A 144179-nucleotide genomic window follows, 5' to 3' on the forward strand; every position below is an offset into this window, starting at 1 on the left:
CTGCAGTCAGTGAGTATGGTTTCCATGCAACTTGTATAGCCTTTCCAGGCAAGCTCCTTTTAGTCTGGTGGCGCCCAGCCCAAGCTCTTTTCTGTTGACCCTATGTGCAATAATTATCCTTGAATTAAAGACCATTTATCCAGTTCCTCTTGAATAGTTTAATCATTAGGGGAATGAAAGAAATTTGGGGAAGCAAGAGTTATGGCCAATGTTCCAGCTAACAACCTGGTATGAAGTCTTCTCTTATTTTGCTCCTCTTTAAGGCAGACAAGGGGAAAGAGAAAACACTTTATTTGGTGCAGAAATGATGTCACTGCAGCATTCTTGCATGCCACATTGTTCCTGCTCTTATACCATAGCTAGGCAAACTGAGGCCCAGGGGCCGGATCCGGCCCAATCACCGTCTAAATCCAGCCCGCAGACAGTCCGGGAATCGGTGTGTTTTTACATGAGTAGAATGTGTCCTTTTAATTAAAATACATCTCTGGGTTATTTGTGGGGCATTCATTCATTTCCCCCCCTCCAAAATATAGTCCGGCCCTCTACAAGGGGGACAGTGGGCCGGCCCCCTGCTGAAAAAGTTTGCTGACCCCTGTCTTATCCTAACTCAGATCTGCTCATGCATCTAGCTCAGTATTGACTAGCAATGGCTTCCCAGGGTTTCCTACCTGACAATGCTGGGTATAGACTATGGCACCTTTTGCTGCAAGATGCAACCTCGTTTTTCCTGTGAGTTAAGGAATGCCCTACATACATCAACAAGATGTTGCACCATGATAAATGGTAAATGAATGGGGCAGAGACTGTGCCGGCACCTGGAGAACATGCACACTGGAGATCAGCAGAGTTTTGAACTGTGCTCAGCATGTAAAGGATGGGCAAATATCAGAAAACAGATTGGATATTCAGAAAAAACACAAATATATATTTAATAAATGCACACACACAAAATTACATGTTCAAAATGTTATCAATGATTTTTAGGGAAATCACTTACACCAAAGAGGCACATTTTATTTGCTTCATGTCACTGTTTTGTCTTCCTGAGAATGCATTTGCATTGTTTATTTTCAATCTCTGACAGAGTGTAACAGTTTCTCTTGGTTCTCTAAGCACTCTTTCAGTTTATCTTCCGTCAAAGTCAGGCGCTGCTCCAAGATTGAGACAGTCTGTTAGGAGAACAGGGCAACAAGTGCTTGTTATTGATCGTAATGTTTTATTTACAAAATAACTTCTCTTAATACACTAAAGAAACCAGAGAACAGCAAGATTTGATTCAGATATTCCACCATTTCAGTAGCTCACGGAAACTTTAAAAATACATGGGTTTTTTTGCCGTGCTAAACACATCATGGTCTCGGCATCAAAATAAAACCAACTATTGGAGAAGAACTCTAAAATCCTTTTTTTTCCCCTGGCAGAGCATCCCTGTATGTGCTATGTATTCAGTTGTATCAGACTAGAGTATTGATTCGGAGAATAAAGCCTCCAGCTTCTATAACTCTGGAAACTAAAGTGTTGAGAGTTCCCCTTTCAAAGCTGATACCCACAGGGCCACATGAGACGTTCTGCACACACGCCAGGGTTTTTCCAAATCTCTCCCTTCCCCCAAACAGGTGCAGCCCTGAACAGCTGCAGGTAAGGCATGTGATGTGGAGACTGCAGCTGGGGAAGAATGAGTGACACACCCCTCCGTACCCTTGGAAGCGCCTTCTCAGGGGGTCCTCAGGTCTTGGCACGTAAATATTGTGAGTTATGAAGGGACTTCAGCAAGGGCTTGGATGGACATCACAAATGTCTGAAATACTTTGTTGTATCAGAATCCAACTTTTCAGTGATATCTGCTTTCAAATATATTCTCCACTCTATTGTGGAACACATTAAATTGATAGGAATGGTGTTACTGAGAAGTGTTGAGCAAGTTTTTGTGGATCTGAACACACCATGTAAGACACGTTCTGTGTTTCTCGGGTACCAGTAGAAATTGGGTAATGCTCTGATAGACCTTAATTACATCGACAATAAAAAAAATGATTAAAGGATGTATTTTTTTTCTTTTTCTTGGTCATATTTTTTTTTCTTTTCACAAGTTTTACAAATTTACTTAAGTTTCCAAATATGTTTTTCTTAAAATTTTGACTTCTCACCCTTACCACAATGACGTATTTTATTCCTACGTTATACCTACTGCTTTATATAACATACTTTTATCTAATACAATTATCCTCTATCTATTTCACCCATTGTTGTTTTCATTCTGCAGCTGATATATTTTTTCTAGGAGCTCAAAGTACTTCACATATAAAGCAGTTTGTTTTAAATCAGTAGATCTATCTGCTAAGGCATTTGCTAATTGGGGTGGGGAGGAATTTGTTATCCGTTGGGCTGAGCAATTTTTTTTATTGTGGAAAACTTCTTTTTTGACACTATTTTAGCTCAGGTATGTTAATTATGGTGGCATATCCATCTGATAAAGAGTAGCAACTTTTATTAAATTTAAAGTGCTTCTACTTCCTTCAATATCTCAGAAAGACATATACTGGCATTGACATATGATATGCAATTTCTTTCGCTGACTAATCAAAAGTCCTACTTCACAAACATAATATTGGTAATTATTACAACTCTGTAGATAGTATTATTATGCATTTATGATCAACAAAGGGCTGAGGCAGAGACACCGAGTGTAGCCTGCCTCAGGTCAATGAACTTGTGAAGGAGTTACCATTTGTGTTGGCCCACCTGAGAAAGGTTTTGAATAGAAAGTTTCTGATGTCAATCTTTAAAATAGATAAATGTTGAATTGAGGGCCCAGAGGCATAAGGAGACAGGAAGAGTCCTGCTAGACCAAACGCAAGGCCCAGCTGGCCCCTGAAGTAGGAACAGGGCTATTTGTCGCTTCACAAGAAGCCTAGTGATTTATTATTTACTTGCAGGCAATCCAGTACATGCAATGGTGTTGGGGATTTACTCACAAGAGTAAGAACATCCAGCTGCTCCACAATGTGTTCCAAGGCATTAGTCAAAACTGGAGAAATGCCTACTGGCTCATCCATGGTGTGCGCAATGTATTTACTTCCGTCTTCCAAACTTGTCCTTGCTGCTCTTGGTGAGGATAAAACTGAATGCTGCTGCATGTCTTGGATGTTCATTCCATCTTGCTGCATGATCACTCTCTCTTGTTGCATGGAAGGTTGAGCTAAAGGCATACTTGGCTTTGTCTTCGATTAAAAGGAAAAGCAGACGGTGGTAAGCTTGAAAATATTCAGCATCCTCTTTTCCCTTTCGGGGAAAAACAGAGGAGGTTCCTCCTCAGCCTGCATCTTTTCTCTCTCACATTTCCCCAAAAGGACTTACCAGTTTTAATAACTCGCATTCATTTTTCTTTTATTCTCTGCTGTTCTGGAAGCTCCCAGAAGTATTTTACTTGTAGCCTTTCACTATCATGAAGTGGTTTGCAAAATAAATCTCCCTGGTGACTGCTAGCAGGAAGACTCACCATGAGACTGAACTAACACATAGTGATTAGAAGCCTGGTATTGCATGCCCTTGAGGGTTGGTTCCCAAGGCCGCAAAGCAAGTTCTTTATGAGTTGGAGGGGCCTACGAGGCAAGCCCAAGCTCTCAGGGCCACCTAAAGTAGCTCTTTAGATCTCAGCCACAGTTAGAAGTGTTACTGCACCGAAGCAGTTTTCAGCAGATTCCTGTCTTGAGTGTGGCAACATCTGAACCTGCCAAGTGGGCTGAGGTTATTACAGACTCCAATGCAAAATAAAATAAAATCAGGACTATTCTTAAACAAGGTTGTAGTGGTGGGGGGCAGAGGTATTCTGTACATATGTTGAAACACATATGGGAAATAAAAGGAACATAAAGTGAATTCTCCGTAGCTTAAATAATGAAAGCTAAAAAGATAGAGCCAAGTATTTAGCATCACAAAGCATCACAGAGAAATAAATTCTCTTCTCCACATTAAACCAAGGCTAAGTTCTTATTTGTTTTTCCCCCATAAAACTGATATACGGCTTGATCGTAGAAAAAACCTCACTACAGCAGTCCTGCACGAAGCTTGTTCTAGTCAGTGTCCCTCCCATTTGACAGATACAACAAGCAGGCCTAGTCAAAGAGACCAGGTGCTGCTCTCTCTGAATCTAGGCAAGAAGGAATTTATTCCATGCAGATCTGCCATATAGCTAATGACATCAAACACTGGTACAATTCAAAGGCAAAAGCACATCCTTAACAGAATCTATTTAACTCCAAAGTATATCAGTTGTAAGAATTTTGCCTGCAAATAAACTAAGTCATAGCGTTCTGGAGAAAGTTCATGCCATGTTATCCGACTCAAAAACCATCTGCATTTAATCTCTGGCCAGACATCACACACATAAAGCATATCTGACAGCTTCCTGTGGAATACCAGGAATGATCTCATGACAAACAAGGATTTGAAGATAGGCTTTCTAATGAATCATGACGTTGGTGAGGCATGTACTTTAAAAATAGGATGGCCAGCTCCCAGTTTGCCTTCTGATGTTGAACTTTTTTGTATTGCTCTGTTGAATGCAAGGTGAAAAACACACACTCTACCTCTTATTTAAGAACAGACTAGATATGTAATATGGGAGTTCATTAAGAACTAGATCTTCACAGTGATATATGCTTAAGGAGTAGCTATTATAGAAATAAATATCAGTATATCTGACTGCATTGTTTGGAAGGAAGCTTATGCATTTTCCTCGACAGCCTAATAGTTTATTAAATCACAAACCAGATGACGATAATTGAATTGAATTTTGTTCAAGCAAAATAAATACAAATAGCCAGTTTGTAATCATTTATTACTCCTACCATATTACTTCCTTTGTAGCCAATTGGTTCTAGTCCTTTGATATTACTTACTTTTTTCACACATTTGAAGTGTCAAAACCAACCATAGCTTTATTATAGTGCCATCTGAATTCGTGACACCTTACAAAGAATGAGAGAGCAGGTCTCTATCTTCAAGGCATATACAATCATACCTTGGTTTTCAAACAGCCTAGTTCTCAAACATTTTGGCTCCCGAACAATCAAAACTTGGAAATGAGTGTTCCGGTTTTTTAATGTTCTTTTGGAAGCCGAACGTCCGGCGAGGCATCCGCGGCTTCTGATTGGCTGCAGCAGCTTCCTGCAGCCATTCAGAAGCTGCGCTTTGGTTTTCAAATGTTTTGGAAGTCAAATAGAATTCTGGAACGGATTCCGTTTGACTTCCAAGGTATGACTGTGTGTGTGTATACACACACACACACCTTGAACCTATCAGGTAACACACACACCCCATGTGACTGTGGAAGAAAGCAATTACTATATACGTTTTATGTATTCCATCCCAGCAACCCTATCAAAACTACTGGAATCTGCAATGGCAGCAAGACTTGGTGGGCTGCAGCCTAAGCAGCTTAGGCTTTTAGCTGATGTCTGACATTTGTACAGTGTTACCCAGGGATGGGACACCTCAGTTTCTGAAGTAAAACACAGAGTTTTCAATTAAAGTTCATATTCCCTTGATTGATGCAGAGTTCAGAAAAGTGCCTGAATATACAGAATAATAAAATGTTAGTAACAATTTCAATTTATAAAAAAGAAGTGGTTAAGAACTATTCTCTTAAGGTTAGGTGTTTTACTATGTTCAATTTCTTGTTCAACAGACTGATCTGATCCTATGATTCAAGAAAAGGCCAAGCCTAAGGATCTTTCTACTAGCTTTACACTACAAAGATTGTTTGGCGCAGGACAACAGAGGACTCAAGAGTCCTCCTTGCACATCACAGCAGTTATACACAGGGAAGTTTGTATTGCTTTGGGGAAGGGGAGGAGAGAGAACATGACCAACTTTTAAAACGTGCACTGCTTTCTATTCACCTTCATAATCCACCGAAGCTCAAAGTCTGGCACAAATGTACCCTGGCTAATTCTATAAAACAGGGAATGGAGAAGTACTCAAGGAAAGCTTCCCAGGGAGACAGAAGTAGAAGTCGCCTCATATATTCTTGCAGCCTAAGCCCTAGGAATGAGCTGTAAATCTGTGGCAGAGCAGGGACCCCCCCCAAACCACAAGGGGCAAGACTAACAGGATTACCAGCTCCCTTAATGAACCCAACATTTTCACAGCTCACTTTGTTATTATTACTAATTTAGCATAAAGCTGGTCAAGCTTTTGGAGGGCACCAGGTCATTTCAGAACAAGAAAATAAAAATAAAACCTCATCAACTTGATTATATGATAACATATGCAAGGGAAATAAACTCAGCTCCCCAGTTGCTGCCTTTGCAGCTGTGGTTGGGGAAGCTGGTTTTATTTATTTATTTGCTGAGGTTGACAGCTGTGCTATATTTAGCACAACTACAATGGCATTAAATAGCAGCTGCTTTTCAGCCATGGTCGATCGGAACAGTAAGTGGGTCTATATGGTCTGTTTGACAGATCTGGGTTTGGGGTGCGAAATATGGAAAGCCCCATGAGTGTTGTGCTTCAGACTGCAAATGGTCTTAAAGGAAGCTTCCTGAATAGCTTGTAAATCAATGGTTCTCGCTTAGCATTTTTAACACAGGAAAAAAGATCTAGCCTATTACAGGTGTGCGCAAGGGCTGCAGATGCGCACAACAGGAAATGCCAATATTCACTACTTCTGTGAGCTTGATTAACCTGTCCCATCCTCTTCAGTGTCAAGCTATGCCCCAAATATGAGACATTGGAGAGAACAAAGCATCTTCTACCCCAGTGAAGAAATGTGCTCTATTAGAGCAACGTGTAGGTATTGGTTGCATATAATCACTTGCATAAAATTATACTTCTGTGTAGATATGAATGTTAAAACATTGAATTTTTATATTAAGTCAATATTTTCCATGACCTTTTCATATGCTAAATTTAATTTACATTTAATAATGCAAGCTGAATTTTCATCTATCAGCAAAACAGGTTGAGTTTAAAAAGAAAAAAGGGGGGGAAAGAGGGCACCACCAGAGACTAAAATCATCAGGCTCTGGGCTCCCAAAGGTGAGAAATTCCCTGACAGGAAGTCAACTCTAAATATAAATGCTTCAGGAAGGAGAGCATACAAGTGCCTTCATAAACTACAAAAATTCTTGTGAAGACCAGAGGCGCCAAAAATAACAATATGATCTCTACAGAGAGGGGTAAAGAAATGTCATAAAGGCTGGTTTTCAGTGTCCCTGCAAACAGCTGCTGCAGGAAGCTCTTAAAATGAGAAGGACAAATAACTCAAAACCGCTGAAACATTCCCACTATTTGCTATCAAAATAAAAATGAGCCAAGTTTTATTTGCAGCAAGTTTTTTCAGACCATAGTTAAGACCTTATAGTGAGGCCTTTTGGCAAAGGTGCAGAGCAACCTATCTCTTTCCTGGTGTGGAGTTCTAGCACCTTCTCCAAAAACAGTTTAACAAGCTCTACTCCTCCTTCCTGCCTTCCCTCTATCTTGTCTTTGATGCACAAGAGGACATGCCACATGAATACACCATCTTTGTCAACTGGATTTTCAGTCTGAAACCGTGCAGAGCTGATATATATGGAATCTACTCCAAGCTAAGCAGTTCACCAGCGCTGACTGAACATTTTCTTTCCTTACAAAAGTTGTGGTCCACTTGAAACACAGAGAATACTTAGGGAGCAATTTCACACTCTCTTAATAGTGAGCCATCTTGGTTGCAAGTCCTGAAAGACCTGCTCCCTCACCTGGCCTGGGAGGGCAGCACCTGGACTGACTCCAGCTACAAAAGCTGAGTGTTGGACCTTCTCTTGTTAGCATAATGATTCCATGATGGCCACATGCAAGCTTGTATTCAGAATGGCTTTGTTCACAAGGAATAATAAACTTTAAGCTTCTTCCTTCCCCCCCCCCGCTACCAGCAGTCTCGCCAGACTAATTTTCTGCACTCTGCTGCAATATATATATATACACACACACACACCAAAATCTAGCAGCAAGGAATGTTGAGTGTCATTTGGAAATTTTTAAAAAAGGTAAAGGTGGAGTGAAGAGTGTTAAATTGTTTGCTCAAGTTCGTAACAGTTCATAGAAAGGTAAAGTGGTACCTCGGGTTACCGGTAAGTACTTAATTCGTTCCAGAGGTCCGTTCTTAACCTGAAACTGTTCTTAACCTGAAGCAACACTTTAGCTAATGGGGCCTCCTGCTGCTGCCGCGCCGCCGGAGCACGATTTCTGTTCTTATCCTGAAGCAAAGTTCTTAACCTGAAGCACTATTTCTGGGTTAGCGGAGTCTGTAACCTGAAGCATATGTAACCCGAGGTACCACTGTACTCTGAACAGAACACTACCACTGTGGGGTGAAGAGATGATATGCTGTTATATTTTGTTGTAGGTTGAAATAATATTTGGCATAGATATTGATTTTTAATGGTCACACTGTTTTGCATCTAATCATCCTGCTAAACCTTGCAATAGCTCAGTAAGACTGGGAGCAACAATACTAACCTTATTGCAAATTGTGGGAGGGCAAGATGGAGATGGGCAAACAATAAGGCACAAGGAGAAGGAAAACTTTACAAAAACACTGTGACTCTGCGAAACACTACAAAACATTACCAAAACACTGCAACTCTATGATGGAAAGCACACATATTGTTGTCATGTGTGGGACTAAACTCAGGAGAAACAAGTTCTGCTAGTCTGAAGGACAAGGGACAGTGAAGAGCACCGACTATCTCGGTGCCTGAGATATCACAGGTGACGTTTTCTAGATTGTACAAGCTTTCTTTATGAAAAGCAATTTAAACATGTGTTTCTTTGAAGGCATAAATTTGCAAATAGCAGATAGCTCTTCAGAGGCCTGGGGAAGACAATAGTGTGTTGAGGAAATGAGCATCCACTACAGGGTCAGGTATGCATGGCATCTGGAGAGTGACAGCAAGGGAAAGGTCACCCTTCAGAATCTAAAAGCTTTGTTAGCTTCTGCTTTGATGTAGGTCTGTCAAACCCCTGGTGACTTTTGAGCCAGAGGCAAGATTTGAATCCAGCACCTCCAGATTCACAGGCTCAGCTTGGTTTCTTTCCTGCTACACCATAAAAGATTGCAGTTTGTCTGAACCAGTTTTCAATTGTAATTACGGCCCTACTCTAGAACCACTGAATTTCTATGCCTTAGCTTTATCGTGACCCAGAATCTTACCACTCTCTCCCACATCCCTCATAACACCACAGTGTGTGTGTGTGTGTGTGTGTGTGGAGGGGAACCCTCTTAGATTCCAAGAGCCTTTTGGCCTTCAAACAAGTGCATGTCTCTCATTTACCAAACTGCATGTCTTTCCTCAAGGCTGCATTCTTAACATAGGGACACAATCCAGCCAGAGAGTTTAAACTGCCATGCTGATTTCAATCGGTTGACTTCAGAGGAAAACGGGCATAGAATCGTTCTGTTAAAGTGCTCAGCTTTAGCTGGAACATGAACAAGGCGGGAATGCAACAGGTTTTTGCATCTTGTAGGCGTGGGCGTAGCCAGGATTTTTGTTTGGGGGGCAGGCCTTTTGTTGGGGGGAGCAGAACCTCAGTTTGCTATGTATTTTTATTGAATTATATTGATGGAGGAGGCAGCTGCCCCTCTCCCGCTCCCAGCTGCGCCCACGCTTGTAGGTCAAGACAACACACACATTCCTGTTTTGACTGTGCCCATTTTCAGGGGATGGGTGTTTTTGGTGGCATAATTTGCAACGACTGGGGGGGATGGACCTCCCACTCCCCATCATGTGTGTGACATTTATCCTTGGCTCAGCTATATCCTACTCATTTTTAAGTTATCTGAAGGCTGTGCACTCTCTATGCGGTGTGTAATGCACATATATCTAAGATTTCCAAAAGGAGAGCAGGCAGGCAGACATACACATGGTTATTCTGCAGTGGCATGGTCATTTCCCTTATCACCACCCATCTATCAACCACCACCCCATTATGTGTGGGTAGAGCCTAGGGCTTGCTGATCAGAAGGTTGGCGGTTCGAATCCCCACGACAGGGTGAGCTCCTGTTGCTCAGTCCCTGTTCCTGCCAACCTAGCAGTTCGAAATCACGTCAAAGTACAAGTAGATAAATAGGTACCGCTCTGGCGGGAAGGTAAACAGTGTTTCCATGCACTGCTCTGGTTTGCCAGAAGCGGCTTTGTCATGCTGGCCACATGACCAGGAAGCTGTCTGCAGACAAACACCAGCTCCCTCAGCCAGTAAAGCGAGATGAGCGCCGCAACCCCTGAGTCATCCACGACTGGACCTAATGGTCAGGGGTCCCTTTACCTTTACCTAGGTAGGGTACTGTACTATTGTTACTGAAGAGGAAAGCCTGGACTGTTGTGCAGAGGCTCATGCTTCAATTTCCCCAGAAAAATGGGCCTTACAAATATTCCTAACAGAGTTAACTATACAAATAGGGCAAGGGCAATGCTCCAGATTCAGATACAGCACTGCTTCTCTGTGACTTCCTTTCATTTCAATGGGGCACATCAAGATGACTGATGGAAGCCTTCTGTGTCCTGTTTCAACTATTTGTGCTATAGGCATTGAATGCTTAAAAAAGAAATCATTTACATTTAATGTTAAAAAGTAAAATTGTTTGTAAATGTTCCGTGATTCGCAACAATATTTTCCACTTTGGAAAGCAGGCACAATTTGCTACCTAACCATACTTGATGGAATCTGAACAAGCTCGGCCAAAGATATGTATGCCTACCACATTCAACGTTAAAGCAGGGCAGTTACAGATTTACAGAACTGCTGATTGCCAGCTTCATTAGCCGCTGGTTATGCTTATAGACTGGCAAAGGCATTGAGATCAGTAGTAAATCATCTTGTAGGTCAGCAGGAAGCTCATTATGGGCAGACAGTCCAAGTGACAGAAGCACTTTCTGAGAGTGCTAGAGTAGTAATTTCCTGTGTGAAAGGCCTGCCGCTGTTTCTGCATTCCTCAGGGTACAGCTCTCAGAGAATGTTGCTTTTCCACAGGAAGAGGAAGGAAGCAGTTGTTCGTGATGGCTGTGAGGAATTTTATATATGCCCCAGAATCAGCTGTGAGAATAATGGTCACAGCTTAGATTCCCAGAAAAATGGGGGAAATGAGAAGGTGTGAAGGAGAGAATTGGTGATGGAGGCAGGATGTCACAGTTCACAAGTAAAATACCCTATGAATGTACTATAGGAAAGCAATACAGAGTGAGCGTCTATGCCCAAATCCCACAGAGTCACTGAGGTGTTAATGCAGCAACAAAGGAATCCTCCTTTCACACAAAGCGCTTGGTAAAGACTATTAATGAACAACACAGTGGTGCACATTTTCACTTAATTTCAGAACACATATTCTAGATCTCTAGGATCTATTGGTTGCTATAACATATACTGAACTATTATTTGTCTTTTCAAAGTGACACCTTTGGTCAAGAAAATACTCCCTAGCTGCAGTATACAAAGGGGAGGTCTCACCCAGAAAAGTGGAGCAGATCTTTACAGTGGTACCTCGGGTTAAGAACCTAATTCGTTCCGGAGGTCCGTTCTTAACCTGAAACTGTTCTTAACCTCAGGTACCACTTTAGCTAATGGGGCCTCCTGCTACTGCTGCGCTGCCGCCACGTGATTTCTGTTCTCATCCTGAGGTAAACTTCTTAACCCGAGGTACTATTTCTGGGTTAGCGGAGTCTGTAACCTGAAGCGTCTGCAACCTGAAGCGTCTGTAACCTGAGGTACCACTGTACTTGTAGTTCATTGAGCCAGAGTAGCCACCAACAGCTCTTGCCCTGGCATCTTTGGCAACAGTCTCACAGGGCTGAATCAAAAACTCTAGCATGCAGCATATATTGGTGATGGTCTACAAAAAACACATAAGAAGAAATCTGAAAATAATACACCCAATGTTTGAAATATATAGTTGATGAGGCATGGACTTCGGAAGTCAAAGTATTTAGGAAGCAGCAACATCAAAACAGAAGGAGAGCCTTTGGACATAAGGTAATCTGTAGTGTTGGATACCCTTGTAATTTGGCTGTAATTAAATAAATAAGGCATGAGTACCAGATGCTGTGCAGGATTTGGAAGTCAACCCTATCCAAACATATGTACAGCTTTTTAATTGCTCTGGATTAAAAAAAAGTATTAGAATCAATGTTTGGATTATATTTTAGTTTGTAATTCATCCTTGGAAAACTTACCAGTAAAACAGAAGGTGAGGTAATATCTACGACAGGAGGGTCAAGTGTTTGCATATCTGTGACGTCGTAGCTGGGATCTATCTGTTGAAAATCAGAGTTGAAAATATTATGATTGTTTCAGCTACAGAAAATGGACACAGGATGAAACCCTCAAAGACCACATGTCAAGATAATATTCTCCTTGTCAAACTATTAAATGTGTATCAAAATCACAGAATTGCAGAGTTGGAAGGGACCCCCTTTAATGTAGGAATCTCAACTAGTAATCTCAGTTAGTAGCAGCCATTTACAAACAGCACAATCTTCTTCTGTATGGCTTGGTTTCTGCCAAGGTAACTGGATTTCTCCTCAAGGTGTTTTGAGCAATTACTAGTTATAAGCCACATTCTTACTTCTTTTAAAAACGGTAAGTAAAAAAATGTCTGTTGGAAGCCTTATCCACAAATGCAGAGTGCTAACAGCAGGACTCTCACCGTGACAAAGCATCCTAAAATCACACTAAAATATATCTGAGACAGTCAAGAACAGATCAGTCACAATCAATGACATGATGTTAAAATATCCCTCTGTCACATCAAAACCTTTAAAAAGCTTGCTAACATAAAATTTTAAACATCAACAATTATGTGCAGATGCACACCTCACTATCAGTGCAGCAATCGGCCTGGAAAGCCCCATTCAATCCTGACATTGTTTCAACTTCTTCCATGGATGGGACTTCAAGCAAGGCCTCACAAAGCCTAGAGGAATCTAGTGCAGTAGCTTCTGGATAACTGCCAAACAGGGTCCATGTGCTCCTGTCTCCATTTAACTTGTCAGGAGAGGGGCTAAGGCATTTGGTACCCACCAAAGCTTCCAAATGTTAGCAGCTTCTGGATCATAAAGCAATTTCAACTCTCTTTTCCAAGTCACCAGATTTAAAACAGTTTTACAAAACTGGTGTGTGCATGTGTCTGCAAAATAAAGCAGTGTTTCCCAACCTTTTTTGGGCAAAGGCACACTTGTTTGATGAAAAAAATCTCGAGGCACACCACCATTACAGTCCCGTGACGTCAGCGCGCAGCGTCGCGCCGGGAGGGACGCACGAAAGTGTAAGTTTCAATTTTTCCCCCTCCCCTCCTGTGTAAAGGGGAATGCACTCTGCTAAGTAAAGGCACTTGCCACAGCAGCGTCAACGTCACAGCACCCACCGGCACCCAAGAGAGAAGGGGTCTCAGCAGCCCTTTTGCCAGGAAGAGGAGCAAGAACGAGAGGAGGAGGAGGAAGAGGAAGAGAGTCCCCCCCCAAAAAAACATTCTCCTTTTGATCTTCCTTATTTGCAATTCCTCATTGCAAAACAGCGGTTGTTATACAGCTGATTTTTTTGTTATTACAGTCCCCACCCCCTCACCTAGAAAAACACCACCTGTCAATTTTTTTATTACTATTATTATTATTATTATTATTATTATTATTATTATTATTATTATTATTATTCCCCACCACTCTGGGAGGCTGAAGCCCTTTAAGGCTTCCTTCTGTCCACTCTCTGTGAATTACCTGCCCTGAGCGGGTTTCTGGGGGGGGCGCTGCTGCCGGTGTCCTCCCCGTCGAGTCTCGCCTTGCCCGGCGCGTGGCGGCCGCCCTTTCACACTCTGCCGGCTGCGCTGCCAAGCCCCGCGGCTCGGCCTGTCAGCGTTACCGGGCTCGGCGGGCGGTAATTCCCGAATAAAGCCAGCGGCGCTTGAAGAGCTGGCAAGCCCCCATTTGCATGTCTGTTTTCCGCAGCCCTTGGAGAGGATTAAGTTCCCTCCTTCCTGCCGGGGAACCTCCAAGCTTTGGGGGTGGGGGGGGAGGAGGCAGCAAAGCGAGGCAGGAAGGAGAGCGCGGCTTGGCTGGGTGAGCTTTGGCAGGGGCAGGGAATGAGAGCTGCGAGGCGGGCGCTGCGGACGGAAGCGCTGCCCGCCGAGCTCGCAGGCAGCCAGGCAGGCAGACGGCGAGAGCCCCGCGCTGGGCGGCCTCTCCTCGCCGCCTCTCGCCGCCCGACTCGCCCGCCTCCCTCCCACGGAGGTAGGCTGGTGTGCCGTGGGAGGGAGGCGGGCGAGTCGGGCGGCGAGCACACGCGGGGCGGTGAGCGAGCTCCCTCCCACATCCCATCGCCGCTCGCTTCGGCCGGCCTACTGGGCTGTCGCAGGCGGAAGGCCTGCGCATGTGCGAGGTTTTCGCGCCTTCCTCCAGTAGGCCGGCCGAAGCGAGCGGCGATGGGATGTGGGAGGGAGCTCGCTCGCCGCCCCGCATGTGCTCACCGCCGCCGCCCCGCCTCTCGCCGCCCGACTCGCCCGCCTCCCTCCCACGGAACACAAGGCACCGGTTGGGAAACACTGAAATAAAGGATGGCAGAAGGAAACTAAACAGTTTAGGAAACTGAGGCCCGGAGAACTTTTTATGGTAATCTCTTGCCTGTGGCTGTAAAAGTAATCCATATCCTGGTCCTTCATCACATATATTGCCCAGGTAAGATTGAAACTATGGGACACAGTGTGACATTTCCAGTATTTAAAAACATATTCATTCTGGGAAAAAAAAATATTTCATACTGGCTGTGCAAACTATTCTTAAATTTTAGTGCCATCTAGTGTCTGTTTGCCTTAGATGACAACTATTGATTTAATTTTTTTATGGAAAGCATATAGAGCAGGGGTCAGCAAACTTTTTCAGCGGGGGAGGGGTCCACTGTCCCTCAGACCTTGGGGGGGGCGGACTATTTTTTTTGGGGGGGGGAATGAACGAATTCCTATGCCCCACAAATAACCCAGAAATGTATTTTAAATCAAAGCACACATTCTACTCACGTAAAAACCAGGCAGGCCTCACAAATAACGCAGAGATGCATTTTAAATAAAAGGACACATTCTACTCATGTAAAAACACACTGGTTCCTGGACGGTTCGTGGGCCAGATTTAGAAGGTGGTTGGGCCGGATTTGGCCCCTGGGCCTTAGTTTGCCTACCCATGATATAGAGCTATCCTATACTGTACAGAATCTTGGATGATGATACAATGATAACATGACATGGCCTATCAGCATTATTCCTGGGCACCAAGAAGATGACTGAGAGTATTATAAACCATCTACAGTTGGTAAATATAGAATAGCCATATTAAAAGGTGTTATTTTTCATTAATGGAATACTTAATAAACCCAACAATTATGGTGACTGCCTTTCACTGTATCCCTTCTTTTTGCATGTCTGCATGTATTTCTGTCCTTCTCTGTCTATACCTGTGCACAAATATTTATTTAGTTGATAAAGATATGTACCAATCTATTTGACTTCTATTAAGTTAGCTTGGTCCCAGCTCCTGCCCACCTAGCAGTTTGAAAGCATGTCAAAGTGCAAGTAGATAAATAGGTACCACTCCGGCGGGAAGGTAAACAGCATTTCCATGCTCTGCTCTGGTTCGCCAGAAGCGGCTTAGTCATGCTGGCCACATGACCTGGAAAGACTGTGGACAAACGCCGGCTCCCTCGGCCTATAGTGTGAGATGAACGCTGCAACCCCATAGTCATCCACGACTGTACCTAACGGTGAGGGGTACCTTTACCTAAGTTAGCAAAAACGTATAAGACAAGTACAAATACCTGCTGGAAATGTAAAGAAAAAGAAGGAACCGTTTACCATATGTGGTGGTCATGTAAAGTAATAAAAGCATTCTGGGAAATGATATATAATGAAATGAAAAAATGTTTAAAATAACTTTTATTTTAAAAAACCAGAACCTTTTTTTATTAGGAATTATAGGTACTGACATCCCAAAGGACCAGAAAAGACTTGTATGTGACGACAGCTGTGCGGATGCTACTAACCCAGAGATGGAAAGAAGACAAAGTCCCGACCAAAGAGGAATGGCAAACTAAGCTGGTGGACTGCGCCAAAGTGGCAAAACCGACCAGAAAGCTCAGGAATCAAGAAGACAAAAACTTAAAAAAATAATGGGGGAAAATTGTAATATATCTAGGAGGCCACTGTAAGCAGATGAAAACATTAGCAGAATTTTAATAACACTTGTAATGTAACAATCACTATGGACAATATGGGCAGATACAAAACATGGATCACGAAATTATATGAAGTTGAAAATGTTGACACTAAGACCCAAGGAGGGAATGGGGGGGGGGGAGTCAGGAGATTCAGAGAAATCTCAAAATGTGGACATTCATTTGGTATTGTTATAACTTTCTTTTTGTAAAACCAAATAAAAATTATTTTCAAAAGGAAAAAACCAGACTTGAACTGATGTACATTTCTGCATTAAAGGGAGGGGTGAATATTGGGGTCTGTGCTGGGACTGATTCAATGATTACAGATCTGAGTTACTGAGTGAACACATTAATTCTTTACTGATTTGATAACAAGCTAGTTTTTGTTGGGCTTATTTAGGAACATGGGGAAATGGACCATATAAAACCTCAGGGTCTGTAGAAGAGCAAAAGAGTAGATTGAGAGGGAATGGAATGGAATAGCCTGGAAGTGAGACTGGTTGGCTGACATTCCAGGAAGCAATATTTTGCTGCAGGTCTCACTTGCAGGCAACTACTTGTTAACTTGTGAATAGTTAGATGTTAGAAGCCATAATGTTTACCTCAACAGATTGTGGTTTTGCATCATGGCGATGAGGTGATCGAGGGTAAATATCAAGAAGGTGAGGGGGTTCATCCCCATGTAATTTCCGCATGTGATTTTTAAGAACTTTCTTGTATTCAAACGCATCAAAGTTTGTTTTCCAGAACAACACCTGTAAAAAGTCATAAATAAAAATATTGACTGAGGTTTAACTCACACTTACTTTTTTGGTTTTGCGGTCCTTACATTTGGCACAAGGACACAGGAGAGACACTGCAAGCTACCGTATTTTTCGCCCTATAAGACGCACTTTTCCCCCTCCAAAAATGAAGGGGAAATGTGGGTGCGTCTTATGGGGCGAATGCAGGCTTTCGCTGAAGCCTGGAGAGCGAGGGGGGTCGGTACGCACAGACCCCTCTCGCTCTCCAGGCTTCAGGAAGCTATCCGCTAGCTGTGGGAGACCCAGCTCTCCCAGGGCTAGCGGAGAGCTTGCCTGCACCCAGAAGCTTGGGGCGCGCTGACCTCCGCACGCCCCAAGCTTCTGTATTAGCGCAGCGGTCCGCTAGCCCTGGGAGAGCTCCGCGGCTCTCCCAGGGCTAGCGGACTGCTTGCCGGCACCCAGAAGCTTGGGGCGCGCTGAGCTCAGCACGCCCCAACCTTCTGTATTAGCGCAGCGGTCCGCTAGCCCTGGGAGAGGCGCCCGGCTCTCCCACAGCTAGCGGAGACCTTGCCGGCACCCAGAAGCTTGGGGCGCACTGAGCTCAGCACGCCCCAAGCTTCTGTATTAGCGCAGCGGTCCGCTAGCCCTGGGAGAGCCGCGCGGCTCTCCCAGGGCTAGCGGACTGCTTGCCGACACCCAGAAGCTTGGGGCGCGCTGAGCTCCGCACACCCCAAGCTTCAGGATTAGCGCAGCTGTCCGCTAGCCCTGGGAGAGGCGCCCGGCTCTCCCACAGCTAGCGGAGACCTTGCCGGCACCCAGAAGCTTGGGTCGTGCTGAGCTCCGCACGCCCCAAGCTTCGGGATTAGCGGAGCGCACCTGGGGGAAAAATAAATTTTTCCCCTTTATTTCCCCCCCAAAAAAACTAGGTGCGTCTTATGGGCCGGTGCGTCTTATGGGGCGAAAAATACGGTACTTTGCCTCTCTTAGGCAGGGAGGCATCTCAAGGCAAGACCTCGCAGATGCGCAAACAAAGGGGCAGGGGCTCAAATTATAATAATGTCAGTAAGACTGTTAAGAAAGTATTAATAAAACACAGTAAACTCTTAATTGTTTAGAGCATCTAATAAAATTATGTTTTACGTTAAGAAATCAAAATATTTAACAAACCTGTGCATCCACACCACCAGAGACGAATGTTTCTCCACCTTTTGAAAAGGCTACAGAGAGAACAGGTCCCTAGTCAAAAAGAAGAAAAGAAGCCAGATTAAAAATAAAATTAAAAGACTTCATAGTGTTTATAATTTTAATATATTTTCCTCCTCCCCTCCATAATAATGCCTAGCCTTTTCTTGCCCATCACCTTTCCCATTCCTGTGTACTTGAAGGAGTGCCTCTGATCCCATCATTCAGCCCGGACACTGAGGTCTAGTGCTGAGGGCCTTCTGGCCTTCACAGTGAGAAGTGAAAGGACAGAGAACCAGAGGGCCTTCTAGGCAGTTGTGTCCACACTGTGGAACACCCTCCCATCAGATGTCAAAGAGATAAACAACTATATGATTTTTAGAAGACATCTGAAGGGAAGCTTTAAACGTTTGAGGTTGATGTCTCATTTCAACTTGACAACTCAAAGCAAAAAAAATTGAAATTTTTGATTAATATTGCCTGTGTCACAGGCAGAAATTTAAGCCCCTCTCCTTTTCTACAATGCAGTTTACATTGGGGCCATAACATTGTTAGCCATTCATTAGCATGGCCTTTTGCTCCCTTTGAAACAAAAATATAAAACACGTATGATGTTCATTACCCTATCCCCTGTGAAGTCCTACTGAGCTTCATTCTAGCTCTAGGCCTGTTTCAAAAGATATACAGAACTGAGCAAGACTGCATACAAATCAGAAGCTCAGATAAACACACTGATAACACCCAGCTTCACTTTTTCTATCCCTCCAACTCTGTTTAGGCTGTCTCAGGACTGTTTCAAGCTGAGCAGATACCAGTCCAAATTGTACGGTGGCTGCATCCCTGTGATAGTGGCTCATCTCTCAAGTCCTGTGTGAACTAATGCAGTCATGGCTGGCTGTGGCTGGTGTGACAGGGAGTCCAAAAAACATAGAGGGCACCAGGTTGGTGAAATCCAGGCCACTAAGTAGGATAGAAATTGAATAAATGATTAAGCCCAGTTCTGTTTCTCAGCGGAAGCGATGTGCCTGCAGAATCAGCAGCCTGCACCAGCACACTGCTCATTCACATTAAACCAAACTTTATCTTCCCTTTGGCTTCACTTGATGTGTGAACCAGGCCTCTGTAACTCAGTTCAGTTCTCTTAGCCTTAATTCAGTGTAGGAAATCAGTTTTATTGTAAATGTGAAGTAAAACAGCCAAAGATACACCTGTTAAACATTTTGTGTTTGCTAAGTTTGCTGAACAGTTGTATTCACAGCCCAGGCACATACATTGCCATACTTTTCACATTCCAGTAACTCTGTATTTCCATTCGAAACAATTATGTCTTGCAAGAAAGCAGCAATGTATGAGGTGGTCCTCAGAAGCCCAAACAAGCAAGAGGGTAGAAGAGAGAACATGCTACCTCATGCCCATGAAGCGTGTACAAAAGCCTTCCTCCTAAAAGATCCAAAATCTTAACAGTACTGTCGCTGGAAGCTGTGAGGAGATAGTTGCCAGAAGGATGGAATGACGTGCAGTTCACGCCGGATCTGTGAACTGATTTAAGTAAAAAAGAATTCAGATTTTGATGGCAAAGAAAGGAGCCAATATCTGCACTGGCTAACACCGCAATCCACAGCATGCTTACTGAGAATTGTTTTCAAAGGCACTTACTCCCAGATACATGTTCATAAGAGTGCAGCTGAAAACTGATTCATCAATATAAATGAAGTTCATTCTCTAATGAACAACACCTTTTGTTTTAATTCTGCAGTAATCATTAAAGTATTTTCTACCTATCCCTGCCTCTAACCTTCCTGATTCACTGCCACTCTATTATCCCTAAACCAGGCACGGCCAAACTTGGCCCTCCAGCTGTTTTGGGACTACAATTCCCATCATCCCTAACTAACAGGACCAGTGGTCAGGAATGATGGGAATTGTAGTCCCAAAACAGCTGGAGGGCCAAGTTTGGCCATGCCTGCCCTAAACTGTGCCTATAGTTCCCCCTCAGCTGCTTCTCCTTTGTGTTGCATTGTGGTTAGGACTGCTTCATTTTGTTGAGCAAAACCCAGCAACCCTGTGTTCTTCTGCAGAATTGCACACAAAGTTGTTAACAGATGCACTGAACGGTGCCGCTTAAGATGGAGGCATATGATCATCAACTTATGCCTCCTCTGCGAGAGGTCGGCAACACAAGAACAGGGCCTTTTCTACAGTGGCTCCCTTCTTGTGGAATGCTCTGGCTTGCGTGGCACCTTTGTAACATATATTTAGATATCAGGAAAAAGCATTCCTCTTCTCCTAGGCCCTTGGATACCTAAACATCCCATGGCCTTTTAAACTGTTTGTGTCATGGGGGGTGGGTATTGTTTTGTTTGTTACTATGTTTTGCATTTTTGTGTTTTTAAATTGCAAAGCTCCCTGTAATCCTTGGATGAAAGGCAGTAAGTAAGTAAGTAAGTAAGTAAGTAAGTAAATAAATAAATAAATATAATAGAGCTTTGTGACTCACAAATCCAAAATATTCAAGAGGTAGGCTGGGAACAGAAGGCACAGAGTTATCTGGTCCTTGGGCATGGCCTTCAAAGAAGATACTGCCTTGCTTGCTATACTCCAGGGCAGGGATAATCAATGTGGTGCTCACCTGATGCTATTGGACCACAAATCCCATCATTCATGTTCACAGGCTATACTGGCTAAGGCTGATGGGAATTGGAGTCTGTCAACAACTGGAGGGGAAAATGTTGCTTACTGTTTCAGGGTAAAAGTCCAGATCTTACAGCTGAATCCCTGAACCAGCTGTCTAGAAACGATTTTTAAGAAGGCTGGTTAAATGAATGATTTGGAAAACCACCCATTTTCAAGGGGTTTCAAAGCATGTGTAAGGGATCTGACATGGGTTTCAGAGAGAATGGCTGTACTTTCGGATTCTCCTGCCCTGGTTTTAACTGAAAGAGCCTGCAGACCAGAGGTGAGGAACTTTTTGGGTTCCATGGGAATTTTCCATATTAGATCTAGCCTTGTGGACCCACCGGTCAACCACCTGACATCCCAATGCCATCAGATGATTAGGACGTTTGAAGCTTTGAAGTTGAGACTTCAAAGCACCACACAGAGCTTGCAAAGAGACCTGCACAGTGCTTTAAAGTGCCTGAGGCTTCAGCTTTCTGCAAGCACTGGTTATGCAAAAGAGATCCAGACAGCTCCAGCTCTGCTACCCATCCAATGGTGGTGGAGCCGACATCAGCTGTGTGAGCCAATCCTATAGGCTTTGGCTCTGCTGCAGGTGGTACACAATGAAGTGCATCGTATAACATGAGTAAAGAAGAGCTTTTGGCTTCTGAAAGAAATGAATCTCCACACACTAACAGAGAATGTTTACTGGGTTAGGGATGGGTCTTTGGGTACAGAGAATCTGAACCCCTTCAACAACCAAATGCAAGAAAAGCAGAGCATAGAAACACAAGCTGATTTTATTTTTCTCTCCTAGCTCAAGCTCAAAGTATCTACTTTATTAGGGGATTGAAAAAGATACTGGGGATTTTTATCGACACTACTGTGCTGCCATCCTGTGGCTTAAAGTAGCAAGAACACTTCGTTCTTATTGAGGGAAAGCAGATGGATTCTTTTAAAGCTTTGATCAAGAGTCCCAGGGATCAGCAACCTTTTTCAGCAGGGGGCTGGTCCACTGTTCCTCAGACCTTGTGGGAGGCCGGATTATTATTTTTTTTTGGGGGGGGGGAATGAACAAATTACTATGCCCCAGAAATAACCCAGAGATGCATTTTAAATAAAAGCACACATTCTATTCATGTAAAAACACGCTGGTTCCCGGACCGTCTATGGGCCGGATTTAGAAGGCGATTGGGCCGCATCCTGCCCCCGGGCCTTAGTTTGCCTAACCATGATCAAGAATAAGGGCTCATCCAGACTTCTGCTTGTCCTGCCACTTTGACCTGGGAAACTCTGAACTTTAGCACAGAATTGGAGCAAACATAAATTGGGTTTTCTGCAAGCTGGTATTTGCTCTGATTTAGCGCAAAAGAGCAAGTTTTCTAGGGGGAAACAGTGGGACAAGCAGAAAACAACTGTGACCCATGCTTTCTAGGTGCAGTATTGAGGAAATGTGGTTGAGCCCTGAAGTTTCAGAAAGTACATGTTGGTCAAAAAGGAATGTTTCATTAAACAAACAGCAATATCCAGACTATTAAACTATAAGAAGAATATATAGCAACTGTAACTAATTTTACAAAGGCATGTTACTACTTGGCTACACGTTTTAATTTTTGTTTTTCTTGTTTACAATGCAGGACCGTATGAGAAAAAATGAGTGTATTTTTATATTTATATTTTGCCATTCCTCCAAGATGAGGGATCCACAAATTCACAAAACACATTGGGTAGCCCTCCCTGTTGTGGCATGTTTGGCAAGCTCCTGTCCTCTCCCTGAACTTCAATCTGGAGAGGAGAAGGAGAAGTTCTCCCTATGGTTGAACCGTGCATTGGAGGCACTCCAAGTTACAGCACAGTGTATCACAGACAAGTCCCCACCTTTCTCCTGCTCTTGGAGATAGGAAGGGTGTGTGGGATTGTTCCTGCATATGGACTGTGCTTCTCTAAAGCTCAGGGTAGCATCAGAGGGAGTTGGGGGAAGGGCATGGTTGTGTCTGCAAGTTTTTGCTAGCTACCAAGACCAGCCAAAAATCTGGGGACCACTGACACTAGAAGCATACAATGGGTTATCCTATAAAGAAAAATAGGGCTGAGAGGTTGCAGATTTTACATGGCCACAGAATGAGCTTAAGAAGTGAGCTGGGATATTAATTCCAGCCATTGTGGTCCTCTATGGTTTATCATTGCTATAGAGTTGCCATCTTTTCAGATTTACACACCCAATCCTTTGGGGATCGTCATTTACTATGGCCCTAAAGTGGAAATTGTGTCAGCATTTTGACCTTGCTAAATGTGAATTTACTAGCATGGTACATTGAGCAGTCTACAACTTGAACTAATATGTTTCTCAAGAAGATTTAGTGGGCAAGAAAAAGCCCATACTGATTCAAGGGCAGTGTTGACACCAAATAAAACCAAAGCAACAGCATAAATGGAACATAAGGGAACATACTTCTAAAATGGCTCATGCAATTTATATAATTACATGCTGCTATATTAGCCATATGCTTATCAAACAGTCCTCTTTTAAAATATTAGTTTTGCATTAATGTATACTTTCAGATGCTCAGAATACCATATTTAAATTCCTTCTGAAATATTTAGGCCAAGTCTGTAACATAGGCTTGCTTTATTATCCCCAAATAAAAGATAAGAGACAAAGGCTAAGCCAGTGAAGTTAGCAGCAGAGATATGATTGTAACTGGAAACTTTCTGGGACACAGCCAGCATTCTTAGTTACTAAGACCTTTACTAACTTTTAGAGAAATTACAAAAGGAAGAGGTTTAGTAACCTTTTACCTCGGTGCTGCTGCAATAATTTGTTTATTCGAATGTCCCAGATCTTTACTGCGTGATCGGAGCCTGCGCAAGCTATACACGTACCATCAGGACTGAAATCCACATAGTTGGCAAATCTATGAGGAAACATTAAAAATAACGATTTGTCATTTGTTACAAGAACAATGCCATCCACTTGGCTTACTTTATTGGCCCATGTTTTTTAATGAGTTTTCCATCACATCCTAAGGACTCAGAGACATGCTGTCTGCCCTCACTATAGGCCTGTGAGGTAGGCCACACTGAGATACGTTTATTTATTTCATAGTACTTATACAGTGGTACCTCGGGTTAAGAACTTAATTCGTTCTGGAGGTCTGTTCTTAACCTGAAACTGTTCTTAACCTGAAGCACCACTTTAGCTAATGGGGCCTCCCGCTGCCGCTGCACCGCCACTGTACGATTTCTGTTCTCATCCTGAAGCAAAGTTCTTAACCCGAGGTAATATTTCTGGGTTAGCGGAGTCTGTAACCTGAAGCGTATGTAACCCGAAGCGTGCATAACCCGAGGTACCACTATATTATGATTGTAAAAAAAAAAAAAAACCTCAAAGCAGTTTCCATAAAGAATAAAATGAAGTTGTTAGCAGAAGCTATCTTACTGAGCAGGATTTGAACCTAGATACTCCTTGCCAAGATACAATACTTTCTCTTGACAGCCATGCTGGGGTCACTTGCATGCCAGAAAGTCCCTCTTTTCACAGCAGTGATGGGTTGTTGCTTCCCTGACTTTCTGGCCTATTTAAACTCCTATCGCCTGCTTCCCAAACTCATGTCCCACTGAGTGAGCCCCTGGAGACTACTACTGTCAGTGTTCCTACCCCTTTCCCTTGGTTGCCTGGCCAAAGAGTCTGAATCTCAGATGCTACCCCGGGATGGCTGTGTGCACTCTCAGCTTGCCTCCTGTTCAGAGAGTAATGTCCTCTCCTTTCTTTCTTTGTGCACTAGGTTGCATGCATGTTTATTGACTCCCTCCGTCTATGAGTGTCACCAAGAGTTCCTGACTGGTGAGTGTCATGCTAAGCTAAGTAGACTCTGCATGCCTCTTTAAGAAATCCTACTGCTGCCGCAGAGATTTTCTTCTCCATCACAGAGGCACAAACACAGATTGCATTTACTGCACTTCACCTCCACCCACAAGGACAAGGCTAAAGTCTGTTTAGTCTTGCCCAATGGAAAACGGCCCTGATTCTAACCACTCCTTTCTGCCCACTTCTTAAGGTGCCCTGAATTTCACAAATATGTGAAACATACGTATCAGGGGTTCAGGAGCAGAGGCGAGGGCAAGGGAGGAAACAGAGAGCGAGGGGGAGGAGGCAGAAGAAAGGATGAGTGATGACGACGACCCGAGATCTCCGAGTCTTTCCAGTGAATCAGAAGATTCACAAAAAGGAGCACCAGTGGCCAGGGCAAGGGGGGAGACTAGGGGGACACCCCAGGAAGAAAGAGCCAGAGGGGACTCAGAGGGGAGCAGTTGGAGATCGGGACCAACGTCACCGCCAGAGAGTAGGAAAGAGGAAGAGCGCCAGGGAGCAAGCGCTGGCAGCTCGCAACAGGAGGGAGGGCACGAGTCAGGAGTGGCCACACCTTCATCGGGGAGCGAAATGACGGTTAGACGGAAAGTGGAAGGTTGGGCGCGCGCGCCAAGTTCAAATGCACAGGAAGGTGGCGCAGTAGGCAGCCCGGAAAGGGAGCCAGGTCCTAAAGCCCGGCGCAAGGAGACAGGAGAGTCAGGGGGGTCAGCGTCAGAAGAATCCCGGAAGGAAGAGACCCAGGGGGGCAGAGGGACCCAGAGGAGAACTGTCAGGCGGAAAAGGTGGAGCAGGGCTAGGATATTAAGTTGGTGCGCAAGGGGCGGAGACTCAGACGGAGCTTCGCCGATCTAAGCATAAGACGTAGGGTTGCACGCAGCAGCTCGAGAATGGAGACTGTAACTCAATAAAGACTTTTATTTAACGATCGCTGGCTAGCGTGATCCTCTGTGAGCTAGGATCCGGAAGTAACCCTGACAATACGCTTTTGATCCCTTGCCATCTTTCCAATGGCTGAGCTCCTCAAGCTGTCAATCATTTACCTCCCAAGTCCCACAACAAAAATAGAACAGTTTTGGTCATGTTTTTGCTTTCAGTGTCGGAAACCCAAGCGATCTCCACCATGTAAGAGAATTTAGCTTGTGCAGTTTATACTAGCTTAATGATACTTGGTGTTTCATTTTTGCCTGTACTCTGCTTATTTCTTTCCTAAGCTTTTTATTTTTAAAACAAACTCTAATTAGGAAAACTAGGGATTGGCTTACTACTTGGCATCATCCAAATTATTATGTGTTCCATATCTAAACAGCGTACCTTCCAGGAAAGAGTAGTAGTAAAGGAAGGTATCCAAACACAGCAGACTGGATTGTACTAGGTTTACGTTATCTGAGACCAAGGACTTTTCATTATAGCCCAAACATGGCTATAGAGCAGAATGGAAAACTAAAGCACACCAGAAGCACATCTAATACGTTACAGCACAGTAGATTACTCTGAAGAGCCTTAAAAGACAGTGACAAACATAGTTACAAACCCCCTTTGGGCCTTGTCTCTGAGTCTGGAAGATTGGTCATGGAGACAATGCAAATGGCGCTGCACCTCCAACACTTTGCTTTTCACAACAACTGAAGAGGCCTCTAGCAGATCTGCAAGTGTCACTACAACACTGCCACATTTCCTTTCATATATGAAGACTGCTTACCCTTCATGATCTATTATATCATCAACACAGGTTTTGTTTCTTAAATCCCAGATTTTAACAGTTTTATCATCGCTGCAAGAAACTATTAATCTTCCATCTGGTGAGTATCTAGAAAGGAAAGAAATATACCGCAGCTTTAAAAACGCCGACATCTAGCATCTAAATCAATTACCGCTTGCAAAGTTAGTGACCATTTTATCCTGAATTGAACAGACATGAGAAGCTGTTTTAAAAAGACCAAAAAAAAGTTACTGCTTTTCAAAAACCAAGAAGGCAAAGCATGCAAACACTCACTTGGCACAGCTCACCCAGTGTGTGTGCTGGAATAAGGTAAACAAAAGACGTTGGCTGTAAACACTCCAGACTTTTACAGACTTGTCGTTGGATGCAGTAGCTAGAAATTGACTGTCGTACGAGAAGTTCACGCTACGGACTGCTGATGTATGGCCTTTTAATGGTGTGGATTCACCGTGACTGTATATAAAATATGTTGCACGTGCATTAGTCCCACAACCACATAACAGATTAATCCAATTTCCCCGCCCCTCAACCCAAATCAAACCTAGTTTGTATCCTCAAAGAGACAGCTTCCCTTGGTTCTTTGTCCCAGCGTGAAACCCAAAACCTTTTGCGCAAAGTACAGAAGACGAGAGCAGAGCTGGGGGACTCAAGGGCCAAATTGAGTCCTCCAGAACTTTCTGTCTAGCCCTTGGGACTCTTAGGCTGCACCCAGTCCTTTGCCTGCCCTGCCCAACAGCCTCTTTTGCCTGGCTGGAATGTGTCTGCAAACTGTCATAATGCATTTGCTTGCCTCAATGGAGATGTGTGTGGGGTGGAATATAGAAGCCTCTGACTTGTACGTGGATAGAACACAGCCTATTGCAGAAAGGTAAGAATAACATCCATGGCTCCACCCATATTTGCCTCTGGTCCCACCCACCACTTGCATACAACCTCTAGAAGGTTTCCCTTGAAGGAATCCAAGTGGATAGCTCAGTTGGTTAGAGTGTGGTGCTGATAATGCCAAGGTAGCAGGTTCGATTCCTGTATGGGACACCTGCATATTCCTACATCGCAGGGTACCTCCCCAACTATGATTATATGAATCTGGCCTCTCTGAACTAGAGGAAGCAATACAATGCCTAAGCCCAACATCCCTTCAGAAACCAAAAACCCTGGAAATATTTAATTTTCAGTAATACTTACATACATGGAATCCATAGCCTGGCTGTCCTATCCTGAGAAGCAGATGCCAGCAAGTTTCCATCTGGTGAAAACTGTACACTGGTCACACCTTCCAAGTGACCCACAAATCGGAAGGCTTTGGTGTTGGGCTTCAAGTTCCATATCATAAGAAACCTATCCAAAGAAGAGGTAGCTGGCAAGAAATAATTATAAAGCTCCACACTTAGATATCAATTTTGTGTTCCAACATAAAGGTCTGTTACTTTTACTACCAATTTCATGAACTGATATAAAAATAAGATACAGAATCTAATGAAGTCCAATCATTCTAGTTTGAGATCTAGGACAATAATTCCAGAGAGAATTCAGCCTAATAACAAACCATGTTACCTATTTAGTGTTTGGATGAAGAATGAAAATGAGTAAGCAAATAGGGTTGTCACCACTTATTTGCATATTTTACAAAGACATTATTGTAAGGTGACCATTGTTAAATGCACTGTTAAATCCTCTTGTCATGGAGCTGTGATACCATAAGCTTATCCTTGGTTAGATCATCACCCAAAAGGCATCAAGAGGCCTGGGGCTGCGAAACAATCAGAAGTGTTGGGATCTTGCCTTAAGTTGCCAGAGAAGGTGGAGGGCTCAAAGCAAAACCAGTGCAACTGAAACAAAGCCTGCAATTCTGTGTGCATTTCCTTGAACTCAACTGAGCATATTGTTTCTCAGTAAACAGGGTGTGGTGCACATTGCAGAGCAGCAATCCTATGCATGCTTATTCCAATAAGTGATTCACCCTCAGATAAAATGTGCATGGCCTTACAGCCTTACAGTGCATTCTCAAGGTCACCCATAGTGCAATCCTAAAAACATCTACCAACAATAAGTCCTCCTGAGTTCAATGGGACTAACTCCCATAAGTGTGTACAGTATTACAGCCTTAAAAGACTAGTTACCCAACACTTGCACTACCCTCCCAAACTTGCAATCAAGGCAAATAAAAGTACCCCAATAAATGCAGAGGGAGGGCTCTCATTTTGATACCTGGTGTTTTCGTTGGGAAATATATATTTGCCGTTAATACAGTCCTTAACTCTGAAGTGTTGAAGACAAATCATTTGGGGCAGAATTCCAAGGCATTCAGCCTCATATTTACAACTGCCCAACAGGCAAATAACTTATGGAATATCCAAAAAACCACACAAATCATTTGTTCATTTATGCTTCAACAAGTAAGCTTACCAAGTGCTCTAGTAGTTGGATTGAAGGCAACACAGGTGACTGCATCTTTGTGGCCTTTAAAATGACGGATCAAAACCGGATCTTCCTAGAGGAGAAGAAACCTTCTGTGGTTTTCAAAGTTTACTTCAAGCAGTCACCTAATCTGATCATTGAATTGCTTCAATCAATCAATCAATCAATCAAATAGTACAATCAAGCTGTTAGTGCCACAAGAGTTAAAGACCTGGTTTGCACATAACACTTAGCAAAAATATGAAAGCTCCTGGAAATGAGATTGCAGCTGTTTTGTCCTCTTCCATGCCTGCTGCTGCAAGCTCAGCTGTGGTTTGGCTTAGTGCGTTGTCTAAACCCAGGGCTCATAGTTATAGCCAAGCCTTGTTGTATGGCTTCTCATTCTGCTATTTTTAAACAAGCCAGCTATAGAAACAGAACAATGATACCTTGTAACAATAAACTTAATACATGAAATAAATGTATTAACCTCTGTAGAAGCATGCTTTCTATTCTGTAAAAAAATCAATAAAGGTGTCTGTTCTATGAAGAAATAATTCACTGTCTCCCTTCTCTTACTCTCTAATTGTTCGGTCAAGTCATTTTTGAAGCTACAGTAAAGGTAAAGGTAAAGGTACCCCTGCCCGAACGGGCCAGTCTTGACAGACTCTGGGGTTTGTGCGCCCATCTCACATCTATTGGCCGGGGGCCAGCGCTGTCCGAAGACACTTCCGGGTCACGTGGCCAGCGTGACAACGCTGCTCTGGCGAGCCAGAGCCGCACACGGAACGCCGTTTACCTTCCCGCTGGTAAGCGGTACCTATTTATCTACTTGCCCCCGGGGGTGCTTTCGAACTGCTAGGTTGGCAGGCGCTGGGACCGAGCAGCGGGAGCGCACCCCGCCGCGGGGATTCGAACCGCCGACCTTTCGATCGGCAAGCCCTAGGCGCTGAGGCTTTAACCCACAGCGCCACCCGCGTCCCCTACAGTAGTGTGATGCTAATAGAACTATGCTAATAGAATGCTAATAGAATAGCTAATAGATGCTAATAGAAGCTACAGTAGTGTGATGCTAATAGAACTTTCTAAAGAGTAATGTTTGAATAAATATGTGTCGGACTACACTGTTAGGCACACACTATCAATGCACCTTTCCAGTCAGCAAGGTACAAGATTCTGCCCAGCAAGGCTTTCTGTACCTGTCCAGGTGGTCATGTGAAACAAGAACTGAGGTGTGCATGGGGTGTGTGGGATGGAAGAGCACAGTTCTGGGACTCCCCACCGCACTTCAAGCAACAGCAGTGACATAATATCACCGGCCCTCCTTCTCTGGCTAGTGAGTGAAAGGATAATGAATATTTCAAGTTAGCATAAGAGCATAATAGCCCTTCAGGATCAGGCCAGTGTCCCATCTAGACCAGCACCCTGTTTTCACAGTGACCAACCAAATGCCCACCAGGAAGCCTGCAAGCAGGTCCTGAGAGCAACAACACACTCCATTCCTGCGGTTTCCAGCAACTGGTTTTCAGAAGCATTATAGCCTTATCCTCCTTGAACTTGCCCAATCCTCTTTCAAAAGCCATCCCAGTTGGTGGGCCATCACCACTTTGTGTTCACTTCTTTAAGGGAAGCATGGAGGAAGCCAGTGGGCGAAAGAGGTGGGTGGGTGGGTGGGTGGGTAACAGCCATCCATCAAGGGCTAGGCGCTTCTTCCTTTTGGTGCAACTCCTACCCCAAGCTAGCAGCTGAAGCAGGCACCACTTCTTTCGCAAGGTCGCTAGCATTTATTTTCTTTTTCAATAGTTTTATCAAAGATTTTGTGTGTGTGTTACAAAATAATACAAATAGGTTGTTTGCATTTCTGATCAAAAGATGAACTTCTGCTGGCTGCAGATCTTTGTTTTTGTTTATATATGTGTGTGTGTGTGTGTGTGTGTGTATATATATATATATATAAATTTTTTATTAAATTTTCTGTTTTACAATTTAGAATACTCATTTAAACATCCTTAAAATATCAACGACTTCCCTTTCCACGGTTCATTTTACAAATCATAAATCCCTGCGCATTTTACATAAACTAAATCATTCAGTATTCCATTATTACATCCATCACAATTTATTTACACTGTTGAATTTATCTCAATGCTGTGTTTTCAATGGCTGAAGATCTTTGTATGTGTCTCCATGCTGCACCTCCTACAAGCCACGAAGGAAGCACAAAGGATTTCCCCTCCCAGCTCATCGCAGCCAGCAGCTCTGCTAACATCGCGGGGCGGGGATTGAACCCGGGGCTTCCCGTGAGCCCCCGCGCCTCGTTCACTACACCCGCCGACGGAACTCCCCGCGACAAGGGAAACAACGACGGGGAAGAGGACCCGCGCCCTGAATGGCCAGCGTCGCTGCCGGCTGCCCAGGGGACCCGCCCTAGACTCTCCTACCAGCGCCGCCGCCGCCATCGGCCTCCCGGGGCCTCCGCTCTCCCGGCCAACCACCTTCCGCGGCCCTGTCAAAATCCCCGCTCTCCAGACCATATCAGTCGAGTCCCGACCCAAGGCTGGCCCAGCCTCACCCGCGGAGATAGGCGGGCGCTCGAGGCGGGGAAGGGAGGAGGGAGAAGAAGAGCGAAGAAGCCGAGCTCGCCCATCCATGCCATCGGCGTTCGACGATCCCTTAAAGGGGCCGGCTTTCTCCGAGGAAGCGGAGGCGGTTGCCTAGTGACGGCGCGCGCGTCGCGGAGCTTTCGCAATTGGGGGGGGGGGGGAGAAGAACGCAAAGAGGAAAGGGCAAGGCAACGTCACCTAGAACTACGGAGTGAAGCGAAGAGTTGTAGGCCCCGACTAAAGGGGGTCTCTGGCGGGTGCGCTTCGGCCTGAGGAGCAGGTGAGAGTGACGTTAGATCAGTTAAGAAGTTCAGAAAAATCGTACTTCATGGATCTGGGAAGGGGGGCAACTTTTTCTCAGTTCCCTGCTGGGGAAATGCAGACGCACCTATGCATATATGTGCACATCCACATCTATGTCTACATGCAGAGGAAGCTGGAGAAGTTAAAAGGTATGGTATCACGGATGTGCAAGGCTTTCTTTTCTCTTTGCCTTAAGCATGCAAACAACGCCACCACAACGCACTTCTGATATGTGGGAAGAGCCTGGAATCTCTTGCATGCAAAGCGGTTGCTGTGCCATTGAGCTTAACAATGTGGCTGTCCAGTCTAGAATTATAAGGCAGAAATTCACCAGGACCAGTTTCCCCCCAGAAAAAGCACCAGCTCTTTAGTTCTTGGCGCAGAAGTTTGCAAACAGGGATTGGGGAGAGGGAGTGGCAATCCCACCCCCCACTGAAATTCTATGTCCATTATGTGTTAAATCGAATTAACATTTATATTCTCCATTTCCATGCTAAGCTGGGTAAAGTTCACCGCAAAATCGTTTTCTGAAAGAACAAGGGCTTTGACACTAAGAAAAAAAGTGATCGCAACAGCGGCTTGCTTTGGCCACCATGATGCACGCAGGGTTTAGATTAAGATTTGTTATTTCCAGCTCATTATATAAGTTTTTAAAACTTAAAACTGTAGTGTAGTTAGCCTACCCGAGTGTCTTGCCAGCTAGAAAGGCTGAATTGGTGTTCATCCTCAGAGACTCACTACACCAAGAACAGTAATACTAGGGGACCCAGAGGCAATCTGCTTGTGGGGCATGACAAAGAGCTCACTCACACCAATCCTATGAGGTGGGGCAAGCTGGGAGGCACTGCTTCTTATATTTAGTCCTTGATAGACTAAAAGGAAAGGTGGTGTAGAGATCCAGAGTTAGAGTAGTTATAATGATCTGAGCTATATACTGATCTGAGCTGATACTATCCCAAATCCCCGACTTGTTACAAGTAGCCAGAGCCCAATCTTCAATTCCCAGCATCTCTCCTTGAAAGTTTGGAGGGTGGGAAAGCAAATTTGTTGGGTAACATTAACATGAGCAGCTCCTGCAGCTGGGCAAAATATCAGAGTTCAAAATAGAAAGATCATGTTTATTTAAATCAGTAGAAGAAAAGGGAACAAGCTTTAAAAGAAAGCACATATAACTAAAGCAGTCCAAACTATTTACGAAAAATATATATTCATGCAACAGCAGCATAGGTTCATCCTACGCAAGTTAAGGCAGTCTTCGTCAACCTTTCGTTCAGTCCCCAGATTATGATGCAGCACAACTTCTTTTATCTCTGACCATTGGCTGGGAATGATGGGAGTTACAGCCCAGCAATATCTGGGGATCCAAGGTTAAAAAGGGGAGAGACAAAAAAACACTGGATCCTCACTCCTTTTATCACAGGAAATATCTGTGGCAGGATCGGACTGGTAGGGTCCAGGATCCTAGCAGCAGGTGGAACTAGAGCAAATGGCAGGCAGAGCCAACTAATTCTGGCTTTGTCCACATCTTCCTCCATGGTGAGTTTTACAGGGATTAAGGAGGAGGAAGTTGACAGCCAGGCATCCCACCTCCAGCTATTTGCAGGAAAGAAGACAGGCAGGTAGGGGGCTGGCTGAAGATATTTTGAAGGTGTGGCAGTACCGTATCTGCCCTTGTGGTCAGGGCAGAACCCCACTGGGTTCCATTGAAAGGCGTTATAATTTTTCTACAATTCCTGAAAATTCTCAGCTTGGTGTCCAACATCTTGTAGCAGCAAGTCATGTGAAACAGCTTGGACAAGTTCCACCACTCTGTCAGCTTACACAGAAGACTCCTGTACTCACTTCTTCCTTCTGCTGACAATCATCAGCATGGGATTTTGATGAGGTGACTCTGCTCCTTTAGGAACAGCACCGTTCAAAACTTGAGTCACCATCTCAGCAGGAAAACTTTCCTCCAGTGCTCAGATGTCATTTGACAACATTTGCCTTAAATGAATTCATCATGAAATTGTAAAGAATTGCACACTTCCACCTCTTTTCACACCACCAATTCTTTTGTACAGATTGTGGACAATTTCAGGGTGCCCATTCTGAATGGAGAATTGCCAGAAAGAAGTATGCTGCTTTCTGTACACACATGACTGCAATGGCAATGCATCTACAGCAAAATTTTGTTTCAAACGAACTTAACATTAGGAGATCAATGGCTATGCAACTGAAGTAAGAGGTCGTAATATAATGATTCTATCCCTCCCCCAAAAAACACCTGGGCACAAAGTAAAAAGAGTACCCATTTTACTGCAAGTTCCCTAAAGCATGCTGGGGGGAAAAACCCTACAAAATTTACACTGATTTAATCATCGTTATTAAATTTATTACCCACCCTTCACCAGCAGGTTCCATAGCAATGCATAGCTAGTCCCATTGACTATTCACTGTTTCATACATTGTTAACCTAAGATCATGAAACATCTGAGAACTGCTGCTGCTGCAGATATACCTGCCTGTACCAAGCTTGCCAGCAAACACTGCCCGCAGACCTCCTACATGTTAGGGAGATAGGCATCCTGTTTTCGCCACATGGTCTCCTTCCACCTCCACAAGGTAGGAAGTTCAGGCAGCACAGGTCTAGAAAGGTTTGTCCTAGACTGAAGCAAGAGACCACTCAGGCAGGCACCCTAAGGTGATCAGAGGGAAACAGTATATAACTGCATCATAAAATGACATAGCGCCTTTCACAGACTTTATAGTCAGGAAAGACAGCTTCAAATGATTCATTTCTGGCGTCACTCATTTGTTGCATGGAGCATTTGTAAGCCAAAGAAGAAGAAAAACAGCCTGTGTTCAAATATTATTATTTTATAGATCCCCACCATTCCTGACCAAGTACTGTGAATGAAAAACCAGTATGTATTCTTGTGTTGTGATAAGAGCTAGAAGTTTACATTCTGTAAATGTGCGGTTCATGTTATTAAAAAGTGCAATTAATATTTATCACATAGTTTCTTTTATTTGCCATACATGCAATAACTTCAAAAGGAAAAGAAGATCAGGGGGGGAAATGCAGCTCTTTCATGCCAAGATGCAAGAGGATTCCTTGTGAACAAAACTGTGTTCACCACTATGCATCAAATCAAATCAAAACTTTATTAGCAAAGCCAACAGGCCACAGCTGTACAAAAATTAAAAATGAGAATAGGGATAAAAGGAAGAAAAGAACAGACAAAAGGAGGTCCGTCGGGTGAACAGGTCTGTCACTCAGATGGTGGCCCTAAATTTCACAGCTCTCTCGATGTACCTCGCGACCTTCTCTGTTATCTGACTGTTCGTATCAGATAATAGAAAATGCAGTGTAATGTCTGTTGAACGGCCGGGGTTGGAGAGAATGAGTGGAGTAATAATCTCATTCCTTAGGTCTTTGTAAAGAGGGCAAGAAAAAAGGACGTGGGACACTGTTTCCGTGTTACCATCTCCACATGGGCAGAGTCGTTTTTCAAATGGGGTCTTTTGGTAACGACCTTCGAGTACAGCAGAGGGAAGAACATCCCATCTGGCCAATGTAAAGGCGCGTCTGTATTTTGGGATGGTTAGTTTAGACAAATATGAGGCTGGAGAGTCAAAATGAGAAGGGGGAAAGTAGGTATACCATGGGCACAGTTTCTTTAAGATAGTCAGGTTGTTTTGTCGTTCGATGTCTTTCAGGCGCTGGCCTATTAGACTCTTTGCTTTGATGAGGCCCATTGATAGTAGGGACTGTGAGTGCAGACCGCATGTAAGGAGTTTTTTATGCACAGTTTTAAACCACTTGCTTTCGTAAGGATCTTGCATTACTAACGGCAGTAGACCAGGAGGATTCAGATTAAGACGAAGCCAATAATTAAATGTTCTCTGCCAGGTCCGAGTTTCCACAGATGGAAGGCAGGCCTCGAGTCGCAATGCTGCGTTTGGAACACAGGGGGGGACACCGAGTATTTGCCTTAGAAATTTGGACTGGACAGTTTCAAGACTGGAGCAATGGGTCCCCGTCCAGATTTGCGCCCCGTACAATAACTGCGCCAGAGGTTTTGCTTGATAAACTTCAAGGGCTGCTGGGATGTATCTGCCCCCCTTCGTATAGAAGAAGCGGGACAGCATCTTGATGCTTTGAGCAGCTTTTTCTTTGGCACATTTTTGGTGGACATCCCAGGACCCGGTCGACTGGAAAACGATACCCAGATATTGCTCACCGTACCTGTAAAAAACTCACCGTACCTGTAAAAAATATTGGCAGAAGCTCTTTAACCTTCTTCCATCCCTTTCTACAAGTGGAAAAAACAAATCCAAGTCGAGTGCCATCAAAGAGACACGTAAAGTAGATACTCCCATAAAAGAATCTAAATCAAGTTCTGAAGAATCAACACCGAGCTGGGACAAAGGAACTGATCCATCTGCAGTCATATCGCCCCAGAGTCCTCTCATGGCCAGCACAGAATCAGTAGACAGAGGTGAGCAGGCGACCCAAACTATCGAGGGGAACCACTCCTCTCAAGTTCGACAGATGTTGTGTCCCAAAAGAGAATGGAGTTTAGTCCTAATCCCACAAAAGCTTGTCTTTGCTAATTACCCTAAACCGCCTAGATTTTACGCAGGGTTGGACCGTACAGACCACTTTTTGTCCATTATAAGTGGCATTTTACCGGGGGTAGTAAAAGCAACTGACATAGCCGCTATAGAGTATCTACATCAAGATGATTGCTCGGTACGAGCACTGATTACTTTTTTAGATCATAATCTGGCCAGTTTCATTTTTAGAGCTAAAAACCTATTCAAAAAAGAAAGAATAGTTCTGTTAAGAATATTTGAAAATAGAGCACCTGCAACCCCTCTGATAGGGCCCAAGAGCATAGGAGTGGAAGTTCACAAAAGGGAAAAAACCAACCACCAAAACCATCGAAATAGAAAGTATAAGTTCCAGCAGGATCATCCCCACCAAACAGCACCAAATGAAAAAAAGGAAGCCTCACACCCAACTGGCGTCGAGCCTCCCACGTGGGACAGTGAGGACTCCGTTTGGGAGGAAGAACTCTCGCTGATAAAGCGATTCTGGTCACTGCATTCTCCAGCTCAAACTGAGATCCTGAAAAGATTTGATTTACTTCGAAGCAGACTAGAAAAAAAGGATGATCAAGGTGAGACAATGAAGGACCCTTATGTGCAGCCTATATCTCCCAAATGTCTGGTGGATAAGAAGACAGTGGGAGGCACCTTTAAATGTGTGGACGTGGAATTACAATCAGAGCCCCCTGTGATGTACAATAAAGTAAGACCAAAGCAAGGTGTGAAACCTCAAAGCTCCTGGCACAGCTATCTTAAATTGTCTCCGAATGAATTAGCTTCCCCCCCAACTCCAAAACCTAGCCCCAAATCACCAAGAAAAGAGGATCACTACACTCTCTCCAAGCAGCCAGCCTCGAAAAGAACCAACGGGTGTGTTTTTTTAGACACCAAAGAATTGCTGGACATGGTGGTGACATAGATCCAGCCCCCCGAAGGGCCCGGGGCCTAAAAGTGCTGTCCTGGAATATCGCGGGCTGGCACGCCAAGAAAAATAATCAACAATTTTTGTGTTACCTTAAGCAATTTGACATCATCTTCCTTCAGGAGACATGGCAGAATGACCCTATATTTCTTAATGGGTATAACTGCCACTACCTGCCTGCCTCTCCATCTCAAAGGGGCGGCAGATCTAGTGGTGGCCTAGCTTGCTTCATTTCCACGGAGCTAGCGCACTCCCTAACAGCCCTACCCAGCTGCAACTCTTTAGCAACAGCCGCCCTACTTAGCTTCAAGAGAACTATTCTCTTGCTGGTCAATGTCTATATCCCCCCAGGCCAAAAAAAACCCGTTGTTAAGGCTACATGGGCTGAGCTAGAGGCGTTTTTAGAGCCACTCGAATCTATTTACCCGTCTGCCCTGACCATTGTGTGTGGAGATTTCAACGCTCGTATAGGGACAGATGACAACAGTCTACACACTCATTTCAACCAATTTTTGGACACTGAAGAACAGACGGATATTGGCGCGACACGTCTGTCCAAAGATAGTAGAAGTAATTTCCCAGGTCTCTGCTTAGTGCAGGCTGCTAGACGGAGGGAACTGCTGATATTAAACGGCAATATAGAGGGGGACCGCCCCGGGGAATATACCCATTTCTCCAAGGCTGGGGGAAGTGTTATAGACTATATCTTAATCTCAAGATTTGCTCACAGCTTTATAAGGAAGTTTCAAGTGGGCCATAATACTCTGAGTGATCACCTACCTCTAATTTTAGAGCTTGTAGGCGGGCCTTTTGACTATTCTATTGCCGAGCCACAATATATACCTTCTGTAAATTTGGATATACCAGCCCCCAAAAGACTCAAATGGTCCCCAATATTGAATGAAAACCTAACCCTCCTTCTTCAGTCAGTGGAGTTAAAGCTTATTCGCTCCGCTATTGTATCAGGAAATTCAGCAGCTGCGATTATGGAACGCTTTAAATTACTCTTGGAAAGATTGAAACCCCATTTAACAACAGTGATACATAGCTCCGCTACAAAGAGGGCAAAGGACGGAGCTAGCTGGTTTGACCTGGAGTGCAGGCAAACAAGGAGACAAATGAGAACAGCCTACCGGAGATACAGGAAATCAGGGACTGCTCTCCTACTCAACGCTTATATTTATCTGAGACGGTCGTATAAACAATTATTAAGGAGAAAGAAACTGGAAGCTGAAAGAGCCGCATGGCACAGGTTGGTTAAGGCATCGCACGAGAAAGATACTACTTGCTTTTGGCGAACCATATCTGGTCTACTGGACCAGGAGCGCACTAATTCCATCTGTACAGTGGAACCAATGGAGTGGTTGCGCCATTTTCAATCTTTGTTCTATGACCAGGAAGCCCAACATTACAAACTATGCATTCAACTGGAGGACCTACCTCATTGGCCAGCAGTAACTTCGAAGGAAGTTGAGAACTTAATTGTACAATTAAAGAACAACAAGGCCCCAGGGAATGATTACATCCCTGCCGAACTTCTGAAGTCCAACATTGGCTGGTGGGCCCCCCTGCTGGCGTCTTTATTTTCTTGGATCGACTCAACGGGTTTACTCCCAGATGGTTGGACTGAGGCAATAATTATCCCAATCTACAAAAAAGGTCCCATGACAGATCCGGCGAGTTATAGACCAATCAGCCTTCTGCCTATACTCAGCAAACTATATGCCAAACATCTTTATACCAAGCTAACTAGCTGGCTGGAAACTGAAGCTATTCTAGCGGAAGAGCAAGCGGGTTTCAGGCAAGGCAGATCCACCATAGACCATTGCTTCACCCTAGCCTATTTAATTGACAAATATGCCAAAAAATCCCGTGGGGTGTTATATGCAGCCTTTATTGATCTAAAGGCTGCTTTCGATTCAATTCCACGTGTAAGACTCTGGGATAAATTGAGCACCTCTAGCATAGACAAAAGACTATTATTTCTGATCAGCTGTTTATACAAAGACACCACTATGCATTATTTTTAACTTACCGGTATATGTAATGAAATGGGACAATAGCACCCTCTGTTTCAGTATTTCTAAATTATAATTTCTGAGAGATCCAACAGAATTTGAAAATGTACTGACAAAAGGAACAAAAGCAACAACTTCTAAGTAAAGATGTAAGATATGTATGAATATAGATACAAATTATGTGTATCAAAGTAACAGCAAAAATGAGACAAAATATTCTGAACGAATACGGCAACCAGTGCCACAGCAGACATTATGCACGTTTAAAAGAAAGTTTCCTTAAACTGTTATTTAAACACCTGCGTACTTTAGTCACACGATATAATTTTGCAGTTAATCTTTGTTACTACAACTTCTGTTACTACGTTTTTTTAGTTGTGTACCAAAATAGAGATATTTGGAAATTAAACTAAATTGGTAACAGGGTACAAATCTGCAAAATATCCCTTAATAAACATATTTGGATATGTCAAAGATATAGTAGGATTAGTGGATGCAGAGCAAGTCAATATACTTGCAATAAATATACATTTAATCATCTGTTACAATTAGAAGAAATAATTTATTCTCAAGGTGGGTAAGTAAGTAGATTATAAGAATTTGGAAACTGGTCCACAGGGTAAAGTTAACATTGGAAGGGTACTTGAAGGTAAACAGACTGCTTCATTTTTACTAGTGTAAATACTAATCAGATATTCATCCATACAGGCTATTGGAAACAAGTTAGTGATTTATAGAATAATTCGTTTGCTCAGCAGTTTTTATGGTTCCTTTTACGTTCCTTTTGTTGTTGTTGTAAAAACTAATTATGCATACTTGAAAACTTTTTTTATACTTGTATGTTATACCAATAAAAAACCCCACTAATTTGAATAAAGATGTAAGGTTTATGTTATTTAAAATCTAGGTTTAAAAATAAAGTTCTCCTGAATTAATATCCATGTTTTCCCCCTTCAACATGCTCCCACATTTCTGAGAGATGAAAATTTTCAAGGGTAATACTACAGTATTTTGTTTCCTTTGGATGAGAATGCGCTAGAGACTTGGGGCAATGTTATTGTTTGTTTTATTTACTAATCTACAGGACGAGCATATCAGAAACACACAACAAGTAGCTAATCTTCTAGCCCTACGAAAGGTTTTCAGAGCATGCCCTTGCATTCAAAATCGCTTCACTTTTAGCCAGTTTATAGCTCCTTTCTCCCCAAATGTAAAATTGCAGCAACTTGTTTCAAAGTTTTTTTCCTATCTCTTCTCCAACCAGGTTGGTGAGTATTTGCATTATGTCATTTGGGTTGTATTCATGGAACATCATTTGCCATCAGACAAAGGATAAGATCCCCATATCCATAATACAGCTATGTCCATATATGAAATACAGGACAAGGAAGAACTGCACTTAAACCAAATGATAAATGACCTGGGAAAGAAAATAAAGAGAATCTTTAACAAGAGGAAGAGTAGAATGTAAGCATAAAACTGCCAGTGTCTTCTCTAAAGTGTGCTGCAATAGAGAGAGCAGTTTCAAAATGCTTCAGAAAGTGATCAAGGGGGTTGAGCAACAGCCCCATGAGGAACGATTACAACATTTGGAAATTGCTCTCTAAAACTTAGTAGAAGTGCCAATTATCCAAATAAGTTGGATTGCGCCATATGAACGGGGCCACAATTGTTAGTATTGTTAATACCTGCCTTCTTCAAGATTCTTTCTCTTTCTCTCACATCGTGATTTCTGTTTCTGCGCCCTTCCCTTGCCACCCTCAATTCCAAGGCAAATATTCAACATTTCCCCATCCCCCCATCTTCAATAATCCCAAACACATGCACATAACAGAGTGCATCCTGTCCTGCTATATACACACATCCCAACAGATCCCAAACTTGTCAGAGAGTAGCTCCTAAGTACGTGCTACCGATTTGGTTCAGAGGAGATTAATAGTAGAAACCGCCAACATGGTGCCCCCTCCGGAAGTTGTGAGCTACACCACCAGTCACTCCCAAGCATTGGTCATGCAGGCCGGGACTGATGGGAATTGTAATTCACAACATCTGGAAGGCACCATGTTGGCCACCGTTTCTGTAGCACAAATGTAGGCAATGTCTAGGAAACCTAAGGCCAGGTGCCAATATTTCCCAGTGTCTAGGGACAGAGATGCACATCCATGAATTTGGCAGCTGGTGTTGACTGAACCTGACTTTGACAGGGCAAAAAACACTGAGGATGATTGCTTTTAAACTCATGGAAGTTAGGTTTAGTTAGTGCAGTGTAATGGTTAAGGTGTTGGACTATGACCCGGGAAACCAAGGTTTGAATCCCCACTGGGTGACCTTGGGCCAGTCACTGCCTACGCCAACAGGTGCAGGTAACTCACTGGAACTCGCTGATCCCCAATTATAATGGGGATTGCAATTGTTCCCCATGAACAAGGAATTCCCAGGAATTGTGGGTCATAAGCTCACATTAAGTCCCTGCCCTGCCAGGATTGAAATGGGGAGGTGGAGCATGTAACACCTTACACAGTTGGTGGTATGAACTACTCTTGGCCACTGATCAAAGAGGAGTAAATCACCCACACTCTCAGAATGTTTCCAGTTTTGCTTAAAATCTGTTACCTGTCTAGCCTACAAATGTTTAAAATTAGCTGACAAGTCCAAACATCGACCCTCCAGGTTCAAGCATCTGTAAAGTTACTAGATGTTGCTGGTGAGCAGCTACACCACCTAAGTGTATTGTGTCCAATTCATGGCTGTGCAAGACCAATTTATAGGTGACTATCATACACATAACCTGGAGCATCAAAGTAAACCACTGATGCTTTTTTTGTAATTAGCAGAACGATTCTGCAAAACAAGAATATGCCTAAGATGTGAAATTATTCTAAGAGCTGGAGAAGAATGGTTATTAGCAAAGCCATATAAAAATAAACATGGTTTTCACCTGAACAGAAATATGAACGCACCTGCCCACACTTAGCTGGAATCTTCTTATAAAGACAAGATTAATGATGGCCAAGTATGGTGGTTTGATGAAATATATGAAATTCCAAGGCAAATAATTAAGAGTTCTGGGTAACAAAAGTACACAAAACAGAAGTGGCATGTTTCAAGAGGGACTATTAAAGGGAAAGCATAATATCTTACTAAAAATAATAAATAAGGCAATGGCTATGCTAAGTGAAAATAACATTCATTGATCAAATTCATTTGGACCCTAAATTTAACACAAACAATTTTAACATAGGATTCACAGTAAATACAAGTGGGTCCAGCAAGGAAGTCTTCTAGTGTAGAATTTTACTTTTTAAAGGTTCCAACCACACAGGCCCCTTTCCAAGATACTCCATTCCACCACCACCCCTCCAATAGCCAGCATTCTGTGGCCACAGCATGCTCAGACCTCATTAGGGATGGACGAATCTGCCAATTTAGGTTTCTCTCAGTTTCTCATTTCCCCCCATCTCAGATTCAGTTCTCCACATTTCCACAGCCATTTCTGAATTTTCTTTTTTAAAAAAATCTTCACAAAAATTCAATAATTCAGAACACATTTCTGCAACAATTTCACCTTGTAAATGCTGTACGTTGCTTTCGCTAAAGTCTGCATGATACACACATTATTTGGCTGTAGAACTACATTGTAAAAATCAGAGAAATGCAAATTTCAAAGGACGGCTTCACAACCTAGTGCGGAAAGTACAAATTAGGTAGTTTCTCATTAAAATGCAAACAAAATTGAATTTCTAACCCTAACCCTCACTGCACTGTTTGGGTTTTGTTTTGCTTTTTTGGGGTCTCCTCGGGGTTTCTCAAGTATTTTGCTTCCCCCGCCACCTTGTTTATAGCCCCTCTTCCGCATGAATTATCTGCAAAAACGATTCACACTCTGAGAATGAGTTTGCTATTGGTAGATAAAATGGCTTACATTATAAAGTGTCCTACGCTTCCTGCAAGGATCACTTCTGCTAACGGACGAATATAAGATACAACCAATTTCCACCCAATCCTTCTCAGTGACAGCCCCCCTCAATGAACCATTACAAGAGGGTTTCCTGGTCCTTAGGAGAAGCAGTGTGAAAGCATGAGATGCCTCATGGGAAGGAAGCAGAAATGCCCCAGTGAATGAAATTCTTTGGAACCAAGGCAATAGTTACAAATTTATATACCATAAGTGGGGTCGACGCTTACTGCTGTTTTAGACATAGTTTAGGTGTCTAAAGTTCAATGGGCATGTCTAATGAGTTTATCTCATACTGATGTTAAGGGAACTAAATCTGAGAGATTTTAGAATATGATGCCACGGGAGACAAGGATCATTCCGTCAGCCGAGGCCTTAAAATCGTAGACTAACTGCAAACATTGATACAGTCAACGAATGTAAGATTACCTGCAAGACTGCCTGCCCCCATATACACCTGTAAGAAATTCTGTTTGGGGTGAACTATCGTATGACAATGACTCCAAAACAGGCATTTCCTTCTGTTGTTCCTGTACTAGGGATAGCTTCCCTCTGCCGTATGTGAAGCAACAACCAATATTGTGGGATATTGCCCACATGTGGCCCAGATATATAGGAAGAGGCACTAAGCCAAGGTTACAAGAGTTTAGAATCATATCCTCCAACATTGCAGAAGGTTGGACTAGATGACCCCACCAGGTCCTTTCAACTCTACTGTTCTGTGATTCTCCAATAGTTTTATTTCAAAGTGTGAGTAATTCACATGAACAGAATATGTCTGTAGCTGTGATGCTCTGCATTGTGGCCTGTAGTGTTTTATTTGCAAATTACTTAAGCTACTACAAAAAAGCAAGAATGTGGTTTCAGAGAAAATACACTGCTGATTTTGAGGCTGAATTTTTATTTTTAAAAATTCATGACAAATTAAGCAGCTTATGTGAGACTTTTACTGGATTAATGATACTTGGATAAATTCTATCTGTTATGATCCTAAATCAGACTTCCTCAACCTCAGCCCTTGATGTTTTTGGCCTACAACTCCCATGATCCCTAGCTAGCAGGACCAGTGGTCAGGGATGATGGGAACTGTAATTTCAAAACATCTGGAGGGCCAAGGTTGAGGAAGCCTGTCCTAAATCAAAGACTAGTTGTCTATGAAAAGTGCTAGAATTTCTAAACACTGCAAAAAAAGAACAAGAGGAAAAATGATCACCTTATGGAGAAAACACAAATGAGGTCAATGCAGAGACAACTGAGTGAAAGTTGTCATGAGTTTTACCCTTTTCTATTGGAACTACCTTATAGTCTTAAAGTACACAATTAGTTTTCCTCTTTATTCACAAAGAAAAGCAATTCAGCTGCAGAAAAGAATTCTGCTGAAAAACCAAGGGACAGTGATCTAAATTAGTCATTACTGGAGCCCACAGGTGTCATATCACTATAAGTTCATTTTGCATGACATATTTACAATAGTTAAACTACTCGGCTGGAGAAATCCAACTTCTTGTCTGCTGAGCAAATGGATATTGTAACCATATCCACGTAGCTCACCTGTGCTGGAGGAGTCTTCTAATTTCTATTCCAATTATGGTGCAGCAGAAGAATTCTTGTATGGGGACATACCTGGAAAAATGAGCTGCCTATGTTCTAAGTTCCTAGAATGTCAATTTGACCCTTTCAGCATGAGACATGTGCAACAACTTTCATCAAGTTCAATTAGTTCTGGTGCTAAACCTGAATCGGAGGCTTCACCAGATTTTCTGGGTCTAACATTATGTGGATTGAGTTCTCCAACCAACTCACAAAAGAATAAAATATTTACATAAAATTTGAATACGCTGTGCGTGAGATGCAAATTTGTGTCTTGTTTTGTGAGAGGAGTGGAGAGCCCAAACATAAATCTGTGGTAACTTCTGTGCTAAAATGTTTGACGGAATGTGAACAGGTGAAACTTTCCTCACAATTCTATTTCCATACTAGTAAATGCTTAACCTGTTGAATTATGGCCTGCCAAACAGCTGTTAAAAGCATAATAATTTACCTCTGATGCCAACCATAAACCAAAGCCTAGGCTGCAATCCTGTACCTGAAAATCCTTTACCTGAAAATAAGCCCATGAAACACAGAGACGTACTTATGTGAATATATGTGTACTGTACCATTGTACTGTAGGATCAACTATGCAGTGAATTCTGGGCTGCTTTGGGAGAAGTGTAATGAAATAAATGAGTGAGTGTGTGAGTGCCTGGTGGTTTAGCTAAGTAGGAGATAGGCCCAAGCAACTTTGCAAAGTTTTCACATTTTGCACTTTCCGTAGGGTGAGTAGAGATTATTTAACAGCCACAGTAGTATTTGCAGAAAATCGCTTATTTTGAGTACCTGATGTCTCACGAACTCACCCCAGCAAAACTGCATCCTGGTTGAAAGGGGGGGAAGGAATGGCTAACTACACAGATTCAGAGGACTATGAGTATGAGACAGAAGCAGGAAAAATGCAGTAAAGGAGAGGAAAAACAGCAGCTCTTTAGGACTCTAGGAATCCTCCTATTGCCTATCCAAACAACTCGCTTGTTAGTCATAGCTCTGTCTTCACTCATAAGCTAAAACACTGAAAGGCAGCAGCAGCCAGGCTGGTTCATCTCACAGAAATCACTAAGTACTTACTTACTTTGTAAACTTTCTTTGTAGAAGAGCTAGAGACTTGATAAAAAAGAAAGTTGTACACCAGTAACCTCTTTGCCTGTCTTGTGGTGGGCCTGAATGTGGCTCCATTATTTAGTCAGCATTCATAAGTCATTAAAAAACTTCTGCAAACAGAAATTCTGTACAAGTTTCCATATTATAAAAATAACACAGTACACATCACACACAACTCTTAAGAAATAGATGCAAAGCTGGTTGCTTATTTAGAATAAAGTTATATATTTCAAATAAAATAAATACTTTCAAAAATTTCAGTCCCCATCCAGAGACAGATAAACAGCACATTTATTTATTTAAGTTACATTGAGCAAGCTAAAAAAAGCCTTACAACCAGAGAAAGCAATGTGGGGCTCAGCAGTTGAAAAGCGGCAACGATAGTTTGATAACTAACATGTTATGGTATGTTGCTTTCACAGTAGTAACGTTATTGAACAAGTAGTCCCAATTTCAGATTACACTTACACTTGCTATAAGACTCAATGTACTGTTGGTCAACAGGATCAAAATGGTTAATTTGTACACAAAGTCTACATTTCCTCAAAAAAAGGTCTGAAATGTATAATTCACAGTAGATTTTTGGACAGTAGAGTGCAATCATGACTACCATTCAGACAGAAAAAACCCCAGGATTGTGTTCAAATAGCAAGATAAAAATGTAACAAGTACTATTACATTGAATCTCAACAGTTAAATTTCACCTATCTATATCTGTTGTAGGAACACTCTCCTCCTGGTTACAAGATTGTCCCCTTCCCAAACTGTATTTCCTCTCCACTTATAAGAAGGAACCTCTGGAATAGCTGTTACATAAAAGTACAAATGCAGTATGACTATATAGTGAATTTTCCAGAAGGGACTAGGAGAATCCATTCATGAAATTTGAATGAGTGGTTGACAGTGGGATACAATGTGCAAAACCTTAAGGATGGCTATATATGCCCACTGAAGAGAGTTGGTTTGATACCAAAATCCTAAATATTTTACTTGAACCTTTGTACATCATTTCATTGAAAAACTGAAACAATATGCATTTGATTCAGGCATTACCTCCCCAGTATGATGTCAACTCAAGCACTCTTAAGTGTAGCCATTTCATTCTCGAGTTGTTTAATTCTGCACACTACATATATGGTGCATTCTCTTCTCTTTACCTTGTTAGGTTAGCTTCCCCAGAACTACTCTCCTCCAACTAGGTCAAAGCACCACCTACCATCAGAGCTGATGCATGCCAGGTTCCCTTATGAGAAAGGCACAGCTCTTACAAAAGGATTTAAAAACAGATCGCTTTGAAGAGTGAAACCTGGGCGCCTTCAGCCATGACTCAGAACATACAAAGAGCTACTGTCAAGGGCCCTGTTTCACTTTCCCACTCAGCAGTACTTTCATCAAACTACTTATCTGAGTTATTTATTCTTCTCCTCTTTGTTTGGCTTCACTGGCAAAAGAAAAAAAAAAGGTATCCAAGACGTGCAGGAGGAGAAAATGCTTTAGATGCAGAAAAGAAATCCCAAAAGGAGGAGCAGATTGTTACAAAACATTGCTTTTAGAAAAATCCAGCTTTCAGAGGCTCAAGTGTATGTTTTCCAGCTTCTTGCTACCTGTACTATTTTTGGCCCCCCAAAAAACTGCTTTATAAGGATAGTCAATACTTGCCATCTGACTTTATTTCCAAGAATTCTGGTTTTCTTTTTTAAGTAGTCATGGGTAACCTTATAGGAGAACACATTTTGCTGCCAATATTTAGACCTTTAAGCCTTGAGAAGATATCCAGCCTGATTCACAAATCTCATTTGTTGCACCAATGAGAACAGTGAGTGATATTCAGCACTGCACCAGTGAACATGAGACAGGGCTTCCCCTTCCCTTGTAGCCACCTCCCATGCCCCCTCAAGCTGCTCCACTGGGACCCCTAATCCTATGGGGCAGATTCTGGGGGCATGCAGGGGGAGGAGAGAATGGTGAAGTTTCAAGTCCTATCGCACAAGCAAGACTCACTTGCAAAAGCGGACTGACACTGTTGGATATCACCCAGTGTATTTTTTTTGAAAAACTTTCATCAACTTCATTCTCAGCGAAGCCACCAAAATCTATTAAAAAAACAACAATTTGTAAAGATGCTGAATCCTGTAAAAAACATTGCCGCATATTTATTTTAACAAAAGGGCCGATTTATTTATTTTTTTACAAATGAATTTCAAAACAAAAAGAAAACATTTATGCTACCTACTCATGACTTTCCAAATGCCAGCAGCCCTCATGCTGTAAAGATACTAAAGATCAGAAAAAATAAACAGCTTCACTCACAGTTCACCAAGACAGCACTAAGCTACTGTGTTTAGACAAAAACAAAAAGGACTAAGGTTCTGATGTATTTTGATTTAATCCATTTTGCCTGAGATAACAAAAGTATTTCAAGCAACTTCCATCACATTGTCCTGCATTAAACAATCCTCTACTAAATTCTGAACAGAAGTTATTCAGTAAGTTTCTCAATTTTTAAATTTTTACAGTTGCTTCAAAACCGTTAAGTAGTAAATGTTTAAGAAACTAATTAGGACAGAGGCCATAACTTCATCAGAACACCACTGCTCATGGTTTTTTTCCTGTTTTTTGTTTTTACAAAGCATTAGTGTTACCTATTTGGCTATTAGTAGTAGCAATTTTATCTACAATATTTAACAAGGTAAGTTGCAGGCAAAAATTTAGTAGTTTCAATAGAAACACCCTTTCCTGAAAATACAGCAGTATTTGATGGACTAATATTTTCTGCATCATTTATAAGGAAGCTTCCCATCTATGAACAGGAACAAAAAAGTATCTACAAACCTTGTAAACAGATCTGTATCATTTATAAACATAAATAATCCAAATTATTAACAGCCAACAGCAGAAATGAAAAATCATCATCAATTCAGTGATCCAGAGCTCCCTTGCCCTTTCCTAGACCTCTCCTCAAAAAGGAACAAGAAACGAAAGCTCCGCTAAGACATTCTTAAGGGCCATTTTTAAGTACAGCTGATGATCCACAGGTCACTTAAACCAAGTTACTGTTTATCTGTCAGAGTTCATTATTACTCCCACCCCCAAAAAAGCACCCTCAAGTCTGGCAGAAAGCTTTTTTTAAAAAAATAAATCTACATTCGTACAAGTATATCTTCTTGTTGAAGTCCAAGACAAGAATACCATCTTGCCCATCTCAGTGAGTGAGAAGACCCAGTTTCAATTTGTTTCTTTACAATGCAGCTAATGTATTAACGTTCGGCTTACAATCAGAGTGATGTTTCCAAACTATGTAGTGGGCTCCCTGGGGATGAAGAGGTAGCAGACTTGTTCAAGTCTGTTGTAAGATGAATTCCACTGTCAACCGCATTGTTATTTTTGTTGGGAGAGGGTGGAAGAGGAGTGGAGTTTCGTTTCGTTGGAGCATCATCTTCAGCATCAGTATCATCAATAAGGGGAATATGAGTCTCAGAATCTTCTATGCTAAACTCCGGATGCGTCATAAAATTGTGGATCGAACTTCGTGTCTCAGGTTTTTCTAATCCTTCATATAAGGAACTACGAAATGCATTCACCACTCGGATCTGCAAGGATGAAAAACGTAAATGTCAGTATACAGCAGATTGTTCTAAAGGGAATACGGTTTTTATGGGTTTGAATCCACAGACAGCTAGACATGAGTGAACTGAATTTGTATGTAATGCAGTGGAACTTGCAATAGACTGTGAAAATAAAAATAAAAATGGAAGAGCATTTCAGGAGAGCACTGCCAGGCTTCAGTAGGAATAAAAATGTCAAGTGCCCTGTAAAAAATGCAAAACCCTACAAAGCTGAACTGGTGCTGCACTTATAAATTAAACATAGGCTAAGCGATAAATATATATATATATATTAAGCCAATCTGAAAAATCTACTCCAATTTAAATGAGTAAAACATTAGACTTCTGAAACCATAAATATGGCAGGAATTTTGGAAGTTACTTTTCAATCATGCTGGGAATTATGGTGTCTCCTGGATTTATGGAGTGTCCAAGTATGAATGTCAATAGTAAGCAGTGTCAAAATTGCTGACATTCTTTCTAATATCAAGAAAGGAAAAAAAACCTTTACAAATGTAAATATTTGAGTATATACCACACAGAACACTTGCATAGTCATTTGTATCACAGTTTGCAGAATCAAGAAGAAATACAAATATAAATACTATAAAATACTATCTGTAAGAGGCAGTTATTTGTTCCCCCACACATCATGTATTTCAACCATATTATATACACACAAGCATTACAGTCACATTCAAATGACACCAGAACATATGAAACAGCTGGTCCATGATTTATGAATACAGATTTTAACCTTCGTAAACTCTATAGTGTAATTGTCTTCCAAACAACTGAAAAGGGCAGTGATAAAAGACCTCCAATATTTTTTGGAGCTCATTTTGTTTTACAGTGAAAAGGCTACAGCGAAAAGAATTTGTACATCTCAGTTTGTCAACTGAAGTTTAATACTGTGAACAGCTATGAATGTAATGCTATCTTCTAAATCGTAATCCCATTATGACATTTCATATTATAACTTTTCTGCTATGAAAATAAACCATCTGATCCTATTCCAAATAGTACCTTTGCAAAACTGAGAATCTGTGTTATAAAATGACTGGTGTTTTCACTTGTACTGCACATAACTTTGACATTTATGAAAACATCCTCATTACAAATGGAATGCCAGAACACACATTCTTTAGTCAGAATACATATAGAACCAAGGGGCAAGATTCTATTTTAAACATAAGCAATTTTTAAAATCCATAACAACTTCTTTTTAGTAGGATTATAGATTTTTGAAGCATCACCTCCTTAGCTATAACCAAATGCTAGGTCAAAATGTGTCAGACAACTTATGCGAAAATAATGTTTACATGATCTATTCACATTATCAATTTGTTTCAGGGAAGGGACTTGTGCAAGTTTCCTCCTCAATGTTTATATTCTAATCTTGTGATATGCCTGTTCATAGAAGAATCTCATACCCCAGTCGGCCCACCCTCTATGTTGCACTAAAATTCTGCATTTCCAACACAACAAGGTTTCCTTTGCTATCAGAAGAAAAGTAAGTCCAAGGAAAAAAAATCTTGAGCTAATGCATCAAAACTACTAGGCAGAAGTCAACTGCAGACCATTTTAAAAGATCTATATTGGAAAGAGGTGTTACCTTTCAATACATGAACAGCAGCAAGCATGTTGTGTACATGTGAGTTTGCATGCATTTTTATTCCTGGACTTCTGTATCAGTATTCATATAGGGCTAAGCAGCATGTGGAGGCCAAAAGACTACCAAATTGATTTAGACTGGTCTACTGGGAAAGACAAGGCACCCCATTCACAGAAAGGACATCATCACCAAACTATCAATAGGAAGCAACAGAAATAATTGCTCACCCCTACACTTTCAGTATTATGGACACTATTGGAAATACCATTTGTACTTATTTTTTAAATATCTGATGTCAGTCAAATATTTCATGTACTTTCTATAAGTTTGACATTTGAAACATACTGAAATTCAAGCACATAAAACTCTTGGACCGGGATCCAAAAACATACAAATCTCACAACATCAAGACAATAGCTGCAGACAAAGAAAACTTCCTCTTACTACAAGAGTTTGCAAACAAGCCTGTGGGGCCTTTCCATTTCTATCGGTATCATCCCTCTTTCATGCCACTCAAATAGTTCATGAGAAGCAGTATTTCTAAGAAAGATTTCTCAGGTCACTGTCAACGTAATGAGGCACCTTTGTTATTTTGAAAACAAAAAACCCACCAGGCACTTTCATTATTTTTTTTTTTTTGGGGGGGAGAACACCCACTTTTCCATTTGCAAGTATTTTTCAAAGTTGGCTAGAGATTGTGCTTACACATGCTTGAGGTATTTTGACTCAAGTATTTAAAGTTCTAAGTTACGTCCTTTCCATCTTAAAGTATTACTAATTTTAGAGGGCAGTTAGCACATACAATGGCAATATTGTGGGTGAAAAAGGCACAAGAAGAAGAAAGCTGAGGAAGTAACCAAACTGAGGTTTACAAATAGTTGCCAAGATAACCTAGGGGGCAAAATGCATCAAATTACCTGATATAAGTAACAGACTTGAAACAACTAATTTGAATTAATGAAAATATTTAGTTTCAAGTCTCAGTAAGTAACTGAACTCCTACAACTTTGAAGGAAATCCCATGTAAAAGAAAGAATGCAGCAGCTAGACTGGTGGCTGAGAGCGGTGGCCGAGACCATATAACACCGGTCCTGAGAGACCGACATTGGCTCCCAGTGCATTTCCAAGCACAATTCAAAGTGTTAGTGTGGATCTTTAAAGCCCTAAACGGCCTCAGCCCAGTATACCTGAAGGAGCGTCTCCACCCCCATCGTTCAACCTGGACACTGAGGTCCAGCTCCGAGGGCTTTCTGGTGGTTCCCTCACTGAGAGAAGTAACGTTACAAGGAACCAGGCAGAGGGCCTTCTCGGTAGTGGCACCCGCCCTGTGGAACGCCCTCCCATCAGATGTCAAGGAAATAAAAAACTATCTGACTTTTAGAAGATATCTGAAGGCAGCCCTATATCAGGAAATTTTTCATGTCTAATGTTTTACCATTTTTTGTGTGCTGTAAGCCGCCCAGAGTGGCTGGGGAAACCTAGGCAGATGGGCGGTGTATAAATAATATTAATAATTATTATTAAATTACTTAATTTACTCTTACAAAATGATGAACCCTCAATATTTTATGCATGTTATGCCCAACATGGATTTTTAAAGTTGTATTTGCAAATCAAAGTTCTTACTTTCAATATAACTAAGCTAGCTATACTAAAGTTGTAATTGAAGTTTTGTACTTCCCTTTAGCAAGGATATGAAAGCCAGTTACTTACATTTGCCAGCTTTAAACATTTAAATGAACTGTATTGTATATCTTCCTGCAAACAGTCATTCTTGAAGGCATATACTCAAATATTTATAACAGTTTCCTGAATATTTTTTAAACTCCCCTCTGCAAGAATCAAGGCACAATATGTGCAGGCTCACAGCTTTCATTGTAAATCAATAGTTGCAACTGTTCCACCTGTGTTGTAGCCCTCTACGAAAAAAAAAAGGGTTTCGAGGACTCCATTTTGTGAGAAAAAGTATGAAAAGTCTTAACGATGAATTTAAGGACTGAAGAAGAGAATGAAACGTTAGGTGTGTGAATTAGGAAATGTTAATTTCATGCACTTAGGAACACGCACTCACACCCCACAGTAGTAGAAGCAGTAGTAGTAGTAGAAGAAGTAGTAGAGGAAAACACTACATGTGTAGGGGTAGAAATATTTGTTACATCATGATGCTGGCTGGCGATGGAAGGTTGCCGCCTTAGAGCCCCCTGAATAGAAGTTCCACTCTGGAAAGCATTCACTACATCCATCTGCAAGGAATCAGAGATTGTGACAGCTTGCTCAGCAAGAGAGAGAGAGAACAAGAGAAAGGAGCATCCCATCTATAAAACATATAAAAAAGTAAAGAAAAAAAAAGGCACTTTTATAGAGCAGGTAAAGAAGCAAGAGGCGCATTTAGAGATGAAGTAAAGAAGGAATTTGAGGGATTAAAGAGCCAACCATTTGACCACATAGCAAAGAGTTCAGTCACACCATTTATAGCTACCCCCCAACCAATGGCAAGAACAACGGGAAGATTTATAACCCCCTCATCCCTAACCATCTCCTACCTGTTCCAAGACCATACCTGAGTTTGTATCCTGTTTAGGCCCCTAAACCACAATATCTGACCACGCCGCAGTTCTCTTTCAGCATGATCAATCTCCTCTACATCTTCTGCCAACTCTTCTTCTGGAATCTCATCCTTCTGGGTTCCATGACCAGCTTCTTTAAGGAATTTCAAGTGGCTGGTTGGAATTGTTGATATCAACTACAATCATGAGAAAGAAGTTAACAGGCTTGTCAAAGCTAATTATAACACAAGCTGTGCTGAGGAATTCTGGGAATTCCAGATAAACAACTGAGATTTCCCACCCACCGACCACAACATTTACTTGAAACCTTCTTTTCTAACAAAGCAGAACAGACAGTGGCTAACTGGGGTGCAGGGAGATAAAGGAGGCTATGGCAAACAGTAGGTAGAAAGCACAGCAGCAATAGATGCAACCAAGGCTGCTTAGTAACTGACAACTCACAGTAGCAGGAAAAGAGATTGCTGGTTGCATTTAACTGTGCCACTCAGTTGACAACATGGCTTACATCAGGTGAATGGAGACAGAAGCAATTTTTAGTGATTTCCCCCACTTGCACCCCAGTGTGTCCTTCCTAAATATGCTCCAGAGGGTTACCCCAGCCCTTTGCAGCAGGTTTAGGGAGTCAGGGGGGCTGCAGGGAGGAAGACAGAATTGCCAAAAACTTGCTCCACGGAGAGAAGTCTTACCATCAGGTGAGTGACACTGCTAGCAAATTCTTCCTTTCCCTAAGTTCCCTACAAAACTTCAAAGTGGGAGTAATGGAGCAAGTTGCTTATAGGTGGGAAAACCACACTTGCTATAGGAGTATAGGATGTACACACACATATTTTTCCAAACAGAAGCACTGATAATTCCAGCAAGTGAACTGCACAAAAAGCTGTTGCTTCTTACCTGGCCCCAGAGAAGTGTGCCCATTCCTAGAAAAATTGACCAGAGCCATTGTTCTACTGTAAGCTCCGAACAACTGAAAGGTTTTCCTCCAAACTGCACAATGACGATCTGTTAAGAAAAATCACAAATATCACAATTTATTTTTAAAAGTCGGTGATGGCTATGCTGCACCAAATATTTGACCCGTCTATTCCGAAAATAAAACTCTGAGCTATTTTTCTTTTGGATTTTTAGAGCCCCCCAGAAGCTTGCTAGTGCCAATGCATCTGGCCTACTGTTTGTCGCCACCACTGGCATCTTTTGGTAGACAGCTAGGTCACGATTTGTGAAGCCCCTGGGAAACTGTGATGGGGTGATATTTTTATCTCTGCTTCCTGGAATATTATTGTTTAATTATAGTTTTATATTGGTACTTTAATATTTTATATTATTATGTTGGATTGTATGTACATTGCCCTAGGTTTCCTTTGGGAAGATGTGTGGAGGAAAAATGCAATGAAGTAAACAAAGAAATCAATAAAAACTATGCATGTGCATTGTTTGCATTTTAAGGGGCAGCTACCAGGGCAGTTCTGGGAGGAGTCATTCATTTTTTTGGAACCATACAAACATATTTAACACTCCAGTGCAGGTATCCAAAACACTAATTACTAATTCTGCCACATTCTTGCATGGATACACTTAGCTTTAGTTGACAGCAGACAGGATCAGAGTCAAAAGTTCAATCTTATCTAACAGGCAAATATAATGCCCAGTTAATTGTGAAATTAGAAGCTGGATTTAAGTCAGAACAATGGGCAGAGATAAGGACCTTAACTGTCACCTGTATTTTATCTCCAAATTTAAAGCATTTCTAAAGATGTCAGCCGAATTACATACTATATTAGACCTGCTAAGGATGCTGTATCCTAACATATACATATATATAGAGAGAGACAAAAGCTTTGGCAACAAAAAGTAAAAAATTGCTTATCAAGTAAGTTCAGTAACCAACCCACCTGTACAATAAATGTGCCCAGAACTATGGTACAGAATATAGCATTATTGAAAATTCCTTCAAATACATTCCTTTCACCGTGGATTTTTCGAGCATTTATTTCATTAAAAAGCTGCATCATAACAAATGTATTAAACACAATAGTATAGTGCTCTGAAGGAGGTGCGTGAAGAGGTGCATTCCGTCCACTATCAATGTCAAATATTTTTTCACCTGTGAAGGGGAGATTAACACTCTCAGTATCTCATGCTGATTCAGATTTTCATCTAAGGCATTACCATGTAAACATCAAATACTGAAGAGTTCATTTGAAAACTAAAATAGCTATTTGAGAAGCAGTCACAAAGCAAGCACTTAGCTTCTAAAAAGTTAAAGCTTAGGAATCTAGAATTCTTACCAGCAAACAGGAGTGTAAAGACAACCACAAGCTGATAGCAAGCATGGCCCAGAATATTCTTCATCATCGTTCGCGAGATGAGAGGTTTATTTCTACCGTAAGGCTTCCTCAGCAAGAGAGCTTCTGTGGGTGGTTCCGTTGCCAAGGCAAGCGAAGCCAGTGTGTCCATTATGAGATTTACCCATAACATCTGAACAGCTTTAAGTGGAGAATCCTACAAAAATGATACATTTCCTAATACATAAACACAAATATCCTAGAAACCAACAAGCCATGCAGCAGTTAAATATTTTCTCCATTGAGGTTTGGGACTGTGGTTTTAAAAATACATCTAGTAAATTCACTCTAAAAAAGCTAGTATCAATGCATAATACCTACTTGTGTAATACATGCTCCTGTGAAAGCAACAATTACTGCAACTACATTGACAGTAAGCTGGAACTGAAGGAATTTGGAGATACTGTCATACACATTTCGGCCCCACATAACTGCTTTAACAATGCTTGTGAAGTTGTCATCTGTGAGAATAATATCGGAAGCTTCTTTAGCTACATCAGTTCCAGCGATACCCTGAAAGAGAAATCCCCCAAAAGTCACAACATGATGAACAGCATTCCAGCTATACACATTGCAGTTAAAAAGTGCACACACAAGTCTTGAAAACACTGGTCCAAAAATTACCATCTTACAGTGGTCTCATCCTTTGCTTTTAACATATATTTCAGTACAAAAGCTATTATTATGATGCACTATCTTGATAGCAAGTTTAAGTAATATCAAATGGTAAGAAGAATAAACTATTCTGTCATATCCAATTGTTTAGGCTAGACACTGTCAGCATTTGTATATAAAAATCAATTGCAACAATTATTAGTTCGGGTTTCTATCTGGAGATAGAGAGTTGTTGGCACTAATATTAACTGACTTAATAAAACATGCAATCCAATCCTTTGCACATGTTGAAAAAAGTGTTGATTTCAATGAGTCTTAGTCTAACGTACTCACTACGTATTTGCAATGCATAGACTCTACAAATCTTGAAAGTGAATTTCATCTGCTCCCATTAGGGATGATTACTGATGAAGCATGGCACATAAGCTGGTTAAAGCTATTCCGGTACAATAAACACACAATGTACGTATCTGAAATGGCACATTTTGGCTTCATTTGCCCTTTATCAACATTTTGCACATTTTTTGCTTAGATGAAAATAGCCTGATGCTCTAAAGCCTCTTTTGTTAACCTCGAAAGCCACTAGGTGGCACAGTAGCACAGCTCCTGAATGTTCCATTCACATTAAGCAAATTCCACAAGTTCTAGCTGAGGAAAGCAATAGGTTTTGGAATCTAGGCATGGTCCCTTACGTATCATTCCAACAAGGAAAGTAGTCAGCTACTTGTGTCAAATGATTATGATCCACAAAATCTGAAAAGCTGCTAGTGTTAAAAACTGTTGGTAGTATAAAGCATGTTACATAACAGCAACATAGCTATCCCCCCCTTTTATTCAACTAAAAAAGGAAGTGTGACCTTAAAATGCTACTACATATGTGAGTGGTATGGAGGGAATCTAAAGCTTCACATCCCACAAGAGCAACAAGACCAATTCATTTCTACTTCCTGGAATGATCAATGAACCAGACTCAAAAGAAAAAAACCACACACATAGAAGCGTTCATGGTTCAGCGTCATGTAAGTGACACCAAATTCTAAAGAGATAAGCTAGTCTACACTCATCTTAGTTGCAGTGGCACAATTCCACTATGACAAGGAAAAGGAACAGAAGAAACCTGATCTCAGCAATAAATGCTCAAATGTAGTATCAGCTTAGCATGAACCACATTAACTTCTCATGACCCATGAGTTTCATACAATCTGACCTCAAGCAGCAACAGCAAAATTTCTCTCTGAGGTTTTCTTCACATTCCGTTTTCCACTTCTTTCCCCACTATCCGTTCAGAACAGCCCCCCCCCCGAATGCTCAATGATGGCTTTATATGCCTTTACACAAACTAAGAATCCCAGCTATTTTAGCTGTTATTATCAAAACATAGGTTTATTGTGCCATCTCCACATTAATACCTTCAGGTTCCTACTTTTGATTTTAGATTCAGAGACACAAGTTACTCCACATCCCATCCTTCACCAAGAAAGCTGCAACATAATATACTGAAAAATCAAGTTGTGCTTCTATCTCAATTGACAGAGTGAACAGATGGGAACCCAACTGCAGTCCTGTTTCACTTTCCATACATGTGTAATCCTGTATATGGACATTGTAAGTTTATGCAGTTTCCCTCTTCAAGGTTATTTCAGAATAGGGTTAACAGAAAGCCGAGGGAGCTGCAATCAGTTTTGGTCTTGCCACTGCTGAGTGTAAGTTAGATGCATTCAACCTTTGGTATAAATCCAAATGTTCGTCACAATGAAAACTGGCAGTACAGCTCAGCAAGGAGCACTTATCAAAATCAGTAAACAGCAGGTTAAACTTACCATGGCAAAGCCAACATCTGCTTTTTTCAATGCTGGACCATCGTTGGTACCATCACCAGTCACTGCTACAACTTGCCTCTGTTCTGAAACTGTGCTGTCTATTATACCTAAAATGGAAGTACAGATATATGAATTGCTATCAAAATACAAATCATGAGCTGATGTTTGGCCTTGACCTAATATTAACCGTATTAACAAGAGATATGGCCTCTTGATCCTAAAGACCTTTATCCAGTCAGTGAATAGATGTCCTTGAATAAATGGTTGGACAAGTCTTTTCTAAAATACTTTGGTTAACACCCAATCAGAAAGCAATCAGTTATAGTCAACCCTTCTATCTGAGAATGCTTATTTACCTTTTACCAGTGTGTGTTTGTCAGTGGGGGACGACCTTGCAAGCACACGAAGCTTGGGCCAAAGTTTGTCTATTCTCTCTTGTTCTATCTGCAAAGATAATTTAGATTAGCTTTATAACTAAGCAAACTTTCAAAAACCAAAATTCAAGGGAATAATATTAACCAAACTTACCTCTCCTTTTTCATTACGTATTCGTCGGTTGAATTCTTTGCCTTCTAGGCATAAGAAATCTTCACCAGGATGCAAAATGCCACATTTTAAAGCAATAGCACGAGCAGTGTTGATATTATCACCAGTAACCATCCGCACAGTTATACCAGCACGCTGGCATTTTTTTATTGCATCTGGTACCTAATTTTTATTTTGAATAAAGAATAGTTTATGAAGAAGCTTTGCTACATGGACATGCTTGAAACATTATTTATCCACAACTCCCTGCCCTCCAATCTCCTGCTTACTTAATCTCAAATTGTCCTTCAGTTGAAATAATATGGCTTAGCACAGTTCTATAGATAATTTTCTATCATCATGTTATTAGGCATATATTCCAAATCATGTATACAGTGGTGCCCTGCAAGACGAATGCCTCGCAAGACGAAAAACTCACTAGACGAAAGGGTTTTGCGGTTTTTGAGCTGCTTTGCAAGACAAATTTCCCTATGGGCTTGCTTCGCAAGACGAAAACGTCTTGCAAGTTTGTTTCCTTTTTCTTAACACCGTTAATACAGTTGTGACTTGACTTTGAGGAGCAACTCATAGAACGCGGTGTGGTAGCCTTTTTTGAGGTTTTTGGTGATTTTTGAAGCTTTTCCAAAACTTTTCCGACACCGTGCTTCGCAAGACGAAAAATTTGCTAGACGAAAAAACTTGCAGAACGAATTAATTTCGTCTTGCGAGGCACCACTGTATTTGGGTGTTAATGGCAACAAGTGGGCACCTGTAAAACTTAAGCTCCTATAGCTTACAATTAACTTATTAAATGCACTTACTACTAAAAACATTTGGGTGACCCATCTTTGAAAGGTTTTAGGGCTGAGAGAGAGACCGGGACTGAAGTCTCCTGTTTAACTAATGTATAAAATGTTTCTTACCATTTTGAGACAAAGCCTAATTCTCAGATATTTGACACAAGTTTTGTTATCAAACCCTGTAACACAGCAGACTACTTATGAGGGTTCACTTGCTATCTAAGAAAACTACAACTTAAGCTTGATCAGCAGGGCAGGAAAAAACATTCTGCAAATGTCTAGTAACTTTTAGATTAAATGCACATGCTGTTTATACTGAATATTTCTCTCATTTGGGGGTATTTAATTAGGTTTTTTTAAAAAAGTAGCTGATTTCCACCACCACCACCTATTGCATTGGAGCATGGATAAAGACATGTTCTTAAAGAGACAGAGGGATCTACCTCACCTCACACAAATTCAGGATGTGATATGTTTCCCTAAAAATGACACCGTCTGCAGCAGTTACTTTACACTCACAAAAGGGACTTGAAGACCGAACTCAAGCCAATCAAAATGAAGATGTGAATTTATCTTTATTTGGTTATGTTAAGTCTCGGGAATTATTTTAATGCCTTGACATGCTTACACCTGTTTTGAATTAAAGTACGGCATTGTTTCCAAACATTGGCAGAACATTAAGTTATTACTTTAGCAAATAATGTTCTAAAACACACTTTAATGAAGAGTTTCCGCCTACCTCTGGCCTCACAGGGTCTTCAATGCCTACAATAGCAATACATGTAAGCCCAGTGACAATGTCATTTTCATTGTCCCATTCTGGCTCAGGTTCTCCAGCTGGGAAGTCTCTGAATGCCAGACATATGGTTCTGAGTCCCTCTGAGGCCATAGGCTCAATCACAGTTTTTACAATATCATCACGGTCCCTTGGCCTGAACACTTTGGATTCACCATTCGCGCTCAGTATCTTGAAGCACCTGAAAACAAAACAGAAACGATTTTCAAGATTCAGAACACTCAATAAAAAAGGTCATCTGCATCGCAGGTACTTTCTGGGGCTAACATTAAATATTCCTAAATCTTGCAGCAGCTAGATACACATGCATCCCAGCACAGATTTCATGAAGAACTTGGTTGCCTTGTCATCCCACCTCCCAATATGAGAACATTTTTATGCCAATGCTTGGTGGTGGCGATAGGGAAGGTAAAGGCTAGCGAAGGCACAAAAGTGGGGGAGGGGGAGGGATTCACAGTACGGCATTCCTACCATGTTCTAGGAGTTTTTCCCAGGAGTTTATCCTGCTCCCCTTTGCCAGCATCTCACAGCCCAGCAGTAACAAAGGTAAGTCAAATGCACCCAAAATGGGAAAGGTTTTCACTCAGATGTTAAAAACATTAGGACAAGGCTCAGAAGAGTAGCAAGATCCGTTCCAGTAAGAGGTGCTGTAGTCCTGGCATTGTCATATTTTATATATAGGGTAAGTGCTTAGCAGATCATAAAATGCATATTCATATATTCACAAGAATGTCAAGGCTACAAGCCAACTCTGGCCTCTTCACAAAAGAGGGAACTGTTCAGGAGCTGAATTGTCATGTTTTCCTACAGACCCCCCCTTATCTTCCGCAATCAGTTCAGTGGACCTGTAAGATAAAGTACACAATAGCCTGAACTGCAAAAGCAAAATGACTGTTTCTAGCTCCCTTTTCACCCAGTCCATGTGAACAAGATTGCCCTCACTGACCACCAAACTTTGCAATTAAAAAGTAAGAAAAGAATACATTTCATTCAATAGGCAGATAATGAAAATTATCATCTTAAAGGGAAGACGAGCAGGAAATACTTCACTGTTTCTATGATTAATCGACAAGATTATATATCTAACCTCTACCAAAAAGTAGTCATTGCATCACATGACTAATGAAAGTAAAATGCAACTTTGTATTCACCAAAGATTTGGAAAGTAACTAGCTTAAGTTTGGGTCAATGAAGCATTCAGCTGTGTTGCAAGCCCTATAACAACATCTTATAGGAAAGGTTTCTAAATTAGCTAGTTCTAAGAACTCCTGACTTGGACAATGAAGAAATACAGTGCTTAAAAGCCAAGAAACAGAAGGTAGCATTTCAGGAATTTCATCACACCGTTACATGATAAGAGACCACAAAAAGTTAACTTGCTTTTTAAGTACTATCTCCGAGGCGCCCTTGCTGAATATCCGGAAACTACCATCAGAGTTCTTTAACACAGTACTCATGGACTTTCTAACAGAGTTGAAGGTGTAGACTTTGTAAAGTGCCTCTTCTGGTATTTCGTTTCTAACATCCTGGTAGTCTCGTTTCAAATCCAGAAGCAGTCCCAGCAAGGCACATTCAGTTTTATTACCAACATGACGGGGCAAGCCACCTTCCTTTTCAGGAGGCTGAAAGACAGAATAAACCCTTGAGAAGGAATTTGCTTCTGGTTCAAGGAAATAAGGAATAGGCAGCAACTTAGAATTCAACCTCTCAGAAATCATACACTGAAGGTTTGCAAGTTATATGCTGAAACTGGATGCAAATTTTAGCTTACACACATCTTTAAAGAATATGTCACTGCTTAGGGGGCAGTTTAATGTTCATAAAGTGCAACCAATAGAAAAAAATATATTACGAATTTGTCTTCTCAAGTCAGAGTACAAGCACTAAAAGTCAGAGACAATTTCAGGAGTCATATTAGTTCTTAGAAAGCTGTTAAATTAGACTCAATGAGTAACTGAGGGTCAGTTCTTACAGACTGGCAGGATAATGGTGCAATGAGAAAGGTCAGGTGCACATTTCAATACCAGGCAAGACACAGAGACACATTTGTAGTTTGGTGTTCAGCATGGAATGGCCCTTTTATCAAGGCCAAACAAAAATAAAGGATAGTGTCATTTGTAAACATGTCCTTAAATCAGTACAACTGCTAGTTTGCAGGTATGTGGGCCTGCATAATACAACACATAAAGCCAAACTCAATTCACTAACCATGCTCTGTAAGCAGCTCAATAAACTTGTTTTTGCTGCCTACCTGAGACTGCAAAAACAGGGGGTGTTGAGCACTGTCAGGCCACACAGAGAATGGTTGGTGTTTGGCTTGGTGAGTCTGCTAAGGCAATTCTTGCATATTTCACTGCTCTTCCCAATCAGAGCAACAGATAAAATACTGAAAGGACAAGAAAGCTAAAATGACAAGTGAAACTTTGTGACTCCAGAACAGTTTCAGTAGATCATATACATTAGTTCTTGAGAAATTTGAACTAATTAAGCCATGAATTAAGTAAGCCGAGGCATAAAATTATCAGTTTCAGAATTAATTGATGCTATTTTATCCAGAAAATAGACAAACTTTTAAATTATTACTATTTATTATACTCTTATTGTTGTTGCTGTATCCCAGGAAATACATGTCAACTCAAAATGCATTAGAGCTGAGAAGAGCAACGTAGAGCCATTTGGCATTTCAAAAACCAAATGTCAAAAAATTATATAGCCAAGGAAGCTCAAATATATTAACATTCATTTCAATTACCATATTTTTACGTGTATAGGACGCCCCCATGTATAAGACGTCTCCTATTTTTGGGGACTCCAAATTAAGAAAACACCCATCAGCACTACCCGTATATAAGACGAGCCCCAATTTTAAACCTAATTTTTTGGTAACAAAACCTAGTCTTATACACGAAAAAATACGGTATATTCTCAATAGTTATTTAGAAGGATCAAAGCTTTCCCATCAGCTTAGTAATCTTTCAGTAATGTACATATATGACTTTAGTAAACATGTTTATTATAGAACTCTGAAGAATTTAAATGAGAACAATCTTTCCAAAGTTATGAGACCTATTGTTTCAATGGGAGATGTTAAAACACATGCTTTAACTCTACCACTGAATCAATAGTTTCCAATACACACTTACCAAGATTTTGGAAGTATAAGCAGAGTTTACAGAGATTCCTGTTACAAGGTATGACAAGGTTTTCTCAGGAATAGCTTGTGCCTCAGGAATTTTTTTATAATGTTTTTCACTGATGTAAGCTTGGACTACCGTCATTCTGTTCATTGTCAATGTTCCTGTTTTATCCGAGCAAATGGCTGTTGCATTTCCCATTGTTTCACAAGCATCCAGATGTCTGACCAAGTTATTATCTTTCATCATTTTCTATAAAAAAGAGGTTAAGTCAGTCTAACAGCATTAAACACATTTTTAGAATTCACTTGTCATTGTGCATGCCGCGGTTGAGGTTCCTCAATAATAAATATAAATCAATGGATATCTCATATTTAAGCTTTATAATTAGTACCCAGAGGGTAAAGATAAATCAATTGACAGATGCATCGACTGTAAGGGTTATTTTAACAAGCATATTCCTTGTGTTTGGAAGAGTTACATTTAATGCTGAGTGATTACTTTATGACCACAGTGTTTGTAAAGATAGGTTGATGCAGAACAAACCAAGAGAACAAGCAGATAAACCATTCCAAAACATTTCATTGATCCAGTTTCTTAGGAAAAACATCTATGAATATATATCTATGCTATATAATGTACTACCATACAGAAGCATAGGTTTCTCACACATACCTTTACAGAGTAAGCCAGTGAGATAGTAACTGCAAGCGGAAGACCCTCTGGAACTGCCACAACCAGGACAGTAACACCAATGATAAAGAACTTTACAAAGTACTGAATATATATTGGTGTACATTCAGCAAGCCAAGGACGTTTCTGGACCCAGAAGGTATCAATTACAAAATATAATACAAGAATGATGACTGTGACTGCAGACATCAGCAATCCTTTTAGGAAGAGATGAGAACCAGTTAATCATTCATATTATTGACAAAACTCTAAAAATAGGTCTCAAAAACTCATTTCAAAATTTTAATACAAAGTTAAGTTTGAGAAAAGATCTACAGTTGAATGCTTGTTCATTAAGAATCTGGCATTAAGGATGAACGCTAAATAAGCCATACCTGCTTTGCCAATCTGAACTGCTAGCTTAGTGAGCTTTCCTTGAAGAACCGATTTTTCTTTCTTGGGCATATTGTTTCTTTTTTTGTCATCTCCATCACCACCATCTTCACTTTTTAGGGGCTGCATTTCCATCGCTGCACCATCCTGAGCTTTTGCTAAGTTTAAGGGGGGAAATAATAGATAAACCACCACTCCTAACACTATAGAGTAAACCTCAAATTAAAGATTTAGTCACTGACATTTATTCTATATCTAGAGCAGCATGTATTTAATATTCTGAAATTAAAGGGGTGAAGAATAGATAGCAAGACTGGCTTATGTGACCAAGCGACTCCCTACTCCATGTTTGCCTGTTTTGCATGCCTCCAACAAAAATCATATTACCCAAATTCTGCAAACTACAGAAAACTCTAGGAAAAGGAATGGTGTTTGCTTAGCTTTAGGCACATGTCAAATGCAGGGGGAAGGCATACATGCATCCTTTCCCCCAAGTTTTTCTCCAGTTCAGAGAACTCAAGGGGTGTTTAGTGGAGTTCTCTTTATTCCTGCTGAGACAAAGACAAACAGCATTCTGCACATGTCCAACACAATGACGAAGGGCACTACTCATTGCCCTTCTTACCTGAGTACTCCACAGGGTTAGAGTGCATGAGAGAGGGGTCCATGGCAAACAAAGATCTGTAGCCCCCTGGATACAGTTATTTGCATCTCATGCCACAGAGAATGAAAGAAATTGCTTTGAGAAATAGATTTATTACAGCACAATGCCTTGTGATATCAAACATGGGTCTGTTGCTGAAATGTTCACTGACTGGACATCACAAGCAGAGACAGGGAAAGTACACTAAGGGAAAGTGACAGTGGGCTGCCATTTTCAGACACAATCCTGCATTTTATAAGAACAGTACTATACCCTCACAGAACACGGCAATAGAATACTGACTTTTCAGACTATCAACTGGCTTGGACTTGCTATAAAACCATGGTCAGATTGAGAGGAGGCCTCAGAATTACATCCTTCACTCCGCCGCATCTGAGAGTGAGCCACTTGGAACCCCAGCTAGAACTCCGTATTAAGCAAAAATCCAGCTTAGCTTTAACTTTGGTGAATATTGGCACTGATCGAATTCTTAACTGCAGTTTAAGCTCTGTGTTGGGGAAAGGAGCACATGAGCCTGTGGTCCCTTTTCAATCTCTTAAACATATTTAAGAATATGGGAGGAATTCAATGTTGTGCTTTAACAAGCAGCTTGCCATAAGGAACAATTGTTCCTCCCTTCCCCTCACATGCTGTTCTAAGGGTTCTCCTGAGCCACACACCCCAGCCAATTTTTTTTGGGTACAGACAGCAGAAAGGGGAGAAGGTTCCATTGTGCAAGTGGAAGTCCTTACACAGCATTTCCACTGACAGGGTGCATTTGCTGAATCCCATCAGTTGCATATATCCTAGCATAAGATTGTGAGGACAAGTTACATATATTAGATGCAAGATTAAGCTATGTATAGTTTTAAAATGTGATGCACAAGTTTTGCCTAAAAGTTATGGTTAATCCGGCTTGCTCAAAAAAATCAAGTTAATGTTGTAAGTACTGTTAATTACCTTTGTTACGATTTTCAATAGCCCCATCTTGTTTTTTACCTGCCAATAAAAAAAATAGTTGTTTTTAGAAATCTAAGAATAAAGCACTTTTAGATTTGGATAATGAGATCTTCTGCTCAATTATCTAGTCTTAAAGGGCATTGCTGCACCAACAGCATGAAGAGGAGACTGTTTATAATTTCTCTTATAATTGCGAAGTCTGCTAAGTGTTTATTGCTGCACTGGACAAGGCTCTTTCACAGTAATTGTGTAGTTTTCTGGACTTCAGGGATGCATACCAATCTAAAACCATACTAAATGTATTATTAGCAACTAAATCAGGTAGGTTCTTTTAAATGACAGGGTTGGGAAAGGGGCTGATAGCCACCAGGATCACAGCATGCAGGGAACTGTGGCTTAACCCTTCCCTCCCCAGTCATTATATCAATAAAGATCCTTCCTCACACCCCATTCACCTTAGGAAAAAAAGCTCCCATTGACATTACTGGTGGCAGGGGCAATTTTCATTTCAACTGTGGCTGTGAAAGAAAGGGTTAAATCTCCTGCAATGTTCCCCATGAAGTTCAGCTCTCCCTGTGCCTAGTATTAAATATTAAAAACTTGATGTAATTGCTAATGACACATTTAGAATAATGTCTTGCTTGATACTAAGGTGCAGATCCCAATGTGTTTCAGAAGACAGTTGGAATGTTCAGGTTTAATTTCACTTAGAATAAGCCTGCAATTCTTTAAATGTAACAGTGTTCAACTGTTCAGAGGTACCATGCTTTGGGGGAACTTTATGCCTCTGAACATTGTGACAGGCGCTGAAAGGTGATTAGTTTCATATGTAAGCTTACAATACATATATACAGTGGTACCTCGGTTTTCGAACAGCTTAGTTCCCGAACAACTCAGAACCCGAACGCTACAAACCCAGAAGTAGGTGTTCTGGTTTTCAAACTTTGCCTCGGAAGCTGAACGTGCTGCTAAGCTTCCGTTCTCACTGTTGTGCAGCTCATTGGAGTCCCCCGCATAGTCATTAAGGATTTTTTCATCCTGTTTTACCCTTGCGGGGAAAATTTAAGTCCCCCCCCAATCGTAATAAAGGCAATTTTCATCCCATTTTACCCTTGTACAACAAATTTAAGGCCCCCCCATCATAATAATGGTTTTTTATCCCGTTTTACCCTTGTGCAACTAATTTAAGTCCTCCCCCTCATTGTAATTAAAGCCTTCCGTTTCTGATTGCAGTGTTCTGAGGTGATATTTGGTGCTTTTGTTTTTGCTATTTTTTGCGTTTTTGTTTGTGTGGCTTTTTCATTTTTGTGACTGTGGCTTGTTTTTCATTTTATGATTGATTGTGTGACTGCGGAAGTGTATAAAAGCCCCCCATCCAAACAATGATTATCATCAGTGCAGGTAAGAAAAAAAAATTTTAATTTTTATCATCTACAATACTGTCTTATTTATTTTATAGTACAGAACATTATTTTTGCTTTCATTTTATGGCTCAGTGGTCTTGTTAGATAGTCACATTCATGTTAAATTTCTGTTTTAGGGGTTGTTTTTAAAAGTCGGAACGGATTAATCCATTTTGCATTACTTTCTATGGGAAAGTGCACCTTGGTTTTGGAATGCTTTGGTTTTGGAACAGACTTCTAGAACCGATTAAGTCCGAGAACCAAGGTACCACTGTAGCTATAAGCTCAAAAGTTGAAATCTTCCTCTACCCCCAACCTCAAGGAGTTGTTATTCTATTCATGAGAAACAGGGGAAGTGGGGGATGATTATAACAAATGAGATTCTTTTATAGCTATAGTTCAAATGAAATTAGAAGAATGCTTCTGCTACTCCTTTTACTGGTTTACCCAGTACAAGCATGGAGTGCATACAGCCCTAAACCTCCTCGCATTATAGTATTGCTATTAATGCAAGTCCTGACATATCAAGATTAGTAAAGGTGAGTTTGACATTAATTCAAGCAAATGTGGAGAGATTTCTCAGTGTTGATTAGGTTCACACTAAAAAAAAATCTTTTTCTGAGCTAGAGCCAGGTCATCTATGAGGTGCAATACAAACCAAAGAGGTGAATATCAGTTTCCAGGTGAAGCAGTATAATTTTAAACAATATCTGAATACTGTCCTCCATGGCAGCTGTGGTATTATACCTATCTGTATAGGTATTGCAAAATAAAGAATAAAAAAATCTCAGGGGCTAGAGGAGAGGGTTAACTTCAAAAGGGACACAACAAATGATATGGCCTTTCTTCAAATATAAAAAAACAAAAAACACCATTCATATTTTTCCCATTAGTATAAAAGAGGGAACACTCTATAATCTATGGAGTTTACTAATATCAGACAGGCCTCACTTAACACATCCTATTTTTGTGATACTGTTAAGAGCACTTGAGTGATTGTATTAAGTGAGTAATGAAGTGTCAGCTGAAGCAAGTTGGGAATGTTAACTTGAAAGACTTCAGAGACAAAATTGACTATTTAATTTTCAAACTTACCCGCTTGGACAATGGAATAAGTGGAAGCAGGAGTTCTATGTAGTTATTTTGTACCTGACTACGTTGTCATTCTGCATGGTCAACACCACTTGCAAACATTCTTACAGAAGAGAAGGCAACTACAAAATGTATCTCTAAAGTCCGTCCAAAACTTCATGCTTACTTTTCTTGTCCTTTTTCTCTTTTTCTTTCTTTTCTTCTTCTTCATCACCTCCAGCACCAAGCAAGGTGAAGATAATTCCAGTTTGTGAGTTTACACCTACAGCAGTAACTACCATTCGTCCAGAACCTTCCATTACATGAGTACCTGAAATGTGAAAGCATTCATATTCTTGAAAAGTTCCAGACAGACTTCTGCTACAAGTTAGCGAGAAACTTATTACAATACTTCCATTAATTTCCTATAGCAGAAACACACCTTTGATCAATAAAGGATATTCAGAAAATATAAAGTAAAGGGTTTTATAATACCCAAGAAACGCTAAGCCAATAAAAACCATTAAGTAAGACTATAGCCATTAGAAAATTTTGTGCCTACCAACAGCCAGCTACTGGCTAGCCAATATACAGCTGATGTGCAAGATCACTGGTAAATGCCTAAAAACTGGTGCTATTGCAGTTATATCCCCCTTTCATAGCCACCTTTCAACTACATTCTCAGGGCAGCATACATAGGATTACTCCCATTTTAGCCTAACAATCTTTCGGGAATGGGTGTGTGTGCAATTTTAGGAGTAAAAGAGTGCACAAGTAAACCCAGAACAGTTACCCTTTACATTCTGAAAGCCCCCTGCAACTATTTCTCCCCCCGCCAAGCTCCTCCTATGCAAATCTAGCTGAAGGAAAGTCACATGGGGGCAGGCTGCAGAAAAATAAGCTGGCAGGTGAGCAGGATTTGTGCAATCCACATGTGGGCTACATTTGTGCTTATATAAGATGCATGCCTACCAAGTTAACATGCACACATACATGCACTGGGATGCATCCAATGTAACACTAAGTTAAAGTGAATTTAACTCCACTGGTGAAATGCTTTGCACCAACAGAATGCTGTTGCACAATCTACTGAACAACAAAGTTACAAACAATGTGATGTGCAACACTAAAACTCATGCATCTTTGGGACAGCTGAATATTCCTGCATCACAGGGGGTTGGACAAGATCATCCTCAAGATCCCTTCCAACTCTACAAATCTATGATGTTAGTTTCCTGTTAATTGTGTTGCTTATGTTTTATTCTAGATTGTTTTGTTTAATATGTTATTGTGCTGTAAATATCTTTAAGAGTTTTTTTCTTAAAACTATAAAGCGCTATAGAAATGAAATAATAATTATTATTATAGCTACATCTGGAGGGCCAAAGGTTCTCCACACTTAATGTAAAATATAGTGCTGTACTGTACTTTCTTCTTGCAGGAGAACCACTAAACACACATTTCGGAATGAAAGGTTAGTGTAGCCATTTCTGGTTTCTGACCACAATATTTTACGAATGTGGCCAAGAACCAAAGGCACATGCACTTGATCCTTCCTTGCCAGCATTATAGTGGGGCACCCTTAAGTAGCCCAAAACTTTGGATAAGGTGCAGGAAAAGATGAGAGCTGCCATTGCACCTGTCTACCAATTTCTCCTTTAACTACTTTCCCATTCTCTATGGGGTTTTTTTTGGAGGGGTGGGGGTATTAAATGTGAGATGGGGCAGCTGAAAGGAATGTTTGAGATTCTTGGAGATGTACCTTCTGAAAGGATCTCTCTCTCAAAATAAAATAAAATCCATTGTATAAACACCTTTCTCCACATTTGTAGAAATAGTCAAGGCCTATCTAAGCTGGAAGTAAGATGGGAGTAAATCTGACATATTAGGCCTGTATTATTCCTCCCTTCCTGGATTCAGAGTTTTGTTCTAGTGATCTAGCCAGCAAGCCAGGCTGCCTTGTCCACCTGTTCCAGATTTCCCAGCAATTCATATGCTGAGGGGAGTGAAAGTATTGTGCACTGTTGCACAATCACAAGAGATCAGACATAAGGGGTGAGATGAATCGGAAGACATGGAGCAAATGCTGAAAGAAAAGGAATGAACAGATGGGTTCTGAACTGCAGAGGTACAGAAAGAAGAAAAATGAGTTGGTAACATGTTATGCAGACACTTGCAAGTGGGGAAACAGATAGACTGCACACTTGTAGTGGTGAAGACACAGCATGTACTATGGGGCACACAGAGAAGGAGGGATGTTTAACAGAGGTCAGAAAAAGAAGAAACAGTACTATGGGAGCAAAGCCAAGAAGGGATTAGCAGAATGCACTGAACACAGTTACAACTGTAGCAAAAAATGCTTTTCAGTAGTTAATGCAGCTGCCATGCAGTCGTGCTCGGTTAATAAACGAAAGTGGCCCCTGGAGGAATTTGAGTTGGGCTCTCCAGTAAAGTCCTTTACACTAGAACTGCTTTTTATAAGACATTTTAATACAGTTATACAAAACTGCAGTGTAGCATTAGACAGAACATAACATTCTTACTATTAACACACTCATGTATTATAATAATGAGTTGCATGATATCAAGTTGATTAGGGAAGCAAGTTTCCAAAAGAAAAAAACACATTCCAAAGAAAAGACCACATTTCAGCATTCCCATAAGCTGCTAATATATCTAAATATTGCAATCAGTCCTTTATATCTGGAGCACATCTGAGTTTCTACTGGAATACTTTAAATCTTAGGCCATGATTTGACAAGCCCCATTAGGCTAGCTAAGGGTAGCATTCTAATAAAATCCATTATTTTTCAAATGATTTGTAAATATACTGTCTTGCAAAGATAATGCCTATCTACCTCAAGTGCACTGAACTGAGCAGCTGTAAGTATCACCAACAGCAAACTCAGGCACTGAGTGCTGACAGATATACAGCCAAACAGGGCCACTGAGAAATAGCAACATGCTCAGGAGACCGCTCAGTTTGTTATTGTTCATGGCTATACTATATAAGATAGTGAATCAGTTAATTCGAGACTGGCAATAAGGTTTAAATCTGCATAGTCTCTGGGGTATAGTGGAAAACAATAGCTGTATATTTGCACAACTGAATTCTGTCAACTGGAACACTCTGCAGTACTTCTGCAGTCTTAACCGTGTAACTCACTTCAGGCTTTGAATAATTTCATCTTTTATTTCATTGATGAGGAGCTAAATGAGGGCATGCTGACTTAATTCAGGGGGTCACCGCATCCATATTACTAGCGTCTAATAAAACTACCCTACAAACAGTGTTTAATAAATATGGAAAGTTGAGACATTTCAGCGATGCACACTAGCTTAAAGTAATCACATTAAAGGATGCTTGTATGTCTGAAATCCTACCTGTTGTTAAGACCCATCTTTCCGGCCCTGAGAAGGTTAAAAGCATGATACATAATACATAAGAGTACTAGATCTTAGCATGCTGTCACCTAGAAAGACAGTGTTTCACATAACCTAGTTCTTGAAGTAGGAAACTTTGTCCAGTTTCCAAAATACCTCATGCCCAGTTCTTCGCTATCATTTGATCACTCACCTGAGAGCAACATAGGATCTCGATCAGATGTTTTCTTAACATGATCAGATTCTCCAGTCAGTGAGCTTTCATCAATTTTGAGGTCATTTCCTTGTATAAGTACACCATCTGCTGGTAAAAGGTCACCTAAAAAAGAAAGAGCCCAAATGGTACTTTTAAAATACATTCAATAAGAAGTTACCAGAGATGACATCATAAATAATTATATTTACCATATTTTACTTGTGCAATATCACCAACAACTATGTCAGCTATAGGTATCTGGATGACTTGGCCACCCCTGATGACAGTAAACTTCTGCTCTTGTTCAATGCGGCTTTGCAATCCCCTAAATTGTTTCTCTTTACTCCAGTCATTGAAAGCTGTGACTAATACCACACAAACGACAGACAAGAGAATTGCAGCTCCTTCGATCCACCCTGTTTCACTTTCATCCTCGTCTTCACCAGCTGCTACTGTTCCACATACTGGAAAAAGTAAACAAATAATCAGCATCGCATACTCAAATTTTAATATTGTTCTGCATTAATCTGAAAACTGAAATTTATCATCCAAACTTTATTACACAAGAAACCCAATAATACTGACTTAGGCCCCATATCAAATGTACACTAGCTTTGACAGCTTTCCTAAGGTTACAACAAAGCTTGAGTTTTAAAAATATGGTTAATGTTCATATTACGTGGCTGCAATTAGGCTACCATGACAGTGGTATCCTACCACTATATTACAAGTGCTATAGGATTATTCAGATTAAATGTATCAGTCGACAAGGGTTTACACACAGCAGTTTAAAGTGCATTCAATGCATTCCACGTGAGGATACTTTTCATGTCATCCACATGATTCAGTCGCCATCCAAGTGGCAGTCCACATTCCCCCCCAATATAATTTGGTGTTTCCACTGTGGTGCAACAGACAATCTTTTCAACTCACAGCTTTGTTCAAGTTTAGTACATGGGAAAACTTGCATCTCAATTATAAAAATAAAATTACTCAGCGCACAGGTAAACAATTACCTGTGCACATACCCACAATGGACCTCAGTTTCTGGAACTCTGGGACAAGTAAGGAAGTACTTATTGAGGGGAGGGGACAACACCTCACAGTGAGAATACATCCTATCAAGACACCACACTAGTGCACACCCGTGGCTCCTAACTGGTGGTCTGTGGAGCCCAAGGGGTCCACAGAACCATTTACATAACAAAAACTACCATAACATTTTCAAAAGTAGGGTGTCCATGGCTTGGCTATTCAAAAACTGGGGGTCTGCAGAACATAGTTAATTGGGAACCACTGGCGTAGACAATAAAACACTTAAAAGAGTTCAAATGAATGTTCATGTGTAGATGAATGTGACCAAAAGCACACATGGAATAATCAGATCTGTGTGACACACATTAAGACTCTGGTATGTACACAGCCAAGGTATCTATGCCCATGCAGGGTGTGTGGGTATTTTTGGAGAAATATCCCTAAACCTCCCCCTTCTTCTCATGCTGGGCTTGGAGCAACAATTAAAGCAAAAGTGGCTTGGGAAAAACAGAGGGGTTTGCACATCGCATAGAGCTTCCCTGCCTTTCACCTTTGCCCACTACAGGTGAGTACACAGAGATTATTAATAACAGGCCAGATGTCTATGTGCTGCAAACAGACCCATGCAATCTCTGTTCTTCCTGTCTATACTAGAATTGCCATGATCTCGAAGTGGAACAAAGGACTGATGGGGTCCTTACTGCTCTTGTTTCAGAGAGGTAAGTAGAGGGCTTGTTGCAAAATTATTGGCAATTTTGGAAAGATATTCTTATGCTTGATCATTTTGTTGACATACAATGAATGTGGAAATCCCGAGGAACATGACTCCTTCCCACAGAAGATTATTTTTCTCCATTTCACAAGACTAAGATGCAACTGAACGCAGAAATATCAGCAACGGAAGCTGGTATTTAACTACATTAGGAAGAAGGCTTTAACGCAGAAGTAATTTAGATGTAAATCTTGATGTATTTTAATTAAGAACCAATCCTAGATAGTCAAGCCCAGGTATGGAAAACCTTTGGCACTCCGTATGTTTCTGAACTACAATTCCCATCTTCCTTGGTCATCCTTCCCTGATCATGCTTGCTGGGGTTGATGGGAGCTGTAGTTCAGCAGCATCTGGAGGGCCAAAGATTCCCCACACATAGTCTAGTCCATAACAAAAAGTTCTGGTAGCAGAGCTTACATCAATACTTAAATTTCTTTTCTTGTGATCATAGGATTTAAATTTCTACCTTTTCCGTTGCATGTAACAGATTCCCATATTCACTTTTTAGAAGCTATGGGCTTATAAAAAGGTAGCACGATGGGGACCAACTCTTGGCAGAGTACTACAAAAGTTATGGATAAATATGTAAGCAAATTTGATCAACCAAGAACATCGCTCCTGAATCTCTTCCATTTATTTCAAGATAAGTCTGATCCATTCTGTCCAATAATATATTCCAGGTTCTAACAGATTAAAGCCAAGGATAAAAAGAATGTCAGTATACAACAAATTAGAGAGGTGGTTAAGTTTTCATGTTTTGCAGCGCGCGCGCACACACACACACACACGTGGAGATCACGTAGGTATTACTCATTTTCGTGGATTAAGTCTATTTTGAAGTTTTGACAAAGGATAGTCCTATTCAGCCCAAAGAACTGACTCAACTGATGTCAAAGAAGAAAGAAATGAGAGTGAATGGGTATGTTTTTAAACTCTCCAACTATCTATTAAATGATTCATGCAGAACTCTAGATGTGACAAGAATGGCAATAGTTTGACATAAAAGGTACACTGATGGGCAGTACATTCATTATGTTATCTTTTTCCAGTGCATTTATATCTGGTTCAGAGTTTAAACACATCATCCAGGTCAGATTACTTTCTGCCCAAGAATAGGGTAATGATGGGAATGCCTGAACAAGAGAACTGCTAGTCATGTTTCAGTTCTAAAATTCAGTCTTGAGCCTGTTTGGAACTCTTTGGCTGAGGTTATTTGTAGGTGTGGCTTTGGATGTCTCCAATATACATATGACTTCTCGTTGTTTCTCTCCTTTCTATCAAAACTAGGTTAGGCCGTGGACATTACGAATCAGTGCTTGGGCATGGTAATGAACTGGGTAAGAGGCAATAAACTGAAACTCAATCTAGACAAGACAGACGTATTATTAGTGGGTGGTCTATCCAACAAGCTGAGTGGTGCACAATCTGTTCTGAAGGAGGTTGCACTCTCCCCAAAGGAACAGAAGCATAGTCTGGAGGGTGTTCCTGGATCCAGCACTGTCTCTTAATGCACATGCATCCTTGGTAGTTCAGAGAACCTTTTTATCAGCTCAAAATGATATACCAGTTATGATATTATCTGGACAAAGATAGTCTTGCTATAGTCATCCATGTTCTGATAACTTCCTGTGGGGTTTGCTCTTGTCTGCTTCTGAGCTCAATTCAAAGTGCTTGTATTAACTTTTAAAGTCCCAAGTGGCTTAGAGCCAAATTACTTGAAGGATCATTACCTGAAGGCCCACTTCTAAATGTCCCTGCCAAATCCGCTGAAGTGGAAGCCACAAGGGAAAGAGCATTTGCAGTAGTGGTGCCCATTATGGAAAACTTTCCACCCCCCAGGAGTTTACCTACATTGTGGTCTTTTTCAACACCTTGTAATGACCTTTCATTTTCCCAGGCTTTTGTTTGTTTGTTTTATTACTGAAATGTGTTGCACTATTTGTTTTCTGTTGCTGGTTTTATTATGTTGCTGTTTTGACTGTTTATTAGTTTAAAACCAACTTCATGGCTTTAACTTGTGTGAACTGCCTGAAGAATATTTTTATTTGGTAATACAGGAATGTTGCAAATAAATGAGTTTGGGGTTAACCTGAGAAGAAATTTTTACTTGATTATCCTGGATCTCACAGCTTTTGAAACCATTCAGCACAGTATACTTGTGGATCACCTGTTCAGGCTAGGACAGGTTTTGACAAATCCATTCACTAGGTTTAATTATGATGATAGCCTTCCCTGCTCTTGCAAATGAGGTGATGACACATTTCAGTTTTACTATTGTTTGTGATTATTTGCTGGGAATATCATCTGGCCCATTTCTTCCATGCCTATGCTTTTTCCTTGGTTTCCTTTTGGCAATGGCCTAAGTGAGGCTCACTTACACTATGGGATGGTAAAATAAAAGCAAAGGAAAGGGTAAAAATCCAGTTGCTACCCCACCCTGGCTTAGTAAAAAGACAGGGTGGGGAACAGATGTCCTGCAGTGCAGCTAAGCAGGAAGTGAACTGGGGAGAGGTCCTCTGGCCCAATCAGATGACTCCTGCTCATTTGCATCTTCTTGTCCAGTGGCGTGAGTGGGTGGAAATACCCCATCCAGATTTCACTCCCCTTTTGTTGATGGCATTCTTAAGTTTAAATTATAAAATTATTTGAAAGATTGTTCAAATTTCCAATTAAACCATAAAGGCTGCATTTCAGCTGTCTGAGAAGCCTTTTTAAAACTAAGGCTCATTGTGTTTTACAAGTTGAATTTTTCAAAAACAAGCAGCCTTAGAATCCAATTACGTAATTGGGAAAAGCTAGAAATTAGGTAGTGTTTTATCAATTAAATAAAACAGATTTCTCTCATCTCTTCCCCTTTAGAACACTGTTTCTGAGAGGCATTAAGAGCACAGTGATATGCTTGACATTGCATGATTTAGTCAGATCACTTGCCATAGTGGTTGGTGGAGGAAACAAATCACCATTCTAAGAACCTTAAATCAAAGACAACACACACCAAAATTTGTTTCATCATTAATTCCATTTAAAAGCAACAACCCCATTCAGTTGGGGGGGGGGGTGTGACTGCAGCTGATAAATACAATCTAGTTTATGGGGGAAAACTTTGGGGTAATATTCACTAAGTTTTACTCAGAATAAACCCATTTAAATTAACGAGCATGATTGTTAGGTCCATTAATTTCAATTTTTGTAATAAAAAGTTAGGTAGAAAATGAATAAACACGTTATTGGTCAAATTCCATACTTTCCCCCGTATTCTGCAGTATAGTAGAAAACAATGCAGGTATCCAATACTTGAACTATAATCGTGAGGGAGGGAGGAGAGAAACCATTTAAATCAACCTACATGAAGCCTGAGCTACTTAAATTTAAGACAACTTCTGCTTTGATAAATTTTTATGTTGTTGTTCTGTCTAAGTGTGACTTAGACAATCTGCGAAGTCATGGCTTAGAAGTTACACTTTATTGCAGTGACTTCAATACCTATCAGGCAGGAGTCAGCTGTGGAGCGAGGTATGCTGTATGATATTCTACAAAGTTCCATCTTCTGTCATACTTTTTAAAATTTACATGAAAGAGAGATACTGTAATATGAAAAAAGGGGGGTAATTACATCCTATTTCTCCTTTTTGGTAGATCCACTAGGTACTAAATTCTTTAAATGGTACCTATGGATAACAACTGAATGCATGATAAAAAGGAACTGAAAGAATAATAAATGATAAAGAAATCTAGGCTAGACTGATTTTATTGTTGTCGATAGCTCCTACAGATGTAGGAACCAGCCGTTCTGGAGAGGACTTAATTTCCTGAAGAGCTGGGCATGCAAGAGATGCTATTCCTAGAATCTCAGTTAGTCACCATAGCCAAGAATGCTTTATACCTTCTTAGGTTTGTAGGCCAACTACACCCACTCATAAAAGACAGTATTTGCTTCATCAAACATGCTTTGATAACCATCAGGGTAGACTCTGTTACCATGTTTAATCAAATCCTGGCTTAGAAAGTCAGGATATGCATGAACCTCGTATAGCCCATTCATGTGATCCAATCCTGGCTTCTTCAGAGGTCACTAACATCAGAATTCTTGGTTCACATATAATGGAAAGTCATGGTTAACTGCAGCTGCCTGGTTTGTTTTTCCACTTGATCAAAGAAAGAAGTGTAAGCAAAAGGGCTACATTTGAGTGCATGATGGTTGTGCACATCCAGATTTATTAATCAATGATCTGATTGTCTAAACTAGGCCATCATATGGGTGCATTCAGATAACATCCAGAAACTTCAGTTAGTTCCAAAAGCAGCAGTGCATTACATAGCCATTGGTAACACATTCACACCTATAATGGCACAACTGCAGTGACTTCAAACCTATTTCAGTTCACAATTTGAAGTGCTAGTTTGAACCTTTAAATCTGTAAATAGCCTTGGTCCAGATTACCCAAAGCAGCAGTAGAAAACTTGTAGCTCTCCATATGTTGTGGGACTATAACATCATCATCCCTAATCACTGGCCATGGTGGCTGGGGCACATGGGAGAAGGAGTCCAATGATATCTGGAGGGCTATGAGTTCTTCACAACTGACCTAAGGAAATGATTCTCCCCGCACCCAAAAATCGTCAGGAGCGACCCTATTCCAAACATATTCTGAGACCACATTAATGTATGAGCAGTAGTTTCTTTTCAACAGTATTACTGCACGCTGTCCCAGTGCCAAAGTCATAGTTTCTTCTTCTAGAAATAGGGTGAAATCCTTTCCCACTGCTACCCTTCAGATCTGTGGCAAAATAAGGCCTTTATTCAATGAGAAATAGGGTGAAAACCTTTCCCACTGCTACCCTTCAGATCTGTGGCAAAATAAGGCCTTTATTCAATGAGTAGGCTTTAAAGCAATACTGCCAGACACCCCCCCCCCCACAACACATTTTGCCTGCTGCTGCTGCTATGCAATATACAACGCAAGCATTTTAGGATGATTTCTGATCCTTGGGCATGGTTGTATCAAGTTAATTGGAGTGCTTATGTTTTATTGTAAATAGCTGTGAGGACTCTTTAGAGCTACATGGCTAGACACAACTTCCACTCCATCCCACCCCAGGAAAAAAGCAACCATATCTAACAATACACAAAATAAAGGTATGTACAGAAATGCAACATGCTTGAGACATGTAGGAAGCTAAGTTTAGAGCATCTTCTAAGCCATAATCTAAGGCAAAAGAGATTAAAGAGAAAAAAGTGTAGGCGCTGATTTTAAGAAGGGCAGCAGTTAATTTTTAAAAGGACAAGTGACAAGGTGACTTATCTGAACTACGAGCATGCCAGTTCAGTCATATTTAGCGCACCAGCCTTTGCCATGGTAGTCACCATGCAACTTCTGAAATCTGAATCTCTAAACAAAGTCCATGGTGCACATTCACTGCATGTTTGGAGACACTTATCCTGTCATCAAGATTTCATGTTGAAGTGTGGAAAACACTGAAAAATTTTTTATCAGCCTTGGTACAATTGTTAAACTGTTAAGACCCACAATTTAGCAGATTGGTTTTATGCCAACATTTGCTGTTTATTGGAAGAACAGGAAGTAGTGCTTATTTATATGCTGCTTCTGTGTCAAAAGCTCCTAAGCGGTTTACAACTAAAAAATCAATTATAAATTTTATACATAATTAAAATGCACAACACAACTTGAATGGAGCATGAAAAGATTCTTAAAGTATGCAGTCAAGCAATCCCATTAAAAAGTATTAACAACTGAACTCTGAACAATTTTAACTCTCACAGTTAAAATATAGCTAAAAGAATACAATCAGAAGTTCTTTTCAGGGGAATGTTTGCCTAAAGTGTTATGCCTTTAGGAACTGATGGAACACCAATACTGATGGGGCTTCTCTTATTTCAGCAGGGTGAGCATTCTACAACACTGGTGCCACAAGTAAAAAAGCCTCCCCTTTTCATTGGTAAGGAGTGAGCCTGCCCCCACTTCTTTTGCTCTGGTTCCTTTCTCAAGGGATAATTCAGTGTAAGAGCCAGAAGTTCCTGTATTCCAACGCTTCAATTTAACTACAGTGGTACCTTGGTTTACGAACTTAATCCATTCCGGAAGTCCGTTCTTAAACCAAAGTGCTCTTAAACCAAGGCGTGCTTTCCCATAGCAGCGGGGGACTCAATTTACAAATGGAACACACTCAACAGGAAGCGGAACATGTTCTGCTTCCAAGGCAAAGTTCACAAACCAAAACACCTACTTCCGGGTTTGCAGCGTTCTTAATCCACGTTGTTCATAAACTAGGCTGTTCTTAAACCAAGGTACCACTGTATTTACATTTCTCCTTCTTGATGAGAGCAAGAAGAGAGAGCATGAGCTTAGGTTCGCTCCAGGAAAGAAATCTGAGTACACCTCATATTTGGGGAAATTAAAGAGTATACCTCAAAATTACAATAATCTCTTAGCAAATACATTGTGACAGAACTTTAAATATTTGGTTCAAGTGCTGACTAGAAGTCATTCTACTCGGCACTTGAACCAGAATTTGCTTATCATACAATTGTACTATGAAGCAATTATAATAGGAAGCAATAAAACAACTTAATGGCTTCATGAGGACCAATTCTGCAATATGAAGATTACTGCAAACGAGACATGAAGGCTGGCAACATCAAGCCTGCCATGTGGGAATCTCTTGCAGACAACCGCAGCGCCTGGAGACAGACGGTCAGGTCATGTAACCACACCAGAGGAGGAATGACAGCTGGGAGGAGTGCAAAAAAGAAAAGAAAAGAAACGCCATGCTGCATCTGCAGCAGCACAACCAGACACCTTCATCTGCCCCAGCTGCAACCAAACATGTCTCCTCCATATCAGTCTCTACAGCCACAGCAGCTGCTGTAACTTTCCAATGTTTGACTTCACCCACAAAGGCACATGCCTCCATTGTCTCCCAAGACAGAAGGGTATAAACAACAACATAACCAATACATAAACTGGCAAACAATACCCAATCTCTGAAATACATTTTGAGGTACACAAGTATAAAGAAACAAACTCTTTACTTACATGCTTCATTCCCTCCTGGTGGTTGGTAAAAAGAAAGGCCCAATGATACTATGGCTGCAATTTCTAATATAATTAATGTAACATCCTGTAGTGCTTCCCATACTAACTGAAGAAATGTTTTTGGCTTTTTAGGAGGTATAAAGTTCTTTCCAAACACAGCTGCTCTCCTTTCTATATCTGCCGGGTTTCCACTTAAACCTAAATATTAAAAAGAAAAATACAATTTTAGAGCAATTTCATTATCTATACATCACTTAACAAATCCCTTTTTGCTATATAATTCTACAAACACCTTAAGTATATGCTGCACAGTTGCTCTTTTGGTATTTAGTGAATTTAACAGGACTCTTTATGTCCTATGCATTCTAGAAGTTACAATATCAATATCAAGTGGAACTCTACTGTAGACGTTTCTAACATGGGGGAAAGATAGCTGCAGATTTCTCCTACCCACAGTGTTACTTGACTAATAGTGGTTTTATTTGAGTTTTCCCCACAAATATATGTGCTGCAGACTCCAAGCAAAGCAATTCCCAAGAAAGTCAAGCATTTGTTTTGGAGCACATCATTCCAGTATATGCTGAAATTCCTAGTCATTTCAGAAACTTGAATTCAACAAACACGAGAGTTAAGCAGAAGTCTGTTTCTGTTTTCCCAATACAAAAGTAATTCTTTTTATAACCACAATGCACAACATGGCAACACCCATCTAGATGCTGAACATCAGGAGGAAGCAAAGCTACATCTCTAAGGGGTCTTTTCCTTATTACATATTACACAGAAGCCCATAGTGCAATAATAGGCAGGGCCAACACATAGGCTGCAAATACATTTTTATTTTAAGGATAGCGGAAATTGTATATCTGGCCTCAACAATTAGATCTACATGGTTCACCTTTGAACTAATCCTTCTCATGTAGGAAAGGATCACTCAGCAAGTCATTCGGTGAGCCAGATTCTGCATTTCTGCTAATTCATTAGTTCAGTACTAGCTGGAACAAGTCCAGGTTTCTCCCTTACACATCTTATCACTTCCCATCTGTGGTATTTCAGTACTATTCAACTGGACCTCATACTCATCCACATTTCAAGATGAGTGTAGTACATATAGAAGCAAGTTGCAGACTCACTGGTAACCTTCACCATGACTACTGAAAGCTTCTTGGGTGTTTAAATAGCTCTTCAGTTGAAAGCTTCAGTTGACAGCCCTCTCACAAGAATCATTTCTTATCCAACATGGATGATATTTTTAACACAATTCAGGCCAGACTATGTATCCCTACTGAAACGAGTTTACAAGTTCCATTCTATTATTTTCCAATGAATTATTAGAGACACACAAAAAAGATTCTCCCCATTTTTTAATGTAGAAATCCCTGCAAGCTGGGATATCCTGTCCTACTCTTTCATATAAAAACTTAATGGAGCAATATTTATTCATCACATTGTGTCTCAAAATTCTGCTCCAAGGATTAATGAGAAAAGGAAAAAAATACAAAAGCTGGAACAGCAACCACTACATTTTTTTCCTGCTACAGGAAGGAATTATTCAAGAAGTAATTATTAGTAGCAGGAAAAAGGAAACACTTCTCTTCCTTCAGGCTACTATACCATAAAAAGCAACGGTCCATTTGATAGAGATAAAAGGGTTTAGCAAAAGATACCTAAGCATTGCAGGATGCTAGAACCTGGAAATAGATACTACCTTACAGAGCTTGGTGCCTGTACATTTCAAGACAAAATTCTTTTCAACCAAACATTAGAGATATCTCATTGGAGGCACTCTGCTCCAAGAAAAACAACAAGCACACCTCATAGATATGTCTGCTCATTTTCATAATTCTGTGATTTACAAGGTATCTGTTTTAACACTTTTGCATTTGTCTTGTTTTTCTGGCTGAGTAAATAATACAGACTACTAGCCCCAAACAAAATTCATTTAGGGAGTTTCAGATTCCACAAATTTTGAGGGGAAACAAGGCAGTCTGTGAACAATGAGTTTAAGAAAGGTAAAATGTTATCCAGCATGGCACACAACTGATACTTAACACAACTGCAACTAGAAGTGTTTACAGAAAAACATTTGGATTGCTGGAAGTGCAATATTGCACACAAAAGGTTTCCTCCTTTTGTCTGGAAACTAGTGACTGGTGGAATTTCAAAAACAAGAACAGTGATCTTAACCTGATGGCATTGAGTGCCTTCACCCATTGAGAACTTGTTTAATGCCCAAACATAAATTGCCAATTATAATTATGGAAAGGCTGGGATAGGCACTGGACAAATTAATTGCTTTACTACATATTAAGAAGTTGTGTAGTTGTGAAACCCTTCCCACAGGCAAGAAAGGTTTAGCAGAAAAGCACCATCTCACTATCTTGAATTGTTTATTTAAATTTCTATCTTATCTTTTCCTCGAAAGAAAATGTTTAAAATAGTACATTTAAACACATACCACAAACTAAGGTTTCATTGCCTACACACACAAGTTCCCTAGGCTGAAAAAAATCAGCATTGTTTTCCTCAAATTCAGTGCATGTGCCTCTTGCTCCAAGGAAACCCCTTCCCCAAATCTGGTGCTCTCTGGATGTTTAAAGCTACAACTCTCATTGGTCCCAGTCAGCATAACTAATGTTAGTTTTAGTCCCAACCTGGCTGGGGAAGACTGCTTTAACAGCTCATTTTACTTTGTTACCTTTACCAATACGCAGCTCCTATCAACAACCCTAGGCGTCGTTCTAACAACCATCCCCTTAAATGTTGAAATACCATAAGATGTAACTTCTGGGTGGATTTTAAGTACAGCTGATTTAAGTTACAGCTGCAAGCTGCAAGGCATTTGTGCTAGGTTAACCTTAAATATTCAAGGAAGTTGTGATATATATTTCTACAAAGTTTTTATGTACAACACCTTAAGTTGTCTAACATTTGTAATTTCACAAACTTCTTGTAAACTAATGTGTAAGATAACAGCAGGCTTTAATCAACATCTTATTAAAAACCTGGTACAATCAAAAAAGACTAACCAAAAATAAAAATGTCAAATTTTACATCAAATGTATTATGTTCTTCTACCTCAATAACTATTGTCCCAAATTTTGTTACTATCTCTTAAGTGGTGTCCCATTGTATAAATGTACAGACAATTTTATATAGATATATATAATTTCAGTCACTGACCAGTAAAACATCTTAGGCAAACAATGAATACATCTATACAGACCTAAATATTTTTCAATATAAATTTCCCATATAAATGAACACACATTTTGTAACTTTTTGAATTGAGATTCTTACCTTCATTTGGAGAAGTTTTCAATCTTGTACAGATTCCATGTGCATCTCCATAGCAATCTTGTATTTTATGCAAAGCATCTGCAGCACGCAATTCCATAAGATCACGAAGCTCTTCAAGTGTAATGCCAAAGTCTCCATGATTGGAATCTTTTATAGTGTATTTTACACCACTGTATGCTACCGAGTTGTTAGCCATGTCTCCCATGATGTATATTGTTCAAGGAAGAAGTTATTTCCAAGGAGGAACAATTTTTTTTATTTGAAATATTTCCAAAAGGAAAATCCTTCAGATATGAAAACCATCAAAAGTGCAGATATAAACCACCAAAAAAGATGAGAGCCATTAGATACCCTTTCCAGGAGTGTTATCTTGAGTGCAATCCCATTGTTGGTTCCTTCATTCCAATCCAAATGAAAGGGGAATACAATCTGCAAAAGAAAGAAGATCATAGCAACAAGATTCAACATTGCTCACAGAAGCATCACAGCCTTTTATTGTCTGCTATGCATCTGGCTAAGCAGCACTATGACACCTCTGATACACAGTGCCTCTTCTCTACCTCTGATGTTCTGCCAAGGCCTACCCCATCATTTACCCATCCACTCCTTGTTCTCTTACCAAAACTTTGCCTCCTCGAGGCTTCAATACCAAACTAGCTTTCCAACCCACCTTCCTGCCCCCTACCAGTTGCCCATTTTCCTACACTTCCCTCTACCCTTTATTTTGACTACAGTCACCTAACTAATCCTCTGTCCTCCCATTTCCTGGTTGCTATCTCCCTTACCATTATCATTCCTCTTGTCCACATACGTTCTCCCTTATAAAAACACTCCTTAGTCCATCTTCCCTCTCCACATCACCCCAGTTCCCTTTTTCCTTTGCCTCCATAACTTCTAGAGTGTGCTTGCCTGTTTACTCTGAACTTTTTGACTTCCCTTCCAAGTCTACTCTTGACCCCCCCCCCCAAATCTGGTTTTCACTCTTTGCATGCCACTGAAACTGTTCTTTTGCTGTTTAAATCAAAATCTCCAGTCCTCATTTTTCTTTATCTCTCTTGCATTTGATCAGTTGGTCACACTCTCTCTCTTTATTTCTTTAAGCCATAAGTCTCTGCTATGTTGCCCTTGCTGGTTCTCCTCTTACATACAGTGGTGCCCCGCAAGACGAATGCCTCGCAAGACGGAAAACCCGCTAGACGAAAGGGTTTTCCGTTTTTGAGCTGCTTCGCAAGACGATTTTCCCTATGGGCTTGCTTTGCAAGATGAAAACGTCTTGCGAGTGTTCCGATTTTTCCCCACTCCCCCCCCTTTTCTAAGCCGCTAATAGTCTTTTAGCCGCTAAGCCTTTAATAGCCGCTAAACCGCTAATAGTGCTAATCCGCTAAGCCGCTAATAGGGTTGCTTCGCAAGACGAAAAAACCGCTAGACGGAACGGATTAATTTCATCTTGCGAGGCACCACTGTACTGCTTTATTGCTTGCCCTGCCTCTCTTCCTGTTTCCACTGTGCCAAAATTGTAAATTGTAAATGCCTCTCGATCTGTCCTCTCAATCATCAGAATGTACCAAGCATACCAATGGTGTTACTGTATATAAATAATAATTCAATGAGTTAACAAATGCAGCACTAAGGTGGTGAAATGAAATGCTCAAGTTTCTTAGTAGTAAGATAATTGAATAAAGGATGTTTTAAGACTCAAATTAATACACCCTTTAAAACTTTTAGTCTCACCATTCACCAACATGCAGTTTAATTTTCTTGGTATCAACTTGAATAACGTTACATTAAATTGAAAATATTAATTCAAGGTACTCAATGGGGACAACATGGAGATACTTTTACACTGATATTTTGCAGATCCAAAGCACACTCACTCAGCTGTACCCATATCCTGAGCTTCTGGCTATAAGCTATAAGTCAGGACTGAGCTTCCTTTATGACAGGGGTATGACGTAGTCCGCAGAGGTCGTTTGACCGGCCCACGAGCCACCCCAAATTGAGCTATCGGTGCAGAGTGGAGCAGGGACTCACTTCCGGGGTGCCGGAAATCGCGTCTGCGCAGACGCCGAAAATCACAGGGGTGCACGCTCATGCACACACACGATCCAACCCACGAAGGGATCTCCGCGGAACTGATCTGGCCCAGGCAAGATGAACCCTGCTGACCCACTGCTTTATGGACATGCTCTTTGTGAGCCGCTTTGAGACTCCATAGGGTAGTGATAAAGCGGGATATCAAATCAAACTCTTCTTCTTCTTCTTCTCTAGCTACCATAAGCCACCATGCTATGTAAATAACTAACTTACAGGCCACGTTAACCAAAGCAAGGCATTCTTCAAGCTATTTTACCTCTGAACAACATATCTGATATAATCAGTCTTAAAATTAACTCCAGAAACCTTCCTCCCAGCAGAAATGCAAAAGGATTCAAATGTTTTAACATTTTCAACTTGCCATATACTAAGAAGAGACACCACTCACAACATCAATCTCTCGCAGCAATCAACAGATACCATCTTATCAAGAGTTCCATTGTGCATGATGCTGGAATCAGGTCCTCAGAGTCGCAACATCGACTCTTTGTGACTCCTTCCAAATATAATTCATCCAAGTGTCATTTCTATTGTCTTTTCAGCACCTGCTGAAGACTTTCCTTTTTCAACAAACCTTCTAAGTGGAGATTGTAATACCAGCTGGTATCTCTATTGGATTTGAAATTGATTTTGTAAAAGTAAATGCTGCTGCTGTTGTTTTTAAGTTGATTTGTATGTGCTTAAAGGTAAAGGTAAAGGGACCTCTGACCATTAGGTCCAGTCGTGGCCGACTCTGGGGTTGCGGCGCTCATCTCACTTTATTGGCTGAGGGAGCCGGCGTACAGCTTCCAGGTCATGTGGCCAGCATTATTGGCCGAGGGAGGCAGAGTACAGCTTCCGGGTCATGTGGCCAGCATGACTAAGCCCCTTCTGGCAAACCAGAGCAGCGCACAGAAACACCGTTTACCTTCCCGCTAGAGCAGTACCTATTTATCTACTTGCACTTTGACATGCTTTCGAACTGCTAGGTTGGCAGGAGCAACGGGAGCTCACCCCATCGCGGGGATTCGAACCGCCGACCTTCCAATCGGCAGGTCCCAGGCTCTGTGGTTTAACCCACAGAGCCACCCGCGTCCCTTATAAGTGCTTAGCTGGTTTTATATATGCAATTGTGGACCAGGTGGTAAGACAGTAGCTACTTTTTTGAGCTTTGTAAGGATGCTGTATGGAACACTCATGTGGGCCCACTCACACATTGCAGTATTGCATGCAGTGAAACCTAAGTTCTTATCCAAAATATTGGGGACACCTAGATCTATTCTAAGGACCTAGACAATTCTAAGGAAATTGCCTGATTAAAGATGGCTTTCATTCAGTGGGAATGCTTACCCAGAAAGTGGCCATCACCTGTTGGCTTAAGACAGTCTTTTGGCTTCACTTTTGGTTTTATTGGTATCTGAGGATTTGAGGAGTGATTCCTGGGAAGCTATGATGTATGCACTTTTTACTATTTGGGCTTTTCATTAGCCCACTTGATTATGATGGGCTGCAACTGTGCTCAGTTCTCCAGATGACTTGACTGATGTCAATTTTCAGACCACTATGGAACTGACTGCTGGGTGCTGCTCCAATACAATATATAAAGATTTTGTCACTCTTCCTGGGAAAGTGCCCCCTTCCTCACATGAGCTAAGATGGCTCCTGATTAATCCTTACAGCTGATGATGGTGAAAGGAACTATGGGACTCAGTATGGCGAGGCTAGAAATTGCCCAGCTGGATGCCCCAAAGTAGAGGACTTGGCACACTTTTTAACAGAATGCCCTTTGTATTCAGATTTAACTATTTTGATATCTCAAGCCCTTAAATGTGGGGATGAATAACATTTCTCTCTAAGTATAACTCCATTCCTATTGGCCACTAGAGATCACAACAAGTCATACAAGGGCAGCCAAATGTGTCAGATTGGCTCATGAATACACTGAAAGCAACTTTGATCACCCAGCAATGGCTATCAAGTTATATAACCAGTCATCAATACTCCTTTATTGGCAGCGCTCACAAAATATTCTGGGGATCGAAAACAACATTGGGACAGCTTGATAGCATCGATATAACTGGAGGCATCTAACAATTTTTCAAGAAATTACAAAAATATGCAGAGTGTATGATCAAAAGGACAAAAGTATGCAAAACAATAAAAAATAGCTCTACATACGCATCAAGAAAGCTGATTTTTTTACTACCCAGGAAAAGATTTTGAAAGGTTCACTGAAAACATCAACTTAATGTGCTGCAGTGGAGAAAGAAGTAAATCCAGTTTGAGGAATGATTAGGAAAGCAATTAAAATGCCAGATAGTATCATAATGCCATTAGATGAGTGCTGTCCAGCCACATTAAGAATACTGTGTACAATTCTTGTTCTATGAACCATAAAAAGGAACATATAAAATTATCAATGAATTACAGTACCTTTACACTGAACAATGGTTGAAGAGGATGGTTTAGTTTGAAGAAGAGACACCTAAAAGGGGGGGGTACATGGAAAAGGCTTATAAAGTTACATAAGTAGTAGGGCCACTAAATGAAATTAACTGGCAGTAGGCTCAGGACAGGAAAACAATACTTGCAGAACTTACAGAGTTTAAACCACTATTGTTATTATTGTTATTTCAAAAATGGTAAGACGTATTCATGGAGGATTAGCAATGACCATTAGCTATGGTAGCTAAAAATACAGTCTCCATGTAATAAGGCAGCGTAAAAAGAGGTGTGAGCAACACAGCTATGAAAGATAGCTAGATCTCCTCCGCAGCACATTTAGGTATTATGCCCCATTGTCATCGACAAGGTATAAGGGGAGTTTACTACTCCTTTTAACAGGATTATGTTTTAAAGCAATGTATTACTGCATCTCATCTGGAAGGATTTGAGAGACAAAAGTGGTGGCACAGAGTTGGTAGTGCCCACACCATGTCACTTAAGCTGCCTTACATAGTTCCCAACTGAGAGTAATCCACCTCTTGGAAAGTACCCCAGACTACTTCACTCACAACAGTAATTTGTTTTCTTTTTGACACTGTAGCATAGCATAAGTCAAAGAAAAAAACAAAAAAGGTTTACTTTTTAGTCGGTTTGCTTAGTGATACACTAATGCAGAACAGGGAGATATTTGCATATGTGACAGGAATTTCTGCTCAAATATCACAGTGCTGGCCTTTACTGCACAGTTGGTAGTATGGAAGAAACACCAGGAGCAGCTGTGAAATTATTATTTTGGAGACAATTTACTTTAGCTGTGGAGCCAACAAATTATCTCTTGAAGTGTGTACACAATTCTGCTGATGGACTCTAAGGAATCCATGTTCAACCCAGGTGATTGTAATAAAGTATGAATGGGGGAAGATACAGGGTGTTCAAGGTTGACTTTGTAGCACATGTTTAGTGATGTAGCAGTTTGGAACCGCCAAAGGTGGGAGATGAAGTGTGCATCTGTGTGTGAGGAATGAGGACTTAGAATACTTAAGTTGCCTCTATGCCTTACTAGCTCATGCATTCTGCATGTTAACAATATTATATTTAAAGTTTAACACTACCCTTCTAAAATCATGTCTCTCTTCCCACATAGGGATAAAAGAGATCCCCTTAAAAGCAATGACTAATTTCATTTGTAGCTGTGTCATTTTAATCAAGATATATTTCATAGCTAACCAGAATCCAGACGCTATCCATAGACCCTGGGCTTCATATCTTGTCAATATCGGCAATTCTGATGACAACATGCTGCAAGCTTACATAAAGGTATCCAACTTTGTGTTCCCAAAATGAATTGTACCACTACAACATGCTATTTTGCTGACTTTAGAAGTAATGTGCCATCACAAGTAGGTGAAAAGTAAAAGCTTTTAACACCCACCACCACCGGTGTCTGAGCTGCAAAATATTTTTTGAAACATTCAGGAATTCAAATATTCTAATAGTTCATTTCATAACCCGCAGTTTAATCTTTGGAGAATACTATGTAGAAGGTTTGACCTTCAGCTACACATTATCAGCAGCCTGGCTCCAGAGAAGGCTCCCAAAGTGATTATCTTAGGAAAGCCTTTGCTTAAATCTAATTAGCTCAAAAGTCCTTACAAATCTGTGAAGCACCACATTGCAGCCGTCAGATAGTATCTTAGTTTTGCTTTCTTCTTAGTTTTCTAGCATTACTAAATACAACTGCTTACTCAACAAGTGTTTAAACAATGTTTTATTAACATTTAAGACGGCCACAGGGCAGTCTCAACACAATTAGTGTTTTCAGCCAACTTCAACAAAAAAGAAAAAGAAAAATGAGAGCCTATTCGTTACTTCCAAACATGAATCAATTTCTATTGATGATTCCACTAGTGAGCAGTATAGAAATTTAATAATAAATTTGGTAAACATTCGCCAATTTAATAGAATGAATTATATAACCTCTCCTTCGCTTGGTGCCACTTATATCATTCTTACTGAAGCATGGCAGTTTCATGGAACAAATCTATTTTGTGCAGACAGTAAGGTGACATGAGGTATGTGATATTATCAACACTACTAAAATTAATAAACTTGTGTACATCTTTCATTGTCCCGTAAGTATTTACAAAGGCAAAATAAACCTGAAGTGCTCGATAAAGAAATCATTATCCCACCAAGTAATATTTAGACTCCTATAGTACTTCGGAAGTTTTCAGATTGAAATCACCAGGAAGGTCCAAGTAACTTTTATTTTATTTTCTGGGTAAGGACAGTTACATTCTTGGTCCTTACTGAAAATTGCTGAATCCTAGCCTAAAGGTGAAGCCTAATTATGTGAAGGCAAAATTGAACTCCTAGACCCAAGCATTCAATCCCATGACTATCTCCCAAAGATGCTGGTACTCAGATCAAGGCTTCTGGAAAATCTAAGGAGGCGCAAGATGTTTGCCTGTAAGCAGTACTTTCTGTGACAGTACTCACCAATACGGTGCACCAGCACTTCAGGTTTTTTGCTGCCTTTTTAAGCACTACTTTTGGATACTGCTTTTGTCCCAATGGGCAATGCTTTAGAAGACTTAAGATTGTGATAAGCAAAAACAAAGAAGAAAAATGGTAGCATATAGTAATTCTGAAATCCATATTAGGCTACAAGAGTAGTTAGTTAGTTAGTTAGCTGGCTGCCTACATTCTGTATGTCTATAATGGTACACTATACTGCCATTCTTTTAACTGCAAATACTGAGCTTTAGTATTTTAACCATACTTGTTCCTAGCCCTAAAAATCACAGACTAGAGCTTCAAAAAGTATACTAAGCCTGAAGAATCCAAAATGAAGTATTTTTGTCACCCACAATCTTGTTCCCTTGTTCATCTGTACATCTGTTACTATATCTCTCTACCAAGAGCAATCATTCCAATCCAACTAAGTGAATTTTATTCTATATATGGTATATACCACTTCTATTACGGTGCTAAAACATTTCCCCACATTAGTCAGAATCAAGATTACCCTGGAGGAAGAATACCAGTGTAGCCTCTGCTCAAAGCAGCAAGGTTAATAAAACAGAAGTATTTGGAAAATGTGCAGTAATCTCCTCTCAACTAGTCACATTACTGAAAGCTAAACTTAGTGATAACACTGTTGTCAATACCGCCTGAAAAATACTCAACTGCTAGGTAAGCAAGCTACAAAAATATTTCCATTTCTGCATCTAAAAAGATGGAAATTTATAAATACTGACATATATAAGGGCCAAATAAGCCCTCTCATCCAGCACCAGTTTTGTCATTGCCTCTCAGAACCTCTGCAACTCCTTTGCCCATGAACAACCCAAAAATGTCCCTGTCCTGGAACAATATAACTGAACTACTAGATTTTAAAATCCAACAAGGCATCAGTGTGGGTTTACCATTTTTTTCTGAATTGATGCAGATATGATTTAGCATGTTTATCTGAATTACTATTCTACATAGCTCTACAGTCACGGTTCCTTCAGCACAAGGACTTTCGTTTCGCGGCACTTATCTCCTCCTCTCCATTTCCTAAATCTATTCTGGCAATTCCTCCAACCCTCCAAAGAAGATTTGGTGATGGCACAGAAAGGGGAAATTCCTGATTTGCTATTAGGAATCCTTGTGGAATAGGCTTCTCCTATTAATACAACAATTTAGTTGCATATAGCCCTGATATCATGTTACATTAAAACTTTTTGAGGGGTTCCCCCCCCAAAAAAAGGTCAAAAGTGGTAGACTTAAATACGACTGGGGAATCAAAGTGCTCTTTAATGTAATGCTACATTAAAACAAACTCACTTTACTTTGAAATTTTTATTAGGATTCTTGGAAGTATTTTAAACACATTTAAATAGGACACACTTCCCTTGCATGATATTTTATGTGCATAAATGAGGAATAATTACTTGATTTAAGTTAACTACAACTTTGATTTTATAGTTGACTGGATATTTTTCTATTCTACCTGTCAGATCCTGCCTGTATTCAATATGTTGTATGAAATTATTAACAATGCACCTTTTCTACAGACATCAATATTTGTGAAAAGTTTTTACATACTGTACATACTCTATTATATTCTGACAGTATATAAGACATTGCAGATGTTATACATTTCTATTTTCCCTGTCCTAAAGTACTGGATGTTAGGGGACTCTGTGGAGGAGCTATAATGTTGTGAACTATCCTATAACCTGTGTTACCAAACACTCTAGGATAGTTAACTATTGCAGTTGGTAGACAGAAAAGCTTTAGTTAGAAAGGTATTCTCAGGAAATTGATGTATTACAATTTAGTACCAAACAGTATGCAGAGTATTTTCAATTTTTGTGAACTTATGCTGAGCAATAACACGCTTGGTGGAGAAATCCGCTTAAATGCAAGTAGTTTCTACGCACAGCTTTTTTGTTGCAACATATACAACTTTAATGTCGACTTATCCAATAATTCTCCATTAAGCTAATCATGCAAGTTCCCACTCATTCCAAACAAATGACTTGACAGATTAACCATTAGGGCTGGTTCAACCAACTACAGTCAAACAATGTCCAATATTTAATGAAACAGAAAGCAATGGTTACCAGCTTTGGAACTAAAAATATTTTTGTTTAACTTCTTTATCTTCCAGTTTCTACAACTACATATAACAAACAATTATATATCCCTTCCCACAAGAAACAGCCCATGCATATACAATGCAAATAATAGCTCCAATATTGAACAACCAAAACTAGGGCACAGTGATTTAAGTCAAGATATATATGGTCATCTAAACACAACCAATTACTCTCACGTACATTGACTGATTGCCTTGAAATCAGCCAAAGCACATTAAAGTGATCAAACATTTTACCATGGCTGTTCAAGAACTGACAAAAATACAAAAGTTAATTTCTATACCATACCAAAGTGCAGGCATCTTTGCAAGTCATTCATCTGTAAATCAACTGAGTAATGCACGCTCCTTTACAGCTTAATATAGTTAAAACAGGGAGCAGCTGCACAGGTATCATCACATAGTTGTAGTTGTAGCTACCCAACAGCTTTTAGAGGATGTCAATGGCAACATGTTAAAATTCAAATAAAGCTAAGTGGTTCAGACAAATGCTTCAGACTATTTTAGAGGAAGAGACTCGACAGCAGGCTTCCTCAACCTCGGCCCTCCAGATGTTTTTGGCTTACAACTCCCATGATCTCTAGCTAGCAGGAGCAGTGGTCAGGGATGATGGGAACTGTAGTCTCAAAACATCTGGAGGGCCAGGGTTGAGGAAGCCTGTTTTACAGCATCCAATAACCTTCTCAATACACTATAAGAGTAATACAAAAGTACAAGCCATGACATTCCCAAATAGTTCAACACACGTTCACTAGAGGTGTGCAATTTAGCTCATACATATATTATATATTTATTTCTGGATCTGTATTCTGCCTTTCCATCAAAGGATGCTCAGGATAGCTGTGTTTGTAGACAGAGCTGGCGACAGAAAAATACTGTGATGATAATATATAAGAATATTTAGCCATTGTGTGCGTCTGTATTTCAACTGGGGAGAAAGGAACACTGCCTTCCCAGAATTAGTTTGCACAAGATGGGAAAATAGAACTTTTTCACATATGCTAAGCAAAATGAACAGCACCTGCCAATGGGACTTCATGTACTCCTAGAAACTAGAATCAAAGTCATCTGAGTGTTTTGAACATCCTCAGAAAGAAAAAAGGTCCATCTGGGAGGGAGAGGAAAGCAACTGTTTTAAGGGCACTGTGTTGCACAGTGAGCACACCGTCAGGTTTGAAGGATTAGATTTCTATTAGTAAGTGGATATAAATCTTAAAAGTACACAGCTTTCTAAAGCATTTTCATCCTTTAAAAATGTGGAAGCGAACAAGTGCTGGCACACAGCTTTAACTTCCCAAGCTCCATTGAAACCTAATACTATAATTGGCAAAACTGAACAACCTGACACTTCATCTTATTACTAACAAAACTTCTCTATTATGCTTTAGTTAGCATATATTCTTAGCTGATATATATTTAGATATATTGTCTCCTAACTTCCAAAGCATAACCAAAATTGAAGCTCTGATGTTACCTATGTATCATTGTAAATATATGCCACAGCATAAACTGAACATTTAGTTACCAACTTTTGAAAAGCCAGTTAGAGGGAGCACACACGTTCTATGGTATTTTTGTCCTACCAAGAGGTTCCCTTGAGGGTGGGTAGATTTCAGCAATATGCGGGACATGCAAATACACACACACACACACACACAATTCTAAACTTATTGGTAAGAATGAAATGTCAAAATAAAGTGGGTTTGTGATCTAGTCAACAAAAAATGAAAAGAAATTTCTTCATCATGTTTTATTTTCTAATAGTTATAAGTTAATAGTTTTACAAAAAACCCATCTGGCTATAAAGCTGAGGTTACAAGTTCCCCTTTGAATTAAACTCAAAACAATTGCAAAAGCCACTCTCTACAGCTTTGACCCTGCTTTAAACCCAGTTACGTTATACAGCTTGCCAATTTAATTAAAGGTACTAATTTCAAATTTGGTTTTAATTAGGCTAGACCACCTCCCCCAATACAGATCAAGTCAATCTTTAAGATTTTCAGAGAAGTCTTTTCACTATCGGAAGATGGCCATATGAAGAAAAGTCAGAAGTAGGCCTTTGAAATACCCTCCGAAATGCCTTCCCTCAGGTAATTCATGGAGTGAATCTTGACTCTTAATTTGTTATTTCTCTGTTCTGTGCATTGCTCTGTTTTATATGATACATAGTTTTGCTTCATCTTGACTTTAGCTAGCCCAGGAAATTTTATGGACTGTTTTGGTTGCGCTTTTATGTAAACTGTACCTTAATTGCACCATTTCTGTTGCTATAGTAACCAAATGACTCAAAAGTTCTAAAATGTGGTTGCCAAACTATAGTCCATGAGCTTCATGCTGTTGGTCCTCTTTGTGACTGAGAAGAACTGTGGGAGCAACAGCTCCTCGGTCATTCTAAAGCTCTGCACTGCATGCTGTTGGAGGCAGAACCTGTTTTGCAACCCAACTCTTCTGTGGCTAGTGGAACAATTCACATTCCCCTTCTCTCACATTCACCCTTCCTTCTAAACTGATTTCATTTTCGAAGTGTAGAAGGTTACTGGATGAGAGCGGAGGAGAGATAGCAACACATTTTACCCAGTCCTTCAACTCTAGTTGCAGTAGCAACTGACATCAGTTCCAGTAGCCCTTTCCACCCTGTAGTAAAGTTAGTACTTCCCCAGTAGCTGTTCTTTGGTCAAGTGGAGAGTGAGGCCTTGTGGGAAACCAGTAAGAATCATGAGAGCCGTCCTGTTGCTTTAACCTGTGGGCCCGTTGGCTCCAAGGGAGTGAAAGGACTACTATGGGAAAGGAATTGTCGGGCTAAATTGAAGGTTTAACACCTGTGTTCAAAACTATGAACATACCCTCTGTGATGTTATCTATCCTTGATTGCTTGGGAATGCACATCTGCCTAAGCTCCACCAGTCTCCATGGGAAGGGAGGAAACACCTTGATCTAGGTTCTGAAGGCTTAATTGGCTCAGCTGCCACAAGTTAGACTTATTAGCCCACAAGCTGGTCATTGGAGAATTCAAATGTAATCAAGGGTCCTGATTGGGCTTGGGGGTTTCTGATTTCACGTGCAAATTATGGATAAAAGATCTAGAGAATGGTTTTGAAAGGCGCGCTCTGCAATTCGCAATGAATCGCCCGGCTGCTGATGTCCACCAAAGCAGCCGTCTTTTCGTCCTTTTGTGCTTTTGCATTGAAGATTTTCTGAGACCTTTGGATGCGGATTTCTGAAAGACTCTAGCTATCCTATCTTTTCCTTAGAGTATAGAAGTGAGTATATAGTCAGCTATAATTTACAACGTTCTTATTTTTCTGTACTTGTAATTTACCAAAAGATGTGCCTGCTTATTAGCATGTTCTTAATGTTTTTAAAAGAAATTTTAAGAAAGAAATTTTCTCATGTATTGTGTGTGCCTATCCGGGGGAATGGCTAATTCCAATGCCTAGACTTCTTGGTTGCGCTATATCAAAGGATTTCTGCCTGCAAGTTTGTGGAAGCAACTTGTAGTTTGGGATTAGCCGGTAACAAAGGAGCACAGCTGACTCCCTTGAGCTGTGGCTTCTGGTAACCCTGGGTTGAGGGAGTGGTGGCAGCCCTACCAGTTCTATTTTGTCCTGTTTTTGAAAAAGTAAACGGGCTTGCCAGCCTTGCTCCAGAAGCCTGCTCTGGCCCGAGAAGCAAAGACAGGTGAGGGAGGGGCAAGTGGCTGGGCGCCCGATTACCACACACCCGCTCCCTCTTCTGGAGTATGTGCCTGTGCACCAAGGATGTGGCAGTCACAGAATATTAATCAGCCAAAGGCCTGGTTGAAGAGGAACGTTTTTGTCTGGTGCCTAAAAATATATAATGATGGTGCCAGATGAACATCGCTGGGGAGAGCATTCCACAAATGGGGAACCACTGGGGGGGGGGAGCCAGTTTTCATGTTGCCTCCCTCCAGACCTCACATGGAAGCGGCACACAAAGAAAGGCCTCAGATTATAATTGCCACAGAAAAGTAAGGCTTACTTTTGAATAAAAGTGCATGAGATCAAGCTTCTAAGGCTGTAACCCTATGCATATCTACCACTGATCTCAGTGGGGCATGGGTACTGCTACAGGATGAGGTGTAGGGAGAAAGAGAGCCAAGTTGCAATTATGTTTAGAAGGGGAAAGTGGCAGGGGGAAATAATAACAAGTTTAAAGGGATTTTTGCAGATAACAGAGATTACATCTGGAGTGCTTTGAGTAGAAGTCTTTTCAGTCCTTTCCCACCCGCTTCACAGATGTCTTGGCTTTTGCAACCAATCCCCCCTACACACAAATTCCTCAATAAATTCCACCCATTTCTGTTCCATATGCATCTCTTGAATTAAATATTTGCATTGATTACAATTGTGTTCTATTGCTTCTTTCAATACTTGTATATTGTATAATTAAATTCCATGAAAACTGTATTACAACAAAATAGATAAATAAATAAGCAATTAAAAGACAATTAAAAATCATACAGCACCTGACACAATGCATTACAACTGTTGCAGCTGGTAGAAAAACCCATTGTGGCCTGCCAAGACCCTCAGCAAGTTTCCAAGTGGTTCACAGAAAAAAATGTTGGGAACCACTGTTCTAAACTCACAAAAGAGTCAGAGACAGAAAGGCAACATCTGTAAACCAATGAAGCATGAAAGAATAATAGCATCTAAGCATATAGTAATTAATTTCCAAGAAATATTTTAAGTTCTCATTATGAACAGGTGACCTCTGAACTAGAGCTGAAGGTTGGCCTTGTCACGGTGATACACAGCGACTGGATCCACCTATGGATGTGTGTCCAATGTGACACCAACAGGTTGATAAGTAAAATTCTGACCATGGAAAATTTAAAGAGCTCAGATAAGTGTCTTATTTCTATCAATTCTATAGAATTTTATAAAACAAAATGAAATTCTGTATTATACAGTGGTACCTCTGGTTACATGCCTTTCAGGTTACATACCCTTCAGGTTACAGACTCCGCTAACCCAGAAATAGTGCTTCAGGTTAAGAACTTTGCTTCAGGATGAGAACAGAAATCGTGCTCCAGCGGCGCGGCAGCAGCAGGAGGCCCCATTAGCTAAAGTGGCGCTTCAGGTTAAGAGCAGTTTCAGGTTAAGAACGGAACTCCGGAACGAATTAAGTACTTAACCCGAGGTACCACTGTATAATGAAGTTTTACACTACAGTACAGCTTGAAACTTCTGTGTTGGGGACTTCCTATTTTTTTCCCTACCAAGCTAAACAATATTTTGAAGTGGTAACAGCAGCCAGTAAATTCATGTATACAAGTGTGTTGTTTGTACCAGATTTAAACATAACCTCAAGAGTGATAACATCATATTTTATCACAGCAAGAGACGTTTTCTATAGGCAACTAATGGTATGATTAGAGTGAGATATTGCATGTTGTTCTATGTAGATTTCCTCTGCAAAGTTCCACTTTTTTTAAAAAAATGCCCTCCCAACACCCCATCCTCTTGCCTTTCTCTGCTCAGATTGCCAAGGCTAGAGAGACTATTTAACTCTTTCCCCTCTCTTCATCCACCTTTCCCATAGGCATCTAGCTGATCACTGTGAGAATAAGATGTTGAACTAGATGATGTTTTGGTTTCGGTTCTTATGTCTTTAATGGTAGGCATTTTGGCAAAGGTCTGAGAAACAGCCTATAGGATTGCATGGTCCTTCCCAACAACACCTCTTCAAAACCATCTCCCACACACCTTGATCATGGGTTAAATGTTATCAGTATGTTCCAACTGTTGGTGTTAATTAAGATTTGAACTATTAAGATGTGTAGCATTTAATACAACACAATTACCTTATGACTTTGTTGTCACAAGATTGCCAATGTGTGACCTGGCTACCCTACTGAACAGTTTTCCTTTGCAAAGCATCCCTTTCACTCCCAATCAGAAGCATGATAAATGACTATTTTTCACATGGTAGTATTAGAGAACTCCCCCAATTCCTGGCTCTTTTGCACTGTTTAACAGCACTGTAAGTTATACCCACAGTTGTATTCAACAAAGTAATCCTGTTAGCATAATGACTTTCTGCCTATGCAACAGGATTTTCTTTTCTGTTCCTCCCCTCCCACCCCCAGCAACTGATCTAGAGGGTTAGCAGGGGCATGTCAGGATGTTTAGCATTGAAGGATGATTTTTATTCAGTTATGAAGTGGTAGATTCCCAGGCTACCACCCGGTGAACACCTGCATTTTCCTGTATTGCCTTGTTCTGTTTTGTTGGTGGTGTTTTTCTTCTCCACTTTCTGAGATTGCATCAATGCAAGATTTAATTGCAATACATTGGTTTCTGGGAAATGGTGGATAAGAGGAAGTACTCTCCCCACAACCCTGAAGAGTATTGCTTGCTCTCAAGTAAAATCAGGGTATTGAAAGAGATTACATAGGCTTTTCTCTTTTTAGAAACGGATCTAGAGATATCTCTTATTACTTCTGTGGGAAGTTACTATAACTAATAACCTAAGTAGATTTTTTGATAGACGATTCTATGTTGTACCACCTTAGATTAATTTATCATTATTAATTATTTTTAAATCAAGACATTGCTAACAACTTTTATTTTATTAACTCTTATTGTGAGCATCTTATATCATATTAACCTCTTATATTTCAATAAACTAGTTGATAGAACTTTTTTATTTACTTGGGAACTATAAGTAATTAACTACATTTGCTATACCAAAGAAAGCAAACAGAAGGTTAACGACAACTAATGCAGCAGTGGAGAATTTCCAGCCTGCAGGCCTCAGGTCTTGCAGCCCCTGCAGGCTATCCCCCCCCCCCATCTGTCAATCCACTGACATCAATTGCATGGGCTGATATGTGGGGAGGAAGTTCATTTCTGTGTTTGTTGCACATGTTCCCTACAGAGAACTGGCAAACACACTACAAGATTTAACCCCTGCTCATCAGCTCACAAAGGAGGTTGAATTCTGCTCAGTTAGGGTGACCCCACACACTTTGCAAATCTGGCCCACAGTGTGAGATGAGAAAAAGATCTGGCCCAGTTGCAAAGAGAATACAAAATGCATTTAGAATGAAAATCAAAACAAATAAGTTAAAGAAATTCCCGGGTGATTGTTTAATAATCTTTAAAGATAGAGAAATGAGAAATTTGGTACTCCAAAGGAATAGAGAGAGAAGATTATACATAGACGGGAATTACATAATTTTATTCAAAGACATACCAATAAGACTGTTGAAACGAAGAGAAGCTTACAAACCGCTGGTGCAATTACTTAAGAAAAACAAGATCGACTTTAGATGGGAATTCCCTGAAGGAATTTCGTTCTTCTATAAAGGTGTAAAAAGAAGACTAGTAAGTCCGGAGGAAATAGGAAAACTTACAAGAAGATATAAAGAACTACAACAAGGAGAAGAAGAGGCAAAAGGAGCAGAAGGAGGAGCAAGAAGGAAGGAAGACTCTACATCAGAAGGAGAAGAAGAATTGACCGGGAGAGAATTAGAAGAAGAGGAGGAAGAGGAAGAAGGAGAAAGGACAGAAAAACTTTAAAGTAAACTCAAATCCAAACAGCTAAAAGAATGACGCTAAAATTATGGAACTGGAACATCAATGGAATGAACGATAAGAAGAAACGAAACGGAATTGAACATATCTTGAAAAAGAAAAAGTTGGACATCATATGCTTGCAAGAAACGCACGTGGCAAGAAAGCATAGGAAAATTCTGATCAATAAAAGATTAGGGAACGAATTTATATCTTCGGATAAAGAGAAAAAAAGAGGCGTTGTTCTATATATTCAAAACAAAATCGAATCACACCAATTATTTAAAGATGAAGAAGGGAGAATCATTGCGGTCCAAATTAATTGGCAAAGGGAAAAACTAATAATTGTAGGGATCTACGCACCAAATGGGAACAAGACAGAATTTTTTAGATCGCTCGAAGAGAAGTTATTTGAGTATATGGACCAAAAAATTATACTAATGGGAGATATGAATGGTGTGACTTCAATAGAAATGGATAGATTAAGAAAAACGATGAATAAAGAAGGGAAACTACCCAAAACTTTCTTTATGATGACGAAGAACTGTAATCTGGTAGATATGTGGAGGCTCAGACACCCATTGGAGAAGCAGTTTACCCATCACTCAGAACCAAACCAATCTTTCTCAAGAATAGATCAAATATGGGTCTCGAACGAGTTAACCCCAAGAATACAAAGAATTGAAATACAAGCGAGGGTGATCTCCGATCACAATCCAATAGTAATGGAGTTAAAAAGTTTGGAAGAACGATCTTTTAGGTGGAGACTAAACGACAATTTATGGAACGACCAAAAGTTTGTTGAAAAAGTACAAAGAAATCTAACTGAATTCTTCATGAATAATATGGATAAAGGGACAAAAACGAGTGTGGTGTGGGACGCGAGTAAGGCAGTGATGAGGGGCCTCTGCATCCAACAGAATGTATGGAAAAGGAACAACAAAGAAAGAGCGACAAAAGAGATTCTGAGACAGATTATGAACAATGAACAAAAGTTGATTAAAAAACCCAACAACGTGAAGATAAAACAGGAAATAAAGATTCTCCAAACCCAATTTGCAATGTTAGTTAATAAAGAGGTTGAATGGAACGTGAAAAGATTAAGACAGATAAACTTCGAGTTCGCCAATAAATCAGGAAAATGGCTCGCCTGGCAGGTTAAGAAAAAAAAAGAACAAAACACAATTCATAAAATTGAGTTGAATGGAGAAGAAACATCAGAACCGAAGGAAATTAGGAGAGCATTTACGGACTTTTATAAGCAACTATACAGAAATAAAGATAGAAATAACAAAAGAAAAATAGAAAGATACTTGAAAGAAAAAATGGTAAGGAAGATCCCGGTAGATCAAAAAGAACAGCTGAATGCACCAATATGCAAGGAAGAGGTAGAAGAAGTTATAAAAGAGTTAAAAAGAGGGAAAGCACCAGGACCGGACGGATTCACTTGCAGCTACTACAAAGAAATGAAAGACATATTAATGGTTCCGTTGATTAAAGTAATGAACAATATCTTAAAAGAAAAAGATATCCCTGGAACATGGAAAGACGCATTTATTACAATAATACCAAAACAAGATTCGGACCTCACACAAGTCAAGAACTATAGACCCATCTCGTTATTAAATATAGACTATAAGATTTTCGCAGGAATTCTAGCTAAGAGATTAAAAAAGATACTAGTAAAGATCATACATAAAGATCAAGAAGGCTTTCTACCCGGCAGACAAATAAGAAATAATATAAGAAGCATAGTGAACGTTATTGAATATCTATCTGATAGATGCGATAAACCAGCAAGCCTAATATTCGTAGATGCGGAGAAAGCCTTCGATAATGTGGTTTGGGAATTTATGTTGAAGAACTTGGAGCTTATGGAGGTGGGTCAAGACTTTTTTAATGGCATTGAAGCAATATATACGGACCAGAAAGCAAGATTGATAGTAAACAACTCTATCACAGAAGAAATAAAGATATGTAAAGGTACAAGGCAGGGCTGCCCACTTTCGCCTCTACTATTCATTGTAGTTTTGGAAGTCCTTCTAAATGCAATTAGACAAAATAGCCAAATTAAAGGGGTGACATTAGGAGTAAATGAATACAAAATCAAGGCCTTCGCGGATGACGTGGTTTTGACGGTGGAAGAACCCATAGAAAGTATAAAAGAGATATTAGAGGAGATGGAACAATTCGGAAAAATGGCAGGATTTAGGCTGAATAAGAAAAAGACTAAATTGATAGTAAAAAATATGGATGGCGATAAGATCAAATTATTACAACAAAGAACGGAAATTGAGGTTGTGAAAAAGATTAAATACTTAGGAATATGGCTTTCCGATAGGAACATAGATTTATATCAACTTAACTATATCCCAGTATGGAAAGGCATAAAAAGAGATTTAGAGAGTTGGACCAGAATGAAATTATCATTCTGGGGAAGAATATCGATGGTAAAAATGATGGTTCTTCCTAAGTTGCTATTCCTATTCCAAACTATACCCATAATTAAAGACACAAAAATATTTAAAGAGTGGCAAAGGGCGATTTCAAGATATGTATGGGAAGGGAAGAAGCCCAGGATTAAATTTAAATTACTAACAGACACAAAAGAAAGAGGTGGCTTCGCCCTACCAGACATGAAACTTTATTATGAGGCAGCATGTCTGTGCTGGATTAAAGAATGGGTAAAGTTGGAGAATAAGGAATTATTAGATCTTGAAGGGTTCAACAACAAAGCCGGGTGGCATATGTATTTGTGGAGTGACAAAAAGAAGGCAGATAAAGGATTTACGAATCATATTTTTAGAGGCGCTCTAATAGAGGTATGGAACAGATACAAAAACATATTGGAACCAAAAATCCCGCACTGGTTATCCCCGTTAGAAATGATGTCTGTAAAAAAAGTTAATATGAGAGGGAAATAGGGAAACTATGGAGAAATGGTTACCAAGGAAGGAGGGAAGTGGAAATTAAAACCCTATGATCAAGTTAAGGAGTTAACACACGATTGGCTGCATTACTTTCAGATAAACGAAATGTTTAAAAAGGAGTTGAAGGAAAGAAATTACGTAGAAAAAGAGTCAACTTACCAAAAAGAGATAATAGATAACGAACATAAAATCCTGTCAAAAATGTATAAAATACTACTGGAGTGGCATATGAAGGATGAGGAAGTGAAAGCGGTGATGGTACAATGGGCAAGGGACCTAGGCTATAACATCCAACTAGAGGATTGGGAAAGGTTGTGGAAAGAGAACATTAAATTTACGGCTTGCATTTCACTGAGGGAAAACATGATGAAAATGCTCTACAGATGGTACCTGTCACCTGCCAAATTGGCAAAGATCTATAAGGTGGACAACAAGTGCTGGAAATGTAGATATAAAGAAGGGACTTTCTTCCATCAGTGGTGGGAGTGTAAGAAAGTTAAAAGCTTTTGGGAAGAGATATATAACGAGATGAAAAAGATGCTAAAATATACTTTCGTGAAAAAACCAGAAGCATTTCTATTAGGTATTGTAGGGAAGGATGTCAAAAGAAAGGACTGTAGACTTTTCCAGTACGCGGTGACAGCTGCCAGAATTGTGTTAGCCCAGAAGTGGAAGCAGGAAGGAGTTCCAACGGTGGAAGAGTGGAGAACAAAACTGATAGAATATGCTGAATTGGATAAATTGACAGGGAAAATCAGATATACTAAGGACCAGAAATTTATAAAGGACTGGGAGAAATTTGTGTGTTATTTGGAAAATAATTATGGGGCAAAAATAACGCTAGTGGGATTTAAAGAGGCTTTGTAAAATATCAATAAATATTGTTTAGTAGAGATTATGAGGAAGGATGGAATAACTGGCAATAGGAACAAAAAAGATGGAATGTGTATTAAAAGGTTAACTATGAATGATGTCAGCAACGCTGATGGAAGTCCAAAAGGAAAATGATTTGTTGTACATATGGTTTTATTTTTATTGTTATTTTCTTTTTCTTTTTTTTCTTCTGTATATATTTTCTTTTTTTGAAACTCTAATAAAAATTATTTAAAAAAAAGAGAAAAAGATCTGGCCCACCAGGCAAAAAAGATTCCACACCTCTGAATTAGCAGAACAGAATAGGGCATTTCTGTCTATGTTTTTTTAAAACGTATTCATGCTTTACACTATTTGAGAAGCTATTGTCTAATATGGATCAAAGACTGGTAATACAAAATCAAAACCACCCTATAGATAAATTAGAACAATGGTTTGTGAAAACCCCATTAAATGCCTTAAAAGGATGAGCAAGAAAGTCTTAAAACATTTTAAATGTTGTATTTGGGCTTAAACCATACAACCAGTTATCTGTGTTTTTCATTCACACAGCAGTTAAGTTGAAATACACTGTAAATGCTAGAAAACTGAAGGATCAGAGTCAGTTTAGTATATTTTTGAAAATAAAGGTTGGGATAACGAAATGACTTTTATAATACACACACACGGTTTACTTGACAGAAAGCTTTTAAGCAGATTTCTTATAACAGATGACATGTATAGAAAATGGAATGTTTAACACTACATTTGTTTGTTTTAATTTGTATGGGAACTATTGTTACAACTGTTGTTACATGTACAATATATTTCAATTCATAATAAAACTGAAGGACACCAATGTATCTGTCATGTGAAATGAGCACATGTCATGCATCAAGAAAACTGCTTGCCACATTCAGCAAAGTGAGTGTGACTCTGCTGACTGGTGAGCACAATGAGAGAAGCAAGCCTCAGTCTCAGCACTGAAGTCGCAGAACTAAATAAAAACTAAACAACAACCACCTATTAATTACAAAACATGAAATGCTGGAGTTAGTTTGGCAAGTGCCCAAACAGCCTTGGTGATACAGGTCCAAACCACAAAGTCAGTCCCTGCCTAAAGGCACTTATGATCAATGCCCAGCAATGCATTCTCCCCACTTCATCTTTCCTTCAGGAAAGGCAGGTGTGCTTGGGATTGGACCCCTGTGCTTAATTTACAGACATAACCCCCCCCAAAAAAAAAAAACCCCTCATAGATAAATATCGCTAGGGCTTATTTCCTAGCTACTTACTTATTCTACTTCTTTGCGTGTGAATCAGTAACCACGAGAAAGTACTAATCCATTTCTCATTTCTTTGCTTATTTTCTATCCCTTCATACTACTATGAAACTTCAGCAATGTCAAAGGCTGCATTTTAAAATGTTTCATTAACTTTAAGCAAAAAGTCACAATTTGGGAACTCCAAGTCAACACAATTATGTGCAATTCAGGGTTTTTCCTCTGGGACTGATGGAGGCTATAATCCAAAACATCTGAAGGTTACCAGTTTGGGAAGGCTGCCCTACATTCCCTCAAAGCCACACACAAGACCAGGAAAATCTCCATAGTAGTATTCAAGGGGGTGTGAAGAACTGCAGCCAGCTACCAACTTCTGTGCAAGTATTTTGAGTACACAGGTTCCTGTGATTCCAATTGTACCTGTATACAGAACTAGCAAAAAACCAACCAAAATATTTCAGTTTCTGAGTGAAAAAAATGTCAAGATGAAATAAAGCTAGAGACTCCTGTGCAAATATCCTAGTATAAGGTAAAATAAGGTAAATGACCCCTAGACGGTTAGGTTCAGTCAAAGGCAACCATGGGGTGCAGTGCTCATCTCACTTCAGCCGAGGGAGCTGGTGTTTGCCTGCAGACAGCTTTCCGGGTCATGTGGCTAGCACGACTAAACTGCTTCTGGCGCAACGGGACATCGTGACGAGTGCCTGAGCACATGGAAAACCATTTACCTTTCCGCCATAGCGGCACTTATTTATCTACTTGCACGGGTAGACTTTCGAACAGCTAGGTTCACAGAAGCTGGAAAAGAGCAACTGGAGCCCACCCTGTTGTGCAAATTCGAACTGCCAACCTTCCGATCAGCAAGCCCAAGAGGCTCAGTTGTTTAGACCACAGCGTCACCTGCACAGCGCTGTATAAATCAGTTTCCCCACCTACTTAAGTATCAGAAGGAAAAAATTATTGCATTAACTTAGCAACATCACTGGTGCATGTACAAAAGTTTAAAAAGTTCCACTGTTTAATAATCTGAAGATTACACTCAAAAGTGCTTCTACATTTGAGATGTCACACACACACACACACAACCTAAATATTAAAGTTACTAAAAGCAGATTTGCCTGCAACAAGCAAGTCTGTAGGAATGAATGTTGTTTCATGTCAGAATACCAGTATTAAACAGTCTAGTTACTGACTTCAGCTGAAAACATGAGGTCTCACTAGATGGCATCATTTGTCTCCATTTCCTAAGATTGCAATTACTATATTGATTTAAGCACTATTTGTACTACTGAAGCAGGTTCTAAAACACAGCCATAATATACTAAAACCAGTTGCTGTCCATTACCCCTTCCCGACTATTAAAGGAGTACTGTGATGACATGGAATGTTTGCAAACATCCGGAAGCTTAGGAAAAACTTGCCAGGAGAAAAGTATTTATGAACAGTGCAGTTTCCATATGGAAAGATATAGTTACACTTGAGAGAAAGATTTCACACTAGGCCTACAGACCAGAGACATGCTTGCTGTTGGCAGTAGAGGCAGAGACAGGTGTGCAGAGCAGGTAGTTTTAAGGCTGGAAACCAGTGTGACGAACACTGGAACTACAGCAAGGAGGTTCAGTGGGCAGTGAGCTTCAAGACAGAAGGCCTGAAGTTCAGGTTAGTCATTTGACCATTACATAACTATCCAATAATGGTCAAGAATTTAAAGCACCACTTTAGAACCGCAAGACACGCTATGAGCCCAGGTTAGCTGTGAAATTAACTATTTGTAGCTATCAGTGATACACAGACAAGGAGTTTTGTTTAAAATGAAATAAACACACCACATTTCTTACGCTAACGGCCTCAGAGCAAACTTAAAGGTAAAGGGACCTCTGACCATTAGGTCCAGTCGTGGCCAACTCTGGGGTTGTGGCGCTCATCTCCCTTTATTGGCCAAGGGAGCCGGCGTACAGTTTCCAGGTCATGTGGCCAGCATGACTAAGCCGCTTCTGGCAAATCAGAGCAGCGCACGGAAACGTTGTTTACCTTCCTGCCAGAGCGGTACCTATTTAACTACTTGCACTTTGACGTGCTTTCGAACTGCTAGGTTAGCAGGAGCTGGGTCCAAGCAACGGGAGCTCACCCCATCACTGGGATTTGAACCGCTTACCTTCTGATCGCTAAGTCCTAGGCTCTGTGGTTTAACCCACAGCGCCACCCGCAAACTTAACTGCCATTAAAAAAAGATGTTGGCTTTTAAACATGTTTATCGACCTAGTACAGTGGTACCTCCGGTTGCAGACAGGATCCGTTCCAGAGTTCCAGTCAGATCCCAAAGTTTCCGCAACTGGAGGGACCGCTTCTGCGCATGCACGCACAGTGAAACACTTCTGGGTTTGTCGCTTTCACAACCCAAACTTTACATTACCAAGGGTAATGTAAGCCAAGGTGCTACTGTACAGGGAAGGGATCGCCTACACCTAAGTAATGCATGTAACAGAAGACTCCTCTTGAATTGGTGAGCAGGCAGGTTTTACACCTATCTTTTCCATCACATTATGCCACTACAAAGTGCAGATCTCCAGCTAGAAAAATTATTTTGCTTTATGACATAACTTATTAAAAACACTCTAACACAACAGGCAATATTTGAGCAATTTACAAGGCTACCCATCTATTGTAGTATTGAGGAAAGTAGGAATGAAAGGGGCAGAGGGAACTAGTGATACACTGGGCATAGCAATGGGGGGTGGGAGTGTTTTGTGCTATAAAGAGGAAGGGGATTGCTTGCTTTTAAAAGGGAAGCAGCCTTCAATTAAAATACTTGTATCCTACCCAAAGTTTATAAAGATAACCAACCTCTCAAACACAGAAACTTTCCATAATGCTTTAATTTATCCATTCAACATGAAAGGTAGTTTTCCTTTCTCCAAACCACTTCTAAACCACAGCTTTTTGAGTCAAAAAGAGCCCAAATTATTTAAATGTTTGTACTGACAAGAGGAAAACTTCTACCCCTAAGGTACAGCCATCCAGTTTAAACTGCTACTGATGAGCTATGGCTGCAAATACACACACTTTTCTACTTCCATTTCTTACAGCAGCCACATCCTGTACCCCAAAAAGTTGCTATTCAACCAAGATTCAAACAAAGTACATAAGGATTCGACCAGAGGTTTTAAATCACTCACAGGTGTGCTACGATAATACACTGGAGCAGGATTTGATGCCTACCCAGGTATTCTACGCTCTTTCCTCAGACTACACTAGTCTGATTTTAGAAAAGCCATTTTAAAGACTGAAAGAGATTAAGGGCAAGAAACACATGCATGTACATTACTATTACTGCAACATCAAGCAATGCATGCTGAAGTGTTCCCTTATCACCGCAAACACTATTTTTCAATAAAAGTAATTCAATAGAAGTAATTCACACACTAAGCTACAAGTCAGAGACAAAACAGTTATGAAAGGATTTGCAGGTGTTAAGTGGCCCTGATGTCAGAGACAAACATATCACCTCAAATCAGTATAAATTGTACTACAACCTTAAATAGTTGTTCAATTAAATTAAAAAGGTACCTCCAATTAATCAGTCAGCAGATTTTAAAGAATGACTGCATAACAAACAGCATTCTTAAACAAACAAAAATTACAATTGCAAGGAAAGTAACAGCGCCATCTTTATTCTATTTAAACATGTTGTATACAACTTAACTACAATCATCTATAAATACTGTACAAGAAATACAATACAGAGGCATTCCTTTCTATACATGAGAACATTGAGATAGAAATGATAACTGATACATGTACGCATGTAGAAATTCTGACTATTAAATGGATTAAGCCCAAGGCCCATCTGGTCCAGCAACCTGTTCTCACAGTGGCCAACCAGATGCCTATGGGAAATCCACAAGCAGAACCCAAGTGCAATAGTACTTTCCCCCCCCCCACTGTGTTCCCAGCAACTGGTATGCAGAGGTATATTGTCTCTGACCCTGGAGTAGTAAGCTATAAACTGGAATGGGAACCTGAGTATTTTAAATGTACATATGGCCAAATGTCAGCTTTCTCAAATGTATAGTATACGGCAGTTAACCTGATTAAAGCAATCATAGTTGGTCATGAACTTGTCAATAGATGAAGTATGAATAAATTTGCTAACAAGGAAAAACCCACTGTTTTTAATAATGTATTTCTGGCACCACTTAATAGCCAGAATGCCGATAGCAGGTGTGTGTACTATGGTCACTGAAGCACCTTTCAGGTAGCAGTCAACACAAAACCAACCTTAGTACCAAGCCTGATTACAAAATCCAGCACAAAAAACTTTAACCATCTACAATTTAAGATGTGCAGGCATATATAGCCAACAGAATTCATCTGTCTTCAAAATACTTTGAATAAAATAGCATTTTCCTAAAGGAAAGCATCCAATTATGATTTAATGGAGTGTTTCCCAAACTTGGGTCTTCAGCTGTTTTTGGACTACAACTCCCATCATCTCTAGATAGCAAGACCAGTGGTCAAGAATGATGGGAACTGTAGTCCAAAAACAACTGGCGACCCACGTTTGGGAAACACTGATTTAATGTGATATGCTAACCAGGCCACTGACAAGTATTCTAACATGGAGGTGCTAAAGCTGAAAAGGTGCTTATTGTAACCTTATTAAAGAAAAATACAAAATGTAAGGGATTAGATGGCAAGATCAAAGGTTCAACTCACTTCTTTAACAAAGATCACCTCTGCCTTCACCACCCATGAACTGCAGAAACATAGTGGAAAGCAGGAGTGTTTGTGGTGCGCTTTTGCAAAAAGCAGTAAAAAATTGCATATGCCTTCTGTAGTTTAGCATGATGGCCACATAAAATGCCTCTCCCTTTCAACAAGCCTCTGCTGATGTCAAATGTTTGACAGGCACCAGGACAACCACAAATAGTGGCTGGCTATCATGCAAAATAAAAGTTCTGTGGATGTCTGCAGAAAGATACAGTGGTACCTCATCTAGCATCTGCCTCGTCAAGTGCCCGTTCCATTGAACATCCACGGCATACCCAGAAGTACCAGAACGTGTTACTTCCGGGTTCACCACTTGCGCATGTGCAGAAGTGCTAAATCGCACTTCGTGCATGGCAGAAGCGCAATTCACTCTGTGTGTGTGTGCTTTGTCCAGCATCCTTTTCGGCTAGCGACCAGGGCTCCAGAACACATCCCAGTCGCAAAATGAGGTCCTACTGTACTTTCTTCAGACTGAAGGGATCTGTCATCAGTCTCTGGATCTTTGGAATCTTTTGAAAGGAAAATGCAACATACTGACAAAATATGCTTTGTTCCATGATGCTTTCCAGTAGAAAAAGAGCATTAGACAGAAACTCGCCAAAGGCTACCTGAAAATCATGGTTGAACAGTCAGTTGACACACTGAAGCAGGAAATAACTCAGTATGACTTGGGAGGGCCTCAAAGACTAGAGAAAATGGAAAAGGGCAGGTTCAATAGTTATTAACTGGACACAAATGGATAGTTGGATTATCAGAGAAGACTTTAAGTATAACATTTTTGTGACGTCTCAAAACAACTCCACGTCAAGATTGTCAGATCTGAGAAAAAAGGTTTTAATATTCTTATCTGATACATTAAGACCCACAGGCCCCAAGCAAGATCTACTCTCCAAGCCTTTCCTCTTTCTCAGGAAGGGTGTGGGGACACGTTTCAGTGTAAAACCTGCCTAACGTACATCATGCAAACCAACTATGTCCCACTCCTTGGATATGTACAGCCCCAGACTGTCAGAGAGATTCTAAAACTCATTGTTTGCAGTCTTATTTGTGAGCCAGGCTTCAGTGTCATATTGACACACTTCAGTTATGTTTTGTGTTTCTCCAAGCTCAGAGTTTTCAATAGAGTTGGCATTAGTTTTCCCATTGTGTTTCAACCAATCAATTTAACCATGTGCTCTACCTGTTATATGAAGATCTCACCACATGAACTGCTGGAAGTCTAATCTGCCATTCTGGGAAAGGAGGGTTGCTAGCTCTTCAACTGCTCAGGCTAGCTGCGCCTTTAAAGGCAGATACTATTAGGTGCCATTGTTTATTTGCATGCTGTAATGGTATTCAGCCTAGTGCACTAGATTCTGCAGAAGCTGCTGTTCAAGGCTGAAAAACAGGCCAGCATGGGTTGGCAACCCTACAAAAGATAGATTTAAATATGTGAGTGAAGAAACCAATGGTAGTACACAGATATAAACAAGGATGTAGATGTACAAGAAAGAAAAATGAGTAGCAAGCTCTCAGAGTAGCACATTAAGGAGTGAACAAAAAAAAGAGTAAATGTTAAAAGATGCAGGTGCAGATAGACTTTGCGGTAGAAAAAGAGGAAAACAGAAAGGGTGTGCAGAAAAACCTGCTGGTATGGAAACATGAGAGCGCCACAGAGTGCAAAGAAAAAAGAAGGATTAGAGGTAGAGGCACAGAGACCCCAGGTGGAAAGGAAATATAAGGAGATGGCAACAGACTTTTGAGAAAAGTGTGCATGCTCCAATGTGTGGAGAGAGAAATATAGGGAGAGAATGTTTTAATAGGTAAGAGTACAGATAGAATGTGTTATGTGCAAAAGATTGGCAGACTGAATTGTATTCAGACACAGACTGTTCTGAAATTAAAATAGCTGTGCAGCCCTCTTTTAACAAAAATGAAAATAGCCCTCAGTGCTTTGGGTTGTCTCTTCCTACTCTGAAGCATCAGGTGTATCACAAATGGAGATGGGGGTCTGATCTATGACTCAAAAGGTTTCCTGGGGACAGATGTATGACGTGAGTTTTCCTGGACAGTTGGTATATTACGCCACATGGACATGGTAACGTATATGAACATCTACTTGCTTGAACACTTGACCAGAAGTTTGGAGATAGGAATTTATGCCTAGCATGAAAGCACCTAGTGCAGCCATGCAATTCCCCACTCACCTGCTTGCTGAAAACTGCACACTGCTCCATCACTGTGAAGAACTACTCCTAGCACTTTAAATCCTGGAGTACAAGAGAGTATATGTGCAGTCAGCCACAGAATATGTTTTCTATACTTAGAAATGAAGCAAAGGTATGGGCAGCAGCTCTACAGAAGAAGTGGGGCAACATGAGGTACAACTAAAAAGAAAAGAGAAAGGCAGCTGGGAGAAAGAGAAAGAATCCTGTTAAGTGAAGGAGGGAGTTGCTAAGTGTTGCTTCAAAACTTAAAAGGCAGAGTTAGCAACTCCGAAGGTATTTGCATTTCTATTGCAAGGCCTGTCAACTTCTGCTTTTCAATTTTATGGTATATTTGAGATTATATTTACAACATCAGGAACGAACAGGCAAGACGTTCGCATAACTAGGTACCAAATGAATGAGATCCACAAATGTGTATCTGTATACCCATTTAAATTTAGTTCAGAAAGGCTTCCATAAGAGTGCAGAGCACATAACATGAGAGGTTATTATGTACATTGGGGAAAACTATCTAGCTCCCAACCATGTTTAAAGCGTTATAGGCCCATGACCGGTACCTTAAGTTGCCTTATACTCTAAAAGTACCCCAAACCTATGCTTCTACTTGATTAAACGTTAGACCCATTCTTCTGGACTACAAGATCTGCCAACTATTATTACCATGATCCAGCATCCAGTACCTTGCCAGCATCCAAAATGGCTGACTGAGACAGACAGACAGACAGACAGATACACACACACCATTTTAATATGAAGTTCAGATTAGATACAAGGTATTCATTAGCTCTGATAAATGGAAGTTACATGAAATATAAGAGCTACAGCTTTTCTACTTATAATATGTAGCATGATGGTGGTCTTTGCTGCTAGATAAGCTGCCTCCTCCCTAGATAGAAACTACACAACAGTGCAACCCTACGCATGCTCACTCAGAAGTAATTCCTAATGTAATTCAATAGCACTTACTGCAAGGTAACCATACATAGAATTATGACCCAATTTGCAAGATCCAAACATACATAGATAGCAAGTACTTTCTACTACCATCACCAGTTGTATAAGGTGTGTATGCCCATAAACTCCAGTGTTCAAGGTAAAATGAAACCATTTTTCTTAGCATACAAAATATTTACATTTTAAGGAAAATTCTCCATTACAACCTGCAAAACACACACACACACACGTGTGTGTGTGTGTGTTTATATATATAGGTTTATTATGCAAAGGATAAGGGACAGCATGCCTTATCAACAAGCAAACTAAACCATTAAACAAGTATTTTCATATGTACAGGGTTAATCTTTTGCACTACGCACCTAAAATATATAGTCCAGTCACTACCAACTATCCAAGAAGAAACACTGTTTCTTGCCTTTATTAGAAACTGGATCCCGAGGCAGTTGGACAATAACCTACCAACATGTGTGCCCAATAATAAAGTGTTTAAATCTTCATGAGAGTCACTTTTGCTGGTTTTTAGAACCTTACAAGATTTACCACATGCTATCTTCACGCCAAGACTAACTGTATCATGAGTAAAGTATTTCAAAAGAAATATTGCTGAACACAACAGATAAATCTAGAAGTTTTTCCTTCAAAAAATAGAATTTAAATTCATTGTGAACAGATCTGTTTTTAATCTCATGTCAAAAACCATTCGGAATGAGCCACAGTACTCAAGTTGTCACCTGTGAAACATTTATAAATGAGGTTGCTACAACCATTTCAGAACAGATCACCTAAAATAATCTATATTTACAAACCCAACAACCAATGACTGCATGCTATTACTTAATTTCGCAATACACAAGGATGGGATTTCAGCGTATTCAGTTGCAGTTATAGTCTGTGGAACACAGCCATTAAGTAGAGGCAAAATGCAAAGGCATCTGCTTCCCTCTGGCTTGATTTTAATAGAAATACAACTTGCAAGGTAACACACATTTTAGTACAAATATTCACTATTATCGTTATTGTGTATTTGCAACACCAATGGTACTGCCCAGAAATAACTATAGAGATGATAAGTATAGATATCATGTAGCCTGTGTGTCATTTTTGAAACACACCATGCACCTTGCTAATTCTGAGTTTTAAACTTTGACAGATGAAAGATAGTGAGTTCATGCTAACCAGAAGCAGTCATGGGGTTTCATATTGGAAATATATGTTGTAGAAACTTAGGAAGCTGCATTATGCCAAGTTAGATTACTGATTCATCAAGCCCAGTCTCCTTTAGACAACTGAGGGACCCCAATACTCAATGTTATATAAACTCAGTAAGCTTATTAAGAAAAAGTAGTACTATAATATTAGAAGGGGCACTGCTAATCAATAATATGAAATGCTCCCCTTGTCACAATCAGAGCATCAACACACATAGCTATGCTCCTCTTTCTCCATAAATACAGCCATCTAGGTGATAGATTTGCTACCCCTGCATCAATCCACACAAGAAACTGTTTTACAAATAGATCAACACCTAATTCAGAAACAGTTTGATCCATCTTTTATTTCAACTCATTTTTCTATTTGCATCCACTACGCCATAAATACTGTCACTTCCGATCTGATGATCATGTAGACTTCTACAATTGGAACTGAAGTTCTAAAATGTTAAGGACCATAAGGTACTGAAAGGTACTTATTTCATGTGTGATTATTTCTTCATACTAAACTTGCATTAATATAAGAAAAATACTAAATATTAGTATTTAAGATCAACTGCCAATAGGGGTGTGTGTTTTGACCAGGAGACAAAAGACCAAGAGACTACATTGGGTATGGACACTAAGTGTGTATTTCTAGTATTCCTATGGTATCTCTTGTAAATTCTACATAGTGATGCTAAACCCTTACACTGTGCCTTTTGACACCCTTGGCTTTGTTCTCATTGCCAAAGGATCTGCATTTGGTTGTATACATATACTACGTGAGTGTCATATCTATCCCCAGTTTCTATGGCTGCCTTCCGCAATGTGTTGGCCTATGAATTTCATCCAACAGTAACTCTCATCAGCCTCAGTCAGCATAGCCAATGGTCAGAGATGATGGGGATTGTAGTCCAGCAGTATCTGAAGGGAACCACACTGAGGAAGATTATGGCATAGTAATATTTTACATTTCTGTTTCTTTTGGAAAATGCTCAAGAATTATTAACCTCACATACTTCATATATCTTTGGCAGGGGGTAGGCTGAGACAACAATAATAGAGGCATGTTTTAAGGGCAACAAGTGAATTAATGGCAGAGATAAATTTTCAACCAGGGACTTGCAGGCTCCCAGTCTCAGCCACCAACTCTTAAATGGATGAGCAACCTAAGCTTGATTTACAATGATAAAAGGCAAGGCATACTACTCTGTGAATCAGCAAATACTTCCTACAAGTTCCTATACTTGTATTCGTAGAATGCGAGCAAAGCAGTTCAGTTATCTTAAACATCTCAAAGGGGTGGGGGATAAGTATAGCACAAGGAAAAATGGCATTATTCAAGACTCTTACAACAGAATTTAATCAAATCTGCAGACCAAGAAGAGATAGGTACTTCAACCAGGAACCTCCTACCTTGTTTTAATGAAACTGGATCTTTGCCAGCATAGTCTTCTACATTAGGAGTGGTTACAGTAGGTACAAATTGGCAACAAGGTCAGATACTCCAAACGTTTATCAGTTAGTTTCCAGGTAAGTTGCTCACAAAAGTTTTTCCTCCAACTATATCCAACTTTTTACATCCAGGAAGTATACGTGCCAGCTGTCTGGAAGATGAATGTGAAGATATTCCTGGTCACCCATCTAAGTTCCCTTTGGGCAGGTAGTAGTGTGGCAAACAGGCAGCGCTTTCTTCCTATGAAGTACACGCAGCAATCTTCCCCCTCAATCCCACACCTCATCCCACTACTGGCACCGTGAAGGCATCTTCATAAACTCACGTGGTGGTCACATCCAAAGCTTAGGCATACCACTTGGCGGAGATGACAGGGTCATGACAACTTTCGATGAAATGGGATAAATCCTAACGCCACCTTCCTCACATACAGACGCTTGCCCCGGGGAGGCTGGTTTGGTCAGCCTCGCCGACCCACGCGGCATTCGAGGGCGCTTCCAAAATGTTCATAAGCGACACATGCAACTAAGCCATTAGTAAATCACTTTAACGTCGTGATAAACCACAGAGGGGCTTGTGCAGGGAGAGAGAGAAGCCTGACATTCCGCTCTATGCCCAACCACAACCCCTGACTTGAAAGCAAGGAGTCGCCAGCCTCCGGCTCCCGACTCCCTTCCCCAAGAGGAGAGAGGCTGGCCGGGCGGCTGGGCGCCCCGCAGGGCGGGTAAATAGAAGCTCAAGGCTGCCGAGGATGATAATGCCGTGCATTGGCGGCGGCGTAATCCCGGCTACTTAGCCCGGCAGAGCAAACCGGAGACCAAGAAGCACCTTCACCTAACGGGCGCCCGGCGGCCCATTCTAAAGAGCAGCCGCCGCCGCCGCCGCGCGTCGGCGGACGGGGAGATGAACGCTGACCAACCGGAGGGGCATGAGGGGAGACCTCTCTCCCCTTCCCTCGCCCAGCTGCCGGCCCGGCAAGAAGGTGGCGGGCGGCCGGCCGGCCGGAGGCGCTGCTCCCGGGCTGCCCTCAAGGTCACGCCGCGCCTGGCTTCGAGGCGGCCGGCGTGGGCTCCCCGTGGGAAGGAGGGGCGCGGGCAGGGCCCAGGTCTCCTGCCCCTCACCCCCACCCCGCGGCCGCCTCCTTCCGGCAGGCTAATCCCCCAGCCCGCCTGGCCTGCGCTGCTCCGCGGCGCCTCGCCACCTGCGCCTCCGGAGGTGCCCCGTCCGACGCCCTCGCCGCGTCCTCTCTTCGGGCTGCCCGCCGCACGCTGCCCACCCTTCCGCCTCTTACCTCAGGGTCCGCCGCGCCGCCGCCGCCAAGCCCCACACGCGGCCAGCGCCGCCGCCGCCGCCGCCTCCACCTCCAGTGCCTGCCTGCTGCACAGGGTCCCCCCACCCCGCCCCAGAGCGCGCGAGCCCCAGCCAAGCCCGCCTGAGACCGGGAGGGGACGGAGGGAGAGAGGGAGGGAGGGAGAGAGGAGGTGGAGGCAGCGGCGGCAGCCGGAGCGAGGGAGGGAAGGAAGGAGGGAGGAGGGGGAGGAGGAGGAGGAGGAGGGAGCCGGGCGCCCTGCCCCGCCCTCCGCGGTAGCTCCCCAGCAGCGCCTCGCCCTCGCTAGTCAGCGGCAGGCAGGCGTGCGGGCAGCGCTCGGCTCCCTTCGCCGAGCCATATGCCGCGCGGGAGGGAGCCGCTGCCTTCGCCGCCTCCCAGCCACAGGCGGCCCGGCTCGCTCTCCCTCTCCGCTGCTCGCTCGCTCTCCACCGCGAGGGTCGGCCACTTACTAGTCCGTTCGCCCGCTTCTCCTCAGGCGAGCCCTCCTCCCCAGGTTCCGGTAGCCACCAGGTTCCGAACCGGCCCGACCCCCCCTCACACACACACTCACACTCTCTCCCCGGTCCCCGTCACGTGACAGGGTCTCGCTTGGGTTGGAGGAAGAGGCGGGGGTCTGAAGGCGCGGCGCCTTCACGGGTGGGGGGGGCAGGCGGGGGAGAGAAAAGGCGGAGCCTCCGATTGGCACTGGCGCCTGAAGGGGCGGTGCGTGCCGCTTTCTCCGCCCCCCCGACCTCCCGCTATTGGTCGGAGTTGCCTGACGTGCTTGTTTCCATGACGTATGTGGGTCGGGCTGAGGCGTTTGATGAGGCCCGGCGGGCTCCGGGTCGTTGACTTTGCCACGAGCGTCTCCCTGGGGAGAGGTGGGGGGGGGAGGCTAAGGCGCTTTTGCCCCTCCTCTTCCACCTCACTTGCACGTCCCCGCCTTCCCCCCCCCCCGCTCCATTGGGCCACCCCCACACCACAAACTGCGGGCAGGGGGTCGTCTGGCGCCCGCGCGGGTCGCTCTGGCCGTTGACTCACTTCAGGCTGGGAAAGGCGAGGGGTGTGTAGAGGAGGATTTGGGGGGGGGAGGGGGCGGTTAGAAGACCCAACTGCCAAAGGAGGCGGAGGTCACCGTTTGTCAGCTCGCGAGCGCGAAACATGCACCCTCGAGGAGACCGCAGAGAAAACCCCGAGCGGCGGCCGTTCGCCCTTCCGAGCGGCGTCTGCGATTGAAATGACAGCACGAGAGACGACACTTCGACGTGCCTGAGCGATGGGCCGTCTTAGGGAGGAGCGGGAGGTGGGCCTGAAGGGGTTAGAAGGCAGTTCACACAAGCCAATGCACACGGCGTTCCCTCAGAGGGCCGGCATTTACAGACAGAGACCACGGAGGAGGGAGAGGCGACCGATTTCCGTCACTGACACTTGATGATGATGATGATCGGGGGAGGGGGCGCTGGGAGAGACCGGATCTCTCGCTCTGCCGCCTGTCATGTCCTCCCTGTCAGAACAAAGATGACGACGCGTGCTGCTGCTTCGTGTTTAGTCACTTCCTCGCCTTGCCAGAGCAGTTGCTTTTGCGGAGCCTCGCGGCAGCGTGTGCGTGAGAGGAAGGGGGTGAGGGACAAAGTGAAGAGCTGCCGTTTATATTTGAGATCATATGTATAAAAGCGTGGTGGTGCTCAGCCTTTAAATCCGTTTTATTCTCCATCGACGTCGCTAGCCCAGTCCTAAACTGTTTGGTCATGGGGGTGCATTACAGCTGGGTGGCTTCCATGTTCTCTGTGGGTCAGCTGCACACACGGAGTGCAAATAAAAGTTGAGGTAACAGGGAAATGATGTTCACGTCTGGAGGAGAATCCTGCCTGTCTTTCGCCAGACATCATACAAAAACACTGTGCCCAGTTTGTTTGAAGGTCCATGCCTGTGTTATATATAGACCTGCACCCGGACTTTCTGGATCTGTGTCTGGAAGTAGGATGAACAGTGATCCACTGTATGGTTCCAATGTGTTACAGATGTCCAAAATTACAGGAAATACACACCCTGGTATAGATGACACGAGGCTTTCTAATTCTATTCATCATAAGTGGTACCTTGGGTTACAGACGCTTCAGGTTACAGACTCCGATAACCCAGAAATAGTACCTTGGGTTAAGAACTTTGCTTCAGGATGAGAACAGAAATCGTGCTCCGGCGGCAGCGGGAGGCCCCATTAGCTAAAAGCAGTGCTTCAGGTTAAGAGCAGTTTCAGGTTAAGAACGGACCTCCAGAACGAATTCAGTACTTAACCCGAGGTACCACTGTATTGGCGCCTTACTGAACACAGCTTCCACCTAAATCAGAGCTCCTGATTTAAGGTACACTTAAGCTGTTATTTCCACCTTCTGCTCATTGGCACTGTATTCCTGAAGAGGGGCAGATACTGCCTTCAACGTGTTCAGTTCTCACACACCAGCTTTCACAGGGTTTCCCTATTCTGCGTCCTCTCATTTTACCAGGTGCAAATACTATAATGCTTATTCTTAGGCTGGTCCACACCCATTGTCTTCCAAGACATTTGTACTAAACCTAGAAGCCACATGAATAGAATGCACTCTGAAGTAGTGCTACCTCTTGCTCAATCGTAACACAGTGCTCTTCACATACAATTGCAATAAGTGTTCACATACAAAAATGTGTCATAATATGTGTCAGAAAAATGTAAATGTTACTGGGGTGGGAACATTTTAAAATATAAGGCATGCTGCTTCATTGCCCCAGCTCATCCCAAATCTACCTCTGGAGTCTGACTGTTGAAACGTGTGCTTGGCACAGCTGAGTGATCTTTCATGGTCTTCAGTAAGTCCTAGCCTTATAACATTTTTCTTCTCTTGTGTCTTCTCATATCACTGGCAAAGCTTCCTGGGCGAGGTAGCACAATATTTACTCCAAAATCAACAACATAGAGGAAACTTGCTTGATTTCTCACAATACTCTTTCGGATCAAAGAAAGCTTTTTCTGACCAAAGAGATGTGGTGTGAAAGGGTTGTGGAGAAAGGCTAAGTTCCTTATTATGTCTTATACAATGAAAGACGAAAAAGGACATGATAAAAGTTTTTCCTAATCATAAAAAAATCATAGAATCATTTATTCTCTTTAATTCCATGGCTAGCACAAGAAGAAAGAAATATGGAGGACAACAATGGAATGGAAAGAGAACAAAAAAGGAAACAAAACCAATTTAACTAAATGCTTTCTACCTGCATTATGAGTTGGGCACTCTCATAAACAATCCCAGCACTTAATGGGGGTTCCCATCAATGCTTAAAGTAGTAATATTCCAAATTTATGTTTGAGATTCTTGGTGAATTTGAGCATATATAATTCAATAGAACAAGTGATATACAAATAGGTACCTTTTTCTACCTTATCAGATTTCCTCTGATGGTGGTGAGGACATAATGGGCCCCAGACTGTAATGTTTCTTTTTAATTCTGTGCCTTATGCACACATACAAATGATTTTAAAGAAACACGCCTGGGGTGTTTGAAGTTACGGTGATAGGTTGGGGCCCGGCAGTGGGTAGGGTGAGGAGAGGCAATGCAGGGCACACTGCCTACTATAGAACAGGGCCCAAGAGTCAGTCAAAAGAATCCTATCAGATCTGTTGAAATGGCTATATGCTACATTATGCTGTTTCTTATTTAGCCTCAGTTTGCCTCCCCCCTGCAAAGTTCTTTAAAGAATGCAATCAAATAAGAGTCACTGCAATATTTATTTCCTTTCTGAATGCAGCTGAGTATTACCTTATGCCAGATATATTTAGGTCAATTGAAAAATCAAAACAATGAACAGACGCATCCTGCAGACTAATTTATGTGATTCTCTTGCATGTCTTCCCAGTAGGAGAGAATAAAAATACATCACATATACAAAATTCTCTTTCTCTCTGCAGATCAGTGTCCTCATCTGTACTGATCACTGTGGCTCAGCAAGACTTTCCCAGACATTTTAAAAATTGCATTTGGGAACACAGCTTTTTGGGACTAGCAGATGTGTTCCACTCAATTCATTTTCTAGCTCCTAAGTGGAAATGGTAACTATAAAAAACTAATGAGATAAGTTCTTAAGGTTCAGACACTGAACCTGGTGATCTCACTCTCTTTGAAATGCCATTTTTAATGCTACAGTTTTGCTTCTTCCCTGGAAATAATTATATCCTTTTGTTCCCATAAACAAGAGAAGAAGGGAGCAAATTCAGATACACATTTCCTCTCATCTACCAGGAGGCCTTAAATACAAATCTGGCAAACCCTGTGGTCTGGTGGTGTGATTTCTTAATTCTAGATCAGTAGTCTACAACAATATTCTCATCCACAATTTTATTTTATTGTGGATGAAAAAGTTTACCTAATTCGGCAGTGTCCACCAAGGTTTAGTACCCGTCTGGCCATTTTTTATAGAAGCACCATCTCCCTGACCAGAAAACTTATTGATCCTCGAACAGGCTTAAAAAGTTTGCACCTGGTGTTGAGCCAGAGACACAGATTGGGGATATCAACCACATTGCTGCCCAGTGCCCTTCCTGACCAAGTTGGCCAAGATGGTATCTGGCATGGTATTGGAACACCACAGGATGATAATTTTAGGTGACCCCAGAATCCATATGGATGCTGCTGTTGGGCTGGTTTGGGACTTCATGCCCCCATGAAAATTGGGGGGTTTTCTCAAAGGGTCATTGGTCCAACACATCAAACAGGGTATACCCTTGATGCAGTCTTCTTCAAGTGATTTGAGGGATGAAGCAATGAACTCCCTTGCCACAGTCACACCATTATCTGGTGACCTTTGGATAGGTGGTGACAATTTCCCTCCCACTCCTGCAAGAGTGAAGGCCTTTGGGTGGTGTTTGGATAGCCTGCCCCCAGAGACTGATAGGACATGACACATTCCTGAATGCTCTAGGGTTCTTTTCAGAGGGGAAAGGTGATGATTTTGTCTATGCTCTAGTCTCACGATGGAATGGTGAGGTGAGATGGATGGTCGACACTTGAGCACTGTCTCCAGTGGCTCCTTGATACTCTGGGCAGCTGCAGGATATGAAGCAAGCCAGATGAATGACTAGAGTGCAACTGACACAAGTGAAGTCAATCGAGAGGAGGTCAGTGCACATAATGTGGCAGTGCAAGTAGCGAAGAAGGCTCATTTCACAGTCTCTTTTATCCTCCAGCAGCCAGCAGGCAGAGCTCTTTTGGGTGGCCCAGAGGTTGCTGAGAGCTGATGGGACTGGGTCTGGCTTTAGTCACCCTAGTGGGTGACCTTGTCTGAGAGTGAAACAAGGGTTGCACATTACCAAGGTTCACCCCTGGTGGGAGAGTGTTTCTAATGTCCCAGGCAATTACACTACAGGGTGCCGCAGGGCATTATCTTGTCCCCTATGCCATTTAACATCTACATAAAGCAACTGGCAGCAGTCATTAGGAACTTTGGGGCAAGGTGCCACCAGTCTGTTGATCACACTTTGTTCTATTTCTCACTGACACCTAGAACAGCAGAAGCTGTGCACGCCTTGGACTGGTGCCTGGGTGCAATGGTGGGCTGAATGAGGGAAAATAAACTGAACTTGAATCCTGGCAAGATGGGGGTCACTGTGAGAGAGTAGGTCCTGTGTCTGACAAATTGGCCAGCTGCCTGCTTTGGATGGGGTTGTACTCTTACCTTTGGTCCCTTACCTTACCTTACCTTACCTGCCCTGATCTGGCCACAGTGATCCATGTGATGGTCACCTCCAGGCTTGACTACTGTAACTCGCACTACACGGGGCTGCCCTTGAAGTTGTCCCAGAAACTCCAGCAGGTACAGAATGCCACAGTGAGGCTCCTGGCTGTGGGACCACATTCACCCAGTGCTTTTCCAGCTGCACTGGCTCCTGGTCAGGTTTAAGGTGCTGGTTTTGACCCTAAAAGTCCTTTGCGGCCTAGGACCCTCGTACCTATGGGACCACCTCTCCTGGTATGCCCTGCGGAGGGTCCATAAATAGCAACACTTTGTATGGTGCTTTATGCCTTATGTACTTTAAATTTTGTTGCATAATACCCTGATACTTTATTTGAGAGGTGATCTATAAATATTCCAACAAGCAAGCAAACAAACAAACAAACAAATAATAAACTTGCAGTATCTCATATTGGTAAAGCCTCACTCCAGCATTCTCTGTCTAATAGGCAATCCAGCACTAGTTATGTCTTGCAGATTTGCAAAAGTCAAAGAAAATACTACATATTAGTACAGCAAATCAGTACAAATCCTGTATTAAGCCTAGTACAGCAACTATGCTGGCACATCTCTACTTTTTAAACACTTTACGCCAATATTTTTAATGTGGATCTTGTAATCATATTACAAAATCTAGAAACGAATGTTATAAGATTAATTTGACAAGGTTGCCTCAGCCTTCTTTTATTACTCCTTTATTACTCTACATGGTGGTGGGCAGAAAAGAGGGTTTATCACATAATGCTTTCCTCTTGAGTAAGTGGGAGTAGAGATTACTGTCTTCACACTAGCTTCTTGTCAGCAAGAATAGCTTGCCATAATTAATTGCTACATGAAGTAATTTATTCCTTTTCTGAGCTAAATGGGTACCTTGAAGTCAAAATGCCTCTTGCAGTAGCTCCTGGGGATGTATGATGGTGTGATGCACAATCCACCAGGAACATAAAAAACAAAACAAAACTAGTGTATTGGTCCACAAGGGGAGGGAACCTCCAAAATCCACAGTTGGGTAAAACCTTTATTTGGACTAACCAGAATGTCACAGAAGCTTCTGAGTTTCCAGAATGCTTCGTCAGGCAGGATGTTACACAAAGCAGGGGTGACAGGGAGGAATAATCATGATAATCATAATAATAGTTAAAAATTAGGCCAATGTTGTTGCCTATCCTGACCCTCACTGCTGAATTTCTGTTTCTACCGAATTCTTTAATGCACAGATCTGATTGATGCATAGGCAAGGCACAGCTTGTGAATTACATAGTTAAGTGTGAGCTGAAACATTGACCCAACAAGCTACACACTCTCTGTCTCTTTCTATTCTACAGTGGAGTGGGCACAAGCCTTAGCATGGCAAACAACAGGTGTCTGTGCTCTGGGCAAGCAAACAGGCACTTCTGTGAGTGGGCTGAACCTGTGAGCTTTCTTTGTGCCAGTGCTGGCATCTCCATGTCCTTGGAGCTGGCTCAATATCCTACTTTCAGATGCCTACTCCTAGCTTTGATTCTGATGCTGGTGATCCCAACATTGGGAAGCAGTGATGTCACAGCACTGGAGCTGAAGACTTTCACAACCACCTTCCCCTGGGCTCAAGCAACAATGTGCCTCTCATACTAACTTGTAGTTCAACAGCACAAGGAGCCGGTCATGGCCATGGAATGTGGGATAAGCTGCCCCTTTAAGGCAGTTCTCCAAAAGAGGTCAGAGGTAGACTGGTAGTCTTCATTTCTGAACCTCTCAGAAACAAATTGTTAATTAGGAGCTCTCCTTGGTCCTGTAACCAACCAACCTTCCATGCTGCTTCCTCCATGGGACCAGTAGTGGACAGGAAGGGACAATGTCCATTTTTTCTCATGAAAAAGTATGACAGTATTAATTAGTGGTAGATCTATTACTGCTGCTATTAGTACTACTGTGAAGTATTTAGTTAAACTATCCTGTCTGAACTGCACTGGCTACCAATTAGTTTCTGGCCCCAATTTAAAGTGCTGGCTTTGACTTATAAAGTTTTATGTGGCTCAGGACCCCAATACCTCAATGCCTCTCCCTTTATGAACTGACGTGGACCCTGCAATCCTCTTCTGAGGTCCTTCTTCAGGTTCCTCTTCACACGGGAAGTCAAAAGAGTGGCCAAAATCTCCCTGAAGGTGTTGAGACGTCATTCCCGGAGGTTGTAAGCTGCCCATGATTGAACACGCAAGCCTGGTAGACCTTTATCTTGTTCTGTGTTGCACATTGCCTGGATACCTATGTTAAAGGCAGTATATAAGTTTTTCTAAGGGATAAATAAACCAGATTGTAACATCCTATGGTGTGCATTTAAATTAGTTGCCTGTATTGCCTTGCCAAGTGATGATGAGAACTTCTGATCAGATGCAGGACTGTGGTGTGATTTTCTTATTGCTTGGCAGGAGGTCTTAATACAGGTTTTGTTTTTGTTTTTTTGAAGTTGTGATTCATGCCATTGGCTGACAGTGGCGGTGGTAAAACTTACAATACGATGTTACTGCATTACATAGGGATGGCTTCTAAATGTTACAGCAGAGAGAGGAAGAACTCACCACAGGGATGCTGTTTTCACCACCCTTTGCTTAGTGTGCATACCATTTAGCTCAGTTTCCAGACTCAACAGACCCTCACCAGTAATCCTGTTCCAGACATAGGGAGCAGCATGGCAGAAAGTACAGGGGCAGGAATGGGACAAATGGAAGGCCTAACCTGTGCAAGAAAGGGGGGGGGGCTGAGATTGAAGAGCATGAGGAGAGGCAGAGAGATGGAGTTTTAAATAAAGGCCTTGCTGGTAAATGTTGGAATGAAAACTAATGCACCCACTGGGTTTTGTGTGTTTTTTAAAATAAAAGCAAACCTCTCTGATACTGTCTGTTTGATGAGATCTCGGCAGTTCTCTTCACAATAAACTGCTTCTCTTTTTGATAGTCTACGTCTGAGGAGATGAACTTTTCCCCCCACAAGCAACAAAGAGCTATAATTACATCATTGATTAAAACCCCTTCAGAAGAAAATACACAAACTATACGAGATAAGAAGATACAAAATATACCGAAGATATGCTTGTAAAAGAATAATAGATTCACTGCTAACTGGAAGAGTGAAATAGATCACTTAGATGCCTCTAAATGCAATCCTATACATCAGGGTGGTCCAACACATGGCCTGTGACCCATGAGACCTTGCCTTCAGCCCTGCTAGTGCCCTTCAGCGGCTCTGCTCTTCCACCCTTTCCCATAAGAGCTTCTCCTCCCACTGGTTGGTTGCTTGGCCCCCTCTTCCCTCAACAACAAAAGAGCACTGCCCTTTTTCTTACAGCTGGGTGGTGAGTGGCTGCCTGCCAGGGATTGCAGGAGTTTGGGCTAGATGACCCTTAGGGGTCTCCTTCCAATTCTACAGATCCCCCCACTCAGTTAACGACTGGCCACACGTGTGGGGAAGACGGTGGTGGCTGTGGCAACTGGCAGGCAAGTGAGGTGGATGAGGCAGCTGTTGTCCCCCTCCTCCCCCAACCCCATGCACTCTTCTTCACAGGGCTCAAATCATTTGGACTAGAAGGCTTCTAAAATAATGTCATTATTATTGTTGTTGCTATTATATTTATTTATACCCCGCTTGTTTTATCCTGACAGAGACTCAACGTCCCTGACAGGGAGTCGACCTATTAGTTGTGTATTTAATCATATATATTCAATTTAATATATTAAATTTTTATATTAAATAATATTAACTATAATGAAAACACTTTAATTCATGATATGTAAATTTAATTCCGTGTGTGACCAACAGGTTCTGTGGTGAAGTACTCTTGTGGCACACTTGGTCTGAGAGGTTGAACCACCCTGCCATACATGTCTACTCAAAAATAAGTCACATTGAATTCAAGAAGGCTTATGCTCAGGTAAATGAATTGCAGCCAGATTTTCAGTTCTAGTGTGGTGGAACTCCCATGATTTTTGGAGGATGTTTGCCCAAATTTGCAGTAAATTTCATCTGATAGAAATTTAGCAGCAGCTGCCTTTCCTATCACTTCACCTCTATAAACTTCATTAATGAACTCCTGAATATCAGGATAGATAGATAGAAAGAAAGATGGCAGTCCTACTGTTGGATTTTTGTAGACTTGATTCTCATGGCTTAGAAACTGCAAAAACTAGCACTCCTTACCAAAACGATATAGTTTGGTTTTTTCCTGAATCCACCAGTTAGACAGAAGAGCTTCTCCTGAAATAAGATGGCAATTGTTATATATATATTTCTCTTTTTCCTTGGTCCCCAGCATTTTCACATGGATAATACATGAAAGCTGTTAAGCTAAATGGTCTGTATGAGTAAGGCTGAAACTTTTATTTGTTAATTTTATAGAGCTGTTAGTTAGAGATAAACACTTTGACTCCTACACTCATCCTAATCTCCATATGTTCAGTTATCATAGTCACATAAGCACACAAGAGAATAAAATTTCAGGAAACAGTTATCTGCATGTCACAATAATGTTTCCTTGGAGGTACTAATTTCTATCAATATATTTGACTTTCATAGCCTTACTAATAATTACCTACAAAATCTATATACTTAGTACCATGTTCATAAACAATAGAATCCCTGCTTCTCAGTAAAGGTTTAACAGACAAAATAAATTGAGCTTTCAGCAATGGGACTTTATTACTTTTTCAGTGTGCAGCATAATATTTTCACCATGATGGTATGAAATATTTCAAATAAACTGCTCTAAAATATTTTCACTATATTCCTAAGATTCCTTTTTGCCTGGTGCCCCAACTAAGCCAATGAGCCCTACCCACTACTAATACTTTGAGAGTAAGTCTGTCTGTGATTTATCATCCTTAGTTCTTTTTTATTAAATGTTTCATTTACCAGAGAATTGGAGAAGGGGTGGTCGTCCAGCAATTTTTCCTTCCACCAAACCACCAAATATCTTTCATTTATCTCTTTTAAAATTAAGTGTGTCATATGTTTGAAAAAAGCATTTGAGGATGGGGAGGGTAATATGTAGAGTTAGTTAAAGGAACTGTCTGATGCTATTCATGTTTATTCTGAAGGATTGAGTTTAATGCAGTCTACTTCCAAATAAGTGTGCCTAGGATTGCAGCCTTAGGGAATGTTGATGTGGATTCACAATGGGCCATTAACATTACCATTTTCTCCTGCTACAAAGAATCAGATCTTTGCATACCTAGTCTTGAAGATTTTCTAATGTTTAGGCCTGACAAAGAATGAGATGGACTCCCATTTCTCCTGGTCAAGAGAGCCATGATACAGTTTGCAGGAAAGTGAACATAAGTACAGTGGTTACCTCTGGTTACTGGGGACGCAGGTGGCACTGTGGGTAAAACCTCAGTGCCTAGGACTCGCCAATCGTAAGGTCGGCGGTTCGAATCCCCGTGGCGGGGTGAGCTCCCGTCTTTTGGTCCCAGCTCCTGCCCACCTAGCAGTTCGAAAGCACTCCTAAGTGCAAGTAGATAAATAGGTACCGCTTTATAGCAGGAAGGTAACGGCGTTTCCGTGTGCTGCGCTGGTGCTGGCTCACCAGAGCAGCTTCGTCACACTGGCCACGTGACCCGGAAGTGTCTTCGGACAGCGCTGGCTCCTGGCCTCTTAAGCGAGATGAGCACGCAACCCCAGAGTCGGTCACGACTGGCCCGTACAGGCAGGGGTACCTTTACCTTTACCCCTGGTTAAGAATTTAATTTGTTCTGGAGGTCCGTTCTTAACCTGAAACTGTTCTTAACCTGAGGTACGACTTTAGCTAATGGGGCCTTCCACTGCCGCTGCGCCGCTGCTGCCCAATTTCTGTTCTCATCCTGAAGCAAAGTTCTTAACCCGAAGTACTATTTCTGGGTTAGCGGAGTCTGTAACCTGAAGTGTCTGTAACCCGAGGTACCACTGTGCTGATTCTATAAAAATAATTAATGAAATGCTTGTGTAGCATAGAATTTATTTTATGTTTGAAGTGAGTCAAACATAATATATTCCCCCTCCCTCCACCTTCCCTCAGTGATGTAGATTGCATTTGATTTTTGAAGGCTCCATTTTCTGGTGACAATGCACGCTAAAAAATTGTTCTAATGACTCAATCATCCTACACATTGAATTTAAAACAAGGAGGATGCCTCATACCTTCAAGAATCTTTGCAAATGGTCTGACACAAACCTCCATCCTTATACAATTAACCATATACAGTATTTGGCAAATCTTTCCTGCATATGGTCCCAACATATTAGGGACTCTGGCCACAGACTAGGGACCTTTCATATATTAGCATGTGCTTAACTCAATAAACTCAGCTGAACCATTACAAATAAGCCTGCTGGTTCAGCCTCTGAAGTAGCTTGATGAGCCCAGGTAATAACCCTTTATGCTCTTTTTCTGATAAATAAAGTGTAATCACTAACATTAATCCTCTTTCTTATGAGTAACATCATTTCCTTGACTGATGCTCCCTTAGGCCTCTAGCCAGGTCAGTGTTTTCTCTTGACTTCCTGCCACTTGCTGTCTTTACCGACCCCCCTCCCCAAGCAAGTAGAGATTGTGATAGGAAGATGCCTCACCACTTATTTGTGTCATCAGCTTAGTTCTCACAACTCGGTAAGCCAAACATGTGTAATCTCTCTGAGTACCTCCTAGCTGCTTTGCTCCTTCACTGTCCTTTTTGCTCCTGCACTGTGCTAAGCTAAGGTTTGTGCTTAGAGTGTCACGCAGTGGCATAGTGTGGGTTACCAGCACCCGGTGCAAAACAAGTATTGCGTCCCCTAACCCGTGTACCCTGCTTGGTACACACCCAAACAATGTATATAAACAGCGTACAGAGCACCTAGGTAGCTGATGGGTGTAGGCCCTGGTTGTCGTTATCAATTATATGTGAGTTGACAGAGCATGCACCAGCCCAAGGCTTACTATATGTGCTTGGAGTGTGAGAACTGCCCAAAGAGACACAGATTAAAACAGAATCCCATCCCTCAAATTCTGTAAATCGCTTATAGAAAGCAAGATGTAAAGTAGAAAGGGCTAGATTAAGGAGCCAGGGAGTTTATAAGGAGCTGTTGTATATGGCAGTTCTTCAAGATTTCAGGCAAATATGTTTGCTTGCTTGTTTATTATATACCCCACCTTTTATCTAAAAAGTTCAGTGTGGCTTATGGAGTTCTCCTCTTCCTGTTTTATTCTTGCAACAACTTTGCGAGGTAGGTTAGGCTGAGAAGCGATGACTGGCCCAAGATCACCCAGCAAGCTTCATGGCTGAGCGAGGATTTGAACCCTGGTCTCACAAGTCCAGTCAAACCACCCTAACCACACAAGTGCACTCTAACCACTGTATCACAGTTATTCTTCATTGTTATTTTAATTAGAAATTTCAAGTAGTTTTCAACAACTTAACTACAATCTTATGAATTGAACCTGAGAACATATAAATTCGAAGCATGTACTGGATCATTGAGTCATGCGTTCTCCCTATGTTGCTCAGCTACTTCTCTACAATGTTATCAAATAAATGTATTTAGCAAAAATCCAGACCCTTTTACTCCTTTATAGGATCTGATAGGAAATGAACAATGGTATTATGGCTCTAACAGAGAGCTGAGACTTTGCATCTACAAAAGAAATACTGTTCTGCACAGCCCAGAGTCAGTGGTCTGATGCATGTATGATAGGTTGTGCAAAGATGTAGTGATTATTGCGGGGACTGAAATCCACACATGACTTGTTAAAACTCAATAAACTTAGAAATAAAAAACCCAATCAATTTTATGACCCGTCTACAATAATCTATAATAAACCCATGTTAACCACATTCTTTTTTCTCTCTCTCTTTTGGAATACATAAACTATAATTACTTATTTCATTGGAGCAGTCTACAGCAGAGTGCCTTCAGGAAATGACTTACATAGAGAAGCTGCACGAGAACAAATCTCCTAATGCTAATTTATCTATCCCGATCTTTAACACAGATTTAGCACATTCTTTTGCGGACATAAAATAAAAAGTGCCTATTTACCCAATTTCCCTGAGGTCTGAGCTGCTATTAGAACCCAGTCCAAGTTCGTCCTGAAACTTGGATTTTTGGGAAACAAGATGAAAAACATAACAAAATCATTCCTAAAAGCACACCCACTTCTTATATGTGCCGTGGTTTCCATCATGCTAATATATGTTCTCTTTCATGTGTTTTCTAGGAGTATGCATTAGCTCTCTGTGTACCTCGAATAACAAGACAAATAAGGGTGTTCCATGTCATCTTTCATGCTACCAAGCTGGATCACACCATGGGCAAGATGTGTTGAGGAGGATTAGCAGAGTCCACAACAAACAGGAAGTGTTGCCTCAGTTTGCCCATAAGGTTTTCTGAGAAACAAAGCCAAGCTGACATGGGAAGCACCCAGGGCTCAAAAGGGGAAGGGCTGGAAAGGAGATGGCCAGGCTGTGGAGACTGGTCTATTAGGGTATATGTGGCATTGCCCCATTAACCTGGGCAGCCCCTACTTACCTGCTTCCTTACAAGCAATCAGGGGAGGGTCTCCCTGTCATTGGCTCTGGCTCCACCTGCTTTGGGCTCTCTGGCTTCTGCCCTACCAGCCTCAATGGACAATAATCACTAGAGGGTCCAGGGGGGCCATGGCCCCGGCCACACAGTTTTGAGGGGGCACAATCAGGCGCCCCCGCAATAAGCACAGAGCCCTGGCAGCTGAGGCATGGCAGCAGGTGGGTTGGTCTAGTGGTCAGGTGGATGGAGGCAGCAGGCGAGGAGCTGGCTGGAGACGGGCTCCATTCGCCCTCCATGTGGACTCCACACGCACCCCCCTGGCATGTGCCCCCAACCCAGCTGCCCAGTCCACCAGGGGAGTGCAACACTTGCCCTGTCCCGGGTGCCAGCAACCCTTGCTATGCTGTTGACAGCCACCACTATGGTGGTGGGTGGAGGGGTGAGAAATAACTGGTTGTCATAAAGATTTAGGACAGAAGTAGTCAATGGCATGCCATTGTTTCCTGCGAGTCTTAAGCCTGCCTAAACAATGGATATCACACTGTGAAGAGCAGGGCATAAATAACAGAGTTCAGAAAATGTGCTGCTTTAGAGTGATAAGGAAGTAAATTATATGACATGGTCCATAATCCTTTTGCTTCACCCCGTATATGTCACATCTGATTGTCAGAGTATGGGTGGCATAAATTAATTAAACGTAGATGGTAAGTTTTCACTTGCCAGCATCACCACCTCTGCATTCTTGTTTTAGTGATAGCAGTATTTGTTTTGAAATGTGTGTGCAGGAACACTCAAAATATGAGTCCAAAACTATTATATGTGCCATCTTTGCTACCCTGAAGTGCTGATCTAGGGGAATTGGTTGAGGGCCTACTCACCCGGCTGCATGAGCTCATAACAAATCTGCACGTAGTAAAACACACACCACACACCAAACATGCTTGTAAATACCATTCTTGGTTAGAAGGATGCAGGGGCAGAGAGACCCACCTTTGATCATTTGTTCTGGTCTGATAAAGCAAATCAATCTCAAGGTTAGCCAATGGACAATTTTCAGCTTCAGTATGTTGAAATAAATTAATATATGCAAGTAAGTGCATTTCCCTATAGGCAATGCTCACTGGCATTACCATAATTTGTCCTAGTAAGTGAGGGGGAATGATGGTGATCTTGTGCAGACACAGTGAAATTTATAATGGATAAAAGCAAAATGAAGAGGGATGAGGGTGGGGATAAAGCCGCAGCCCTATCAGGACCCGATTTGCAGGATTTAGATGTTACGTTAATCTCCTAGGTGCAGTGAAAGCTTGTCATGTGCTCCTTTTTATCACAACCCAGCTAGTTTTCGCCATGGTTTTCCTGTTTTGTTGCAATGCTAAAAATATGAAACTGATGACTCATCAGTTCCAACCAACATATATTTCATTTGTGTGGTTACACAGACGCACTGTAAATAAGCAATTACCATTGTTGCTGGGAGATTTATTTTGTTGTTGCCGTGCCAACAATACAATTCTAATCTTTGTAGTTATGTTTACAAGAGAGGTGCTGGAGAATCTGAAGATCAATCAATGTTGATCAAAACATTAGACGGTTACTTGGCATCTTTGCATAGATTTCTCTCACCTTCTGGTCCAGATTCGTTTGTTCAGGTCCATTAGTGCCCTGTTATTGAAAGCAGGGACGCGGGTGGTGCTGTGGGCTAAACCACCAAGCCTCTAGGGCTTGTCAATTGAAATGTCGGCAGTTCAAATCCACACAATGGGGTGAGCTCCCTCTGCTCTGTCCCAGCTCCTGCCAACCAGGGGCATAGCTAGCTGCCCCAGTACTCAGAGTGGTGGGGGGTCTGGCGAGCCACCCACAGGGGCGCTGCGGCAATCCACCCGGGGGGTGTGGTGTGGTGTGGTGAGCTGCCCATGGAGTCTGCCTGGTGGACGTAAGCCCCAAGCTGCCATTTTGGGCAGAGTGGGGCCCCAAGCCACTGCGTCACACTCAGGAGAGACACATGGCTGGGGCGTGCTGAAAGTCAGGCCCCACAGTAAGTGCCACCCCATGGTGTGCCATTTTGTCACCCCCCTCAAGAGTGACACCTGGGGTGGACCGCATCCCCCGCACTCCCCTTCCTACGCCCCTGCTGCCAACCTAGCAGTTTGAAAACATACCAGTGCAAGTAGATAAATGGGTACCACTATGGAGGGAAGGTAAACAGCTTTTCTGTGCGCTCTGGTTTCCGTCATGGTCCTCCTTGCACCAGAAGTGGTTTAATCATGCTGGCCACATGACCCAGAAAGCTGTCTGTGGACAAATGCCGGCTCCCCCGGCCTGGAAGCGAGATGAGCACTGCATCCCAAAGTTGAACTCGACTGGACTTAACCTTTATTATACAAAGTCCTTGCACAGCTATTTATACCAGTGCAAATTCAAGTCCAATGCTGGTTTTCAACATTGTGTTCTAATTGTGCAGATTTGGGACTCATTTCACACAGGCAAATTTAAAGACAGTTACAGACATTATGGTTGTCAAAAGGAGTGTTAAAGCATAGGATCTGAATGAATTGCATTACCATGTTAGTGTTGCTTGCAGCATGTCATCTTCATTGTGATGAAATTTGTTTCCATGCAATTGATCTGTACTGGGTTTTTCACCTTACATTGGAGTTGAATATAGCCTTAGAAAGTGTCCTTTATATCTATTACATCAATCATATTTATAGGTATTATCTGTGTGGATACGAAGAAGGAATTTCTGTTTAAAGTATCACTGGGACATTTTTTTAAATAAAAAAAATGGCTTGTAACTTTACAAAGAAATATATTTGTTTAGAAAGTCAGGCTAGGAAAAGAAAAGCTTCACTGACATTTTAAAGCTATTAAATTCATTGTAGAAAACCATCAATATGCATACGATGCTAAAATGCATTTTAAAGGATAGGCTGCAAGCAAAGTGATATTTTGCATGACAGAATTTTTAAAAAGCCATCTGCTGCATTAAGAACATTTGATATTTCACCATGGTATAGGCATTTGTCATCAGTGTGACTCAGATGGCATGTAATTTGCTCTTGAAAGTATTCTCCTGCAGCCCTGTAGATTTCAGGAGTCATTAAATGGAATTACCAACAAAAGTCTAGAGAACAGCAGTAGGCTGCCAAATAGCTGGGCTGTAGATCTTCAAAGCCTACCTCTGGTTCCTTGCTAGGATTAAAAAAAAATCTTAATGTGTCAGCTGTAATTATACTCAGAAGTGGCATGATCCTAGGAGATGCAAGTATAAAAAGGCCTTTTGCTAGTGCTTCTTGTTATAAGAGACAGCTGAAATCCTTTTGGATTTTTCTCATGGTGGTATATGGAAACGTAAATATACAGCCTTCCCGCTTGTATATGACCAGCAGTGCTAAAAGCAAGAAACACATTTTGCAGCAGGCATCTATTAGCTTGGAAGGAAGGTTTCAAACCTCACAATGCTCATACAGAAAGCTCACACTGTTTGTGTCCACACCATATGGGCAGTTCATGAACAGTTCTTGACAACTCTGTGTCCTATATTTTTCCATCCTGCATCCCCTTTCATCCTATTCTAACCCTTATTAAATTAAATTTAGCAGGCCAGGGACTATAGAACTTTATTTATTCCTTTTATTGATTAAGCAGTGTTAGGCAACCACCCTAATAATGAAGAGATGACCAGGAATTTTGGCAATCCTTGTTCATGAGACTGGAAATCCCTGAGGCCAGATTCCTGACTGTCTTCAGTAACACTTCACTAGGGATTGATCAGGCCCCAAAGCAGCATACAAAACATGGCATGATTCTGGGTGATTGATTATGGTCAAATCTTCAGCAACGAAAAAAAGGGAATGGATACATTTTGGCTGCCGGATGTTTATATTTATTTGCTTACTTAAAGCACTGCTCAACCACTTACTATTTTAAAATCTCTTAAGCAGTATACAAAAATACAATACATTTTTTTTTTTTACAATTATCCAAAAAAGAGATATCAGCAGTGAAACAGTGATATAAAAGAAGAAATCCAGTACAGTGGTAACTCGGTTTTCAAACGTAATCTGTTCCAGAAGACCGTTTGACTTCCAAAACGTTCGAAAACGAAGCGTGCATTTCCGGAAGCATTTACGTCTGGAAAACTCAATACAGAAGCCGTGTGGCATGTTTGGCTTCCGAAAAGCATTCAAAAACCAAAGCAGTTACTTCCGGGTTTTCGGCGTTCGAAAGCTGAAATGTTCGACTTCCGAGAAGATTGAAAATCGAGGTACCACTGTAATAACAGCATCCAATCATATGGGTCTGGGCAAGACTGGGTGAAAAGGTCTGTCTTTACAAGACATGTGAAGCAACTAATGGGTAATGCTTTGTGTATGGAAAAGAGAAAGGCTTTCTAGAGTATAGGAGCACTGGTGGAAAACGCAAGTTTTGGGATCACTGCCTTGTGATATTCTGTAGCAAGCAGTTTTCCAAGTAAAAATTTCCCAGCTGATCCCACAGGTCTATAAAGGGCCAGGTGGTCCTTTAAATAACCTGGTCCCGTATTGTTCAGCTTTTTAAATGTTAGTAACAAGATCCTGAAAATGGCCCAGTAGCTAACTGGCAGCTGCTGCAGTTCCCTCAGCACACAGCTGTAATATGTGTACATCCAGGTGATCACTCTATAACCTAGCCACAATGCTCTTATCAAACTTAGAAAAGTGGGGAATCCTTCCTTCCTTCCTTCCTTCCTTCCTTCATAAAAAAATAGAGAGGGTAAAAGCCTGAAGATAAAGTTAAAATGGAATGGAAGGAAATCCTCTTAGAATTTTCTGATCAAGTAACACACTTCTGATCAAGTAACACAAGGTGTGCATTAATGTCCCAGTGGTGTTGTTCTGTGCAACCTGCTGCTGCTGCCACAATATTTAAGGTACCTCCAGTTCATAGTGATGAAGCAACATCTCCTCAATAAATTCCAAGAGGATATAGCATGCTACAATTGCAAGGGCCCTGTCAATCACATAGGTTTCCTACTTTAAAGCTGTCACCCAGCTGGGATTGATTTCACTGAAAGTATATGATTGATTGCTATGTTTGCTAGTTTCTAGTTAATCCTAGTTTCTTCTTCATTATCATATTTAACTGAACCTCCTTTGCAACCTTGACCCCTCTCCCCTCTGCCACAACTCTGAGGGCTTTTCTTCAATGTCACCATAGCCTTGGCTATACAGTTTTATGGTAGCTCCTCTGCGTACCATTGGATGAACTGCTCTGATGTCACAAATAGGCTTGCCAGATTTGGTCTCTGAGGAAACTTTTTGCTTAGGGTTTTAACAAGCAAACAAGCAAGCAAGCAAACAAACAAACAAACAAACAAACAAGCAAACCTCAATATCTATATTCAGAGATTTGTAAGGAAAGTATATAAATTTTAAGCATTTCATGAATGTGAGCATTCAAAAGCAATTTTGTGGGTACAAATTCATCCAGGACTTTCGAAGTTCTTTGATAATATTGTATTTCACCCTTAAGAACCTGATTAAGGAAAATCCAGGCCTTTGTGTCATGTGCTTCTTTTAGCTGATATAAAATCAAGGCACGGGTGAGTCACTGGAAGCACATTGTATCTGTGCTGCAACATCTCCTTTATTCCCTGCATTCTGCTCCCTAAAGACATATACTTTAGCAGAGAATCTAAATGAAAAATGTGTTCATGAAATGTTTCTTATGAACACCTACCTGCTCAGATGCCTTTTTACGTCAAATGCTATCATAATTTTATTGAACAAACTGCATATTCAGCTTCTTGCTTCTCTTCTTATGCTTTATACTGAGTGGGGCTGCCGGTCCATCTAGGCCAATGCTGCTTTTTCTGACTGGCAGCAGCAGCAACCCACAGATTCAGAGAAAGATGTTTCCAGCCCTACTTCCTGAGAGCCTTGTGAATGGAAATGGAAATTGAAGCAGGGACGTTTTGCCTGGAAAGCATGAGCCCTACCACTCAGTTGCAGCCTTTCGGTTAGTACTACTTCTGGTGTGAGGGCATATTTCTTTTAAAGTATACTTTATTTTATTTTTTAAAAAAAAATCTCTCTGTTGGACAGGATCAGTCAGTGATTCCCTGGCCATTCAACATTTGCACACAAGGCGTTATGTGCTACACAAAACATGCATACTCCTTCCCCAAAGGTTAAAAACAAACCCCAAAATGAATATTCAGAATTATCACAAGCTACCAGCATGAGTTTGACCAAAGTGCGGGAGGCAGTGGAAGACAGGAGTGCCTGGCGTGCTCTGGTCCATGGGGTCACGAAGAGTTGGACACGACTGAATGACTAAACAACAACAACCACACTTTTCAGTCTGCATATCCAAATGCTTGCATGGGGCCTCTCTTTAAATGAATGAATGAATGAATGAATGCTAGTATGTGGGCAGGTCATTGGGATGAAGCTCTGAGAAGGTTTGAGGGGAAGCCAGGAGGCAGAGGTCATATTTTGGTTTCTGTTAGCTGTAAGCAAAGAAAGAATGGCCATGTCATTTTGATTTGCTGCTAATGGTCCTGCAAGGGGGGGGGAGGCAATGGAATAGAGAAGTGAGGGAAAATTAGGCTCAAGGCAGAAGAAAGTAAGCAAGAAATGGCTAACCTTTAAACAATATGCTCGAAACCCTCATTCTGCATGTATGATATCTATAAAGAGAGGGAAGCTGCTTTGCTGTGGAGGCCTATTTTTCTCCCCTTTTACACGTTGGCTCCATATTCACATAGCCTATGTTTTAACTAATGCAGAGCTCCAAGGATAAAAGGTGTCTATAAGCCAGCAAATAGACTACACTCATCCCTACAGATCGCTCTGCGACAGATTGAAAAATAGTCTTCGTTTTCTTTCGTATCTCCAGAACACCATCTGTGAGAGAACACAACAGAATGGAAATTGCTCATGCAAAATGAGTGGGGGAAGGAGAAATGGCAAAATTTCACAGTATGTGGCTTAGGGAAGTTGTTTGGCTGGTTCTTGCAGCTTGCTGTCTTGGTCTCAAAGAGTGAGAGAGAGAGAGAAAGGAGGGATCTTGGCATTTTGGAAAGCAACTTCCTTTCATGAGTCAGCCAAAACCAAGCCTATGAATGATACTTCAGCTGGTCTATCAATGTATGTGACTGCATTTGTTCAAATGCTCAGGAGCCATTTAAAATGGAAGCTTGAGCAGTCCAAGGAGTGATAAAGACAACAACAACAACGTCCAAAAAATAAATAAATCATAGACTCCACATTCTGAATATTGGTAGTCTGGTGTAAATCAAAACATAGATGCAGAATCATGGTTGATGTTGGCTTGGGCTCCTTGATGAAATGAGGTGTTGCTATGCTGACTGAGATTATTGTTCTTTCGCACACCATGGACTTGTTCTGCCATAAATGTTCTTGAGAGTTTGATTACAGAGATCTAGGATTGTTCTTTGAAGCAGTTTGCTTTCATTGAATTTCAAAGTTGATAGTCCTGGCTGTGGCTGTTCTTTGGCCCACTGAGAAGGGGGGGGGCACAAGGACATGACTGTGTAGCAGCAGCCTGATTAATACTCTTGAAAAGAACAAGAGGACCTCTACCACTGTGGTATGACAACAAGTCAATGCTTTTAGTTGTGTGATTCTGAGGTGAAATATGTAAGTTTATCATGCCCTGGACAGAACAGGGTGGTCTTTCATAGTTTGCAGTCCATCTATTGTTTGTAGAGCTCAAAATATGAAGTATGGTGTATCCACAGTGCTGTGGTTTTCAGGTGGGCTTCAATCACATACCAGCAAATTCAGGCCGTGCAAATAAGAGTTGATATGCAGCTCTTGCATAACGAAACTGCTGCCTACATTCTCCCCGAAATAGACTGTTGGTGATAAGTGATGGGAAAAGGCACCAAAAAGTGTATTTGTTTGATGTATCAATGCCTAACTTTCTTGCAAACATGAACAACTGCTCAGTAAATAGTGGACATCAACAAATCTCCCTACAAATGAATCAGGATGAATGCTCAATAAACAGGTGATTTGGAAGTGTCCATTGTTACTATATATTCATAATAGCTGAAATGATAGAACTTGAGAGAACAATTTGGAATTCATATGTAGACAGGGAATAGGTGGTGACTATGGAAGAATTCTGCAATTTCAGGGATGGATGAAAGAGGATCAGGGATAAGAAGTACAAGTATCCAGATTTCTGACTATTGGGACCCTTTTGATTTCTGAGTGGTTAACATACTGCCAACTTATTTTTATGCTTTGCTCCATTGAAAATGAAAGTAAACATTTTCAGATGACGATATCATTGGGAATTTTCCATCAGGATCCTCTATGACAGCACAATCCCAAGGCCACTGGGCAGGATCATGGCCATGGATTACATTTCGAATCCACATCATACCATAGAGCGTCAGTTCTAAATGCTGATGGCCCAAATAGAATCTCTACAGAGAGAGTGCCATTAGCACGTCCTCTTCCAACCCAATGGTTTCTGCATTGCCATACAAATGTATTGTTGGAACCTATTGGGATCTGACAAATGTTTCTTTTTATGAACACTTAACAGATTCTGAAATAGAGATCATTCCCTCAAATCACAAAGCATAAAGCACCATTACGAGACTGCCTATGAAATTGCCCTATTCCAGGGGTCGCCAAGGTTTACCTTGTCTGGGCCGGTTCACTCCAGCGGAGATCCCTCTGTGGGCCGGATTGTGTGTGTGTGAGAGTGTGTGTGTGTGTGTGTATGTGAGAGAGAGAGAGAGAGAGCACTCGCCTGCAATTTCTGGCATCTGCCTCTGTGCAGACACAATTTCCGGTGTCTGCGCATGCGCAGATGTGATTTTCGGCTCCGCAGAAGTGAGTCCCTGCGCCGCACTGCGCCGGTTTAGTGCAGTGCCCCGGGGACTCGCCAAGCAGGCAGCTTGGTTTGGAGGGGCTTGTGGGCTGGTTAAATGACCTCCTGGGCTGCTTGTGGCCCATGGGCCTTAGGTTGCCTACCCCTGCCTTATTCCAACCATTTCCAGATGTTACTCTGAACACTCACAGAAGGAAGAGTGGGGTAATTCCTGTTGGCTCCACCTCTGTGCATGCTGACCACAATGATTGTACATGCAGTCAGGGGCCCTGCTTATTTAAGGGTCCTGATTATACACAGAGAAGCTACACATGTAGTATCTATGCACAGAGGATATTTCATACATTGTACTGAATGTGTGAATGGTCTCTCTTCCACCATTTCTCTGAAGTGGCACCTGCTACTTTTCAAAACCAAACCAAACAAACAAAAAAGCAGCCAATGTAAGTGATCTGGGTATCACTTTTACACTTCAAGCTGTAACAGAGGTAGTTACAACCCTTCTTTAAATTAGTATCACCTTTGTTTCCCCTGGATCCTATTTTAGACATCCTTTTTGACTTTAACAAAACTGAAAGGCAGGTACCATATATTTAATATGAAGCTGGGTATCATTTTCACTCTGCCTGCACTTGAACCAGTGTTGTCAAACTGACTCCCTCAAAGACTTCATAAAGGGATTGAATAATATGACAGATGAGCAAGCCTGGTGGGAAATCTACAGATACTTTTTAACATTACGCCTTTTAATTAGAAACTCATTCCTTGCAGGCCTAATGGAAGGAGTAGGTTTTAATGTGTCTGGCATACAGCTGCATAATAGGCTTCCATTTACACATACTTAAATAATTAATTATGAAGAGTCGTTAATGGCAAGACTAGAACAACATCATCTAAAGCAAATGCTTCACAGTTGACTTTACCTAGTAGGCAATGGTAGGCTCCTAATGAACAATTCATTTTTTTATGGTTCTGCATATTGTTTTTAATACTATTCACTATACTATTTCTTGTCATTTTTCTCCTATAAATATTGCCATTGATTGATATCTTTTAAGATCATAATTTGAAATGTAATGTTGAAGCCTTGGTCTCATAGCTTCTGTGACATCATTGCAGTTAGTTCAGCAAGTGGCTGATAGGAGAGCAAATTTCAATGAATTGTTTTCCTCACCCAAGTCCTGAGCCTTGAATGGTGCAGGTGAGTCCAGAGGGGTTATCTGCCATAACCAGGATCAGACCCAGAGAACCCTAAGTCCTTTGAACCACCCCCCTCTTTCAGATCAGGGTCCCAGAGGCACGCATATGAAGGGATACAGAAAATCTCAGAATCAGAATCCAAGCTGTCCAATGAGGAATTCTAGGAGAGAACTTGAAAAACAACATCTGGAGAAGGTGTTGAAGGGCATTCCAAGTGCTGAAAAATATTGCTGAGGATTAACCTTTTATGAACTTGCATGAACTTGAGTTGAACTAGTTCATTTTGTAAAAAGAACATGCCTGAACTAGCTCCTATTTTGGCAGGATGAACTATAACTAATTCCTTTTTAATATGAACTTCTCAAGCCCTGTGTGGCATCCATATTCTTCAAATTAGGCTCTGCACCAAACCAGAGAGATAATGTTGCAGTTGCTGAGGACCCCAAAGTAATCTGAGCAAACTGCAGGTTTGTGCATAGATGATACATTTCAAACCAAAATTTCTGCAAACCACTGTCTTCTTCTTTAATCCATCTGGGGTGCAGTATAAATGTAGGATGGAAAATTCTATCCTCATTGATTGAGAAGATTAGAATAAGAAAAGTCCTGCTAGGTTAGTCTAAGACTCAATCTACTTGAGCATCCTGTTTTCCCAAAGTGTCCATCCAGGCAGAGTTTGTAGACCATAGCCCATTCCTGCTGTTGCTTCCTGGGAAAGGCCTGTATATGGAGGTCCCTATCACCACCACAGTTAATAGCCATTGACAGACTCTCTGAATTTGTGCAATCCCCTTTCAAAGTTATCTATGCTGGTGGCTGTCACCACACCTTGGCAGCAGATTCCATTAAGTACCATGGGAAGAAATACAACCTGTCTTTTCTGAATCAATATCATTTAGCTGCCTCTGGATTATAATGTGTGAGAAGGAAAACAGCAGCATTCTATCCACTTCCTCCAAATCGTGGATAATGTTATAAACCTCTCGAACTGATCTTTTTATGTACTAGGACGTTGAGATATCATCACAAATATAAATCCTTTCTCTTGACTATATTTTAAAGGTTAGCCAGCTGACTCCATGGCAGAAGGAGAATGTAGAAGACTGTGGGGGAAAGAATGGAGTCAGAATGAGACATCTTGGTTTCTTAGAGACTCCAACACCCTACATCCTTTCCTGCACAGACTGTACAGCTAAAGATGCATCAGTAACCAGAGCCTACTGCTCTCTCATACAGTCTGTTGCTAGTAACAGATGACTCAGACTTATTATTACCTTTTCCACTGCAAGCGGCGCAGTACCAGTGTGTGGAACCAGGGGCTTTTCTTCTACAGACAGGAGCAATGTAACATTGGATGCAAACAACTTTCCCGTTCAGAACACATTTTGGCCAATGCTCAGAAGGAGCTGGGAGACAATGTTCCAAACAGAAGTTTCTTTCTAAACTTCCAAGGAATGCAGCTGGACAATTAGATGAGTACATATTCAATGTGACTTGATAGAACATTTTTTAGGACAGCGATGGGCAGACTTCAGGGTTGTCAGATCTATTTGTTCGTTTGAATGCTGTTTTTCCCCCCTCTAGAACCCCAA

At 41.2% G+C, this 144179-nt stretch overlaps 2 protein-coding genes across 17 annotated transcripts; both read right to left on the reverse strand.

Annotated features, from left to right (window-relative positions):
• Positions 1-951: 951 nt before the first annotated feature.
• POC1B (POC1 centriolar protein B) lies at positions 952-31363 on the reverse strand. Of its 2 annotated transcripts, XM_082241010.1 has the most exons (12): positions 31240-31363; positions 28808-28892; positions 27587-27758; positions 26675-26854; positions 26381-26488; positions 23610-23725; positions 19558-19691; positions 18138-18206; positions 16830-16982; positions 12207-12287; positions 2976-3221; positions 952-1169 (listed from the first exon to the last, which is right to left on the reverse strand). In XM_082241010.1, the coding sequence occupies exons 1-12, from the start codon at positions 31330-31332 to the stop codon at positions 1071-1073; spliced, it is 1536 nt and encodes a 511-aa protein (XP_082097136.1). In that variant the 5' UTR covers positions 31333-31363; the 3' UTR covers positions 952-1070. The 2 variants fall into 2 exon arrangements, with proteins under 2 accessions (XP_082097136.1, XP_082097137.1); XM_082241011.1 differs by lacking the exon at positions 31240-31363 and having other exon boundaries at positions 27587-27739; positions 28808-28888.
• Positions 31364-46165: 14802 nt separating this feature from the next.
• ATP2B1 (ATPase plasma membrane Ca2+ transporting 1) lies at positions 46166-118903 on the reverse strand. 15 transcript variants are annotated; one of them, XM_082240958.1, is made up of 24 exons: positions 118727-118842; positions 116908-117098; positions 89099-89150; positions 84593-85021; positions 81296-81493; positions 72643-72897; positions 72431-72556; positions 69041-69184; positions 66380-66418; positions 64779-64934; positions 64387-64601; positions 63721-63963; positions 61958-62199; positions 60521-60758; positions 58985-59164; positions 58813-58900; positions 58457-58563; positions 56343-56534; positions 55965-56178; positions 55569-55780; positions 54571-54678; positions 53673-53855; positions 53269-53427; positions 46166-49482 (listed from the first exon to the last, which is right to left on the reverse strand). In XM_082240958.1, the coding sequence occupies exons 4-24, from the start codon at positions 84795-84797 to the stop codon at positions 49168-49170; spliced, it is 3819 nt and encodes a 1272-aa protein (XP_082097084.1). In that variant the 5' UTR covers positions 84798-85021; positions 89099-89150; positions 116908-117098; positions 118727-118842; the 3' UTR covers positions 46166-49167. The 15 variants fall into 15 exon arrangements, with proteins under 15 accessions (XP_082097084.1, XP_082097086.1, XP_082097087.1 ...); XM_082240960.1 differs by lacking the exon at positions 89099-89150; XM_082240961.1 differs by lacking the exon at positions 116908-117098 and having other exon boundaries at positions 118727-118769.
• Positions 118904-144179: the final 25276 nt, after the last annotated feature.

The sequence above is a fragment of the Podarcis vaucheri genome, assembly GCF_965113315.1.
Source record: "Podarcis vaucheri genome assembly, chromosome: 10".
Taxonomy (NCBI): domain Eukaryota; kingdom Metazoa; phylum Chordata; class Lepidosauria; order Squamata; family Lacertidae; genus Podarcis; species Podarcis vaucheri.

What these genes read in the sequence shown, in the direction of transcription:
- ATP2B1 (XM_082240964.1), bottom strand. Translation starts at nt 84,797, where the DNA reads ATGGGAGACATGGCTAACAACTCGGTAGCATACAGTGGTGTAAAATAC. An exon ending in AGATCCTATGTTGCTCTCAG is followed by an intron (nt 69,185 to 72,430) that starts GTGAGTGATCAA and finishes TTCACATTTCAG; the next exon opens with GTACTCATGTAATGGAAGGT. An exon ending in CAGATGTTGGCTTTGCCATG is followed by an intron (nt 56,535 to 58,456) that starts GTAAGTTTAACC and finishes TTTCTCTTTCAG; the next exon opens with GGTATCGCTGGAACTGATGT.
- POC1B (XM_082241010.1), bottom strand. Translation starts at nt 31,332, where the DNA reads ATGGTCTGGAGAGCGGGGATTTTGACAGGGCCGCGGAAGGTGGTTGGC. An exon ending in ACACGCTTCATGGGCATGAG is followed by an intron (nt 18,207 to 19,557) that starts GTAGCATGTTCT and finishes CTTTTTGACTAG; the next exon opens with GGACCTGTTCTCTCTGTAGC. An exon ending in AGCTGGATGTTCTTACTCTT is followed by an intron (nt 1,170 to 2,975) that starts GTGAGTAAATCC and finishes TTCTCCTAACAG; the next exon opens with ACTGTCTCAATCTTGGAGCA.